The sequence below is a fragment of the Telopea speciosissima genome, chromosome 1 (assembly GCF_018873765.1).
Source record: "Telopea speciosissima isolate NSW1024214 ecotype Mountain lineage chromosome 1, Tspe_v1, whole genome shotgun sequence".
Classification (NCBI taxonomy): domain Eukaryota; kingdom Viridiplantae; phylum Streptophyta; class Magnoliopsida; order Proteales; family Proteaceae; genus Telopea; species Telopea speciosissima.
Window position 1 is genome coordinate 38,144,441 of NC_057916.1, and position 121,697 is coordinate 38,266,137.

General features: G+C 39.9%; 3 protein-coding genes across 4 annotated transcripts; 2 read left to right on the plus strand and 1 right to left on the minus strand.

Annotated features, from left to right (window-relative positions):
• The first annotated feature begins 3,393 nt into the window (after positions 1-3,393).
• On the plus strand, positions 3,394-7,374 carry LOC122649068. Its single transcript, XM_043842431.1, has 7 exons — positions 3,394-4,161; positions 4,257-4,328; positions 4,532-4,993; positions 5,101-5,568; positions 5,679-6,008; positions 7,166-7,264; positions 7,366-7,374. Exons 1-7 carry the CDS (start codon positions 3,493-3,495, stop codon positions 7,372-7,374), a joined length of 2,109 nt encoding a protein of 702 aa, XP_043698366.1. The 5' UTR covers positions 3,394-3,492.
• Positions 7,139-29,219, plus strand: LOC122668618. Its single transcript, XM_043865159.1, has 6 exons — positions 7,139-7,831; positions 7,907-7,975; positions 16,523-16,678; positions 27,450-27,666; positions 27,748-28,092; positions 28,637-29,219. Exons 1-6 carry the CDS (start codon positions 7,397-7,399, stop codon positions 28,765-28,767), a joined length of 1,353 nt encoding a protein of 450 aa, XP_043721094.1. The 5' UTR covers positions 7,139-7,396; the 3' UTR covers positions 28,768-29,219.
• A 12,303-nt stretch (positions 29,220-41,522) lies between these two features.
• LOC122648535 (preprotein translocase subunit SCY2, chloroplastic) lies at positions 41,523-113,378 on the minus strand. Of its 2 annotated transcripts, none has more exons than XM_043841745.1 (14): positions 113,198-113,378; positions 110,316-110,834; positions 107,628-107,716; positions 95,425-95,504; positions 95,213-95,302; positions 94,099-94,190; positions 92,871-92,954; positions 87,489-87,630; positions 86,656-86,772; positions 79,933-80,062; positions 44,029-44,152; positions 43,325-43,431; positions 41,999-42,125; positions 41,523-41,817 (listed from the first exon to the last, which is right to left on the minus strand). In XM_043841745.1, exons 1-13 carry the CDS (start codon positions 113,268-113,270, stop codon positions 42,036-42,038), a joined length of 1,737 nt encoding a protein of 578 aa, XP_043697680.1. In that variant the 5' UTR covers positions 113,271-113,378; the 3' UTR covers positions 41,523-41,817; positions 41,999-42,035. The 2 variants fall into 2 exon arrangements, with proteins under 2 accessions (XP_043697680.1, XP_043697681.1); XM_043841746.1 differs by having other exon boundaries at positions 41,793-41,822.
• Between the last annotated feature and the right edge of the window lie 8,319 nt (positions 113,379-121,697).

Sequence of the window (121,697 nt, forward strand, 5' to 3'; positions counted from 1 at the left end):
TATAAATTAATAGAACTCAGTTCTTTGCATCCTGATTTGACTAGCTGATCCAATCCTGAAATTACTTAAGTTGGAACTGTTATTAAGTATGGTCAAATTGTACTTTTGAGATTAGTTAAATGAACATCAAGAAGAGAGGGGGGGGGGGGGGAGAAAAAGACAATAGAAACTGTTTTCATCTTCTCTCAACATAAAGTCAACTGTTTTCATCTTCTCTCAACATAAAGTAGGAGTTCGATTTATAACAGATTTATGAAATATAAAGGTTTTCAAAGGGAAGAAAACTGGGTTCAACCAAACATCTACCTGGGAAACTTGGAGGTGGGTTGGATTAATAATTTAATAGAATAATAGGTAGAGTATGTTTGCTTTTATTCGTTTCCAGTTAATTCCTTTCCTGATAGAGCAAGTGAACCATGGAGGAGTCTGTGTCAGCTCCTCACATGGGGATGGTTGGGGACAGATCTGACCCCTCCATGGGACGTGAGTCCCATACCCCCATGGAGTGTTCAGATCTGTCCCCACCCATCCCCATGTGGGGAGCTGATCTGAACTCACCATGGAGGTTCCTTGGCTCTGCATCAAGAGGTTTTTTGGGTTGAGTTTTTGATTTGTGTATTACTATACTGATTATACTTTGCCTAATTTTGTATTTCTCTTGGAATTTGCAGGATCCATTCCTTAAACCCTATAAAACGAAACAAGAAGCATCACCTTCTGTGAAATAGACTTGGATGGGGGGAGGCACAATGCCTAAGAATGTTGTTTAGTTTCATCTGTTTCTGTGTGGATTTTCTGTTCATGCATGTGGACTTGCAGACTATTTGAATTGCAATTTTTATTTTTCATGGAAGTTCGAACTGCAATTTAAGAAATGAAATTTTAGTGGAATAAACTGAGATTTTGAGTCCAAGTTCATGGATTACTTTTGTTATTTCGTAATGATTGCGATATGTAGTTGCCAAGTAACTCTTCAATAAAAGTGGAGAACAACATTTTCCATGCTTTATTTTGCTATTTCCAGAGCAAGATTCTATTTAAAATACACAACTGTATGCACCATGACTAGTGATGATGGGATTATTACCTCATGGCGATGGTTCGTCGTCCGTAATCCCCAAGGATCTTCTGTATATCCCTGATCATCCATTTCTAAAATTGTCACCTTGATGGTATTCTCACTGAATGAACCAAATGGTTTACTGTCCATTCTGCCTTCTTGGAGGGATTCTGTTACAGAGAAAGTTTGGGTGAAGAACCCTGACTTTCAAATTGCTGCATCATCTTTCTTCCCAAGGGAAAAGGCTTTTCAATGAGGAAATGCAATGGTTGTTCTTTACTGTTTCTAATTTGTTTCTTTTTTAGTTATCGATATCGATACAGAAATGGAACAGCCAAACTGACTCACATATTTTGTCTGTCTAGTTCGGTATTAAGTGCAGCCGATGCCAATATGGATCAGCCGATATGATATCGGTACCTAAAGTCCTGCCTCCACCTAGATTTTGTACTAACTGCCAATTCTTATACTGAACATGCTGTATTATATGGTCGGATCGGGTTGGATCCACCATCATAACCCATACTTCATTCATTATCATAATATTTACTTGTGTTATTATACTCTTCCCACTTCACATGTCACAGATCACCCTTTCTGCAATGTTCACAAGTAGATATTACAACCCAAGGTACCCCATGGAAAAATTGACCAAGAAACCAAAATAGGAGGATGGGCAGTAGTCATCTTAACTACTCATCAAATTATTTCTGCAACACTAGATTTTGGTTGTTCATGTTCAACACAAGAAACTAAAGCCAAAAGGATCCAACAAGAAATCTTTAGTGCAATTCCAATGGGAAGACACAGTAGAAATGTGGACTGATTCGACTCAGATGATGAATTGGCTACAAAAGCACAGAGAGAATCTGTGGCTTTGGGAATTATTCTCTACCCTCTTTGACATTAAGATCTTTTTTTTTTAAAATAATCTTAATTCGATTTGTATTAAGAAAATGTCTAGACAGGTTATTTCCATAGTTCATAACTCAGCACAACTGGCAAGACAACAACTTTTGAAGGTGATGTAACAGATGATTTAGATGTTTTGATTTAAATAATATCTTTTTTTTTTTTTTTCATTAAAAAAAAGATGGTACCCCTAAAAAAACGAGAACACGAAATAGTTTCTGTAAAAAGAAAACAGGTTATCCATCTTAGATGGGAATGGAATATGGGATCAAGGTTTTAAGAATCGGCCGATTCGTATAGAAATCAGCTGTGCCGTGATTGATTCAGCCGATTCGCTCGATTCTGCTTTGTTTCTGGCTGATTCAGATTGAAATCAGCACTAACTGATTAGATTCCCCGATTCCATATTTTGAAACCTTGGATGCCATAGGAAATGATATAAGAAAAACTCGTCCAAATAAAAGCCAAAAATTACATAGAACTATAGAATTAAATCTCGGTATTGTATTCGCTCGGACGAACCCAATAGCTGCATAGTCACGTGGATCCTACCCCAGACATAGAAAACGCTCAAAATTACCTTCTTACCCTCGTGAAATAAAAAGTTTCATATTGTTAATGCCCCTATACGCACTCTCATTGGCCTCACGCTCGTGCAGACTGCACGACCAAAGAGCAATCTCTTGTCCTAATAATAATAATAATAATAATAAGGGAAGTAGTTTTCTGTATGAGAGTGTGGTCAATACCTGCACTTCCATGTGTCTATCTCTCTCTTTTTTAAACAAGGGGGCAAATGTGTGTTTTCACATGGGGAGGAGAGAGATAGACTCATGGGAGTGCTGGTGTAGGCCACATTCCTGGATAGAGATCTTTTTCTCTAATAATAATAAGGGAAGTAGTTCTCTATCCGAGAGTGTGGCCTATGCCAGCACTCTCATGTGTCTATCTCTCTCCTCAAAACAAAGGGGTAAATATGTCTTTTCATTTGGAGAGGAGAGAGATAGACTCATGGGAGTGCTGGCATAGGCCACACTCCCGGACAGAGAACTTTCTCCCTAATAATAATAATAGTAAAACCGAGTGCACTAGTGTGATAGTCAATGAAAATACATACAAAGACATTGATTTGGATACGATTTTCGATTTCATTGGGTTGAATGGTTTTCTCGCACACAAAGGTAGAAAGAATGCCACATAGTCATGCAGCACACGCCGCCTCTGCACCCAGACATGGACGTGCAAAATGTATGGAAATGGCTAGGGATGCGGCTGTCATTTTGTCCACTCTTATATCTGGGTGCAAGGGCGGCGTTCGTTGCGCTGACGGTTCTCTGAGCCGGATTCGTAGGTACCTCATATCCATTCTGAATCACAACTCGAATCACAAAGGCGTCGGTGCATGACGTTAATGCGCCACCCCCCAGTAAACGGCCACATAATGTGCACGGACCATTATGCGCACCGATGGCGCATTATATAAATCCAAAGACGGGGAATAGACAGACCGAGCGACAGAAATGGCGGAAAACCAAACGGACGACGATGACGATGAGGGGTTCGGAGACTTCAAGTTCGTATCGCCGTCTTTTAGTCAATCTATGTCTGTCTACCAGGACAATAGAGTTGAAGACGAATGGGGAGATTTCATGGACAATTTCTCTCCGAAGCAAGATTTTTTTGGAAACCAACCACCCCTAAGCATCACTCAAACTCTGAATCCTGCTAATCCATCTCAAACCTCGCGAAGTTTCGATCTTTTTGGTGATTTCTCGGATCATTCGACAAAAACCACAGACTCAAAGCTGAATCACGTCGAATCTGAGAGGAATTCTGCTTCCTCGGATGCTAAGAAAGGGTGGGAGAAGCCTCAAGGTGCTATACCTCTTTCCATTTTTGGTGAGGAAGAGGAAGATCCCGATTCGAACAATCCGTCTTTCAATGATACTGCTGACCCTTTCCCTGCTAAACAATTGTCGTCTCCTGTGAAAAATGAAGTAAAATTTGGGCAGGGTCTCCTTCTCAGTGATCTTATCGTGAATCTGTACAGCCAGGCAGATCAGATCAAGATTGAAAATGGGTCGCATTCGAATTTGGTTGATGGAGATGAGAATTTTGATGACGACGGCTGGCAATTTAAGGACGCAATCTCTCAAGATAAAGTCGGAGATAGAGATTCAACTGTCGAGGTGAAGGATTTTGCATCTCTTATGCTACTTCTACGTGTCTCGTGTGCGGATTTTGTTTTATATTTATTTTCTTATTTTGTGAGCTGTTGTTCTAGGTAGAGGTGACATCTGGTCTATCAGGAATTCCAGTTGAAACAACAGCAGGGACAACTGACCAACAATTTCAGGTGGGTATTGTTCCATTTTCGTATCAGAGAAATTTTGCTTATGTTGCTTCTTGATTTAGAGTTATTGTCAGTGATTTAGAGATTGAAGACCTATAAACAGTATGTTTTTTTGGTTTTGCAGTGTCGCAATATAAGTTAAATATTTGACTCTTATCTCTTTGGCTTATTTGGTATATTAAATTCGTCCTTGTTATAATTTGAAGGTCAATAGTAAACAGTCTGAAAATTTTGAGGGAACATTACATAAATCGGGCCTTAGCAATGGTGGCCTAGATTCGGGAGATATCTTTACGACATCAGATTGGCTTTCTCATTTATCTACTGGACTGGACAATGATCTTGGTTTTGTCACTGGTATAACTACTCAAAATGGTTCTATCTTCAGTCAAGCCAAGCAGAATATGACTGAAAATGGATCGAATTCTAAATCAGGTGATGCAAATATAGGTGCTGATGATAATTTCTGGGATTTTAAGGATGGGTTCTCAGAGGTGACATCTGGTCTATCAGGAATTCCAGTGGAAACAGCAACAGGGAGAACAACTGACCAACAATTACAGGTGGGCATTGTTCCATTTCCGTATGGACCGTATCAGAGGGATTTATCATATGTTGCATCTAGATTTAGAATTATTAGTAATTTAGAGATAGAAGATCTATATACAGTATGTTTCCTGCTTTTGCAGTGTTTCAATAAAGTTTATTTTTTTCTCTCTCTCCATTTCATGCTTATTTGGTATAGTAAATCGGTTCTCTTGTTGTAAATTTGAAGGTCAATGGTAAACAGTCTGAAAATTTAGTAGGAACGCATAAATCAAGCCATAGCAATGGTGGCCTAGATTCTGGAGATATCTTTACAACATCAGATTGGTTTTCTCATAAATCTGCAAGACTTGACAATGGTCATGATTTTGTCACTGGTATGACTACTCAAAATGGTTCTATATCGGTATCGTTCAGTCAAGCCAAGCAGAATACGACTGAAAATGGATCGAATTCTAAATCAGGTGATGGAAATATAGATGCTGATGATAATTTCTGGGATTTTAAGGATGAGTTCTCAGAGGTGACATCTGGTCTATCAGGAATTCCAGGGGAAACAGCAACAGGGAGAACAACTGACCAACAATTACAGGTGGGCATTGTTCCATTTCTGTATGGACCATATCATAGGAATTTATCTTATGTTGTATCTAGATTTAGAGTTACTAGTAATTTAGAGATAGAAGACCTATATACAGTATGTTTCTGGCTTTTGCAGTGTCGCAATAAAGTTTATTTGTTTTTTGACTCTCTATTTTTCAAGCTTATTTGGTATAGTAAATCTGTTCTCTTGTTGTAAATTTGAAGGTCAATGGTAAAAAGTCTGAAAATTTAGACGGAACATTACATAAATCAAGCCATAGCAATGATGGCCTAGATTCTGGAGATATCTTTACGACATCAGATTGGCTTTCTCATAAATCTGCAGGACTGGACAATGGTCTTGGTTTTGTCACTAGTATGGCTACTCAAAATGGTTCTATATCGGTATCGTTCAGTCAAGCCAAGCAGAATACGACTGAAAATGGATCAAATTCTAAATCAGGCGATGGAAATATAGATGCTGATGATAATTTGTGGGATTTTAAGGATGGGTTCTCAGATTCTGAAGATGTAAATTGCTCTTCAAAGAATAAGGTGATGCTCTTGAACTCTTTTTTCCCATTTTATTATTAAACCAAAAGTGCGGTAAAATATTCATTTGTTTTGACATCTAAAAAAATATTTTAGCTTTCAAACAAATCCAAGATTACTTAAATCTGATTTATATTGAAAGAAGTTATGTACTAGTCAAGCCTTCCTTATTTGGTGTGTGCGAATACTCTCAAAATTGTTCTGAATGAAAATATTTTTTTAGATATCAAAACAAATGAATATTTTACTGCACTTTTGGTTTTTAGTAATGTTTGACTACATTAAGATTTATTGAATTTATGGATTTGAGAAAACTCCCAGCATTTAAAAGTTGAAAATTGCACCTTACCGCCGAAAATCCAGTTTTTGTTCTTGAACTAGGGGTTGACTTTTATTATTTTGGAATTAGATTTTTTAACTATTTTTATTGGATTCAAATAGGGGGTATTGGCTTATTAATGTATAATATTTTAAGCAAATGATAAAACATTTACTTAAATGATATTTGGCATAAATAAGTATCGCCCTTGACAAATATAATTCTTAGTCCACTGTACAAGCTCATTCAGCGTACACCAAACTTGGGTAAAAAACCACAAATATCATTTTGAGTGTGTTTTTTTTTTTTTTTTTGGTGTGAAAATAGTTCATGCATTGTGTTTAGAATGTCAAAAATAGACTATAGAAAAAATCAGATAAAAAAACCATTGCCGGGCCTCGAACCACCAACTCGAGTTGTCTGGGAAAAAATACATGGTTTCGACTAGTGTTGAAATCGAGTTTTAAAACCTTGGTGAGAACACACTAACACATTTTTTGTTATCCAAGGCATTGTAGTGGTAGAATAGTGAAGTTCTCTTTCATTTCTCTCTTTTTTCAATTTTTTTTGTACTTCATAGGATAGATAACCCATTTCTTTTTTTTTGTTGCAATTAAAGATAACCCATTTCTTATTCCTTCAAAGGCCGGCTGAAATATAGTTAGAATTAATTAATGTGGTGGATAGCTACAATCTTCATCATTTTCTGTATATCTTTCTTTGCAAGTGGCATTCTACTTCTTATTGTTTCTCTTGTCATTTTTATTTATGCCATGAAGTTTTTTAGCCTGGACATGCCTTTGTAGGTATGATGATTTTGGACTAACACGTTAACTTACAGGGAAATGCAAAAGGGCTCGGGGATCATCAGGAATCATTTTCACCATCATTTTTTGGCAACGGGAAACTGAATGCTGATGATTCCTTGTCTGGTGAAGATGTATCTTCTCATAAACCAGCTAATGATGTGAGAAACAACACCTATGGACATGGTTTTGATCCAAATGTCTCTCTTACGGATCTCATATCCACATTATACAGTCAGGCTGAGGGGATCACAGTTGATAATTCTATGAAAAAGCCAACCGGAGATGAACTGAGTTCAGCCAAAGTGGGTGTAAATGCTGATTTAGTGAATGGAGAGGAGGATTTCGATGGAAATTCCTGGGAATTTAAAGATGCCTTATCAGAAATCATGGTTGAAGACGAGTTCAGTTCAATCCAAGTGGATGTGGGCTTTGTTAATTCTACTGGAAAACCAACTGAAGCCCAAGTGGGCCTGAATTCTGATTTAGTAGATGGAGAAGATGATTTTGATGAAAATTCCTGGAAATTTAGTGATGCCTTCTCAGAAACCAAAGTTGAAGGTCAAAGCTATGTATTAAATCTCTCAGATACAGACCGAAGGTTTCCGAGTGAATCAAAGTTTAAGAATTTCGTGGATTTCTACTCTAGATTGAAGGAGGAATCATGCATTGTTGCGCTTCACCATCTTGATTGTCTAAAGGTTGGTACATGTTATTCTTAAAATTTCTATCTAACATTTATTAGTACTAAGGTTGTGAAATATCATTTTTTCCAGAAAACCCAGAAGGTTGCTGTTATTTCTGGTGAGGATGTCAAAGCAATGGCTCTCCACGAGGAAATCCAGGTTTGTAGTTGGGAAACAGTAGTTTCTGCCTTTTCTTTCAAGGCTATTTCTATGATTTCTGCTTCACTTTTAAATATTGAAGCCACCATTTTAGGTAGTTTAGGTAAGTACAAATTTATAAGCCTTCTATATGTCTGGTAATTTTACAACCTAGTTTCGTTTAAATGATTAAGACTATTGATGTAAAATGAGAAATTCATTTTCTAATCCTCACTTGTTTTCTCTCTCACTCATCCACCAAGAGATCAGCAACCCTACAAATCTGTCGAATTGTCTCCATGATGTCCATATTTGCAATTTTGTGCAAAGTTATTTTCTTTTAGAAGTAGTAGGAAGGGGAAGGAAAAAAGTTTAGAAGACTTATTGGAGATATAAGCTAATAAAGAGTCACCTTCAAAAAAAATTTTCAACGAGTACTAGAACCCATATTCCTCCCCTTCCACCTGGTTTTCTCCCTATGTTCGGGTTGTCACACCTCGTAACACTCTATGCTGGCTGTGCATCTAATCTTAGCCCAATTTTGAGCCCCACCCGATCATGGTTCTTTCCCCTAAACGCTAACCCTAAGAATTTGATTTCCTTGACTCCAGTCAACTCCTTCATGGTATTTTTAAAAAAAAGAGAGTTGCCCTTCAGAACTAAAATTGAAATTAAACCCCAATACCAATCCTGTCAGTTAGACTGCTACTTAAATTCAGATAGTGATTAAAGAAAATAGCAGAATAGATGTCAGAATTTACAATGGTGAACCTGATATGAGAGCAATTGCAAGGAATTAAGAATCTTGCACAGAATATTATTGAAGAATAAAACAAGAAGAAATCAGAAAGCCAAACCAGCGTCAAAACCACTCAGCCAGGTCGGGGACTCTGGGGCTTCCAAAAGCGAAGGCAACTATGACTCGATCTTAGCTCAACTCATTCCATAACTAATTCAATCCATTATCCTAAAAATCAAGGGTGCTTATAGCTCTTTGTATAAGAGCTTATTTGACTATTTTAGAGCTCCTAAACCCACTTAACAATTGTTTATTTGAGTTTCCTAAACAGAGTCAACAGACTCTTAGTAGAAAACAAAAAAAAAGATGCAAACTAACTCTAGACATAAACCTGCTTGATTCAGTCAGCTCAACCAAGTCGAACCAAGCCACCATCTGAACCCCACTAATTAAAAACTCCCCCTCCCCCACCCAAAAAAAAAAAAAAAAAAACTTTTGGACACATTTGACTTTGTAATTAAGCCCCCATTACAATTAAACCACAATAAAGAAAATGGTCCTTAACCATTAAACTTCGAAACTGCCATTATTATGGACATGTAATTGCATTATTGATGGAACCAGCCCTTTAAGTCCTACTCCTATCCTATGTAAACCCTACTTTGAGCCTTGTGAAGTCTAGGCCATAGTTCTTTGATTGAACGCTTTTCTTTTCTTAGTGTGATGTCCACTGGTTATCTGAAATTGTACAAGTTTTTTGGGAGGGATTGAAAAGACGTAAGTTCAAGGTCTTTGCTGTTAATTGTTAACGCAGATGTGATTATTGAGCCATTTTAAACTCTAAGGTAGACTGTAACTTTACTTTGGAAGTGCTTCGACATTTGGATCTTGGAAGTTGCTTGCCTGCATTCTTAAATGCCATTCTGTTGAAGACTGTATCATCCTTCTAGTAGTGGTTCAATATAGCTTCAGTCCTAATGGAAAATTCCATTGTAACCCTTAAGAACAGCAAGGAGTGTGATATATCTAGGAATTATGAAGGAGAATTCTTTCTTTACCCCATTCACCTTTCTACATTACTTTCCTTCTTTTTAATGAAACTATCCAATTCCGGCAGTGTGTGTGTGTGTGGGAGGGGGGATATCCCACGCCACACCAATTGGGATGTGTGACCTGTTAGCTTTTAGGGTGGAAGAAGGAGAAGAGAAGAAAGAGATAGAGAGTGCTCCACGGTTTTGGTTTGGTGTGTTATGTCTCAAAACAAGAGACTAACATGTTTATATTGAAAAGAATAAGTAATTACACATAGGCCCTTGGCCTCATACAAATGACAAAAAGAATACACAACAGAGGGGTTATGTACATGTATACCCCTGTTACAACTATTCACTATTCTTAACACTCCCCCTCAAGTTGGGTGGTATATGTCATACATACCCAGCTTGTCTAACATAAAACTAAAGTGATTAGAGCCAAGTCCTTTGGTGAAGATATCTGCCACTTGTTCATTTGTCTTCACAAAAGGAGTACAAATAGCCTTAGAGTCTATCTTCTCCTTGATAAAGTGTTTGTCAACCTCAACATGCTTTGTCCTGTCATGTTGAACTGGGTTGTGAGCAATACTAATGGCTGCCTTGTTATCGCAATATAGACTCATAGGTTTAGTTGTCTCAAATCCTAATTCTTGGACAAGTTTCTTCAGCCACAAGATTTCACACACACCATGAGCCATGGCTCTAAACTCTGCTTCAGCACTTGACCTAGCTACCACAGGTTGCTTCTTACTTCTCCAGGTGACTAAATTTCCCCCGACAAAGGTACAGTATCCAGAGGTGGATCTTCTATCAGAAATAGACCCGGCCCAATCAGCATCTGTATATACTTCAATTCTCAAGTGACCATTCCTAGAGAAGAGAAGAGCTTTTCCAGGGCATGACTTCAAATACCTGAGGATCCTGTAAACTACATCAAGATGTCCCATCGTGGGTGCATGCATAAACTGACTCACCACTCCAATAGCATAGGTGATGTTAGGCCGGGTGAGTGAGAGGCAGATTAGCTTACCTACTAACCTTTGATACTTTTCAGCATCCACAAGAGGTTCATCACAATCTTCCCCTAGTTTGTGGTTCTGCTTAATAGGAGAGGAGATTGGTTTGCATCCTAAGTAGCCTGTCTCTGTAAGTAGATCAAGAACAAACTTCCTTTGGCAAACATTGATCCCTTGCTTGGATCGTGAAACCTCAATCCCAAGAAAATACTTCAATAGACCGAGATCTTTGATCTCAAACTGCCGAGCCAAATAAAGCTTAAGCTTTGAGATCTCAGCTTCACTATTTCCTGTGACCACAATGTCATCAACATAAACAGTGAGAGCCGTAATGGTGCTGTCCTTCCTTTGTATAAACAATGTGTGATCAGCTTGACTTTGAGTATATCCATTTTGCAGGATAGCTTGTTTGAACCTCTCAAACCAAGCCTTAGGAGACTGTTTGAGTCCATAGAGAGACTTCCTAAGTCGACACACTTTCCCATTGTCACTAGGATGCTTGAACCCAGGAGGAGAGTGCATATATACTTCTTCTTCTAGGTCACCATGTAAGAATGCATTCTTCACATCAAGTTGGTATAATGGCCAATCAAGATTTGTAGCCATTGAGAGAAGTACATGAATGGAGTTATGCTTGGCCACCGGAGCAAAGGTTTCCTGATAGTCAATGCCATACACCTGTGTATAACCCTTGGCGACAAGTCTTGCCTTATACCTCTCCACAGTACCATCAGACTTGAACTTGACTGTAACTACCCATCTGCATCCAACAGGGATTCTCCCTTTAGGGAGTTTAACCAGATCCCAAGTGTGATTCTTCTCAAGTGCCAACATTTCTATGTTCATTACTTCTCTCCATTCAGGATCTGCCATAGCCTCTGCTACATTCTTGGGAATAGAGATGGATGAGATAGCCACAGTGAAGGCTCTACCTGTAAGGGAGATAGAATCATAGGAAACAAACTTGGCAATGGGATTAGTGCATGCCCTAGTTCCCTTGCTGTGGGCAATAGGAAGATCTAAGTTTGAGAATGTAGAGGAAGGTATACCTGTCTCGATGGATGGAGGCTCAGGATGAGGAGATGAAGAAGGATTTTGGCAGGTCTTCTTTATAGGAAGCCATGAAGAAGGATTTTTCTTATCCTTCGTATACATCAGTAGCTCCCCCTGTTCTCTGTTCTCCTGTGCACTAGGAAGCTCCCCCTCAACAACAATATCCACAGAGGGTTCCTCATCAACAACAATAGTATCCACATAATTTTTCTTTCCCTTGTCAATCTGAAAAGGGGAAATAGGGACAAGAGAGGAGAAAGGAAATGAGACAAACTCGAGAACCTCTTCACCCTCAACACCACCACTAAGAGAGGAACACTCCCCCTGAAGAGGTGACCGAAAATACGGAATGGTTTCAATGAAATGAACATCTTTAGAGAGAAGCCACCGACGAGTAGGAGGATAATAGCATTAATACCCCTTGGAGGTGGGGGAATACCCAAGAAAGATGCACTTGAGAGCCTTAGGATCCAATTTAGTGCGGGCAGATTTGCTAATATGTACATAGCAAATACACCCAAACACCCTTGGAGGGAGAGAAAAAGAAGAAGACCTTGAGGGGAGGACATCAAGAGGAACCCTGAAGTTCAAGACACTAGAGGGCATGTGATTAATAAGAAAGACAGCAGTGAGTAGGGCATCAGACCAAAAAGTTTTTGGAACATGCATGGTAAACCAAAGGGATCTAGCCATTTCAAGGAGATGGCGATTTTTCCTTTCAGCCACCCCATTTTGTTGGGGGGTATCAACACAGGCCACCTGATGAATAATGCCATGGTCAGAAAAAATGGTTTCCAAACCACTATACATATACTCCCCACCTTTGTCAGAGCGGACAATTTGGATCCGAGTGTGAAATTGGGTAGACACTAACTCATAAAACTGTTTAAATGCAACATAGACATCACTCTTATGTTTCAAAAGGTAAACCCAAGTAACCTTAGAAAAAACATCAATGGAAGAAACAAAGTAGCGGAAGCCACGCAAAGAAGTAACAGGGGAAGGCCCCCAAACATTAGTATGGATAAGATGAAAAGGTGAAGTAGATCTATTACCATTAGATGCATAAACTGTTTTTCAACTTTTGGCAAATAGACAAGGTTCACAATGAAAAACATGAGTGACAGGAAAAGAAGTAAATAAATGTGGCAACAGTTTTCTCATAACAGAAAAGGAAGGGTGCCCCAAACGACGATGCCAGAGCAAAATATCCTCCTGAGTACGTCCACTTTCTTGCCCACAAACATAAGACTGAGCTTGCACAACAGGGGAAGCACCAGTCTCTAAAACATACAAGCCATTAGCTTCACGACCACTGTCAATCACCCTCCTCGTCACTACATCCTGAAAAAGACAATGGGTAGGAAAGAAGGTGACAAAGTAGTTCAAAGATTTAGTCAATTGGCTAACTGAAAGAAGGTTAGTGGCAAAGTTGGGAACATGAAAAACAGACTTCAAAGGTAAAAGTGGGGCGACCTGGATATCTCCCTTACCAGAAATAGAAGAGAAGGAACCATCAGCAATTTTTACCTTATCTTTCCCAGAACAAACAGAATAGGAATTATACAGCTGAGACCTACCAGTCATATGATCCGTGGCACCTGAGTCAATGACCCAAGGTGTGGTACCGGAGGAGGAGGCCTGTAGTGCAGTGGAAGGAGGAGTAGCAGAGGAACCATCCAGATGAGCCACAATCCGGCGAAATGCAGCAATGTCTTCTTTGAAAAGAGAGGATTCATCAGATTCAACGACTCCAACATGAGCCTTAGGCCCCTTCTTTCGCTGCCCTCTCGGTCCTCCAGATGAACCAGCAGGGGGCTTCCCATGGAGATCCCAGCAAAAGTCCTTTGTATGCCCAGTCTTGCCACAATGGTCACATAAGCATCGGCCCTTATCAGCTCCCTTAGCAGCTCCCTTATCAGCTCCCTTAGTGGAGTCCTGAGGGGTGGAAGAAACAAGAGCAGAGTGCTCAACAACAGTGGTAGCAGTCCCCATGGCACCCCTACGGGTCTCCTCACTCTGTAGATATCCACACACCTCCTCCAGTGAGGGAAGACTTGGGCGGCCAAGGATTTGCACCCTAAGAGGCTCAAAGTCAGAATTAAGGCCTCCAAGGAGAAATAAGACCCTCTCTTTCTCAAACAACCGGTGCACTTTGACCTCATCATCAGGGCATAACTGAAGGTCTCTATAGTGATCATACTCCTCCCACAGACCCACAACAAGACTGTAGTACTCAGAGATGCTTCTATCCCCCTGGCGCAGGTTAACAATCTGTTGGAGAAGTTGGTACACCTTTGTAGAGTCCCCAACTCGATCAAAAATACGAGCCACACTGTCCCAAATGTCCTTGGCAGTTTCCTTGCCCATAAATCTTCTTCCAATCTCAGGCTTCATGGAGAAAAGAAGCCAGGCCATCACAAGAGATTTCTCAGTGTCCCATTTGGAGTACCCTTGCTCGGTAGGGAGGGGGGCCTTGATGCTACCATTGATGTAGCCCATCTTCCCCCTACACCGAAGAATCAATTTCATGGAGCGGGACCAATCCAATTAGTTTTGGCTCTCAAGTTTGGCAATAGGAAGTTGGATATTGGGGCTCTTGAAGGAAGAGGAGTGAGGTGGAGCTGTTTCCACAAGGGGTAAGGATGTTTCAACATTTTTCTCACCCTTAGTGAAGCTGAAATCAATCAGTTAGGCTAGGGTAACAGCAGTACTTCAAGCAAACAGATATTGCGCAAAACAGTAGGCACAAACAGGGCAGAAAAATGGCCAAAAACAGCTTAAAACACTTGTAGATCTTCAGAAATTGTTCAAACAGCAGCGGAGTAAGGATGAGTATTGTTCCTTACCAAAAAACGATGCAAATAGACCATAAACAATGGTCAAACAAAGACCTATTGAAGACCACAGAGCCAAACCAGATTCTAGCTGGCGGAAATTCTGGGCAGAACAGCAACCACGAAATCTTTGTGGATTGAATGGAAGCTTGCAAACAGCTTAAGAGAAGTAAAGGGAATCAAAGAGGACTCCCAAACGAAACTAGAGCACTAAGAAGCACTCCATTTGGATTCCAAACCAAAGAGATACAGCTTGGACAAGATAACCTAACCTGACCTTGGAACAGCAGCAGCAACTAAGTGAAAGAGGACCTTCTTCACACTCCAATCTTCCTTCAAACACTTGCAAACAGCAGAATCAGCTTTGATACCATGTTAGCCTTTAGGGTGGAAGAAGGAGAAGAGAAGAAAGAGATAGAGAGTGCTCCACGGTTTTGGTTTGGTGTGTTATGTCTCAAAACAAGAGACTAACATGTTTATATTGAAAAGAATAAGTAATTACACATAGGCCCTTGGCCTCACACAAATGACAAAAAGAATACACAACAGAGGGGTTATGTACATATATACCCCTGATACAACTATTCACTATTCTTAACATGACCATAATGTAAGGCTGGATCACGAAGGACCTAGCCCCAGGCAGGATCCTCTTGAACAAAGTTTAATGCTGGTTTGGTCTTCAAAGCTTTGATGAACTTCTAGCAAATATTTCTTAATCGGTTGCAGAACTTGTAGCAGATCACACAATGAAATTGATTGAAATAGAAACAAAGAAGAAAATAGAAAATAGAAAAGAAGGATAGGATTGGAACGAGTATCCCTCTCTCTCCAGGGTCTCCTACCCACAGCCTCTCGCCGTATTTTGTTCTCTCACCAGTGGCATCTTACCATACTCTCTCACAGAGCAAAGCACAAAGCTATGTTTTTTTCTCAATCTCATTAATCAAATTCGTGTACAAGGCTGTAGCCCCTTTTAAACTTGCATAGAAGACTCAAACACTAAGAAGGAAAGGCCTAACCCAATCCTTAACTAATAAGGTATCCTAAATTGACTAGGAAAGTGAAATAATAAAGAAAACATACTCAAAATAGGACTCTAACTAAACTAATGAAGTATATCCCGTTTTCCTACTTTTTACACATATTTTAAGCTTATTAAATTGGCTAATTACGAAATAAAAACATAGAATCAAAGGCCCAATACATACATAACCCATCCCAAGGCTTATTTCCACTGAAATAAGTCCTCTAAGTGACTTATCTGCATCAGATCAGTATCGTCATAAGGGGGCCACATGGTCAAGGAGGAGAGAGAGAGTGTTAGGGATGTGAGAAGGCGTGGGAAAGCATCCCCACACTGATGGCATGAGGATCTTTTTACCTTAAGTTATACATTAAAAACGTGAAGAGAAACTATAGTTTTGGTACCAGGTTTATCAAGCTCATCTAAGTAAAAGCATAAATTTTGACCACAAAAGAAAGAGGAAAAAGAGATTCCAATGGATGCCTCCAGCTGAACTCCCGTAGAAACCAGACTTGAATGTAGGATAAGCCCTAAGTTCTTTTCTTCTGTTGGATTTTAATTAGATAAATTTTCTTCCTTGGATTTTTAGTACTGTCTTTAGCAAACTGTGCTTTCTATTTGTCTCTTACCTTTTTTTGTTTTTGATGAGATTTGTCTCTTCACCTTATGAGGGGGAACGTGAGGGTAGAGATTGTACAGCTTCTTGTACTGCAGTTGTTTAAGTCTCAATTCATGTATTTCTTTAACTATGACAAGCCTAAGAAAAACATGTGAGACAGTTTTTGCACCTTCTTTGGTATAGTGGGTGGAAAACATGCTTGCAACATTTAATTTTATAATTATTCCTCTTACCTGTTTTCAGGCAGCTTATAAGAAACTGCACAAAGAGGATATGTTCTGTGAAGAAGCTTCCTCAGAGGAGCTTTCAACAAAAAATATTTGTGCCCATGAATTTATGAATGATCCAAAGTTCCAAGTGCTTGAATTGGAATATGACTTGTCAAAAAGAATATCACTAGTAAGTTCCTCCTCCTGTAATCTCTAATGGATTTTCTTGATATGTATAAATTTGTAAAGCAATTTATTAAGTTTCTGATGCAAGCTGATAGGCTGGTTATGAGCCACGCATGATGTAGAACAGATGCCGGAAGTTGAAGAAATAATGAAAGAAAAGAAAAGAAAAAGAAGAAGAGAAATAGAAAAGAGATGTTCAACTTTCCCTCTTGAATGCAGAGCAGGCCTCCCTCCTAACTCCAACCTAGTCTTCCACTAGGGGTTCTGCATCTCACAGGTTTCCAAAGCAAAGCTATCTATTGTTAAAACTCAAAATCGTTTGGGGCTGTAGCAGCCCCTCTCCTTTATTAATAAAAACTGACTTACAAAAATAGAAACTGAAATAGTAACTCTTCATAATAACGATTAACTTGCTAGCCAAGGGAATAGCAATAGAAACTGAAAGTAAATAAAATCTACCCATTAACTACTTAAACATGAATAGAAACCAATCTATATTGTTTCCTAAATCTAGATGTAGCAAAATAAAACTGAATAACTCCTAAAATAGAAACTAAAACCAATTAAAATCTTCTTGAAGGGATCCACCCATGCATGGCAGCAATCACTCCATAAAATATCACATGCAAACATAGAATGGGCCCCACCAAATCTGGTAAATCTTCCTCCAACTCTTCTCCATACAAGTCAAGGATGGGACCACTAAAAGCTGTCAATACCATCTCCTTTTCAAGCAACTAATCAATGGCTACACAGGGGCAGAATGTGGGCCTCAATTATAACAGAATATGCCCAAATATTTGTCAAAATATGGACCTGAACACCCATGAACCGATGGGTAGGAAAAGTCTTGGCTGGGCTTGACAAACGCAAGGGCTATAGCTCAGTTGGCTATAGCTCAAAGTCGGAATAGGGGTAGTTCCCTTGTTGACTCAGGAAAGCAGGTCAGTTGATTGGCAAGCCGACTGACAGGGCCCCGAAGCATCCAACGAATCAGTCCATCAATCTACATTAAGTCATCCTTGCTTAAGAAAAACTCGAGCTTTAGACATTCGAATGATCACCTTAGTGTGATGAAGGTCAAGCTTCAGTCCATAACAGAACTTCGGCGACTCTTGTAAATGGAGAATGCAATTTTCTGGCCAAGGAGTCCGCTCTTCATAATATTTTAGTGGGATGACAACTCTACATGTTCGTCTTCTAAATTAGATGTGCAGTCAAGTGTCGTGACCGTATAGTCCTTAACTTAGGCAACTTGCTCATCAAAGACATGAGATAAGTACTTCATCTCTTCAAGGACAGTGGCATGTTTGTTGATGATTTCTTGTGGAGTTTTCTCGATTACTACATCATCTATCACTGTTTCAGTTGTATATACTTTGATGTCTTCAACATAGACCCCTTTGGTAGGAGCATCTACTAGTTGCTCTTCCATCTTCACAATTTTAACAGCTGCCATGGTAGCATCCCTTGGGATTGGAGGGAGGAGGTGACCAAACTGGCTTCAAACTTTTGCTCAACACCAGTCATGCGGTCTAATAAATGCTTCCACACCTTAAGAGCATAGTCACAAACCTCTTGGTTGTCGTCCATGTCAGAGAGACACCATTCATTGCTAGCCATGGTTGGCCCTGATACCAAAATGATGCAAAACTAGTTCACCTAGGTATTTGTCTCACAGGAGGATCTCTATGTGACAATATGAGTACGTTACAACAAGATTTCTAGCTACAGGAACTGCCAGTACGCTATAACAACAGGAGAATATCAGAGTATACAATCATTTAGATCCTTAACAAGACCCTGCAATAATATATACCCACAAGGGAACAAAACCAGATCAGAACTGGTCTATCGGCTTGACAGAACAGGAGGGAACTTAACCAGAAAATCAACAGTAACTGATTTAGTAACTCAGCACCTCAGATGGGGCTGATATGCCAATTGAAGGCAGGTCTAGTAGGGTTGTGCAACAATTCAAAACAGAATTCGGGAAGAATACTGTTCACGTGATTACTGTTGATGCAGTTACTATTCACATAGACCTAGTGTGGGTCGCATTGAAGATAGCAAGAGAAGGAAGATTTATTGCTGGTTTAGTTTAGTTGCTATTCACTTAAGTTTCTATTTCTGTAACCGTTGCTAAGGCTATCTTTGGTATAGTTTTTATTTTTGGTTTTTGCCTTAAAAAACATTTTTGGTTGTGTTTGGTATCGTTTATGGAGCCTGTTTCAATTTAAAAAAGATTGAAAAAAATCAAAAACCAAAAACGACTCTTGAATCATTTTTGTGTTTTGGCCAAAAGCTATTTTTGTTCTATTTTTTCGCTCAATGTTAATGAACATGTGCTTATATGTCACAAAAGTGGGGGTAAAAACGTCATTCGGTTTTGTTATTAGAAAGTCAAGCCCCACTCCCCCTCTCCCCCTCTCTTCTTCTTATTCTTCTTCGTCTTCTTCTCACCCTCTTCCCTGCAACCATTCCCTGCGCTCCCCACCCCTTCCCCTACAACCCCCCCATTCATTCTCCCTCCCCCACAAATCTCCTATCTCCCTCTCCCGCCTCAACCCCTGCAACCCCCCCAATCTTCCATTTTCTTCTTCCTGTCCCCTTTCACTTCTCCTCCTTCGTTCCTGGGTTGCAGAAGAAACGGAGACCAGATCTATTACTCCTGCTTCGTTCCTGGGTTGCAGACAAAACGGAGACCAGATCTGTTACTCCCAATCCGGCTCAGCTCCTCGTACGAGGAGGAGGGAGAGGACTCTCCTTGCACGGTAATGAATTGACATGTGGCTCATACAAAACCGGAAACCCACTCTGGAAACGCACTCTTGTGCTCTGTTGTTGTTCTTTATTTTTTTAATATTCAATTCCATCTTTTTGTTCTTCCCTCATCTTCTTTCTTTAAATAAAAAGGAAAACTTCTTCTTTCCAGCACCTGCAACCTCAGTCTTTCTCTCCTTCTCTGTATCACTCACCCCATCCATTCTCTTCACGTCTCAGTATCTTCCTCACGCCCCCATCCAACATCTGATTTCTTCTCCCTTCCTATATAGAACAGACCCTTGTACTTTGATGAAGAAAAAAGAGATTGACAGAGAAGAGCTGATTAGGAAGATGAAAAACTCCTTGGGATGGAGCTGCCAGTAGAACAAACCAGAATTGCCATTAAGAAACGAACCAGATTTGCCATTAAGAAACGCTCAACGAAAACCTCGATCTGAAAATTGGGAACAGATCATCATCCAGAGAGAAGAAAAGAATGGGTTCTGAAAAGAAAAGTTTTTCTTTCTTTCTTTCAAACAAAAAGCTAAAAATTTGGAGAGAAATTATATTCAAGATGGGATAAACAGTATTACAGCGTGAAGAAATCTAACATTTTGTTTGAGTTCTGAAGATTCTTATCCGGACCCTTCCTAATGTGTCCAGCCTTAAAAGAATGACTTGGGATTGGAATTTTGGAAGCCATGGATGGGGCGGTGGTCAAAGAAGAAGAAGAGGAGGAAGTGGAACAATTGAATATAAAAAAAGCGATACAAACCGGTTGGGTGATTTTACAGTGGAGAAAAAAAAAATTAAAGGGAGGGAGAGAGATGAACACCACAACCGCAGAACTCCATTCCTATAAATCCCTCATCTCGGGTCTCTATTCACTCCATCATCAATGTTCTACTGTACAAATCCATCTCTGATCCATTCATCCATGAATATGATTTTTATGCTTTGCAATTTAACTCAAAGGGCTTGGGAAGCTGAAGGAGTTATAAAGAAGGTGGGTGAAGGGAACATCTCTTAACCCCTTTTTTCAAAAAACCATTTTGTACATAGGAATACCAAACCAATTTCTTCAAAAAAATCATTTTATGTCTATTGGTTACCAAACCATTTTTATGTTTTGATAAAAAATGGTTTTCATTAATGATTTATGTTAAATTGGCAAAAATCAAAAAGAAAAATGATACCAAAGATAGCCTAAGTTGGAGTTTCTATTTAGTAGTTATAAGTTAGATTTTAGTTAGTTTCTATCTGTTTTGAAGAGATTTTAGGCTAGATTAGATAAGTAAAAACATGTTTCCCAATTATTACTTCTTTTTAATTTATAATGTTTCTAGAGCATAGATTGAGAACTGGCGATCTCGCGAGATCTCGGTTTTCCAAGGGGTCGAGATGAGATAGCATACGAGTTGAAAAATTGCAACAACTGGAGCGAGATCTCGTCGGCGAGAATCTCGACCCAAACTCCTTTATATGAGTGCCAGATTTCGAGATCTCGTTGGGAAATCTTGGTAAATAGACACCTATCTATGCAAACCTTGGTATACAGACACTTATTTATGTTAGAAACCAGGGCAGACACTTATTTATGCCTAATATCATTTAAGTAAATGTTGTATTTCATTTACTTAAGATATTCATAAATAAGCAAACACCCTCCTATTTGAATCCAATAAAAATAGTTAAAAAATCAAATTCCAAAGGGAAAAAAAGTCAACCCCCCAGCTCAAGAACAAAAACAGGATTTTTGGCGATAAATGCAATTTTCAACTTTCTAATGCTGGGGTTTTTCTCTAATCTAAAAATTTCATAAATCTTAATATGATAAAACATTGCTAAAAACCAAAAGTGCGGTAAAATATTCATTTGTTTTGTTGTCCCAAAAATTATTTTCATTCAAAGCGATTTTGACAGAATTCGCGCACACTAAATTAAGTTTGACCGGTACATAACTCCTTCAATATAAGTCAGATTTAAGCAATCTTGGACTTATTGGAAAGCTTTGTTTGACATAACTCCTTCAATATGAATCAGATTTAAGCAATCTTGGATTTGTTGGAAAGCTTTCAAAACATGCCATCCTAAATTGGTTCGTGTTTGGTGTAAAATATGAAAAAAGGTGTGTATTGATTTGTATCGATATGTATCGGTCGATACATATCGATACATTTAAAAAATAATAAAAATTTGAAAACAGTACGTATCGGCTGTATCGATACATATCGACTGTATCAATATGTATCGACCGTATCGTATCGTGTTGACATGTATCGGTCGATACATATTGATACAGTCGATACATTGTTTCTTTAAAAAAATAGATACGTATCGGTATGTATCATATCGACACTGACCAATACCAAGACGTATCGGCCGATACGGTACGATACGCACCGATACTTTAAACCTTGTCGATACGTCTTTTTTTTTTATTATTTTATTTTAAATGGACTGACTCGGATTGTATCGAAATGTATTGGCCGATACGGGCCGATACGATACGATACAATATGACTGTACGTATCAATACATATTGATACGTCCAGTAAAGGGTTCTGGGGGTGGTGTAATACGTATCAGCTGATACGGCTCAATACATACCGATACATTCCATAAAAAAAGTCATTTTCACTCACAGATTCGAATCTTTCGATACAACTCCTATTCTAATAGAAAATGAAGGAAAAATCTCAACTAAGAGATTAAAATCTTGCATTTAATCTTGGTTTTTCACACTTTTGGATTAAAAAATGAATGAAGGAGTGCTACAACATCATCCTTTGCATCATCTAATACTCTTCATGACCATGGTACAAAATTTCGCGATATATCGGGAAATTTCGGTAATTTCGACTGGGCTGAGACGAGATGTCAAGGCGAAACCAAAAAGTATCAAATTTCGACGATATTTTGGAACATTTTGGTATATTTCGGCGATATACCGAAATATCGCCGAAATATTACAAAACCCCTCACGTGACCCATTAAAGACCCCATATAAATGCCATATTTCGCTAGCTAACGGTTGAAATATCGACCGAGAGCTGGGCAAAGGCTCTTTTTGGGGTTTTTTTCCTTGTTTTCCACTCTTCCAACTTGGATTCTAAGCATCTTCCAACTTGTTCTTCATCTTCTTCGGCTGGGCATTGGCGTGCCCCATCTTTTGACGCACATACCACTCCATGGTCATCGGATTATAGTGCATCACAACCTCACGGTGGATATGGATATGGATATGGGCAGTTTAGTGGGCTAGGGGACTATGACTCCCAGTCCCAGTCCCAGGGACATACTGGATCATCTTTTGTGGATGACATCTTTGCATACCCTAGCTACTGACCTCACCAGCCATACATGCAGGCATGCAGCCAGTGCCAACGCCGCTTCCGTCGACATCATATCATACTGGATCATCTTCTTCCCAGGCTGGACCGATTGGTAACCCTAACCCATATCCTAGGATAGGTTACCTACAGTATGTTGATGACTCCATTTACATGACAGTTGTGGATGACTACACTCGTTTATTCTCCGAAACTATACCGTGGTCCACATATGTACTTCAAACAGAGAGCAATGGACGTCGACTCCGGCGGAGCATAAGTGGGGTTGATCCAGGAAGGCACAACAATTATTATTAGCACTTGTGACTTGTGAGTCTTGTAAGTTGCAAGTTGTGATTTATGAACTTGTGACTTTGTGTATTGCCTATTAAAGTATTGAGCTATTGAGTATTGAGTCATTGACTATTATGGAGTTTATGAGAATATTTATGAATTATGTCTTATGAGTTTTAATTAGTTTGTTTAAATTTCTTTTATGTCTTTGACTACCTAATCAATGTGTATTTAACTATTTATACATTAGGGTCGGCGACCGTATACTGTCAATCAAGGGTGCAAGCCTAAAACACCACTTTGAGTTCATTTTTTTTTTTGCAATATGAAGGTTTAAATGTGTTTTTTTAGTTTTAATAAGGGTGTCCATGAAGTATCAAGCCTAGATATGGCCAAAAACCCACCGAGATGGACTGCCGAAATATTGCAGAAAAAATGCAATATTTCGGCGAAATTTCGGATATCTCGGTAGGCCCGAGATACCGATATATCGCGAAATTTTAAACCTTGTTCATGACTATAGACGATTACAACATGTAAGAAACATCATCTTTTATAACAATTTCAATGCACTTGTTTGGTTATACATTATTCTCCATTTTAGTGTTTATGCATGGTATATGTTATATATTGCTTGTTTATATTGTTTTTTGTGTCCAAAAGTAGTTGGGAAAATATCATCCCCCTCCCCTCTAAGTTTGCCTAATATCAATCCAGTACCCAAGTTTTCAAAAATGATTACTTCCTTCCCTACTTTATAAAGATTATATCAACCGTACCCTAATTATGTAACGCTGTTAAAAAAATGTGTAAAGACAAAATTACCCTTTTTAATATCTATTGAAAGCAGATGTCTTTCTTCCTTACTTATGAAAAGACTATATTACCCTTTATGTAGAGTTAAAAGGCAAAAGCCTTTCTTCTCCCTTGCAACAGCCTCTTTCTTTCTTCTCTGGCGAACACCACCACCGTCACACCTGCAAGTCTTCTTCTCTGGCGAAACCAGAACCAGTAATCTTGTTCCTTCTCTACGATGATGCGAAAAGATCCAGTTATCCTGTATGACGTGTTCTTCTTGGGTCCATGTAACACCCAACCCAACCACCAAAACAGCGAGGCAGTTGGTTTTGGATGCCACGGGGCAAAGTGGAATGTAGAACAACCGAGATAGTGATATGGCCATGGCTAAATAATTGTTGATCTACAAAATTCAAAATTCAGGTCTCAACAATTGTGAAATTCCACTTTACTAGTTCAATCCATCCATCCATCTAGAAAACCACCCATCCAACGCATGTCTCGCTCTATCCATCTAAGTCTATAGACCATACTCGTCTTCCTCTCCTCTGTCTCTGTGTGCGTGAAAGTTGTGAGTGATTACTAAACGTTTTAGACGACTTTCTAGGCTTTGATTCATTCGCCTTTTTGTTTTTTCATTATCGGCTCCTCTTCGTTTTTCTGTTGAAAAAAGATTGCTTTATGGATTTTTTTCCGTTTCAACAAGAAAGTGGTAATCTGGTTGTGATTGGATTCATTTCTGGAGTGGAACGAAAGGCGCCTGGATTGATTGAGACTCTGCAAGGCCGAGAATAGAGTGGAGAGACCTTTGCGACTCTATAAGGCCGAGAATTACAGGGGAAATTTTGGGTGGGGCTGTAGCTCCTGCTTGTGGAGCTCGTGTAGACAATGTTGCAGGGAGATCCGATGATGACTCTGCTTTGGGGGAATCAGGCGAGCCTGTCCCTGTTATATGATTCTCCTGCTTGTTCTTCTTCTTTGTTTATTTCTTCATTTTTATTGTTGCAGGTATGAAAAAGGGCTTTGGCTTTTGGGGAAAAACGATGAAAATGGGTTTTGATTTTGAGAGAAAAACGATAATAAAAAAAAAAAGAAAAAAAAACCTCTTTTGCTGGGGGGGGGGGGGAGAAACGATGCAAAAAGGGGATTTTGGGATTGGAGGGGTAAAAATGGAATTAAAATAAATTAAGGGTAATTTGGGATTTTAGATAAATTGAACCTGTCCACGTCATCAATTAATGGCAGTTTTTAACGGTTAGGGTACGGTTGATATAATCTTTATAAAGTAGGGGAGGGAGTAATCATTTTTGAAAACTTGGGTACTGGATTGATATTAAGCAAACTTAGAGGGGAGGGGGATGATATTTTCCCAAAGTATTTCCATATGTATTTTGACCATTTTCATGCGTTTATGCACAGTTCGATACGTATGTCCGATACGTTACGATACGATACGATACAATACGATACGATACAATAGGATATGCCTCTTAAAATCGCCCAACTGAAACGATACCCGATACCGATACTTTAAACCTTGCTCCTACCTTCTAATTTTGAGACCCCCTCATAACTTCAATCCATTTATTACAGTTGGCGAACAATTTGAGGAGTTCATCCACTTCTAATACCCTTCACTCGACTGGAAGGTCTGTTCCATCTGTTGTGTGTACTAACTAATTCTGTAACCTGTTATATTCTGGTTAGTAGCCTGTTTTCTGTGTCAGCCGATAGACTAGACTTGCCCTATTTGTTTTCTCTGTGGCTGGACATCAACCAAGGTACTGTTAAGCATTGTCAAGACTCAAGAATTATAAGTGTTAATTACCTTGCTGTTCACTTACTGTTAGGTGTTTATTTATTGCTGGAACCACCTATTAATGCCCACTGTTATCAGTTCCTATGATTTTGCTGTAGGTTAGGACTTCATTGACCTAGCCCTTCATTAGTTTCACCGAAGCCCATTTTCTTTTCCATCCTCTTGCACACTCCATTGATGCTTCTTTATTTTAAAAAATTTCATCTTTTATGTTTTTTCTAGTGCAACATTGCGATAAACAAACTTATGTTAAGGAGAATATGATGACATTGGATTGATTTTCCTTTGTCCCTGCCAGAAGTTGGCTGAGCTGATGACAAATATGATATATGTAGATATAAGAAACAGGAAGATGCAGGAAAGAGGAGAAACGATAAAAAGACACTATTGTTTTATGTTGGAAGAACTGTACCAGTATTTCGTCTGTTTTTAGTGATACTATTTCCTTTGGCCTGTGCGTGGTAGTCTTGTTTTTAACTTTCACGAACTTTATTTCATACAATATATGCAATGAGCTTATAAACAAAAGATATTTAACTTTTTAATGGCACAATGAAATAGGTATATAAGAGTCGTAGTGTCTTAGCATTCATCAAAATTACAACTCTTTCCAATTTACCCTTTACACGGACAATTGATTTAGCATTTTTATGCCGAATAATATACTATTTAGTTACCTAGTGTCGGCCCTTCTTGACTGAGTTTGAAGGCTGACTTAGCTCATGGATCATCAACAAAAGCATGAATGCTACATTCATGGCTATCATTCCTGTAATATATGGAAACCTAAGGCCAAGGACTTTAGGCGAATGCCTTGTAAGCACTCAGCAGTGTGCAGAAGATGTTATCCTAAGGTTTCCTAGGTGGCTTGAGGAAGTAAGGAGGTGGAACTTTTTTCCTGTTCCAAAGATCGTTTGTTAAGGACAAGGAGATTAATCAAATTTTAATCACAATGAGTGTTTGAGAATGCTTAAGGAATCCTTGGTTTGACGGTATCATGCAAGATGGACCTTGTGAAATGTGAAGGCATATGAGAGGGTCAAGCGGAGGAGCTCGTATTTTGTCCGAGATGGCTGGGTTTTGGATCTGGATTGAGAAAATTCAGAGTTGCATTTAATTAGTGCACTTCTCAGTTATCACAAATGGATCTTGTAAGGGATTCTAATGTTTAACGATGGACTGGAGGAAAGGGGATCTGCTGGCCACTTTCTTTTTCACCATAGTGAGTGATTCTTTAGCAGGTTCTCTAGGTGGAACCCAAGGAGTTGTTTCAGGTATTGACTGAGGTATGGGTCGATTGAGGGAAGAAAAAAGAAGGTGCATAGGTGGTTTTTATGGATTCGCGAGGAAACCTCTCAAACTTTGTCAATTAGGGACAGTTATGGCATAGTTCTTCAAAGTCTGGGACACTAACCCACTTTTAAGAGTTGCCTGAAGTTGTCATTTAAAAATAAGATTGAACTCCTTTTACATCCTGGTCCCATAAGGCATATTGTCTTTAGGAGAGATAAAAGTCCAGTATTGGGTCTCTCTTTGGTGGGGAGCTGCCATTTTCTGTTGAATTCCATATTAGACTCTTTTTCATTGTATCCCCCCACCCAGATGTGTTTGTGTATCTATAGTATGTGTGCATCTCTGTGTTTTATTTGTTTTAAATTAGAATTTTTGTCTTTTGTTATTGTGTAGATGTTCAAATTGGGTTGTCACCATTTAGCATGTCAGTTGAGTTAGAGTTACTATTCTAATTAAGGCTGTTGTCATTGTAGGCAGAAAATGATTTGACTTCAGCAATTGAGCTCTTTGAGCATGCAATTCTAATGATAAAGATCCTGTCAGTAGGATCTGTTGAAGAGCAATCCGGTTATATTACCACATGGTCTAAATTGATCTCATCCTGTGCCCAAGAGTTGAAAAATGGTGCCTTCATATGGAAGCAGTCATTACTAAAGACTATCCACAAGAAAATTTTGTCTGGACTCCAAGGTATTTGATAGAATCAGTTCTTTATATTTCATATATTGTTTATTTGTTTTGAATTCCTTACTAATTCTGCCAGTAATACAGGCCAAAAATACTTTCTTGCTCTTGCGGAAATATTCAGAGTGGTTGGAGTTCTAAGAGCTTCAATGATACTTTACAAACCTTGGATACTATCAAACCTTGTAGATCCTTCAGTTATCTTTGCTCTATTAGAGGAGTGCATGGCTGTATGGTCAGATTCAGGGTTGGAAGAAGCTGTCCGGAGTATCCCTGATCCAGTTAATGTCGAGTATGAAGGGACTATCAAAGCATTATTGGAATCCATCAAATCTATTCATGGTCTTGATGCTGAGGCTCTTCAAAACCAAGTTTTCTCTCTGGAAGAACCAATATGTCAACTGTCAGGATTATCTCATGCAATGGTCCCAGGTATGTAGATCTTGAATTCTTGTTTTGGATAAACATAAACCAGGATTTGCCTGTACCTAGATATTGCATGTTAGAAGGAGATACAGACCTACCACTTGCTGGCTCCTTCACGTAGAAGATCTCCTCGACCAACAATTTTTTCAGAAAATAATCCTTTGATGTTTTGGGTTTCATATACATATACCAGATTGAATGCTTCGGTTCATCATTATGGAAAATTTGGGCTTATTAAGTTCCTCAGGGGGATTGTGTGAAACAACAATCTTGGCATGCCCCATGACATGCCAGATAAGAAAATTAGGAACCCTTCATCTCAAACTTCACAGGCAGTAAATAGATTTTACAATTTTTCAACCTTTGGTCTAAACCTTCTTTTGACTAAACTGGTCTAAAAGTTACCCAGTTTCTAAAATACATTTTTAATATTTCATAGACTGGAGGATGCAACCCATTGTATGGATCATAGTATAATTTTCCTTTTAATATTCCTTTGCAAACACTGATGACCTTTTCCTTACATTGTGGTGTTGCTCAAATTATCCAGACATGAAAGTTGTGGTTTGGGATGGAGGTCACTACTTTCTCACACTAGCAAACTTGTGGGCAAATAGGATATCTTGTGATCCTCCAAAGACATCACATTTGTGCTTCAATGATGATGACTGCCAAAGCTGAAATCAATTCTTCCAGAATGCCTGATCATATATTTGAATCAAATTGATTTCCTTTCTTGTAAAGCAGTCTGCACAGCAGCTAAATTAGAAGGAAATCGATTATGGAGGAAGTAACGGCAGGTTAGTCCTGAAGACCACACTAAAGGGTATGTGCTTGATTGAAGCTGCTTCTTGGAAAAGTAGTAGTTATCAACTGTTTAAGATTGGTCTCACTAAGGTTATATTGAGCATTGGGGCTTGGTTTGGTAAGCTAGGAAATTTTTTCTCCCATTTTATCCTGCATTCTTTTGGCAAAAGTTGTAACAGTTTCTGTATGCAGAACTGTTTTATTGCCAGGTTGTAATTTATTTGTTTTATTATTGTAATAGGTTAGAAATAGATGCAGCATACCCATACACATTGTACAATGTAATAACAAGTACCCACTTCTTCTCCCCACCCCCACCCCCACCCCCACCCCCAAAATTCCTCGCATTGTCTCTGGATCTGTTCAGTGTTGTCTTTGGATGGAATGAGAATCTTGATTGAATTGTCAATTGTTGTGTGATATGCCTACCTTGACAAATGGCAATCATAAGAAAGCTCCATAAAGATGGCTAGTCAATAAAGAACTCATCATTTGTTTTTTGGTAGAAATAAAGAACTTATCATTGAACCTTCTTTAACTGGTATGCTTGGGACAAGAGTACACAAGAACAAAGATCTCTACTTAAAAATCTTCATAAAAACTGCAAGTGAGATCAAGATTTTCATTCAAAAGGTTCTATTGTAGAAGTTTTGGGGTAAAGATTATTTTATTTTTCAGGTTTGAAAATGTCACTTGACAACAACTCAGCTATATAGAATTGTTGAAGTGAAAAACCACCTTGTGGGCTCAAACATTAGAATTCTAGAATATAAGGTTCATTTATTGTAACAGATGGAAGTTTTAAGAAGGAAACAAATGAAGCCGACTGGGCCTCAATCTTATCAAAGGGAAATTAAGAATTATGTTTTTTCCATTTGATTATGGATGTGTAGAATTTGCAGATGAAGTTGAAGGAAAAGCCATTGAACAAGGATTACAAGAAGCGATGGGACAAGGCATCAAGTAAATACTAGTATGTACTGATTCTGCTCAAATGGGTGGTATGGCTAAAAAAAAGGAGAATTTTCATACATGGCCTTAGGATGTAGGTATTTGTAAAGTGACAAGGTGGGCAGTTAGGCCAGTTCATGTATATAATAGCTCTAGAACTACCAAGTCTGCGAGGGTAATATCTGATGCAGCTTCTGAATTCTGTAATCTTTGTTAGTTTCTAATAGATTTTCAAAAACATTTAAAAAAAAAAAATTTGGCCTTGTCTCAATTAAATGGGGTCAGCTACATCGATCCTTGCCCTCAAATCAGCTCTAACTGAGATCATACTTGATTCAAAGCCTAAGCTATGCATGTAAAATTCTCACCACTTCACCTAAAGCTATTTTAGGCCTGCACCCGACTATTTTAGTTCCTTCAATCTGAATCAAATAACTCATCTATATTGGAGCATCCAAAGGCCTTCGTTGAACATGGTCATGTCACTTGTAAACGATTTTCTCGTAGCTTATCTGTACCAGAGCTACTCCCAAATAAGCTATAATATGATCATTCATTACTTTATCCTTCATAGTTTTACCACACATCCATCTCAACATCTTAATTTCCCTAATCCGAGTGTATCTACATGATGCTTCTTAATTGTTTGACATTCCACACCATACATCATAACCGATCATACGACTATTTTACAAAATTTTCCTTTAAGTTTTAAAGAGATGCGTTGATCACACAATATCCAAATGCACCGCTCCACTTCATCCATCATATTTTAATTCTTTGTTTTTTTTTTTGGTAGAAAGACTTCTATTGCATAGATCAGAAAACACTCCTGAATTCTGAAACATAATCTTTAGATAAACAGGGATTAAAATTGGACCAAACAATCCTTTTCGAAATGGATAAGGCCTTCCTGGCAAGGCAATCTACTACTAAATTCATAGTCCTTGAAACATATCAGCAATAATGAAGTGCACAGCGAACACCGGTTGCTTTGATGGATCCAGCAAATAAGAGTAACTTCAAGGTCATCACTCTCCACAATGACTAAGTAGGCTCCTTCTGATATGACCTCCAATAAGCCTTCACGTATCGTCAGAGCTTCACCTACAAGTATCTCTTCGAACTTTACTGGATTTGAAACTGCTAGAGTGCTTCTCCCCAAGTGATTGTGTAGCAGAAAACCGAGGCTGCTGCGACTATTCCTGGGATCGTAGGAAGCATTGCAATTCAGTTTGAAATACCCTAGTGAGAGGGGTAGCCATGTCACACGAGCCGGTTCACCATCTAAATTTACTTGCCGTTGTGCAACATGGTTTCTTGCCTCTAGGAACTCATGACAAGCTCGCTCTGCTGCCTGAACCACCTCCTCAGCCTTCCAATTCCGTGTGCCAAAAATCAGATCATTTCGTGCACACCAAAGAGACCAAATTACAAAGCAATACCTAATTGTTACCTCCTCAAAAAACTTTTTTCCTCGCATAGAGAGATGTGACCAGCTTTGTAGAAACTGGAATAGCTCGAGACCATGATCAGGCTTAATCAGACCCATAAGATTACAACCAAACAACACCGCACGAGCGAAAGAACAGTGCAGCAGAATATGATCAATTTTTTCCTCCTATGTGCCACATCAACGACATTGGGTTTCAACTGGTATATGTCGTTGATGCAAAGCTGCTGCTGATGCTAGTCCGCCAACACAAGCCCTCCATAGCAGCGTCTTTATATTTGGTAAGGTATTGCTCTTCCAAGTGGTTTTCGAGACTGAACTTGGAACCACATCCCACTCATTATATATAGTTGTAGAGGGTTTTGCTGCCTCTTGCTCTGACCATTGGTTAGAGAGCAAATGATAGGCACTTTTGACAGAATACTGGCCATTCTTCTCTGCCCCCTACATTCGGCTATCATTCCTAGGAAATAGACTCAATTGGATTTTGCTTATGGCTGCTTTATCACTAGGGTGGAAGTACTTGGCAAGAACATCCTCCTTCCAACGCCTATTGTCCGGATCAATTACCTCAGCAACTACTTGGAGAGGACACTCCTCCTTTGGTGGGTACTGCAGTCGAAAGTTTGGCAAATGTGGGATCTAATTATCAGTCTAGATTTGGATATTATCACCCATACCCATTTTCCAAATCAGACCCTCCTTGAACAGTTTGCGGCCTTCCAATAAACTCCTCCACGCCCAAGATGGGTGTGCTCCTAGCTTAGCAGAAAGAAAATCTCTATTTGGAAAATATATAGCTTTCATAAATCTGCCCCACATTGAATCTGGATCATGCCATAATCTCCACGCCATCCTAGACTGTAATGCTTTGTTATGTAAACTAGGATTCCTAAACCTAGCCAACCATTCTCCTTTGACCTACATCTGACCCATCACCCAAAAGAAGTTAGCCGCCTCTTTTCGCATACGCGAATGATGTAAAACAAGAAGCTTAAAATGAGAGTAAATGTAATTTTCCAGTGAAAAAGCCACCGACTTAAGCATGATCTCCTTTCCTGCATAAGAGAGAAGTCGACTCTTCCATCCTGAAAAACGCTTTCCACCTTATCAGATAGCTCCTGCAAGAGGGTAGTCTTGGAAATACCAAACTCCATAGGTAAACCAAGATATTTAGTAGGGCCTTTCTCATAAGTAATTTTGAGAATGCGAGAGAATCATCGCTTAAAACGTCCCTCCATGTTTAGGCTGAAAGAAAGTGAAGACTTCTTATAATTGATTGCATGTCCATTCGCCTTGCAATACACTTCAAAACAATCTTTAATATTATAAACTTCCTGCAACTTCATTTCAGAGAAAAGGAGACAATCATCTGCAAAGAGGAAGTGTGTCACTGGTTCAGTATGATTCCTTACCCGGAGTCCTTTAATAAGGCCCATACTCTCAGATTTTGAAATCACTGCACTAAGAGCTTGAGAACAGAGGATAAAGAATGCTGGTGAACTAAGACCCATACTCACAGATTTTAATTCTTTGCATTTTATAATACACAAGGGGAAGATTATCTATAGCAGTAGAGGAGGACCAAGCAGTAAGAGCAATTTGCTTACAGCTTGTGTGATGAAACCATGCTGACTCAAACCTGAACGACCGCTGTCCATTGAAATGCCCTCCATCCGTATCAATGACAAGAGGAGTGTGATCTGAATTAATCGCCGGTCAAACAAAAATCATAGCATCTGGGAATGATGTCCTCCATAAATCGTTTGATAAAGCCATGTCCAGCTTAATCCTAATGTTGTAGGGGCCCTTTCACTTATTACTCCAGGTAAAATTTGGTCCATGGGCTCCAACATGTTCTAATTCACAGGTCTGGATCATCTCTCAAAATTGTTCAATGTCCCTCGAAACCGATCGATTGCCACCCTCCTTCTTATGCTAGGAAAGAAAGGAGTTAAAATCACCATAGCAGATCCAATCAGTGCTTCTACCACTCCCCAATTGAACAATCTTATCCCAAACAAACTACCGTTGAGTTCTCACTGGGTTTCCATAGACTAATGTCATGAAAAAATTAAAGTCATTCTCCAGTGTCACCTTTGAGTCAATCACGTGTTTGTCTGAGAACAAGATGTCTACTTTGATGTTATTCTTTTTTTTTTTTAGATCAATACTCATGGGGCATGAAGCATGTCATTGAAAACCTATGAAGAGGAATTAAAATAACAGCTAGACTTCATACAAAATAACAACTTGTGTTTGTTTCTGTTTTGAGCCCCTACATACAAAAAACTACCATGTACTTACTTTAAACCTTTCAGTTTTGATGAAACCATCCATATATATTCTAGAGAATGGCTTTAAAATTCAAAATGAACTTTTTATCTGATGCCAAATTTTTTCGTACCATCATCTATTGCTATTTTCTAGGGTTTCACCTTTCTACAAAAAGTTATTGCTATGGATAAAAAGAAGGTACTCATGAGTTTTTCATACAAGTTTTCTAACCCCAAAAAAAAACCCTTACTGAAATGAGAGTGTTAAAAATCCCTCGAAATCCGATGGCCACCATCAGGGTCGAGGGAATTTCATACCCCTTTGTTGCACTATTTTCAAAATGTCCACATTTTCTGGATCACTGGTGGAGGTTACTTGGACCGAAATACTCTCCTTTCTTCATTGGGTCGTCGTCAAGAGAAATTTCTCCGGTAGTAATTTGTTGAGAAGCGGATCCGTTTTTGTTATTACCAACATCATCAAAATCATTGTTGTCTTCCTAAACCTTGTTGCTATCCTGTTGAGAACCAAGATGGAAGATGCATGAATCCTCATTTGCATCTGTCTTTCTTTTCGGAACTTGATCAATTGTTTTCCATTCAATCTTGCTAAGAGAATCAGTAGCAGCAGCATCCATTTTATCATCCGTTGTAGATTGATTCATGGAGGATAAAGATAAACCCTCTATTTCTTCTTGAGAGGATGGATACTAGTATTCCTCAACCCGTTTGTTGGAAGGATCTTCCATCTTGGTCCACAGTCTTCAGATTCGAGGAAGGGGATGGTTCATCTACTTTGATGTTATTCATCCAGAACAAATCCAATCCACCAGCCACCCCTATAGAGTCCTCAGAAAAAAAAGCATTCATACCAGGCCGTCTCTGTATACGTTCAATCCTACTCTTCACACATTTTGTTTCAATCAAAAAATAATTCTCGGTTTCTCTGTACGGTAGAGATGTAACAAAGATCGAATTTTTGGGGGTCTCCCCAAACCCCAACAATTCCAACTTATTATTTTCACGAGCTCTCATGGATCTACTCTTCCCAGCTTCCACGGGTTTTAACTATAAAAAACGCTCCTTAGTTTGTGATGTCGAACCAATAAAAGTATTATGTTCATGCTCTTCAGGTTCAATTCGGGGTCTCTTTTGCTTCTCCTTAGAAGGATTAAATTCCAGGGTTTCAACTACAACACGAGGGGAAACAAATTCCGATGTGTCCATGGCAGATGACAGCTAGCCTTATAAAGCCACTTCGGATGGGTTGATGGATGGGTGGATCAGGTCCATGGGTTTAGGTGTGGGTTAAACGGCTAGGGTGGTTGGTTTGAGGAGGAAAACGAGGTAACGTGGTTTGGATGTAGGTGGTTATCAAATTGAGAATGTTGGTTAAGAGACACAGCCGAAAGGTGGGAAAGTAAAGCCATTAGAAGATTGGACACATCAGGATGGTGAATGATAGGGCTATTTTGTATACTGAGGTTGGTTAGAAGAAGGAAGTGGTTGGCGGTTAGGATTGGTTTGAGATTGATCGAAGGAGAGAAGTGATTGACGGTTAGGAGTGGTGATAATGGGAAGTGGGGACGATACTTGGGGTGGGATAATGGGGTTATTGGTATTTGGAAATGTTGTGCCACCTGTCCCTGGAATCAAGCAAGATTGTGGGGCCCTAGTAATCGCCACTGCATTGTTCCCAACGCTGACGAATTATTGCCGGGCTCCTAGAGATTGAGTTGAATAAACTAGAGACATATCAGGATTAGAAGGCAATGGAGCACTCTATTGGCCTTTTGGGGACATCTTGTCGATGGGCAAGTGAATCAGCATAGAAGGCATGCCATCAACGTGCCTGGCATCAAGTGTAGGAGCCCGTGGTTGTGAACCGAACCTAAAAGTTGAAAAGTCCGAGAAGGCAACCATGATGAGCACTGTGATTTGTTTTCGCATCATATAAAGCCACACATCTTTTCACTTCATGATCAAACATCCCACAGTAATAGCAAAAAATGGGTAATCTTTCATACTTCAGCAGAACCGTCGTCTTACTCCCAGCTCTCCTTTTAATAGCAATGGAGTGACGCAGAGGCTTAAGAATATTGATACGTACCCGGGTTCGTATGTAACAAACTCGTGTTCCAAATTGTAATCCTTGAAAGATGGTGACTTATGGCGGGTGGCCTAACTTGGCGGCAAGTTGAGAAGCAAACTCCAGCGTGAATAGCTCCATTGGTACCTCATGGATTTGGATCCAAAATTCGGTATTGGAAATCCCAATCCTCCTCAGTATTCCATTTTTTTAAAATCATTAAGTTACCCCCGACGGATCAAGGGCCCTCCTCAAGGACATTGGTGATATCCAGTGTATATGGAAATTGGAACAAATACCTGTTTTCATGTAACTGGGTATCACTACACAACTTGGCAATATTCTTTTTCTCTTTTTAGCTTTTGTCTTTACACCAGAACCAGGTAAGTTGACCTAACACGATGAAGCTCGGCCCGAATTGTAGCCTTGCATCAATTAACAACAAAGTGGAATAAAGAAAAATCCGTTAACAGCGGCGCATCTCCGTTTCTTAACCTCCAAAAAAATCCTTCTCTCTCCCCACCCTTTATTGGTGATTTTGCTCAGAAACAACGGCAACGACATAAAATTCTATGCCCAATCGAAAACTCTCCCTCAACATTCCAGTTGATTATGTTTGAGATCCTTTCTTTTATCTTCTCCCTCTCCTTCATTGGCCAGCAGAAAGATGTGCAGAGATACACTCCTTTGACCTACATAGACGGCACCAGGAAATCCAATGTATTTTTCTCTTATCTGACCCATCACGCCAAATGAAGTTAGCCGCCTCTTTTCGGATACATGAATGATGCGAAGCAGGAAGCTTAAAATGAGAGCAAGTGTAATTCCTTATTGAGAAAGCCACCGACTTAAGCATGATCTCCTTTATTGCATGAGAGAGAAGTCGACTCTTCCATCCTGAAAAATGCCTCCCCACCTTATAAGATAGCTCTTGGAAGAGGGTAGCTTTGGAAATACCACACTCCGTAGGTAAACCAAGATATTTAGTAGGGCCTTTCCCATAAGTAATTTTGAGAATGCGCGAGAACCATTGCTTAAAACGTCCCTCCACATTTGGCTGAAAGAAAGTGAGGACTTCTTATAATTGATTTCTTGCCCACTCGCCTTGCAATACACTTCAAAATAATCTTCTAAATTATAACCTTCTTACAACTTCATTTCAGAGAAAAGCAGACAACATCTGCAAAGAGGAGGTGTGTCACTGGTTCAGTATGACTCCTTACCCTAACTCCTTTAATAAGGCCCATACTCTCAGGTTTTGAAATCATTGTACTAAGAGCTTGAGAACAGAGGATAAATAGTGCTGGTGAGAGGGGGTCACCCTGACGAATTCCCCTTGATGGTACAACTTTACTTCTCACCGCACCATTGACCACAAGCTTGTAGGTGACGCATTGAAGACATCCTAACACCATACGAACCCACTGGTTGCAGAACCCGAACTTGTGAAGTAGCATCGTTGTATGCCTTCTTCATGTCTAGCTTTAAGGCTAGGTATTTCTGCTTGCCCTTCTTCTTATGGTCGATGTAGTTGAACAACTCATGCGTCATAAGAATATTATATGACATAGAGCACCAAGATACAAAAGTAGATTGTGTAGGCGACACCAAAAGGTCCAACACATCCTTTAATCTGGTAGTCATTATCTTAGTGATAACGTTCACAACAACAGTACACAAACTAATAGGTCTGTATTGATCTGCACTAATAGGGTTAGAAACCTTAGGGATCAAGCATAGTAAAGTTTCATTACATTCAACAGACATTACTCCAGTGGTGAAAAAAATTACAAACAAAGGAGTACAGATCAGAGTGGGTAAAATCCCAGTATTTTTGAAAAAAAGTTGGGGGCAAGCCGTCGGGTCCAGGGGCCTTCAAAGGAGCCATAGCACAGAAGGCCGTTTTCATCTCCTCAATAGTAGGAATTGCACATAGCATAGAATTCATATCGGATGTTACCTGCGGTTGGATAATGGCCATCACCAATTGAAGAGCCGTATGATCTAATTCTTCTATTTGAAAAATCTCTTTGTAATACTCGATCATAACCTTGTACACATCAGCTTCCTCTTGAGTCGAGGTCCCATTAGGATTCTTTAGTTTGAGAATTCTGTTATGGCTACGTCGTTGAACCATAGTCATATGGAAAAATCAAGTATTTCGGTCTCCCTGTTGAAGCCAACTAACCAACGACTTTTACCTCCATAACTCTTCCTCCCTCTCTAGTTCTTCATTAAGCAATGCAGATAGCTCACTCTCCTTTTATTGGTTAAGTGTTGAGACTGGACCTTCCTGCAAGATAGTCAGCTGCTGCTGCAAGTCTTTAATATTGGTTTGGATATGGCCAAAAACTTCCTTATTCCACTTCCTAAAGGTAGGTTTAATCCTTTGTATTTTATAATACACAAGGGGAAGACTATCTATAGCAGTAGAGGAGGACCAAGCAGTAAGAGCAATCTGCTTACAGTTTGCGTAACGAAACCATGCCGACTCAAACTTGAACAACCACTGTCCCTTGAAACGCCCTCCATCTATATCAATGACAAGAAGAATGTGATCTGAATTAATCGTTGGTCGAACATAAACCGCAGCATCTGAGAATGATGTCCTCCATGAATCGTTGGATAAAGCCCTGTCCAGCTTAATCCTAATGTTGTAGGGGCCCTTTCGCTTATTAATCTAGGTAAAATTTGGTCCATGGGTTCCAGCATCTTCTAATTCACAGGTTTGGATCATCTCTCGAAATTGTTCAATGTCCCTCGAAGTCGGTCGATTGCCACCCTCCTTCTCATGCCAGGCAAGAAAGGAGTTAACATCACCATAGCAGATCCGATCAATGCTTTTACCACTCCCTAGTTGAGCAATCCTATCCCAAACAAACTGTCACTGAGTTCTCACTAGGTTCCCATACATTGATGTCATGAAACAATTAAAGCCATTCTCCAGTGTCACCTTTGAGTCAATCACATGTTGGTCCAAGAACTAGATGTTTACTTTGATGTTATTCATCCAGAACAAAGCCAATCTACTAGCCGCCCCTATAGAGTCCACGGAAAAGCAAGCATTCATACCAAGCTATCTCCATATACGTTCAATCCTACTCTTCACACATTTTGTTTCAATAAAAAAATAATTCCCGGTTACTCTATACAGGAGAGATGTAACAAAGATCGAATTTTCAGGGGTCTCCCCAAACCCCGACAATTCCAATTTATTATTTTCATGAGCTCTCGTGGAGCTGCTCTTCCCCAGCTTCCACGGGTTTTAACTGTAAAAAATGCTCCTTAGTTTGTGATGTCGAACCAATAAAGGTATTCTGTTCATGCTCTTTAGGTTCAATTTGGGGTCTCTTTTGCTTCTCCTTAAAAGGATTAGATTTCAGGGTTTCATTTGTAACACGAGGGGCAACATATTCCGAAGTGTCCCTGACAGATGACAGCTGGCCTTGTTTCATCTGTAACACGAGGGGCAACATATTCCGAAGTGTCCCTGACAGATGACAGCTGGCCTTGTGAAGCCACTTCAAATGGATTGATGGATAGGTGGATCGGGTCCATGGGTTTAGGTGTGGGTTCAACGGCTAGGGTGGTTGGTTTGAGGAGGGAAAGGAGGTAACGTGGTTTGGATGTAGGTGGTTATCAAATTGGAAGTGTTGGTTAAGAGACACAACCGAAAGGTGGGGAAGTAAAGCCATTAGAAGATTGGACAGGTCAGGATGGTGTATGATAGGGCTATTTTGAAGGATATGTGAGATATTAAGGTTGGTTAGAAGAGGGAAGTGGTTGGCGGTTAGGATTGGTTTGAGATTGATTGGAGGAGGGAAGTGATTGACGGTTATGAGTGGTAATAATGGGAAGTGGGGACGATACTTGGGGTGGGATAATGAGGTTATTGGTATTTGGAAATGTTGTGCCACCTGTCCCTGGAATCAAACAAGATTGTGGGGCCCTAGTAACCGCCACTGCATCATTCCCAGCACCGATAAATTATTGCCGGACTCCTAGAGCTTAAGCTGAACAAACTAGAGACATACCAGGATTAGAAGGTACCCGGAGCATTCTGCTGACCTTCTAGGGACATTTTGTCGATGGGCAAGTGAATCAGCATAGAAGACATGCCATTAACGTGCCTGACATCAAGTGTAGGAGCCCGTGATTGTGAACCGAACCTAAAAGTTGGAAAGTCCGGGAAGGCAACCATGATGAGCACTGTAATTTGTCTCCGCATCATATAAAGCCACACATCTTTTAACTTCATGATCAAACATCCCACAGTAATAGCAAAAAATTGGTAATCTTCCATACTTCACCAAAACGGTCGTCTTATTCTCAGATCTCCTTTTAATAGTAATGGAGTGACTCAGAGGCTTAAGAATATTGATATGTACCTGGGTTTGTATGTACTGAACTCGTGTTCCAAATTATACTCCTTGGAAGAGGGTGACTTATGGCGGGTGGCGTAACTTGGCGACAAATTGAGAAGCAACCTCCAACATGAATAGCTCCATTGACACCTCATGAATTTGGATCGAAAATTCAGTATAATGGAAATCCCAATCCTCCTTAGCATTCAAATTTTCCAAAATCATTAAGTTACCCCACAAGGACCAAGGCTCCTCCTCAAGGACATTGGTGATATCCAGTGTATCAAAATTGGAGCAAATACCTATTTCTATGTAACGGGATAGCAATGATAGGGAACCTTGCATTCCAGACATTCAAAAGAGCTTTAGAAGCGGCTTGACGTCGGTAAAGCTTGCAAACTACCATTTGACATACCAGGCAAAACTCTCCATTAGCCGTGAAGCGAGCTTTGATGTCACCATCTAGGGATAGAGAGTCTTCATCGTCTTCGTCCTCCAACGACGAAGGTTGGTCCAAAGAGACTATGGTGTTAGGATATGATGAGTAGTGGCAAAGGATGATGCAAACTGTTGGGCCGTAAAGAAGGAAAGTAATATTGGTGGGTCAGTAGAAGATGATGGAAGCTATTGGGTATTAGGAAAGGGAGGTGGAAGTAGATTACGGTGGTTTGTATTAGGAGACAGAGATGAGGGGTGAGGAGTTACAATAGCAGTTGGGTACCCAGATAGATTCCTGGATGCAAAATGAAATGTGAAATTCTAAGCATCAGATATGGGTGGAGCAGGAGGGGGCCGTGGTGGCCTAGCAATATTTCCATCCATAATGCCGAAAATAAACACAACAGAAGGAAACCAACAAAAGAGAATAGCACGCACAAAGGCGAAGAGGAGAGCCGAACATGCACGGAGGCAGAGGAGTTGTGACAATTTATTTTAATTCTTTGTGAAATGTCATCCTCTATATAACCTTTATTTATGTGGAACTCAAACACCCAAAATAATCGCTTTGCGAAATCTCCAATTCCTCAATTTTCACCACCTCATTTGTCCTAGTTACACACCATATATTCCATCTTTGTTATACTTTTCTTAAAACCTTTTGATTCCAAGGTTAATTCCCTGAACTCCGACTTGAATTTAACTCTTGCTTTTGTCTCATCCACCAAAACAATATCAACAAAATCACACTAAGGAACCTCATATTGATGTCTTTGGTTAGATCATTCATGATACGTGTAAACAAATAATGAGCTTTAAGGCTGATCTTTGATGTAACCCATTTATAATTGAGAATTCACAACTTTGACCCCCTCCCCCCAGTTCTACACTAGTCACCACATCATACATATCTTTAATTATGTCCACATATTTACTTGAAAATCACTTCCTTTCTTTTCAATTTCCCTTGCAACCAATCAGAGCCTAGAAAAAGGGAACTAAAAAATTGAAATTATAACCAAAAAAAAATCCAAATAGATATATACATAAGCTGGATCCAAAAATTTAGGTGGTTGAAAGCACCATTGCATTGGAGAAATGAATGGCAACAGCATTGATCATCGCTTGAGGTTCACCAGAAGATAAATACACTACATTTAACTCAAGGTCTTTTGTTACTATAGCAGCTGCTCCTTCGATTTCGAGACTTGATTTGGAAATGAGATTTTAGTTTTATTGGATTCCTCCCAGCTCCTTCGTTGTGATTAATGATAACCAAGATCCAACTGCACCATTGATAATTTGTAGAATGACCGACATGCTGCTCTATAACAATGATTCGAAGCACTTTTTCTCTCCTAAAAAAAAATCCGAGGACTCAATTGTAGTGATATATAGGATAAAAGAAAATCCTGAAAGAATAAATGGAAATGGATACTCAGTTTCAAGTGAGTAACCAGAACCCAAAAGCTCCTCACATTAACAGAGAGAGGTTCGAACAGTCCATGAAGTAAAAAGGTAATTCAATTGTTACCTCAAAGTGGTAAGCATGAGCTGGCAGCGATCAGATGCTAGACACCGAATCTTTGTAAAGCTTTGCTCAAGGTTGGCATTACATTATACGCTTGATAGGATCTTCTCAGTTCAATTATTGAACCCACCTGAAAGAATAATACTCCTGTCAGTTCAGAATTCCAGTTTAAAGAGTACAAATCAATTCAAAATAGCATGCAACCAAGAGAGGGGAAGAAAAGAGCATGAGGGTAAGATCAAACCACTATGCAAAGAAAAAATATTACAAAAGAATTTTATTAGAAACACGTCAAAATGGAGCTGTTGCAAGAGATGTTGCCAACTTGCAATCTCTTTCAAACGGTAACAGTTTTATTTTGATGAAATGACTCACTGCCTGTTCCATCTCCAATACACCACAACCATTCTTTCCCCATCTTAAGGAAATAGGTGCTGCACCTGAAGTCCTGAACAGCACAAATTTTAGTCTTGGAGCTCAAAGCCTGCTGTCTTTGCCTGGCCCCATAAAGCAGAATCCCAAAATATTGACATGAGAACTTGCACAGTTATTTATTCTACTCTGTCAACGCTTGAGTTTTAGAACTCTATAAGCCCTGCCACAGGACCACAGGTATCTCTGAATATGGTGAAGCACTAATCAAGTACAACCAGAACAGAGTCAGTAAACATGTGAGCTATGTGAATCCTGATTTTTCCTCTATTGATCTCTCATTTGGGCTTTCCATTGTTTTGAAATCCCAGGGTGCAACCTGAAAATGTTCCTACAAAGCAAATTATCCATGGTATTGAATTTAGTTGCCGATTTGAAATGGCAAACAAAAAGAAAAATTTCTCTCTCCAATGTTCGCAAATCAGCCAGATATTAGAAACTGAGAAGGTTACATGAACATGGACAACTTCAAATCTCAAAGAAACAAGACTACACTCACTTATTAGGGGAGGGTGGTGGGCATGGCTCCATCCAGATGAAATTTAACTTTCTTCCATGCAATTGAAATTGATGAATCTTTACAGAGCCAGATACAAAAAATATAAATATATATATAAGGTTTAATAATTTGTTTCAGATTATTTTTTCCACTACAAGTGTGCTAGAGATTCTCTGATAACCACTGCTGTTTTGGAATAATCTAGTGGTGAAAACATAAATATGTATGGCATAGATGGCTTGAACGGAAAATTAAAATGTGATGAGTACAGAAAGCAGAACTCAAAAAAGTGCTGAACTAGCTGAAGTGATGGTCAAAGTAATGCATCTAAGAAGAGAATTTCAATTTTATTATCTAACAGGCGTAATAGTAAAAAGTGAAGTTAGTAAAGGGCTTACAATAATTAGGACAGATGTGAACCCTATAGCAAATCCCTGATTGATACGGCGTAAATAATGATCAAGCAGGGTTGATGTGGTTGCCAAAATACTTAACAATAGGCCACCTGCATTATTTTCCAAACAAGAGAGAATAACAGGTTAATTTGACTAGCATTAAAATAAGAAATAATTTTCAACAAAAGGACCGGAAACAGCCTCTCTGCGAAAGCAAGGGAAAGGCTGCGTACATTATGACCCCCTCCCCAGACCATGCAGTGGTGAGAGCCTCGTGCACTGTGTGTGCTCTTTTTTTTTTTTTTTTCATTATTCTTTTTGCAACAAAAGAAGTAATAGAGGAAAATGTATCCCTGATACCAAAATTAATGTAAAGGAGGAGCGGTCCCGAATTGGATGGGTACGGAACCCAGTGGCTTTGAGCAAAGTTGCGTCATATGGAGGAACTTTCAGAAAACACCCTGGATCGCAGGGACAGCTCGGGAAGGCAGAAGCCAGAGAAGAAACTACAGGTTGATTTGCCACCAACCTAGTGCTGCTTTGCTTAACACAAGACCCTTTAAAAACTTAAAATACTCTATTCTTGGGGAAGAGAAAATCTGTCCTTGGAGTCCTAGCCAATTATGAGGCCTCACGGATGCGCCCCTTACTAATATAAAGGCGCAAGCGCACGTATAAAAACAAAAGGATTTGAAACTAAACTGTACCCCAAAAACGTGTCGATGCTTGAATCTTAGTCAGATGCTCTATTGTGGCTTTCCCAGGCTTGATGTTTGGTATTCTAGCACCCATTTTATTCAAGTAATCAGCAATCTCCTTTGGCAAGTTGGCCTGCATAGGAGTTTTATACATAGAAGAAATGATATGTTAGCAACAACTTAAGGAACTATTTCCTACATATAGAAGTTGACTTGTCTGATAGAGTTTAGAACATTATAAAAGTAAAACTTTTTCCAAATAAGCCATGTCAACAGAAAGTTGCACTTGACAGAAAACGAATTCTCACTGAACATTATTCTCAAATATTATAGTTTCAGCGTGGAAATTTGAAAGTTTAAGGATCCTACCCTCCACCCGGGCGGCGCAAATATGTGTTGCCAATTGCATACATTAAACAAATATGGCTCATTTGTTCATTTCATCTATTTTCCCAATACCACCCGTTTACTGTCCTGTATTTCTTCTAGTCCATCTGTTCTCATTTATCTCCTTGGCTAGTGGCCTTCACTCTTATATTTTTGTCATCAACTTTTCTCTTTCTTCCTTCCACAAGACTTCCAATCCCCTCTTCTTGACCAGTGCATAAATATCTTTATAGCCCATAATCCAAATAAAGAACTTTGGAAATTGTTCTTAAATGGGTTCCTGAAACTGAAATTTAAACTTGCATGTTACAGACCGTCATAAATCCAAACAATTTTTGTCTACACTTTAATACTTTCTAATCTATAAGAAAGAAATTTTCTACCCATTACATCAGTGAGATAATCTATACGAAAGAACTTTCTACCCATTAGATCAGTGAGATACTGTTTGGCAAGAGTGGAACTTGCCCTATGAAGGCTCTGACAGTGTGTTGGCTAGTTCAAATTAATTACCATAAAAATTTTTGGGGCAAGTCCACTGGTTCTTGAATTGAAGGGAAAAATAAAAATCCTTATCTCGAATAATTTAAAAACCTACTAAACCGGAAGGGAAACCAAAAAGCTTGCCCAGACCTTGTACACACCACCTGTCACACTATGGGAACTGGCCATGCCTGAAGTCATTACCTTAATCAAAAGGAGGGGGATGCTGAAGCCAGGGCTAGTGCCTGGAGTGAAGTCGTCCAGGTTGGCTGATACGTTTTAAAATAGTTCTATACGGCCCCTTCCTATTCCTTCTATGTTGTGGGGTGGAAACCAAGAAATATTTGTTGTTTTCGCTGTGTTTCCTCATGTTTTAGATAAAACCTTCTCATAGAAGTATTTTAACAATGTTTTCAGTGATATTAGTAGATGCTATTGAACTGTTCTTTTTTTTATTCATGTCGGCATTTCGTAGAGAAGTTATTATGTCAGCCAAGGGTAGTTTTGTGCTGATTTTGAAATATTTTCTATTAGGCAATCTATTATCCTTATGCATGAAGATAATCAATTAGATTTGTTGTGCTCGAACTCTATTATGGATTTTTGACCACATTCTCCATAGGACCCTCTTATCTCTTCCTTCTCCAAGCTCAGGTTATGGAAAGATTCTTCATGTATACTTTTAGACCCAGGCCGTATTGCTTTTTTTGATAGATCTTGACAGATCTCAAGCCTTTCTTGATTGATTATTGTTACAATATCAGACTTAGAAGCCAGCAACCATGAGAGAGAAAATGGAAGAGAAGAAGGGAGAGACTTCTAAAGAGACTAGCAATCGATATGTTTCTGCAGTCGTCCAGTGTTTGTATTTATAACCAATTAAAGTAGCTATTACAACTTAGAAAGTATCCTAGATACGATACAATACTATAAAAGATGAGGATCCTAGACAATAAGAGTAAGAAGACAAAACTAACTAGGAAACAACAAACCAAATCTAACCACTAGCACTTATCCACAATAGTGATTAGTGACACTCCCCCTATTGTGGTAGACATCTACTTGTACCCCACACATGCAACCTTTAATACTCCCTCTCAAGCTGGAGCATACAAATCACCCATGCCTAGGTTGAAACAAACTTTTCAGAAAGCTGGACCAAACAAAGGTTTGGTAAAAACATCACCAAGTTGATCGGCAGAAGAAACAAAAGGAATAACAATCAGCTTGTTCAAGACAGCATTCCTCACAAAATGACAGCCAACTTCAATGTGTTTGGTCCTCTCATTAACATGGTTCAAAATCTCGCGATATTTCGCCGAAATATCGCTTAATTTCATATATCTCGAGCTTACCGAGATGCGAAATCAGGTCGAAATGAAAAAATACCACGAGATATCGACGATATCTCGATATCTCACGAGATATCGACGAAATATGGTATTTTGGCTTAAAGTGTCACGTGAAGGGGGGCTTTAATACAATATTTCGCAGATTTTGGTCCATATTTCGACCGAGAGCTGCATTTGCTAAGGAATTTCAGTCTTTTGCCTATTCTTCCACTCTTCCAAGCTCTCATCCAACACTCTAGCCATTGTTCAAACACATTGTTGTCGGATTTTTGCCGGTAAACTCATCGGAGGGTCATCTAAGCTCATCATTCAAGCCTTTTTCCACTATTTAAGGTAAATTCTATTCCTCTAAAACTAGTTTTTTGAAAAGACTATGTACAAATTTTGTTGGATGGTGATGATATTAATATATGTTAGACACCGGAGGCCGATCTATAGCCTCACGGTGAGAACCCTATTGTGGATTGGGTGAGGGATAGAGGTGAGCCAGTGTTGGATGAGGAGGGAGGTAGGCCCGACCCCATGATAGCTTCTAAGATTGGTATTGATGTGGACGAGTATATGGCTGACGAGGGTCAGATACATGCAAGGGAAGCCTCACCCATACCATTCCAGCTCACTGGTGGCAATGTTGCTGATGATGAAGACTGGTCTAAGTCCTCAAATGATGATGATGGTGATGCTGGTGGTGGTGATGGTGATGCTGGTGGTGGTAATGCTGGTGGTGGTGATGCTGGTGAAGAATTTGACGGCATGCGAGAGCGTTATGGGGTAGGCCAGGAGGCCCAGGATACGGCACCTGTAGAGCCACTCCGATTCACTGGAGAGACACAGTTTGATCATGCCACACAAGATACGGACCACGAAGCACGTGCCCCCGCACCCCCACCCTCGAGAGGCCCCCTACATACATACAACAGGAAGCGTAGGGGTCGACAAACACAGTTGCAACCTGATCACATGGACATTGATAACCTATTTAGCTCTGTTGGTGGTTTGAGTATGGGTGATAGGGAGGGAGGATCGACTGAACATTGGCGTGCCCCATCTTTTGACGCACATACCACTCCATTGGCATCGGATTATGGTGCATCACAACCTTACGGTGGATATGGATATGGATCATCATCATATGGGCAGTTTAGTGGGGTAGGGGACTATGACTACCAGTCCTAGTCCCAGGGACATACTGGATCATCTTTTGTAGATAACATCTTTCCATACCCTAGCGGACCTAGCTACCAACCTCACCAGCCATACATGCAGCCAATGCCATCGCCTCTTGCGCCGGCGCCAACATCATATCACAGTGGATCATCTTCTTCACGGACTGGATCGATTGGTAACCCTAGTTTATATCCTAGGATAGGTTACCTACAGTATGTTGATGATTCCATTTACGTGACACTTGTGGATGACTACACTCGTTTCTTCTCCGATTCTATACCGTGGTCCACATATGTCCTTCAAACAGAGAGCAATGGACGTCGACTCCAGCGAGGCATGAGTGGGATTGATCCAAGGAGGCACAACAACTACTATTAGCAGTTTAGCACTTGTAATTTGTAACTTAAGTTGTGATTTCATTGATCTATGAACTTGTGAGTTGTGACTTGCGAGTTGCGAGTCTTGTGACTTACTAACTTTGACACTTAGTGTATTGCCTTTAAGGCTTTAAGCGAGTTATTGAATATTATGGAGTTTATGAGAATCATGGTACTCATCAATGTGTATTGGCTTTAACTTGATATGTGATGAAGTTAAATACTATTATTAAATATTAATTGCCTAATCTATGTGTATTTAACTATTTATACATTAGGGTCGGCGACTGTATGTCAATCAAGGGTGCAAGCCCAAAACACCAATTTGAATTCACATTTTTACAATTTTATGGTTTAAATGTGTTTATTAAGCTTAAATAAGGCTGTCCATGAAGTTTCAGGCCTAGATATGGCCAAATACCCCCCGAGATGGACCCCCGAAATATTACAAAAAAAATGCAATATTTCAGTCATATTTCGCGATATTTCGGGTATCTCGGATATCTCGGTAGGCCCGAGATACCGAGATATCGCGAAATATTAAACCTTGCTCATGAAACACCGGATTATTGGAAATGTAGATAGTAGTTTGATTATCAAAACATTTTCATATGTGAAGTGACAGGAAAACCTAGCTCCTGGAGCAACAACCTCAAACACAACAATTCAGCTACAGTATGAGCCATAGCTTGATACTCAGCCTCAACACTAGACCTACTCACAGTTGTCTGTTACTTGCTATGCCAGATCACCAAATTGCCACCAACAAATGTGGTAGATCTTCTATCACCATCAAAACCAGCGCAGTCACCATTAGAGAATCCTACCAGATCAACAATCTGATGAGGACGAAATCTAAGACCTTTTTCTGGAGCCCCCTTCAGATACCTTAAGATACGACATGATGCCTTTCAATGAGCCTTCTTTGGTGATTGCATAAATTGACTAATCACACCAATGGCAAACGAAATGTCCAGTCGAGTTACAATAAGATAAATAAGCTTTCCAATAAGTCTCCTACATTTGTGTTTATCTTCAAAATCTTCACCATCAATCATCTCAAGCTTCTGATGTGGATCCATAGGAGTATCAACAGGTTTGGAGGCAAGCATCCCAAGTTCATTTAGCAAATCTAAAACATATTTCCTCTGTGATAGACTAATTCCTTTCCTACTTTGTAGAACCTCAATGCCAAGAAAATATTTGAGAAGACCCAAATCCATCATTTGAAAATGCTGATGTAAATATGTCTTCACTTCTGCAATTTTGGAAACATCATCTCCAGATATAATAATATCATCAACATAGAAAAGTATCACCACCTTTGAGCATTGATGCCGAACAAACATAGAGTGATCAAAATTGCACTGAGAAAACCCACAACAAGTAACAATAGAGAAGAATTTATCAAACCATGCTCTACGTGAATGTTTTAACCTATAGATGGCCTTGTAAAGCTTGCATACTTTGATTGAATTCTCCCCCTAAGCAACATACCCAGGAGGTTGCTCCATATAAACCTTTGCCTGTAAATCACTATAGAGAAAAGCATTTTTTGTATCCATTTGATACAAGGGTCAGTCTAAATTCACAGCATAGTTGTCAAGGCGTCGCCTAGGCATCCAGACGCTTTGGTTGACTTGGGTGCCTTGGTTGCCTAGGTGGGTGCCTTGGTCGCCTACTTGGTGCCGACTTGATATTTTACCCTCTCCAATGCCTTAGGTCGTCTAACCGCCGTGACAACTATGATTCACAGCCAAAGATATGAGTACATACAAAGAATTTAGACGAGCAACAAGAGAAAAAGTTTCAAAACAATCTACATCAAATGTCTGAGTATAACCCCTTTGCTATCAACCAAGCCTTGAGATGTTCAACAAATTGGGATTGTATTTTATGGTGTAGCCCATCAACATCGCACTAGATCTTTACCTGGAGGCAGATTCACCAGAGACCATGTCCGTTGAGACAACAGAGCATCCATTTCCGTTTCCATAGCCACCTTCAACTAAGGATGAGATAAAAGTTCATGATGATTTTGAGGGATAGAGTTAGTAGACATTGAAATAACAAAGCTATAGAGAGGAGATGGAAGATGAGACACAGACACATAATACTCTAAAGGATAACCAGTCAGGATTTTTTTAGTAGAAGAGCAAGTACTTGGAAAGCGCATTTGGTAAGTCAGTAGGAGCCTCAGGATCAGGATTAGACTGGATGGTGGGCTTAGCACGAGCTGGAGCAGATGTGGAAGGCATGGTTTTCTTAATCCGCTGATAATACTTGCAGTGGTTTCGGTGGTGGTAATGGAACATCAGGAGCATCATCAAAAGGAACAAGAGCAGGAATTGTTGTGATATGATCAGCAGTGACAGAGGATGGTGCTGACATAGAATTAATACGTACTTAAAGAAAGCAACGTCAGCACTAACAAACTGCTGATGAGAAACAGGTTTATAGCATTTGTATCCTTTTTGAGTCCTAGAATAAGCAAGTAAAATACATTTAACTGCCCGGGGTGATAATTTATCAATGTGGGGTTGTAAAATATGAACAAAACATACACAACCAAATACCTGTGGTGGTACAATAAACAGGGAAGCATGAGGGTATAAAATTGAGATAGGAGATTGATTATCCAAAACCTAGGAGGGCATCTTGTTGATTAAGTAACAAGCAGTAAGAACAACAACACACCAATAAATTTTACAGACATGTATGTGAATCATAAGATAGCGAGCAATTTCCAAATCGTGTCTGTTTTGGTGTTCGACTACCCCATTTTGTTGTGGGGTATATGAACAACTAGTTTGATGAATCATACCATAAGCTACAAAATTTAGAAATTTCCCGCTAACTATTCAAGAGCATTATCAGGCCGAACAATTTTAATGGAAGCATCAAACCAAGTTTTTATTTCATGATAGAAGTTGTGGAAAAAAAACTTACCATGTCAAGTGAAATTCCACGAAAGTAACAAAGTAAGAAAATACTAATCCATTACGGATCTGACATGGACCCCCAATATCATAATGAATCAAGAAAATAAAGGCTGACTCCTACACGGGAGACAGACTTGCAACTTGGAACCATCAACTAAAGTTTAGACAAGGATAAATGTCCCCGACGATGATGCTACTGAAGCGGAGGGTCCACTAGTAGATGTAGCAGCAGTCGACGGTCCAGTACCATCTAGATAATATAAGCCAGACTACTCAAGCCCGCCACCAATCGTCCTCATTGTCTAAAGGCATAGTTGTCAAGGCGTCCAGGTGCCTTGGTCGACTTGGGCGCCTTGGCCGGCTAATTGGTGTCGCCTTGATTTTGGACCCTCTCCAAGGCCCAGGGTCGCCTAGACGCCATGACAACTATGTCTGAAGGTCCTGAAAATCACAATAATTTTGTAAGGCGGCTAACAACTAATAGACTTAAGGGTAGCTTCTGAACATGAAGAGTTGATGACAGTGCATGGAATTGGTAGGAGAAACCGTTCCATGACCCGTCACATGAGTGGAGGATCCATCAGCAAGGATAATAGGGGAAGAAGCTGGAATTGGAGACAAGGAAGAAAACAAGTCTGACTTATCAATCATGTGGGAAGATTCCCCACAATCAATAATCCATGGAGTAGTGGTAAGGAAGGTTGAATTACCTGTGTGCTAAGGTGGCAGTGGAAGTGGAAGTGGAAGTAGACGACTCAAGTTGTTGTAGATGCTTTAGTATTTGATTATAATCATCATGAGGCACAGAAACGGAGGAAGATGCCCTAGGTGCAGATGCTTGTGTGATCAATAGTGTTCATTCTCTCAAGAGAATTGTCAGTCATACCTATGTTGACCAACTCATTTGCCCAGTTTGTCGACCATGCTTATCCCAACATGTGTTAACAATATGATTGGGCTTTCCATAGAAGGAACACTATCGAGAAGTTCTATCAGTTAGCTATCCACCTGAACCACGACCACTTGGCCCACAACCATGGCATCTCCATTGGTTACAAACTCTACCAGATGAGGACCCTCGTCCTCTGCTAGCAACAAACGTTGATCCTTCTCGAGGAGCATGGGATCAACTTTTGGTGATATAACAACCATGTTTTGATTCAATGAAGGTATTTTTTCACCTGTGAGGAGTTTACTTTTAACTGACTGATAGTTAAGATGGAGGCCTGCCAAAAATTTTACAACATGGATCTCAGCTCGTTGAAGTTTTCAATTGTTACATATCAGTAGTAAGAGGTTGATGGATCTTAAGCTCTTCAATAATACCCTTTGTAGCTGCTGATGTACTCATTCAAAGACTTTTCTCCTTTCTTGAATTTGAGGTTGATGGATCTTAAGCTCTTCAATAATACCCTTTGTAGCTGCTGATGTACTCATTCAAAGACTTTTCTCCTTTCTTGAATTTGAACATTTTAATATAGCTCATAGGTTCAGGAAATATTCTTCTCTTGAGAAAAGCTTTCTTTCAAACCATCCCAAACCCTCTTAGTAGTAGTACGAAACATGATGTTGGCGGCAATAGCAGGTTCTATACTATTCTACAACGAAATCTTGAGTGAAATTTTCACGCATCCATTCTTCATAGGCAACAATGGCAGTAGGATCCTTCGAATAAGCAGGAGGAGGATTGGGTGATTTGAAGTAAGGAGTAGATCAACAGGTCTGATTGACCTGAAATTGTTATCTGTGGAGAACCATGGGATTGGAATATTATCGCTTGTCTTAGGTTACTTTAGGCTGTTATTATTTTTTCTCTCTTTAGTATTTTGCCCTTAGGTTGTAATTCTCATTATAAATAAAGTGGACCTCTGTCATTAATGACAAGTCACATCATTCTCATTCTCTGATTCTGAACTTGGTATCAGAGCACAAAACCCTAGAAGTTTTTTCTCGTTCTTTGTGCTCTACCACCGTTGTCACCCATTGGAGGGAACTGCCTCCTCGTCTAGCATGGAAGGTGATTTGCACCTCTAGTCTTTCCCTCTTATCACTGCGCCTACATCACCGCACATCTTCCCATTACTGTAACCTCCTTTTGTCGCGCTGCTCTCTCCGCTACATTCCCCTCTCGCCGCACTTCTCCGCCGCGATCTCTTTTCGTGCCTCTCCCGCCGTGAGTTGTGACATCCTGTCGCCTCTCAGTGCTGCCGCCGCAACCTCCCGTCGCTGCACCTCCTCTCCACTACGATCTCTTGCCGCACCTTCTCATGCCATGAGTCGCAACATCCTGTCACCTCTCGGTGTTGCTACCGCAACCCTCTGTCGACACGCCTCCTATCTGCCGGCCCCATCGCCGGTGCTTCCTTTGCTGCGATCCAAGTCACCACACCTCCTTGCCATGACCCGTCGCCGCCGGCCCCATCGCCGATGCAGCTTGCCGCGATCCAAGTTGCAACACCATTCTTGCGGGTCTCCTTTTGCCGGCCCTTCTTGCCACGCTTTTCGTGGCTTGTTTGTTCTTTAGTTGCAAAGGTGATCCTCCCATTTAGTTGTTACTATAATGGACGAATCTTTAAGTATTACCTCAATGCCAACTCTTGGGTGCTCAAGTACTATTGGGCATTCTAACACTCACCAACCTGGCCCCATCTAATTGAATGGCCAGAATTATCTCACCTGGTCCCGTGCTTGCCTTCTTACTCTTCAAGGACACAACTATGTTGGGCTTGTTACTGGAGAGTGGAGACACTCACAAGCCTACAAATCCCACTACAGCTGCTACATGGTCATCCAATGATGCCTTGGTAATGTCCATTCTGATTAAGTCCATGGAACCATCTATCAGTCCAAGTTTTGTTCTGTTTAACTCTGTTAAGGACCTATAGGATGTAGTCCGCCAGACCTATTCACAGGCTGGAAACTATGCACAAATATATGAGATTCGAAGACAGGTTCGCAACACTAACTCAGAAGGAATTATCTCTCACTTCTTATTATACGGCCCTGACCACTCTCTGGCAACAATTCATTTTTCTCATCTTGTTCCCATGGTTCACTCTGAAGATGCTAGTACATTTCAGAAGCACAGGGAGATGGAACATGCATATGATGTTCTGACCGGCCTAAATCTTGAGTATGATCAAGTTCGGGTGCAGATTTTGGGACATGACACATTCCCCTCACTTCTTTAGGCATATAATCTGGTACAATCTGAAGAACATCGCCAAACAGTCATGATGCCTCTAGTGTTCTTGTTCGTTCTGCCCTGCTTACTACACCATTTGCTTCTATTCCTGTGGATTCTTCAAAAGCTCTTACTCCTGCATGGGAGCCAGTGAAGTGTGATTACCGTGGTCCCCCCCCCCCCCATCACACACAGGAAATCTGTTGGAAGCTTAATAGCGTCCCAAGGGTGGACGCAATCCGAAACAAGGTAGTACCCATTCCTAAGCGAATCTTTTTGAAACATCTGATGCCTCCTCTATGGTTTCTACTGTTGCACCCTTCTCCCCAGATCAGACGGCTGCCATCCACAAACTAGTGACACAACTCACTAGTACCTCTCCTTCCCCTGTTTCAAACCTTGTTCAATCAGGTAATTTTCATGTTTCATCTTCGAGTCCCTTATGATTAATTGATTCTGGAGCCATAGTACTAAAACTCGTGAAATTTCGGTCGAGATATCGAATATTTCGAGTATCTCGACCTGTCCGAAACGAAACGCAAGTCCGATACGAAAAAATGCAATATTTCGAAAATTTCAATGAAATTTCGGAAATTTCGGTCATCTCGTTTCGGAAATTTCGGAAATCTCGGTCATTTTTGGCATTTTACACCCACAAAAAAATACCATATTTCGACCGAAATTTCGATATGTCGGAAATTTCAGTCAGACCGAAACACCAAAACGAAACGAGATTTAGTACCATGTCTGGACCTACGGACCACATGACTAGTAACTCTGAGGTCTTCCATACCTACACACCTTGCTCTGGCCGAGATAAGGTACGCATTGCCAATGGTTCTATGTCCTCCATTTCGGGTAAAGGTTCTGTTACCTGTTCTTCCCATCATTTTCTTCCTGGTGTTTTACATGTTCCCAAGTTGTGTGCGAATTTATTATCTATTTACCGCCTAACTACTGAGTTGAATTGTTCTGTTCACTTCTTTTCTACTCCTTGTTTGTTTCAGGATCTGGTGGCGAGCGCAACGATTGGGTATGGTCAGGTCCGTGACGATCTCTACAACTTGGAGTCTCCACCAATAGCACCTCTCCTGTCCTCTGCTCACACCCTTCGTTCTAATAGTGAATTGACCAAGCTTCACCACTGGCATCACCGCTTGGGATACCCTTCTTTTCATATTTTGCGTTCTATGTTTCCAGACTTAGTTAAACTTTGTGGTTTAGAACAGCTTCATTGTGATGTGTCTGAATTTGCCAAACACACTAGAAATTCTTATCCTATTAGTGATGTTAAAAGCAATGTTCCATCTATTATTCAATCTGATATATGGGGTACCTCTAGGACCGTTTATCGCAATGGTTTTCACTGGTTTATTACATTTATTAATAATTGCACTCGTCTCACATGGGTTTACCTCTTGCACAATAAATCTGATGTTTTTTCTTGCTTTCAGTCCTTCCATGCCATGCTTCACTCTCACTTTAATACCACCATTCGAGTTTTTAGGAGTGATAATAGTACGGAATTTATTGATGGTAGCTTTCAACAGTATCTCCTTTCCCATGGAATTCTTTCCCAAACCTCTTGTGTTCGGACCCCGGAACAAAATGGTATCCATGAACAGGAAAACCATCATCTTTTGAACATGACCTGTACCTTGATGTTCACTACTGGCGTCCCTAAAACCTATTGGGGAGATGCTGTCGTTACTGCTGCCTACCTCATTAATAGGGTTCCCTCTAGTGTCCTCAATTTTCAGACACCTATTTCTTTCCTCCTGGACCCTACCATTGCCTCTTCTTTTCCTCCCAAAATTTTTGAATGTGTTTGTTTCGCCCATAATTCTTCTCCCTCTCGGTCCAAATTGGAACCCCATGCTATTCGGTGCATTTTCCTAGGTTATTTGGCTTCTCAAAAGGGTTACAAGTGTTATCACCCCCCTTCTTGCCGTCTTTATGTCACCTTTCATGAGTCTGAACCATATTTCACGACACCTCTTCAGGGGGAGAGTCTTGAGGAAGAGCTGTCATTACCTACTCTGGTGATTGGTAGTCTACCTGTTCCTGTTTAGTGAGAGACATTGGTTCCACCACCACCTCCTGCAGACTTGATAACTTACACTCGAAACAGAACCAAGAGAAAGGATACCATGGACGATCATTAACCATTAGCCATTGTGGCACCTCCACCAGATCCGCCCCTACCATTAGGTAACATCTCTCTTGTTATTGATTCTATGCCTGATGTTGCTAATGCTCCTGATGACCGCCCCCATCACCTTAGAAAAGGAGTTCGTTCATGTACTTAGCATCCCATTAACCACTTTGTCTCTTATGAGTCCCCAACCCTCCTCTCGGGCTTTTGTTTCCTCTCTGTCTTCAGTGTCAATTCCACAAGATTGGAAGGATGTCATCAAAGATCCAAAGTGGAAGGCTGCCATGGTAGAAGAAATATAGGCCTTGGATAAAAATGGTACCTGGGAACTTACTCTCCGCCCTGCAGGGAAGAAATTAGGTGGCTGCAAGTGGGTATTCATAGTCAAGCAAAGGACTGATGGCACTGTTGAGAGATACAAGGCACGTCTGGTTGCATAGGGCTTCACCAAAACTTATGGGATCGCCTACTAAGAAACCTTCGCCCTTGTAGCGAAGATGAACACAGTGAGAGCATTACTGTCTTGTGCTGCCAATTTGGGTTGGAATCTCCAACAATTGGATGTCAAAAACGCCTTCCTGAATGGGGACCTTGAAGAAGTTTACATGGATACGCGTCCTAGTTTCTCATTCCAGTCAACTGCTGGTCATGTCTGCAATTTGAAGAAGTCCTCATACGGTCTCAAGCAATCTCCTAGGGCCTGGTTTGGTTGGTTTCTGAAAGCAATGCAAAAGTTTGGATATCAATAGAATCAGGCCGATCACACCTTGTTTGTGAAAAGAGATGGCACCCGAATTATAGCCCTCATTATGTATGTTGATGATATAGTGATCGCGGGAAACATCAATAATGAAATCTCCAAATTAAAATCACTACTTGCAGGGGTGTTTGAAACTAAGGATTTGGGATCTCTTAGGTATTTTCTTGGAATTGAAGTTGCAAGGTCAGATAAGGGCATTTTCATTTCCCAACGGAAGTATGTCTTAGACCTTCTCCAAGAAACCGGCATGTTGGGCTGCACGCCTGCAGATTCCCCTATTGAGGTCAATCATCAGTTGTGTAGTGACATGGGTGACCCTGTTGACAGAAAGCAGTACTAGAGACTCGTTGGACGGTTGATTTACCTATCCCATACTAGACCTAATATTGCCTATGTTGTGGGCATTGTCAGTCGCTTTCTACATGATCCCAGGACATCTCACCTAGAGGCAGTGAATCGTATACTAAGGTATTTAAAATCTGCCCCTATGAAGGGAATTCTCTTCTCCAATAATGGGAACCTTTGACTGGAAATATTCACCAAGGCTGATTGGGCTGGATCCATTGACAACAAGCGATCCATCTTTGGTTATTGTTCCTTCCTTGGCGGAAGTCTTGTCACATGGCGTAGCAAGAAACAATCCGTCGTCATTCGTTCCAGTGCAAAAGCCGAATTTCATGCCATGGCACAGGGAATTTGTGAACTTATGTGGCTTAAGGGAATATTGAATGATCTAGGAATCATTTCTGAAGATCCTATGCGCCTTTACTATGACAACTAGGCTACCATCAGTATCGCTCATAATCCCGTCCAGCATGACCGCGCAAAACATGTGGAAATCAATAGACACTTCACCAAAGAAAAGCTTGAACAAGGAGTGATCTGCATTCCTTTTGTTAGTTATGTTAATCAATTAGCTAATGTATTCACCAAGGGCCTGAATTGTAAGGTGTTCCACCCACTAGTCTGCAAGTTGGGCATGTTTGATATATTTGCACCAACTTGAGGGGGAGTATTGAGAACCGTGGAATTGGAATATTATCATTTGTCTTAGGTTACTTTAGGGTTTTACAATTTTTTCCCACTTCACTATTTTGCCCTTGGGTTGTAATTCTCATTATAAATAAAGTGGACCTCTGTCATTAATGACAAGTCACATCATTCTCATTCTCTGATTCCGAACTCTATCGAAGGAACACCTTGGTGAGAGAAATAAAACCCCAAAAGGGGAAATTGATCTGCTGGATAGATCTGAAATACCACTAGAAATCGAGTGGTCCAAAAACTTCTCAAAAACAAAGTATCACCAGCAGTTGAGAAAAGTAGCAACAGTAAATCAAAAGCTTAATCTAGTCCTAGGTAGGAGTAATCCCACTAGGAGCCAAGAGAATGGGTTCACCTAACAAGGCTGGCCGATTGGGACAGCCTAGGCTAAATAAGGCAGAAATTAGGATTAGGGTTAGGGTTTCGTGCTAGGGTTTTATTTGATAATGATATGCAGGTTTTTAGGAGTCTATTGGTGTAGGTTTGGATTGATTTGGATGAAGTTGGAAATCTAGGGTTTCAGGTTAGAGACCTTGTGAAAATGGAGTGTTTTCAGGATCTAGGGTTTAGGGATGGATTTTGGGAAAGGGGTTTATAGGGTATTAAAATGCAGGTTTAGGAGGCTTTAATGGCATAAGAATATTAGGGTTTGGAAGGGTTTTAAAATTCTGCAGTTGGGCAGAATCGAGTTGCAGGTTTTCTAGGTTCAATGGAGTGGAGGAATGGAGGGGTTATAGTGGGGATTATGGACTGGGTTTAAGGTCGAGTGTAGGGAGAGGTGTGGGGGATATAGGCTAGAAATTTAATTTGGAATGGATGGACAGATCTGAAGTTATGAGGGAGTCCAAGTTGAGGTAAGAGTGCAGGTTTAATGGAGAATTAGGGTTTGATGGAAGGAGGGGGGTGTGGATTAGGTTAAAGGAAGAAGGGAATAACTAAATTAACAAACAACTCACCGGATCCGCAGATCTGCAGTAGCAGCAAGTTGAGGAAGCTTGATTGAAGAAGAAAAAGGACCTCCCGATCTACAAGATGCAAGGAGTCGATTGGAGATCCACCAATCCCTTCACCTTGATATTACTCACAAGGCAACCTTGATATTACTTATAAGGCACACTCACGATGGAGCAAAGGCAGAAACAAAGGCAGCAAGCATAAAACTGAGTTTTTATTAATCAAAATTCGTATCCAATACATGGCCCCCTTAGAACCTTATATAAAAGACTCAAAATTAGACTTAGATACTAAAAAGGAAAGGCCTAACCCAATCCTTAACCTATTAGCTAACTTAAACTGACTAGGAAACTGAAATAGACTCAAAATAGAGTCCTAATGACTTCAAAACAACTTAAACTACTTAAAATAAAAGAAGATTCCCTACTAGCCAATAGGATATAAGAACCTCTTAGCCAATAGGATCACTTCACTTAAATTAGACCAATTGAACCAATTGGATGCAACCAATTTAACCCAGTTCAATTAAAAACACAAAATAAAAACTAAGTATGGAAATAAACTAAACTAAGCTAAGGCTCCAACTAAAACCCTAGGTTTAGGGTGGCTTCTTCAATTCGAGGGGGCTAGGATCTGCATCAACTCTCCCCGACTTAGAAACATTAATCTCCGATGAATGGGTGAAATCCATGCAACACTCTTGCAACTTGGGGCTGAGCTTGTTGACATCATGAATGGGAGTCCAAGTACCATGCTTGTGTGAAGAAACTCGTCCACGAACCTTGTGCTGAGGAAGAGGAAGCAGCATGTGGGCAGCAGCTTCAACACTTCCCTGGCAGAATTCTGTTGAGGTTAGAACAGTGGGAATATGGTCTTCAAGTTGTGGGGCCTTCTCTTCGAAGAACCAAGGGGGCATCACAAAGTCAATGTGCTCAACCTCCATAGGGTCTTCAATATTGATAACCTTCTCATTCAGCCCCACCACTTCAAGAACAGCAATTTGCTTGTCATTGTCTCCCTGTGAAATGTTCCCAATTACCTCGTCACAATCAACCACATCATCCCTGAGAACTAGAGAAATCGTATGGACACCTCGAGCACCACCATCTATATCTTCAAGGTAACATTCTAAGTCTTCATCTCTATCAGGGGGTAGTGCATATATACCTTGCTCATCGTGCCCTTCAGGGGTTTCCTCTGCCTTGGCAGCCACATTAATAGGTCTATGCTTTTGTGGGCAATCTTTGGCATAGTGCCCAAGCTCATTGCAGTGGAAACACTTGTGGGGTTCATTGCTGTCCATGGGACTTTACCTTTATGATCAACATGTGGAGGGGCTGTAGGGCGGGAAGAACTACCAACAGAGTAGCCTGATCGAGTAAAACCAACAGTAGAATTTCCAGCTCGATTGTGACCAGTGGTAGTAGACTTGAATGCTGAAAAAGTTTGGACAGTACCCTCAGTGGAGGAATCAAATCTTCTATTCCCAGCCAATAATTCTTCAGCCTTCAATGCCTTCTCGAAACAGTCCTTGATGTCCTGAACATCAACAACTCCAATGGCCCTAACAATAGCAAATCTCAATCCCAGCCGAAATCGAGATAACATCTGAATAGCACTCTCTCTGGTATCAGTACGAGAAGAAAGAGAATCGAACTGCTGCATATACTTGGATACAGTCATAGTCCCTTGCCGAAGGGATTTGAGTTGATCTTGCATCTGAGCTCTGTAATGTCTAGGCAAATATTTCTCCTTCAAGTCATACTTCATGTCCTCCCAGTTAGTAGGTGCATCACCTACGCGCTCCATGTCTCTCTCTGTCTTTCGCCACCATTCTCGGGCAGGGCCAATCAGTTTGGTACGTGCCAATCTCATCTTTCGATCTTCAGGCAAGTCATACCAGTCAAAATAATCATCCAGGGCAGCAAGCCAGTCATAGAACACCTGTGGATCACCATGCCCATTATACTCCTTTAGCTCTAGTTTGACCTTCTGTGTATCGTACCTCCTATTTGTAGCTTCATCTCCAGTGAAGTAGGATCTCATGTATTCCTCAAAGTTAGGACTTCGAGGTGCTTCTGTAGTTCTGTCCCAATCTTCTCTATAGTCATCTCTGTCAGGTCTGCGTTGGTCCCTGTAATCCCTGTCGTGTCTAGATTGATCTCTGCAGTCCCTGTGACATCTAGGATGATCTCTACGATATCCATCCCATCCCATCCCAGAGTTCCGTGTACTTCAGAATGCACTTGGAATCTATCCTCCTCTACATATAGAGGGTTGTTGACAAGAGGCACAACCTGCCTTTCTTCCAACCGTGTCACTTTGTCATTAAGTTTCTGCAGCATGCCCATGATTACTGTCATGGGATCAGGTGGGGGGGGGGCAGATTGGTGTCTGGGGTTGGATTGCCATGATCATCCATGGCTTTGATACCAATTTAATGTAGTCCTAGGTAGGAGTAATCCCACTAGGAGCCAGGAGAATGGGTTCACCTAACAAGGCTGGCCGATTGGTACAGCTTAGGCTAAATAAGGCAGAACATAGAGTTAGGGTGAGGGTTTCGAGCTAGGGTTTTATTTGGTAATGATATGCAGGTTTTTAGGAGCCTATTGGTGTAGGTTTGGATTGATTTGGATGAAGTTGAAAATCTAGGGTTTCAAGTTAGAGGCCTTGTGAAAATGGAGTGTTTTCAGGATCTAGGGTTTAGGGATGGATTTTGGGAAAGGGGTTTATACGGTATTAAAATGCAGGTTTAGGAGGCTTTAATGGCATAAGAATATTAGGGTTTGGAAGGGTTTTAAAATTCTGCAGTTGAGAAGAATCGAGTTGCAGGTTTTCTAGGTTCAATGGAGTGGAGGAATGGAGGGGTTATAGTGGGGATTATGGACTGGGTTTAAGGTCGAGTGTAGGGAGAGGTGTGGGGGATATAGGCTAGAAGTTTAATTTGGAATTGATGGACAGATCTGAAGTTATGAGGGAGTCCAAGTTGAGGTAGGAGTGCAGGTTTAATGGAGAATTAGGGTTTGATGGAAGGAGGGGGGTGTGGATTAGGTTAGAGGAAGAAGGGAATAACTAAATTAACAAACAACTCATCGGATCCGCAGATCTGCAGTAGCAGCAAGTTGAGGAAGCTTGATTGAAGAAGAAAAAGGACCTCCCGATCTACAAGATGCAAGGAGTCGATTGGAGATCCACCAATCCCTTCACCTTGATATTACTCACAAGGCAACCTTGATATTACTTATAAGGCACACTCACGATGGAGCAAAGGCAGCAAGCATAAAGCTGAGTTTTTATTAATCAAAATTCGTATCCAATACTTGGCCCCCTTAGAACTTTATATAAAAGACTCAAAATTAGACTTAGATACTAAAAAGGAATGGCCTAACCCAATCCCTAACCTATTAGCTAACTTAAACTGACTAGGAAACTGAAACAGACTCAAAATAGAATCCTAATGACTTAAAAACAACTTAAACTACTTATAATAAAAGAAGATTCCCTACTAGCCAATAGGATATAAGAACCTCTTAGCCACCCTAAACCTAGGGTTTTAGTGGGAGCCTTAGTTTAGTAGTTTATTTCCATACTAAGTTTTTATTTTGTGTTTTTAATTGAACCGGGTTAAATTGGTTGCATCCAATTGGTTCAATTGGTCTAATTTAAGTGAAGTGATCCTATTGGCTAAGAGGTCCTTATATCCTATTGCCTACTAGGGAATCTTCCTTTATTTTAAGTGAAGTGATCCTATTGGCTACTAGGGAATCTTCTTTATTTCAAGTAGTTTAAGTTGTGTTTAAGTCATTAGGGGTAGGAGAGTCTTTTCTTTTAAGACTTTAAGTTGTTTTTAAATTGGTCCTCTCTCAACGATTTAAGTGGGAGAATTCATATTGTAATAGGCGTAGGAATTAGGCCTTTGCCCTCTTTATTTAATAGAATCGTGAGAGAGGCTCCCCCCACCTATTATGTTTTAAAATTTTTGTTTCTCTATGCTGCTGCTATGACTGCCGGCTGTTGCTCTTTGAGAGTATTCCTTGTGGGTAATATCAAGGATCCCCTTGTGAGTAATATCAAGGGCTAGGGCTGGAGGAATCCGGCGACTCTTTGCATATCGCAGATCGGGAGGTCCATCTTCTCCTTCAATCAAGCTCTTCAAGGTTGCTGCCCTTGAAGTTCTGCAATTCCAGTAAGTTTACAAATTTCTGCAACTGTATTCTTCCTTTCTTCTTCCTCCATTTAACCTAATCGATTTCCCCAAACCCTGGTTTCTCTAATTACATTCCAGCATTCATCCCTCATCCATATTCATCACAAATTAGACCATAGCCTCCCCATATCAGTTCCTCCACTCGACCCAACCAGCAGCCACAACTGTCCATTAAAAACCCTAATTCCCTCCCTCACCATTAAGACCTAAAACCCTAAAACCTATCTAGACGTAATCAGCCAGCCAAACCTCACCAAACTCCAACCGAATCACCTTCCCCACATCTGTGACATTCGGCCAGAAGCCCTTGACCTGTTTCCCCCTAGAAACCCTAAATCCCTTCATTCCTTTCATTCCCAAAACCTAAAACCCTAACCCTAGAATTCCAGAATTTTAATTTCTTATTCAATCCTAATTAAACCTTTACCATTAGCTTCCTAAAAAGCTGCATGTCATTACTACATAAAGCCCTAACTCAAACCCCTAGTTTTAACCCTAATTCTGCCCTAACTTAGCCTATGCTGTCCCAATCGGCCAGCCCTAGTGTGTGACCCCATTCCCTGGCTCTTAGTGGGACTATTCCTACCTAGGACTACATTAATTGGTATCAAAGCTATGGAAGAACAAGGCAATCCTGTTGTTGATCCACCACTACCACCCCTACCTGATCCAATGGCTACAATCCTGGACATGCTCCATAAGATAAGTGATCGGTTACAAATTGTAGAGCAAAGGCCAGTTGTGCCTCTTGTAAACAACCCTTTATATGTAGAGGAGGATAGATTCCAAGTGCATTTTGAAGTACATGGACTCTGGGAAGGGATGAATATAATAGATATCATCCCAGACGTCACAGGGACCACAGAGATCATGCCAAACATGACAAAGAGTACAGGGACCGACGTAGGTATGACAGAGATGACTACAGAGAAGACAAAGACAGAACTACTGAAGCACCTCGAAGACATAACTTTGAGGAATATTTGAGGTCCTACTTAACTGGAGATTAAGCTACGAACAGGAGGTATAATACACAGAAGGTCAAACTAGAACTGAAAGAGTATGATGGGCATGGTGATCCATAGAAATTCTATGATTGGCTTGCTGCCCTAGATGACTATTTTGACTGGTATGACTTGCCTGAAGACCGAAAGATGAGATTGGCACGTACCAAATTAATTGGTTCTGCTCGAGAATGGTGGCGTAAGACAGAGAGGGACATGGAACGTGAAGGCAAAGCACCTACCAACTGGGAGGCTATGAAGTATGATCTGAAAGAGAAGTACTTACCAAGACACTATACAGCTCAGATGCAAGATCAATTCAACTCCCTTCGTCAAGGGAACATGACTGTATCCGAGTACATGCAAAAGTTCGACTCTCTCTCATCTCGTACTGACACCATAGAAAGTGCTACTCAGATGCTATCTAGATTTCGGTTGGGATTGAGATCTGATATTGTTAGGGCTATTGGAGTTGTTGATGTTCTGGGCATCAAGGACTGTTTTGATAAGGCATTGAAGGCTGAAGAATTATTGGCTGGGAATAGAAGATTTGATTCCTCTAATGAGGGTACTGTCAAAACGTTTTCAGCATTCAAGTCTACTACCACTGGCCACAATCGAGCTGGAAATTCTACTACTGGTTCTACTCGATCGGGCTACTCTGCTGGTAGTTCTTCTCGCCCTACAGCCCCTCCACGTGCTGATCATAAAGGTAAAGCTCCCATGGACAGCAATGCACCTCACAAGTGTTTCCACTTGCAATGAGCTTGGGCACTATGCCAACGAATGCCCACAAAAGCATAGACCTGTTATTGTGGCTGCCAAGGCAGAGGAAACCCCTGAAAGGCACGATGAATAAGGTGTATATGCACTACCCCCTGATAGTGATGAAGACATAGACCGTTTCCTTAAAGATCTGGATGGTGGTGCTCAAGGTGTCTGATGAGCACATTTATGTGTGAAATCTTAGGGCATAAAGCATACATTTTACCACATTGGATAGAGTTACTCGGTGCTTTCTTATGCTTTTCAGGTTTTAGGTGAATTCTTGTGAAAATGGAGGAGATGATGCTAAGGAAATGTTTTTAAGCTGTTTAAAAGTGTTAATGGCTTAGATGCATAGCCCATCGAGTCAGCTTCGTAACGGTTCAAATGACACTTGATTCCGAGTTGAAACGAAGAAGTTACAGCCGTTTCCGTAACGAAGCACGAAAATGTTCTATAGGGGTTTATTTGTAATTATTGACAGTCGGCTGGGGACAAAGTAAAGCGAAAGTTTAGATTTCAAGGGCCTTAACACAATTATTAGAAGTTATATTTCTTGTACCCAAAAGATTCCATTTGGAGGGCTCTGGACAGTCCAACTTCAACTTGAGATATCTTGGGCTCCCGAACTCCAAATTGGACGAAATTTGGGTCTATTTTGGGTGATTTTTCACAAGGAACACAATGGTAAGGCCTATATAAGCATCCCATGCTCCATGTTTTCTGAAGGACAGAATGGGTATTTTATTTATTCTTGAAGGAATCCTAGTCATCACCCTTACTCTCTCTCTCCTCCAACTTCTCAAGGGCACTTCTGGAATTCTACTTGGGATAGATTTATTTTGAAAGATATTCTCTCACCTATGGAAAGTTGAAAAATCAAAGATGCTTTGATTTTATTGCTTGGAGAAGATATCTACAAAGAAAAGGAAGCACTTGTTAGAATTGGAAGTTTACTTTTCTAGAAATAGAAGGTCTATGTAAACAATCTTCTCTTCTTCTTCTTTCTATTTTTTTCTTTTTTCTTAGGATTCAAGGCATTGTAAAAGAGGAAGGAGAAGAGAATATTCTCTTTTCTTAGGGAATATTTCTCCTACACTTCCCTCTTCTCTCTTCTCCTCTCTTCCCCTTATAAATACCCCTTGCCCTCTGGGTTGTAAGAAGTTAGTTTTTTAGTTCAATTTTAATTCAGTTTTTTAGTGTAATTTTTACTTCATTCACTTAGTGAAATTTTCTCTTCTTTTCCTATTTTTGACTTAAGTTCTTAGTTTTGATTTCAAGTTCTTAGTTTTGATTTCATAAGTCTAGTTTAATAGTTGTAATAGTTTTAGTTTAAAGCTTCCTAGTCTAAGTTCCTATATTGATGACAAGACATGGAGATTTAGAAGAGGAAGCCATGGAAAGTTTATTCAAGTATTCAAGCACATCAAGGTATCTCATTCTCTAAACCCTTAATCTCATTCTCCCTCTCCTCTATCTCTCTCTATCTTCTTCTTCTTCTCCCTCTATTTCTTTTATTTATTTTTTATATGGTTCTAGTTCGTGGATGCACTTTTATTCCCTTATTCTTTTTTATGTGGTTATTATGTGTGGCTGCATTTTTATTCCTTTCAATTTGCGTTAGTCTGATAGGTTAGATAATCATGTGTTAGGACGTCAATTTAATCCCTTAATTTTGTTAGATGCTTATGAGTTAGGATGCATTAATTTTTATTAATTTAATTAGTTTAATTTAACACTTTAATTTGGTTCACTTTGCATTACTTTTAAGTTAGTTAAATAGAGTGGCGTATATCTCCTCGTGTTCGACCCGTAGCTACGATTGACCCATATGCTTGCGGTATTATTTTAACTCAAACAGTGTCCATACGATTGCTCCAGTTCTCATGGACGATGTGGTTGAGTGTGACAAAGTAATTGGGAGTATTTCACAAGGAGATAATGACAAGCAAGTTGCTGTTCTTGAAGAAGTGGGGCTGATTGAGAAGTTTGTCAATATTGAAGACCCTATGGAGATTGCATACGTTGACTTTGTGATGCCCCCTTGGATCTTCGAAGAGAACGCCCCACGACTTGAAGACCATATTCCCACTGTTCTAACCTCCACAGAATTCTGCCAGGGTAGTGTTGAAGCCGCTGCCCACACGTTACTTCCCCCTCCTCATCACAAGGTCCGTGGACGAGTTTCTTCACACAAGCATGGTACTTGGACTCTTATTCATGAAGACAACAACCTCAGCCCCAAGTTTCCAGAGTGTTGCATGGATTTCACCCATTCATCGAAGATGAATGTTTCTAAGTCATGGAGAGTTGATGCAGATCCTAGCCTCCGCGAATTGAGGAAGCCACCCTAAACCTAGGGTTTTAGTGGGAGCCTTAGTTTAGTAGTTTATTTCCATACTAAGTTTTTATTTTGTGTTTTTAATTGAACCGGGTTAAATTGGTTGCATCCAATTGGTTCAATTGGTCTAATTTAAGTGAAGTGATCCTATTGGCTAAGAGGTCCTTATATCCTATTGCCTACTAGGGAATCTTCCTTTATTTTAAGTGAAGTGATCCTATTGGCTAAGGGGTTCTTATATCCTATTGGCTACTAGGGAATCTTCTTTATTTTAAGTAGTTTAAGTTGTGTTTACGTCATTAGGGGTAGGAGAGTCTTTTCTTTTAAGACTTTAACTTGTTTTTAAATTGGTCCTCTCTTAACGATTTAAGTGGGAGAATTCAAATTGTAATAGGCGTAGGAATTAGGCCTTTGGCCCCTTTATTTAATAGAATCGTGGGAGAGGCTCCCCCCACCTATTATGTTTTAAAATTTTTGTTTCTCTATGCTGCTGCTATGACTACCGGCTGTTGCTCTTAGAGAGTATTCCTTGTGGGTAATATCAAGGATCCCCTTGTGAGTAATATCAAGGGCTAGGGCTGGAGGAATCCGACGACTCTTTGCATCTCACAGATCAGGAGGTCCATCTTCTCCTTCAATCAAGCTCTTCAAGGTTGCTACCATTGAAGTTCTGCAATTCCAGTAAGTTTACAAATTTCTGCAACTTCTTCCTCCATTTAACCTAATCGATTTCCCCAAACCCTAGTTTCTCTAATTACATTCCAGCATTCATCCCTCATCCATATTCATCACAAATTAGACCATAGCCTCCCCATATCAGTTCCTCCACTCGACCCAACCAGCAGCCACAATTGTCCATTAAAAACCCTAATTCCCTCCCTTACCACTAAGACCTAAAACCCTAAAACCTATCTAGACCTAACCAGCCAGCCAAACCTCACCAAACTCCAACCGAATCACCTTCCCCACATCTGTGACACTCGGCCAGAAGCCCTTGACCTGTTTTCCCCTAGAAACCCTAAATCCTTTCATTCCTTTCATTCCCAAAACCCGAAACCCTAGCCCTAGAATTCCAGAATTTTAATTTCTTATTCAATCCTAATTAAACCTTTACCATTGGCATCCTAAAAACCTGCATGTCAGCAGATCCGGTGAGTTGTTTGTTAATTTAGTTATTTCCTTCTCCCTCTAACCTAATTCACACCCCCTCCTTCCATCAAACCCTAATTCTCCATTAAACCTGCATTCCTACCTCAGCTTGGACTCCCTCATAACTTCAGATCTGTCCATCAATTCCAAATTAAACTTCTAGCCTATATCCCCCACACCTCTCCCTACACTCGACCTTAAACCCAGTCCATAATCCCCACTATACCCCTCCATTCCTCCACTCCATTGAACCTAGAAAACTTGCAACTCGATTCTGCCCAACTGAAGAATTTTAAAACCCTTCCAAACCCTAATATTCTTATGCCATTAAAGCCTCCTAAACCTGCATTTTAATACCCTATAAACCCCTTTCCCAAAATCCATCCCTAAACCCTAGATCCTGAAAATACTCCATTTTCACAAGGCCTCTAACTTGAAACCCTAGATTTCCAACTTCATCCAAATCAATCCAAACCTACACCAATAGACTCCTAAAAACCTGCATATCATTACCAAATAAAACCCTAGCTCGAAACCCTAACCCTAATTTCTACCTTATTTAGCCTAAGCTGTCCCAATCGGCCAGCTTTGTTAGGTGAACCCATTCTCCTGGCTCCTAGTGGGATTACTCCTACCTAGGACTACATTAAATTGGTATCAAAGCCATGGATGATCATGGTAATCCAACCCCAGACACCAATCTACCCCCCCACCTGATCCCCTGACAGTAATCATGGGCATGCTGCAGAAACTTAATGACAAAGTTGGAAGAAAGGCAGGCTGTGCCTCTTGTCAACAACCCTCTATATGTAGAGGAGGATAGATTCCAAGTGCATTCTCAAGAACACGGAACTGGGAAGGGATGAATATCGTAGAGATCATCCCGACGCCAGGACCGCGAGATCATTCCCACGAGGAGGACCGACGAGAGATCAGAGATGACACGAGAAGGGACTTCGACACCTGAAGACCTAACTTTGAGGAATACATGAGATCCTACTTCACTGGAGATGAAGCTACAAATAGGAGGTACGATACACAGAAGGTCAAACTAGAGCTAAAGGAGTATAATGGGCATGGTGATCCACAAGTGTTCTATGACTGGCTTGCTGCCCTGGATGATTATTTTGACTAGTATGACTTGCCTGAAGATCGAAAGATGAGATTGGCATGTACCAAACTGATTGGCCATGCCTGAGAATGGTGGCGAAAGACATGGAGCGCTTAGGTGATGCACCTACTAACTGGGAGGACATGAAGTATGACTTGAAGGAGAAATATTTGCCTCGACATTATAGAGCTCAGATGCAAGATCAACTCAATTCCCTTTGGCAAAGGACTATGACTGTATCCGAGTATATGCAACAGTTCGATTCTCTTTCATCTCATACTGATACCAAAGAGAGTGCTATTCAGATGTTATCTCGATTTTGGTTGGGATTGAGATCTGATATTGTTAGGGCTATTGGAGTTGTTGTTGTTCTGGACATCAAGGACTGTTTCGAGAAGGCATTGAAGGCTGAAGAAAGAGATCTATTGCTCGTGGCTGTCTTGCTGCTGCTCCTTGCTCTTCAAGAGTGTGTGCATCCTTATGGGTTATCAAGGTGGAAGGGTGGGTGGAATCCTGCGACTCTTTACGCCGTGACGGCTGGGAGGTTTTCTTTGTGAAGGTGGTTCTATCCTTCAATGTTAGATTTGCTGCCGTGGATATCTGCTGTAAGTCTAAATTTAAATTTTTGTTTCCATTCCTCATTCCCCCCATTCGATCCCTCTTGTTTTTCTACTGGAATTTCTAAACCCTAGATCATCTAAGTCTTACCCAGCCTTTATCCTACATCTGTGTTTCACCAAAATCAGATCACAGCCTTCCCAAACCAACCCCTCCACTCGACCAAACTTGCAGCCCATTCTGACCAGTCCAAACCCTAATTTATGTAACCCTCCATTAGTCATTAAACCCTAAAATTACAGATTCCCCACTTCTGGCCATCAAAACTCTCCCATATTAGGATCGAACCTCCCTCCCACAGCCCCCTAAACTCGATCCCATGCCTAGCCCTAAACCCCCACTCAAAACCCTAGTTTTGATTGTTTTCCTAATTCTAAAACCCGAAACCCTAACCCTAATTTCTGCAGGAATTTAAAACTGATTCAAATTCAGATATTTTTTTATTATAATGACCCCCTAGACCTGCAGATTAAAACCACATAAACCCCATTCAACTAGCTAATGTGCCTTGGCAGCCACATTAACAGGTCTATGCTTTTGTGGGCATTCGTTGGCATAGTGCCCAAGCTCATTGCAGTGGAAACACTTCTGAGGTGCATTGCTGTCCATGGGAGCTTTACCTTTATGATCAGCACGTGGAGGGGCTGTAGGGCGGGAAGAACTACCAACAGAGTAGCCTAATCGAGTAGAACCAATAGTAGAATTTCAAGCTCGATTGTGGCCAGTGGTAGCAGACTTGAATGCTGAAAAAGTTTTGACAGTACCCTTAGTGGAGGAATCAAATCTTCTATTCCCAGCCAATAATTCTTCAGCCTTCAATGCCTTCTCAAAACAATCCTTGATGTCCAAAACATCAACAACTTCAATAGCCCTGACAATATCAGATTTCAATCCCAGCCGAAATCGAGATAACATCTAAATAGCACTCTCTCTTGTATCAGTACGAGAAGAAAGAGAATCGAACTATTGCATATACTCGGATACAGTCATAGTCCCTTGCCAAAGGGAATTGAGTTGATCTTGCATCTGAGCTCTGTAATGTCTAGGCAAATATTTCTCCTTCAAGTCATACTTCATGTCCTCCCAGTTAGTAGGTGCATCACCTACGCGCTCCATGTCTCTCTCTGTCTTTTGCCACCATTCTCGGGCAGGGCCAATCAGTTTGGTACGTGCCAATCTCATCTTTCGATCTTCAGGCAAGTCATACCAGTCAAAATAATCATCCAGGACAGCAAGCCAGTCATAGAACACCTGTGGATTACCATGCCCATTATACTCCTTTAGCTCTAGTTTGACCTTCTGTGTATCGTACCTCCTATTTGTAGCTTCATCTCCAGTGAAGTAGGATCTCATGTATTCCTCAAAGTTAGGACTTCGAGGTGCTTCTGTAGTTCTGTCCCTATCTTCTCTGTAGTCATCTCTGTCAGGTCTGCGTTGGTCCCTGTAATCCCTGTCGTGTCTAGATTGATCTCTGCAGTCCCTGTGACATCTGGGATGATCTCTACGATATTCATCCCATCCCATCCCAGAGTTCCGTGTACTTCAGAATGCACTTGGAATCTATCCTCCTCTACATATAGAGGGTTGTTGACAAGAGGCACAACCTGCCTTTCTTCCAACCGTGTCACTTTGTCATTAAGTTTCTGCAGCATGCCCATGATTACCATGGAGGGGGGGCAGATTGGTGTCTGGGGTTGGATTGCCATGATCATCTATGGCTTTGATACCAATTTAATGTAGTCCTAGGTAGGAGTAATCCCACTAGGAGCCAGGAGAATGGGTTCACCTAACAAGGCTGGCCGATTGGTACAGCTTAGGCTAAATAAGGCAGAACATAGAGTTAGGGTGAGGGTTTCGAGCTAGGGTTTTATTTGGTAATGATATGCAGGTTTTTAGGAGCCTATTGGTGTAGGTTTGGATTGATTTGGATGAAGTTGGAAATCTAGGGTTTCAAGTTAGAGGCCTTGTGAAAATGGAGTGTTTTCAGGATCTAGGGTTTAGGAGGAAAGGGGTTTATATGGTATTAAAATGCAGGTTTAGGAGGCTTTAATGGCACAAGAATATTAGGGTTTGGAAGGGTTTTAAAATTCTGCAGTTGGGCAGAATCAAGTTGCAGGTTTTCTAGGTTCAATGGAGTGGAGGAATGGAGGGGTTATAGTGGGGATTATGGACTGGGTTTAAGGTCGAGTGTAGGGAGAGGTGTGGGGGATATAGGCTAGAAGTTTAATTTGGAATTGATGGACAGATCTGAAGTTATGAGGGAGTCCAAGTTGAGGTAGGAGTGCAGGTTTAATGGAGAATTAGGGTTTGATGGAAGGAGGGGGGTGTGGATTAGGTTAGAGGAAGAAGGGAATAACTAAATTAACAAACAACTCACCGGATCTGCTGACATGCAGGTTTTTAGGAAGCTAATGGTAAAGGTTTAATTAGGATTGAATAAGAAATTAAAATTCTGGAATTCTAGGGTAGGGTTTCGGGTTTTGGGAATGAAAGGAATCAAAGGATTTAGGGTTTCTAGGGGGAAACAGGTTAAGGGCTTCTGGCCGAGTGTCACAGACGTGGGGAAGGTGATTCGGTTGGAGTTTGGTGAGGTTTGGCTGGCTGGTTAGGTCTAGATAGGTTTTAGGGTTTTAGGTCTTAATAGTGAGGGAGGGAATTAGGGTTTTTAATGGACAGTTGTGGCTGCTGGTTGGGTCGAGTGGAGGAACTGATATGGGGAGGCTATAGTCTAATTTGTGATGAATATGGATGAGGGATGAATGCTGGAATGTAATTAGAGAAACTAGGGTTTGGGGAAATCGATTAGGTTAAATGGAGGAAGAAGAAAGGAAGAATACAGTTGCAGAAATTTGTACACTTACTAGATTTGCAGAACTTCAATGGCAGCAACCTTGAAGAGCTTGATTGAAGGAGAAGATGGACCTCCCGATTTGCGAGATGCAAAGAGTCGCCGGATTCCTCCAGCCCTAGCCCTTGATATTACTCACAAGGGGATCCTTGATATTACCCACAAGTTATACTCTCAAAGAGCAACAGCCGGCAGTCATAGCAGCAGCATAGAGAAACGAAAATTTTAAAACATAATAGGTGGGGGGAGCCTCTCCCACGATTCTATTAAATAAAGAGGCTAAAGGCCTAATTCCTACGCCTATTACAATTTGAATTCTCCCACTTAAATCATGGAGAGAGTACCAATTTAAAAACAACTTAGTCTTAAAAGAAAAGACTCTCCTACCCCTAATGACTTAAACACAACTTAAACTACTTAAAATAAAGAAGATTCCCTAGTAGCCAATAGGATATAAGAACCCCTTAGCCAATAGGATCACTTCACTTAAAATAAAGGAAGATTCCCTAGTAGCCAATAGGATATAAGGACCTCTTAGCCAATAGGATCACTTCACTTAAGTTAGACCAATTGAACCAATTGGATGCAACCAATTTAACCCGGTTCAATTAAAAACACAAAATAAAAACTAAGTATGGAAATAAACTACTAAACTAAGGCTCCCACTAAAACCCTAGGTTTAGGGTGGCTTCCTCAATTCGCGGAGGCTAGGATTTGCATCAGCTCGAATCAGTCCAGAAACCTGGATGGAAGGTACATCTACAGCATTAATAAATACGTCCTCAAACGAGGAATAGCATCTGGTGGCCGGAAAAAAAAATTTGTAGCAGCTTGATAATGGCGGTAAAACAGGGGTATCCAGAATCGTTAGTGGCAACAACCTTCACATATATCAATCACAGTAGGCCAGGAACTCCATTGGCAGCAAGGTAGATAATGTAGAGAGCACTAGTTTATCTTCATATCATTCTCAAATACGGCTGTAGATAACAAATAGGCAGCATAGGCTGCTGCAACCAGAAACCGAGAACTGAACTTGAAGGACTATCAAAACAGCAAAAGGTGAATGGTGATAACTGGTTAATAAAGCTCTGATACCATGTTACAATATCAGACCTAGAAACCAGCAACCACGAGAAGAAAGTGGAAGACGAAGAAGGGAGAGACTAGCAATCGGTAGGTCTCTGCAGTCTTCCACGGTTTGTATTTATAACCAATAAAAGTAGCTATTACAACTTAGGAAAGTATCCTAGATAGGATACCATACTATAAGAGATAAGATTCTAGCTAATAAGAGAAAGAAGACACAACTAACTAGGAAACAACAAAGCAAATCTAACTACTAACACTTATCCACAATAGGGACACTCCCCCCTATCGTGATAGACATCTACTTGAACCCCACGCATGCAACCTTTAATAATTATATTGTTTTCATCATCCAAAAGTAGCAAACTTTATTTGTGGCCAAGTCCAACAGTGGGCCCAACATTTGGCAGTGCCAACTTGATGACAAATTGAACCACATGGAAGGAATCCTGATTGGACTAGAAAAGCTGGTTAGCCAAAGAAACTATGCAATGGATATTTTGAGTACCTTCCATAGTTGTCAAGGCGGCAAAGCAACCCAAGGCGTTGGAGGGGCGTCTAAGCACTTAGGCGACAATGCACCCGCCTAGGCATCGCCTAGGCGACCAAGGCGCCCCCAAGTGTTATTTTTTATTTTCCCCTTTGCTAACATTATTTAGTATGCTAGTAATATTTAAGTATGATACAATATATACCTTATATCATCACAAATGAACATTAAGCCTTCTCAAGTCATCAAAAATCAACATTAAGCCACATTAAGTCACATCAAGTCATCAAAAATCAATATTAAGCCACATCAAGTCATCAAAAATCAACATAGAACTAGAAGACAACATAACTGAAGAAGCAAGCTATTGGAAGTTTGAAACAATCAAACATACATCTGGTTTATATTAGTCTCACATTTAATTTATACTGTTCTTAGAAACTATGATCTTATCTATAAGTAATTAAATTGTTCTCGATTTAGAAAAATGTTCTTGTTCTCTAAGAAGTTTGACTAATCAGAGGATTTTCTTTTTACATGAGACTTTTAGTATTAGGTAGAGCACAAAACCAGCTTTCCAACAAATCCAAAGTTGCTTAAATCTGATTTATATTGAAGAAGTTATGTTCCGGTCAAACCTTATTTGGTATGCGCGAATGCTGTCAAAATTGCTTTGAATGAAAATATTTTTTTAGATATCAAAACAAATGAATATTTTACCGCACTTTTGGTTTTTAGCAATGTCTTACCATATTAAGATTTATAGAATTTTTAGATTAGAGAAAAACCTCAGCATTAGAAAGTTGAAATTTTTACCTACCTTCGAAATCCAGTTTTTGTTCTTGAACTGGGGGATTGACTTTTTATCCTTTTGGAATTTTATTTTTTAACTATTTTTATTGGATTCAAATAGGGGGTATTTGCTTATTTATGAATAATATCTTAAGTAATGAAATACCAAATATAAAACAAACTGCCTGGACGCCTAGGCGACGCCTTGACAACTATAGTACCTTCACAGATTCTCATAACTGGTCTCTAGAACAACCATCAAAACAAATTGAGAAGTTTTGAAGTTTTGACCATTGATAATGTCAGGCACTCATTCCTTTCTAGGAAAGTAAGCAAGATCAAGGGATTCAAATTGAAAAGGTCTAAAGAGTTGGGCAGCAACAATCTAGGCTTGGATCCATGCTACATGCACCTTAAGGGATTTAACCAGAGAGCTGAATTTATAAGGTTTGACAATCAAAATAGATAATAGAAATCACACCCTTATGCATAAAAAAAACTTCAACTAAATTTTAATCGAAAAGCAACAATTAAAAGAGGTTACATAAGGAGCACTGGTTTTTAATAAGTTAACCATGAGGCATGAGGCATGAGGCACGAGGCGTTTCACCTGTTTAAATAGTGAGGTAGGCCTCAAGAGAAAATTTTTTGGTTCAATAACAAATACAATATAATCATAACTGCCTGGTCAGCTGTACCATATTATATGTAGATGTTGGCAGAATCGTGGGTTAGAAAGAGAGAATGATAGAAAATAATGTGTTGTATTCATTGCTAGGTAAACCCCTCTATTTATAATAGAGGGGAAATTACAAAGAGACAAAACTAGGCGATGTGGGACTAAAACCCACATAGCCAATACGAACTTAATAATATAAGAAGAATAAAATCACCCCAAAAAGACCAGAATACCCCCACGGTATTCTGGAATACATATTCCAACACTCCCCCTCAAGTTGGATTATACAAATAAGTAAAGAAAGAAGATCCAGCTTAAACTAAAGAAAAAAGAACTCCTAATAATGCTAACACTCCCCCTCAAGTTGGCGCATACAAGATACTAATGCCCAACTTGAACAAAATGGAAAAAAACTAAGTTGCAGCAGAATCTAGCTTGACATATGAATGCTACTCCCAAATAAACCTTCAAGAACTTGAAAAAATAGATCTTCAAAACTTGGGCAGACTTGATCAGCAAACAGGGACTGGAATGTCTTCCAAAAAAGGCAGCTTTCACCAATCCTCTAATGCTGTCCAGTGATGAATCTCTGAATGATAATCTTGAAGATAAGTAACTAGGATAGCGAGCAGATGAATCAAGCAGCAGAAAAGATCAAGTAGCGGAAAAAATCAACCCGACTATAGAACCTCATTTAGGCAGGCAATAACCAAACATCTTCAATACTTTAATACTTCAATCTCCCCCTTACGGCAAACTCAATCCAATAACAAAGTAGATACCCATTGGCAATGGTGAAAACTCTGATCTTCTATGTTTTGCACCAAGTGTTCCTGCATGTTCTGCTTCTACAATGTCTGCAAGTGTACTGTACATAATCCCCCCCTCACGTGTAGTACATGTGGACATAACAGAGATGATGTAAGAGATAAGGCAAAAACATAATATTCCAGAATTTTCCAAGAGGTGCCAAGGGTAATGGAAAAGGAAGAAATGGCAAATTAGAGAATACCATTAACTTCCCAAGGGGTTATAGGTATATGCCAAAGGTATGTTTTGGGAGGTGGTGAAGTGAAAAGAGCAATGGTATAATGAACCATGGACAAAAACAATGCAACACAGTAATCTTCAACCTTTTTCAATCGATCAAACTAATTCCAAAACACCAATCTCCAATGATCAGATCTGAATTATAAAAAAAAAGGGGTCTGATTTTTAGAAGGAGAAGGCACCATTCTTCAAAAACTGGATTGATCTTCACACAAGGAAGAACCAGTGTGCAAAATTCCAAACTATAAACTCCCACATGCTAAATAGAACTGACGAAGATATTTGGACAACAATGGATGTAAGAAGCTTCAACAAAAAACTTGGATCAGATCTGAAGTTATGAACAATGCTAGGATCAAGCTCTCAAAGTAAGCCAGATATGAACCAGAAAAGCTTCACATAACTGAATAGGTCCGTAGTTGCAACCAATAACCTTGGAACACACTGTTGTAATCCCAAATAAGCTGATCTCCAGGGTAGTAGATTCAAGTCTTCAATAATGAAAGAAATTTGATCTCCAATAGTAGGATACTCAGTCTCAATAATAGAGCAGCAGTAGTCCACATAAAGGCAGCAGTAACATGTCAACCAGTCATGCTTACAGAAGCCAATCAATAGAACCAGCAAGGTAGTTAGTAAAGCTCAATAGAACCAGCAAATATAAGATAATCACTCGGTAGATCCAATAGGTAGTTGAAGCAGCCAGCCACATAAGAACAAGGAAAATAGGTTGATAATTGGAAAAATTGAGCCATAAGAATGAACCTGAATTTTTTCCAAAAATAACTGATGAATGATGCTGAAATATGGGTTGAATACTCTTTTGATATGTATAAGACTTTCCTCAAAATATGAGCTTGATAGGAAGACCCTAACCCTAAAATCGATTGTTGTCAGGGTTTTAGAAAACCCTGAAATTGAGATCGATTTAGGGAAAGGGGGTTGTAATTGCTGATGTAGACATATAATAGATGCTGACCAAGGCTGCTAGAATGGAACCTCCAAGGTGAACAATCAATCTCCAGTAAGAGTGAGACCTGATCTTCAAAGAGGAGAGACTCCAAAAAATCACAGAAGTAGAGCAGGACAGCATTACAACACTACACCAACATAAAGGACCTTCTTCAAGCCTTGAACTGATGAAGGAGAGTTCTCTTTTAATGTTAGAACCACCTCTAAAGCACTCGAACAGCAGCAAACATCCCTAGCCCAAACCGATTTTTATTAGGGTTTTGGAAAACCCTTAAAAGAAGAGATCGATTGGGGAAGGGGTCTTCAAAAAACTTGGATAGGTGCAATATTGAGGTCGATTGGTCCTTGAAGTGGGAGTAATCAGCCCTCCAAAAATTAGCAAAAACTGAAACCTGAAAGTCAAGGTTTTTGGTAGGTAACCAAATTAGTAGGTTAAGGAATTTTTACTGTAGAAACAAATCCAGCCATCAGAAAGGGTCCAAACTTAGGTCGAGTAGGGCTTGTAGTAATAGGGAATCACCCCCAAAAGATCAGCTGCATCTGAAAAAGGAAACACCAAAATCGATTGGAGTCTGGGTTTTGAAAAACCCTGACAAGTTGAGATCAATTAGGGTATGGTGGCTGGAAGTAATTAAAGCTTGGAGAAAAAGGAAATAGGGAATGAGGATAATGGAATAGGGTAGAAAGGGGCTGGAGAAGGGTGCATAGGGAGCTCCAATGGTGGAAGGTCAGCCTTCAATAGTAATAGGAAGTCGTTCTCCAAAAAATTCTGGAAAACCCCAAATCGCAAAGATGATTCCAGCAGTATTTTACTATAAAAAAGTAGATAGAATGGAGGAGGGCAGCAACTAAATCATTGGTCAGGGATTTTACCTCATTAGTGCTGCCCCCTTACAAGGAGAAGAAGAAGAAAACCAGAGAAAGAGAAGCCGAGAGAGAGAGAGAGAGAGAGAGAGAGAGAGAGAAGAAGGAGAGGTCGATTGGAGAGATGGAGTAGGGTTTTTTCTCTTTTTCTAACCCAGATCAGACCAGCTCTGATACCATGTTGGCAAAATCGTGGGTTAGAAAGAGAGAATGATAGAAAATAATGTGTTGTATTCATTGCTAGGTAAGCCCCTCTATTTATAATAGAGGGGAAATTACAAAGAGACAAAACTAGGCGATGTGGGACTAAAACCCACATAGCCAATACAAACTTAATAAAATAAGAAGAATAAAATCACCCCAAAAAGACCAGAATACCCCCACGGTATTCTGGAGTACATATTCCAACAGTAGATCAAATTACAGTCCCAGTCAAACAAGAAGAAGCAGGCTTTGTTCTTCTTTTTTTCGAATGAAGAATAAACTCTTGTTTTGCATGGACTGCAAAATACTTGTATCCTAATCATGTTTCACCTAAATTATGTCAAATCACATGATCATGGTCTTTTGGATACCAACAAGACTAGCTTTTCTACTGGTATCAAGATTAAAGTATCTCGACACTATTTTTTGAAGCAGAAACAAGATTCAATATAGAGTAAACTAAAGTTATGGCATTATGCTGGATCACCATATAACCCATAACAAACTCACATCACTATAGTAATAAATCTAATTTAGCAACAACTACTTTAAATCATAACATGTTAAAATTTGTCTCAATATCAGCTGGCCCTTTTTTTTGGGTGGGGGAGGGGGGGATGCTCTTCTCAAGGTAGAAGAAATACAAAATGGATTAGTATTGAATTTATGTTTGTAAATAAATGAGCAAAATATTAAGAAGGCAGAGATACAGGTAGATCAAATAGGAGCTTGGATCCATAAAGCTTTAAACAACTGTATTAATAGTCGTAAGCCATGATAAAGAAGCAATAAGAAGGAATGGAAAAGATTAGGAATAAATACATGAGCTAAGGAACACTATGAGCACATATCATATATTAAAGATTTCACATGGAACAATAAATTATTACAGAAGAATCAAAAAAATGGATGGGGTGATGCTTACAATATCAAATATATTGAATACGAAGACGAAAAATGCATAAATAAAATAGTAAACCCATGGTTCTGCACCGACGGAAGTCTCTGGGTTCAATATCTCTTTTACATGTTCCCAAAATGGTGAACCAAGAATACTGCCAAGGAATGCCCATATTAGAAAACTACAAGGTAATATCCTTAGTAAATTAGCATTTCTGAAATAAAGCAACAATAAAAAAAAATGTTTCGACAGATACTAAAAGAAATATAAGACACATTCTTCGGGGTCATAAAGAAGCTACAAGAACCACATATTACATATTTAAGTGTAATCCAACCAAATTCAACAATTCCCTCTAACTCCTACATTAGAAATAAAAAGAAAAAGATATCTTCAGAATATCATAATTACCAACACATTGATTCATTTGGATGATTCACAAAACTCTTGACAAATAGTAACCAGGAGTGGATCATTATGGCCATCCATTGGACATCTTTTGTGTCATGGTGCCTAGGTGGGTCTTACCTAATAGCATGCAGCACTATGCTGCTACCCAGAAAGTGCTGGAGTGAAACAATTTTGTAACTTAGTTTGAACATTAAATTCAACAACAACAACTCAGCCTTATTCCAACTAAATGGGGTCAGCAGTTTGAACATTAAATTCAATCCTATCTGTTGTAATATGGGTATAAGGGTATTTATGTCATTAGGGTTTCTATATTGTTGCCCTATGGGCATTACTGTACTTGTACCTTCTATCACTTTATTATAAATAAAGGTGGCTAGTGTCTAAGAGACACAAGTCAGTTTTCTCCCAATTCTCAACATGGTATTAGAGCCACCTCTCTCTCTCGAGTCTCACCTCTCTCGCGCGACCCCTTTAGGGTTGTGGTGACTGGTGAGCCTTTTTCCATCCTCGGTGGAATTTTTTCCCACTGAGGGTCTTTCTCTTGGTTGTTTCCTATGATTTAAACCAGTTCTCCGTATTTTTCAGTTTCTGATCTGGTTTTTGGTTGCTGCAACTGACGTAGGATGTGTTGGTGATTTTCTTGAGATTGATTCGTGATCACTTTGAGCTCAGCAGTCATGACTGATACAGAGACATCTGCTGCATCAATTATTTCGGAAGGGGAGAGTCGTGGATCCCATGGTGACTTTCCCTCATTCCCTGTTAGCTCCATCAAGTTGGATGGGAACAATTACTTGATGTGGTCAAGATCATGCTTTCTCTCCATCGATTCCCAAGGTTTTTCCAAGTATACAGGTGAATCTGAGAAGCCTACAACTGCTGGTGCACCTCAGAAGAAATGGAGTTCTGACAACTCCCTAGTTATGTCTTTTCTTCTGAATTCGATGACCCCTACTATTGCTCGGGGATATCTCTTGATAAATACGGCAGCCAAAGACACATATTCCCAGGTGGGGAATGATGCCCAAGTCTTTGAATTGAGAAAGAAGATCCATGAGACAAAGCAGAAGGAGTTGGGAGTTGGAACATCCTCTTCTAAAGTTTCTCCTGAAGCACATCACACTGATTTCACCTCTACATTGTCTGAGATATACCAGTGGCACAGGCGTTTGGGACATCCTCCACTGGGCACATTAGCTAGAGTTTTTCCTGCTTTGTTTAAATGGTGTAATTTAAACACTTTATCTTGTGATCCTTGTATCTTTGCCAAACACACTAGAAGTGTTTACACTATTTCAGATAATAGAAGTTTAGTTTCGTTTCCTTCGATTCACTATGATGCGTGGGGCCCTGCCCGTTGTGTTTCTGTTACTGGGTATCGATGGTTTGGTAAATTTATCGACTGTCATACTAGGCTTACTTGGATATATTTGTTGAGACATAAGAGTGAAGTATTTTAGTGTTTTCAACAATTCCATCGTTTGGTTCAGACACAATATGATGTCAAGATAAAGATCCTCCGAACTGATATTGGGAAGGAATATGTTGATGGTGCTTTTCAGTCCTATCTTGCTGCCCATGGGATTATCCGTCAGACTAGTTGTGTGGATACCCCTGCATAGAGTGGAACAGCCGAACACAAGAATAGGCATTTGTTGGAAGTGGCTAGATCACTTATGTTTGAGATGCATGTACCGGCTCAGTATTGGAGTGAAGCAATCTTTACAGAAGCATACCTTATCAACAGAATGCCATCTAGAGTATTGGAGTCTCGCTGCCGTATTGAGATGCTTACTGGATCATCCTCTTTTAATTTCCCCCAAAGTTTTGGTTGTGTGTTTTGCTCGCAACCATCAACTTCAAGGGAGATTTGATCCACGAGGTCTTTGCTGCATTTTTATTGGATATCATGCAACACAGAAGGGTTGCAAGTGTTACCACCTTCTGTGTTGCAAGTGTTACCACCCACCATCTCACCATGTACTGGTAACCATGGATGTTGCCTTTTGTGAAACTGAAGCTTTTTACCCTGTGATTACACCTCTTCAGGGGGAGTCTGCAGGTTTATGGGAAGATGCGCCTTTGGTTGGTTCTTTTGATAGTAGCCCAATATTCCAGGAAGAGGAGAGTTCGGTTGAGAAGGGGATGACAGACACGGTTGGAACAGACTCTTCGATTCAAGAGGAGCCAAAACCTCTCCAAGTTTTTTCTTGCTCTCGTTCTAGGCGACAAGGTGATGGTAATGATGATACCACTACTCCATCTACGCAAGTTGACACCACTAATACCACTATGCTTAGCCAATCGTCTTCTCCTGATCCAAGATCCAACACTCAGTCTGGTAATCTCCTTCCTCCTAATGATAGTACTTCTCTTGACCCTACTCTAGAGTTACCTATTGCTACTCACAAGGGACGTAAAACCTGTTCTCTGCATCCCATTTCCCATGTTGTGTCATATAATTCTTTATCTCCTTCCTATCTTGCTTTTTGTTCTTCTTTGTCCTCTGTTTCTATCCCTCAGAACTGGCAAGAAGCTTTATCAAATTCTCGATGGAAGGAGGCAATGAACGAAGAAATGAGGGCTCTTGAAAAAAAAAGACACATGAGATTTGGTAACTCTTCCACCTCATAAGAGACCAGTTGGGTGCAAATGGGTATTGACAGTCAAACCAAAGGCCGATGGCACTGTGGACATATACAAAGCTAGGTTGGTGGCCAAGGGATTTACCTAAAGTTATGGGATCGACTACCAGGTGACCTTTGCTCCAGTTGCAACAATGAACACCATCAGAGTTATCATCTCTTGTGAAGTTAACCAAGGATGGGAGTTGCAGCAACTGGATGTTAAGAATGTCTTCCTCCATGGTGAGCTTGAGGAGGAGATATATATGGACATTCCTCTTGGTTACTCTAGTAACGCAACTCAAGGAAAGGTCTGCAAGCTGAAATGTGTGTTATATGGGCTAAAGCAATCTCCCAGGGCCTGGTTTGATCGGTTTCATTGGGATACAAACAGAGCAATGTTGATCACACTTTAATTATCAGGCGTGTAAATGATCACATCACTATTCTCATAGTGTATGTTGACGACATTGTGGTCACAGGGAGTAATCTTGCTGAAATAGCTAGACTAAAAGCATACCTAGGCAAGGAATTTGAGAATTGAGATTAAGGATATGGGCAAGCTACGATACTTCTTTGCCACTGAAGTGGCTCAATCTACCAAGGGTGTATTTCTTTCTCAACGAAAATACACTTTGGACCTTCTTTCAAAAACTGGGATGTTGGGGTGCAAGCCTGTTGACACTCCTTTTGAGGCCAATGCTCACCTCAAGAGCAAGGAGGATGGTGAACCAGTTGATAGGGAAGATATCAGAGGTTGGTCAGTCGTCTCATTTATCTCTCCCATACTCGCCTGAACATTGGATATGCAGTCAATTTGGTTAGTATATGCATGATTTCTATTCCTCTCACATGAAGGTTGTATATCATATTTTAGGATACTTAAAATCAGCTCCAGGAAATGGTACCCTATTTTCGCCTCATAGTCACATGCGTGTGGAGGCATTCACTAATGCTGAATGGGCTGGCTCACCTGATGATCGGCGTTCCATGTCAGGATACTATACTTTTGTTGGTGGATATCTGGTCACCTGGTGGAGCAAGAAACAGGCGGTAGTTGCAAGATCAAGTGTTGAAGCCGAATTCAGGGCCATGGCGCATGGGATTTGTGAGTTAGTTTGGCTTCAAGGTCTTCTCCAAGATTTGGGTGTTCGCGTTCCAATGCCAATGATGTTGTACTGCGACAGTAAATCTGCTATCAGCATTGCTCATAGTCCAGTTCAACATGATCAGACGAAACATGTAGAGATTGATAGACATTTCATCAAGGAGAAGCTGGAGCTGGGACTTATTTGTATACCTTTTGTTGAAGACGGATGATCAGTTAGCAAATGTTTTCACTAAAGGTCTTAGTAGTAAGGTTTTTCATCCTATTTTACTATACTTGTATCTTCTATCATTTTATTATGGGAAAATATCATCCCCCCCCCCCCCCTCTAAGTATCCATAATATCAACCCAATACCCAAGTTTTAAATAATGATAATGCCCTCCCTTACTTTCCCAAGATTCTATCAACCGTACCCTAACCGTTAAAAAATGCCGTTAAGTGATGATGTGGCATGTACAAAATTTCTAAATCCCCAAAATACCCTTAATATAATTCTATTCCAAATTTACCCTCCTCTACTTTCCCTTTTGCATCTTCTTCCTCTTTGCTTCTTCTTCTTCCTCCTCCGCCAGCACCACCATCATCGCCACCCCCGCTGCCTCCTATCCTCTTCCACCCCCAGCACCATCACCACCACCGCCGAAACCCTTTTTGCGAAACATATGCCAAATATATTTGTCTTTACTCCTTTTTTCCCTTGTTGGCTAAGTGGGTAACTCAGGAATGGATTAGTTGAATCAAACGATTTGAATCGGAATGACCATCGATCCTGAATCCAGTCAATCCGACCCAGTAATTCAAGGTCATTTTAATCGATTTTAGGTTGTTAATACTTGCCTGTTTCAGGCCTATTTGCAACGTTTTTAACTACCAGGAATTGCAGTAACTACCTTTGGTTATGAAGATCTAAGGCACTGTTTATGGGCATCACTTCCCAGCTCTAATGTTTTACTGGAACTGTAAAAAATGGCGAATGCTTGTTCGTCCGAACTTCAATTTTTGGCATTCAGCTCAGAGAACAATTCTTTTAACATCAATAAGTATCGTTGGATGAGGAAAACCCAGCAGCAACAAAACCCAACTAGAGATGTTTCCCCAGAAGGGATTCTGTGTTTCTTCCCTCACATTTCTGCTACTACTGTTAATGGCTACTGGAGCTGTTGGGTTTAGTTCAATGGGTTCGATCTCCGCCGCGTTCAGATAAGAAACCGGGTGGGTGGCACATTAGAGAAGAAAAGACAAACAAGATATAAGAAATCAAAAAAAGGAAGAATAAAGTAGACGAAATGAAATGAGTAGAACGAATGAAGAGAGCAGAAACGAGGAGGGTGGGACACTAGAGAAGAAAAGACAACATGGAGATGGGAGATTTAACAAGCATGGTCGAATTTGGTGCTTTGTTGACTAAGTGGAGGATGGGGAAGACTTAGATGTCACATTTAATGTGGGTGGTGGAGCTGCCTGCAATTAATGGCACCAGTATTGCAGTGGATAGGAGGAGTGGCGATGGGGCAAGAATGCGAGACGAAGCTAAAAATCGCATACCGGGTCGACACGAGGCGGAGAAACATCGGGATGGACACGACGGGGCAGATGATGCCCTGTGGTGAAGCTGATGATTGATTCGAGGCGTCAGTGGCTTACGACGGTGCAAATGGTGATGACAGGGATGGTATTTGGTGATGGATCGGATACGGCAGGGGTGGCGGTGATGGTGGTGCTGACGGAAGAAGAAGAAGAAGAAGCAAAGAAAAGAAAAAGGGAGAAGAACGCAATAGGGAAAGTAGGGGAGGGTAAAATTGGAATAGAGTTATATTAAGGGTATTTTAGGGTTTTAGAAATTCTGTACATGCCACATCATCACTTAATGGCATATTTTAACGGTTGGGGTATGGTTGATAGAATCTTGGGAAAGTAAGGGAGGGCATTATCATTATTTAAAACTTGGGTATTAGGTTGATATTATGGATACTTAGAGGGGAGGGGGATGATATTTTCCCTTTTATTATAAATAAAGGTGTCTAGTGTCTAGTGTCTAAGAGACAAAAGTCAGTTTTCTCCCAATTATCAACACTATCAAAGCTGGTCTTAACACTCATTTAAAATACTGGTAATTTGAATGAGGTTCCATTAGAATCATCAGAGTTTCAAGAACCTCCACAGCTCATACCAAAGATCGCAAAATAATCAAAATTCAATAACTTGGTACAAGGTTTCTGACTCTACTCGGACATATGAGGAAGTAAAACGTGGGAAATTTGCAAAATGCCTAACCAAGCATGACATCATAATCGAGCAGGTTGAGTACACATAAGAACATAACTGACTTGGTTGGGCTCTGAACTCAAGACTCTGCTGGATAGCTGGGCCAACATAATCAGGTGGGCTCCAGAGCTTGCAACATCAAATGCAGACCAGGTCTGGCAACTGAGTGGATGCTTCACTGATCTGGGATCAGGGGATGTGGCGGGGAAAATATTGCATAAAGTGAAATATGTCATTCAGACCCATACCCTAGATTGGAAGAATGATTGCAACCCATACAAACATGTCGTCAAGGTGCACAGATAACATCTCTGGATTTGGTTGAGGAGATAACCTTGCAAGAATGCTTGGGAATGCCAAGAGATATGTAGTAGTGAGAACAGGCTGCATTCCTGATGGATTAATATTGAATGGAATATATGGCTCCACCTCTGTAATCGGGGAATCATCTCTGTCAAAAACACAGGATGCCACCATTAGCGTAAGTAAATAAATATCATGTCTTTAAAACCATAAGAAAATGCAATGGAATTATAAAGCACCATAAGATAACAGCCGAGGAAGCAAATAACAGTCCGTTTCCTGGATTCCTGAAAAACTAAATGAGATCAAGTTTACTGTTGCCCTAAGAAGACAAGGTTTATATTTTTAAGTGATTGACACATGGTAACTGGATTTGCATCTCAAAAAGTGCACACATACTCCTGGCACCATCCCCTTTTTATGCAGCAAGTTTAAGACATTTCTATGCCACATGGCGAAAAGAATTTTTTCAAGCTCATTTCATAAGAAAACACAAGTATATTCAAGGACCATTATCCGGATGGTAAAAAATGCAATACATGGTGGTTCAGAGGGATGGCTTTGACAATGGAAATATACATGAGGATAGACCAGGGGGCAACAATAATTTGGCGGTCTGGACCTGCCCTGTCAGTCGCCCATTTGGCAGAAAACTGTGAATGCAGGCTTCAAGTCAAGAGCAATAGAGCATCATAACAGAAAACCTTTGGCCAAACTACATAAAATAACAAGATGTTTCTAAAGGAATTTCTGATTATAGTGGGATGCCAAGAAGGAAAATTAAACTTATTTATCTAATAGATTCCTTGTTGAGAAAGAATACCTAAACATCAGACTAGAAAGTAGAAACAAATGAAATTTAACCTTGCGGCAGAAGCAAGTTTGAAGCCATAATACTGCAATTTGATCTTCCTGCAACCCTCAGTTACTACGACTGCCCACATAGTGACTATGGTGAAGACACCTAGTACTGCAAGTATATATGGCCACCAACTCAAGGCACTTCCTGCAATACAGTGCAAATAGAAACAGTACAAGAATCAGATCCCACATTGCAAATGAAACATACAACAACCTCCTCTGATTGCCAAAATTAGAGAATCAAGCCATCAATTAAATAAAGTATATCACGCTATCCTACATCGTCAATGAAACATACAAACCTCTTTCTTAAGCCACCAATTAAATAAAATATATCACGCTATTCTACATCATCAATGAAACATACAACCTCCCTGAAGTAAAAGCATACAGGAGAGATTCAACGTCTGGTTTAGGATTCTAGGTGGCATAGTTGGCGTCGCCTAGGCATCCAGGCAGATTTTTTGGGGTCTACACGACTGTCGCCTTAGTGGTATCGAACTAGGTCTGGTCCTTATTTATGCCAAATATCATTTATTATTTCATTTACTTAAGATATTATCTATAAATAAGCAAATACCCCCTATTTAAATCCAATAAAAATAGTTACAAAATCAAATTCCAAAAGATAAAAAGTCAACCCCCCAGTTCAAGAACAAAAATTGGATTTTCGGTGGTAGGTGAACTTTTCAACTTTCTAATGCTGAGATTTTTTTCAAATCTAAAAATTTTATAAATCTTAATATGGTAAGGCATAGTTAAAAAACAAAAGAGCGGCAAAATATACAAAAGATATTTTCATTCAAAGGGATTGTGATAGCATTCGCGCACACCAAATAAGGTTTGACCGGAACATAGCTTCTTCAATATTAAATCAGATTTAAGCAATTTTGGATTTGTTGGAAAGCTGGTTTTGTACTCTACCTAATACAAAAAGTCTCATGTAAAAATAAAATCATTTGACCCATCAAACTTTTAGAGAACAAGAACATTTCTCTAAATCGAGAGCAATTAAATTACATATAGATAAGATCATATTTTCTAAAAACAGTATAAACCAAATGTGAGACTAGGTATGCCAGGACAATGACCAGTTCCAAGAACAGTATAAACTAAATGCATGTTTTGATTGTTTCAAACTTCCAATAGCTTGCTTCTTTAGTTCTGATGTCTTCTAGTTCTATTTTGACTTTTAATGACTTGATGTGGCTTAATATTGATTTTTGATGACTTGATGTGACTCAATGTTGATTTTTTATGACTTGATGTAACTTAATGTTGATTTTTGATGATATGAGACATATATTGTAGCACACTAAATAATGTCAGAAAAGAGGGGAAATAAAAAACAACACTAAAGGCGTCTCGGAGGGCGCCTTTGCGCCTAAGCGCTTAGATACCCCTCCATCGTCTTGGGTCGCCTTGATGCCTTGACAACTATGTCTACGTGTATGAAGAAGGTGGCTAAAGAGGTCCTAGGGGGAATCAAAAGGAAAACCTCATTCTCCTAGGGAGACTTGGTGGTTGGATGATGAGGTCCAAGCAACCACTAAGACTAAGAAAGCTAGTTTCAAGGCATGGCAAAGGACTAAGTATGTAGAAGATTTAAAAAAGTACAGGTGTAGTAGGAATGAAGCTAAGAAGATTGTGGGGATTGCAAGGGCGAAGAAATACGAAGATCTCTATAACAATATGAACACCAAGGGAAAAAAGCTATCTATAAGATAGCTAGAATGAGGGAAAGGATGAATAGAGACTTCGACCATGTTAGATGCATTAAAAGTGATGATGGTTGAGTTCTAGTAAGGGATGAGGACATCGAAGAGAGATGGAATGGTTATTTTTACAGCCTACTTAATGAATCCAATCCAAGTTATAGTGAACTGGAAGTAGGCATTACTCATCAAGTCACTTGTCAGAGGTTTATACGTAAAATTAGTGATGCAGGAGCATCACAAGCAAAGAGGACCAAGGGTCAGCCCCTTTGGCTGGTCCAACGTGACTTGATAATCCCCTTCAAATTCCAGCCTAGCCAGTCCCTTCACCTCCCAAATCATGGACTCCTGGAGCAGTCAAAATTCTGGTAGATTCTTTGCGTCTTTTCATATTCACAAGTAGCATTAAGTATTTTCCATTATCAATTTTTTATTGTAGTTTTAATACCTTGGGAACAAGTCTAATGTCTTGGGGATAGTTTCTATGTCTAGGAATTAGTAACTATGTATGGGTTATAGTTTCTAGGTGTGCGAATTCTAATTAGTCTTGGAATTCCAACAGTCTTTTTAATTCAATTTGATGTAATCCAAGAGGCTACTAAGCCTCCTTCTAGGCTATATAATGGAATCGTGGGTTGCTGTTTCAGAACCCAATTTTGTGAAATCTTGTTTTGAGAAACCTTGTGAGATATAAGTGTTGTGAGACTCGTCAACCACAGGTGGGACTCCTGCGGATTGACCTAGGTGGGACTCCTACGACTGGTAGACTGGTGGGACTCCAGCTCTACAACTTAGCTATCTATTTTCATACCTACCCCTATTCTCTTCCAGATTCGATCTTGGTTGAATTAAAAAGACTGTTGAAATACCAAGACTAATTAGAAATCCCACACCTAGAAACCAAAACCATACATAGATACTAATTCCTAGACATAGAAACTATCCCAAGACATTGAGAGTTGTTCCCAAGGTATTGAAACTACAATCAAAATTGACAATGGAAAATACTTAATGCTACTTTGGAACACGAAAAGACACAAAGAATCTGCCAGAATTTTGACTGTTCCAGGAGGCCATGATTTGGGAGGTGAAGGGATTGGCTAGGCTGGAATTTGAAGGGGACTCTCAGTCACGTTGGACCAGCCAAAGGGGCTGACCTTTGGTCCTCTTTGCTTGTGATGCTCATGCATCAATTCTCCCCTGCTTGAAAATAACTCGACCACGAGTTTTGCAAAATGGAGGAATCAACTTTGTATGGTGAACATCCGTCTACAAACTATAACAGTACTCGGGCAGCTCATGGATGTTAGGGATGTAGTTTTCAAGGCATGGAGCTTTCTCTTCAAAAAATTCAAGTGGGATCATGAACTCTATGTGATCAACTTTAATATCATTAGTCATGTCCATGGGGTCTTCTACAGTTGTGTCTTCGACCTCTTCAAACTCTGATGCAACGTGGAGCTCTTTTGATTCGTCTTTCTGGTGGTTCTCAATCAATTTTGTTGATGCTTCAACCATCTCGTCAACTATAGTGCCAAGTTCCACATTGTTCACTGTCTCAAACATAGTTGTCAAGGCATTGCCTAGGCGTCCAGGCGCCTTTGTCACACCTTAAATTCTGGTGTCGCCTTGGTTTCTGACCCCCTCACTCGCCTTGGTTTGCCTAGGCACCTTGACAACTATGGTCTCAAATGCATTGTCTCACTGAGATCTCAGCGAGATCTCAAGATCTCGAGAATCTCGACCTGGTTGAGATGGCTGTTCGAGGCGAGTTTTCGAACTATGGTGGTGACTAGTGTAAGAACCGTGAGGGATGAAGGTAGTGAATTCCCAATTACAGTTGGGTTACATCAAGGATCTACATTAAGCCCTTATCTGTTTGCGCTTATCATAGATGAGTTAACCAAAGGCATCCAAGATAAGGTTCCTTGGTAAATGCTTTTTGCTGATGACATTGTTTTAGTGGATGAGACAAAAGTTGTGATTACTGCCAAACTCAAATTATGGAGGTCAACCTTGGAATCAAAAGATTTTAAGATAAGTAAAATGAAGACTGAGTATATGGTATGTAACTTTAGCAACTCCGTGACGGATAATGAAGGGGTTAAAGTTGATGAGATGGAGATTCCGCAAAGTGGCCTTTTTTAGGTATCTAGGATTAATCATCAGTAAGGAAGGTGATATAGAAGATGTCTCACAAAAGATTAAAGTAGGATGGCTGAAGTGGAGAGGTGGATGAGTGAGATTTAGACGAAGGGGAGGGTGGTTAAATACTGCCTTATACCTTATAACATGTGGGCATGCCCTCATTTATAACTATGGTGGGACCTTTGAGAAGGAAACCCGCTAATTTGTCTCAATCTCACTTTCTCGAGATGGTATACCTCGCTGCATCCCGGAGTTCCATCGTAGGATGATCAGGATGCGAGACTGCAAGGCTGACCGCCTTGTCCAACTCGACCTATCGTTCTTCTCCATTTCTAAGTTGATATTGTTGGTCCGGGCCAGGTATCCTTTGAAAGGGGTAGCTCTAAGTGTTTCGTGATCGACGGATTCCTTTAAAGCTTAAAGGAAATTTTTACAGGATAGTCATAAGCTCGGTTATGACTTATGAGGTATGGTGCGGAGTGTTGGGCAGTTAAGAAGCATCATATAGATAAGCCAAGTGTAGCGGAGATGAGGATGTTGAGATGGATGAGTGGTAAAACTAGGAAGGATAAAATAACGAATGATCATATTAGAGCTGGATTGGGAGTAGTCCCGATTCAAGATAAGCTAAGAGAAAGTCGCCTGAGGTGGTATGGCCATATTCAATGGAGGCTGCCGAATGCTCCAGTTTGGAGGAGTGACTTGATTCAGATTGAAAGTACTAAAAGAGATAGGGGCAGGCCTAAAATGACCCTAGGAGAAATGGTGAGGAAAGACATGAATAGTTTAGGTCTTGTTTCTAGTATGACGTCGAATAGAGCTTATTGGAGGGCAAGAATCTGTGTCGCCGACCCCAGTTAGTTTGTTTTTAGACTGTTTTGTAATTGTGGTTGTTTTGTTCCCTTTCTTTTATTCTTATTGTTAACCCTTTTCTTGTAAGAAACCATGTAGCCAACCCCATTTAGTTGGGATAAGGCTGAGATGTTGTTGATGTTGTTGTACCATACTTCCTTCTTTCCCAAAACAACCCCCCCCTTTATCCTCAATCCTATTTCTATCCTTTATTTGCGTTAATGCCTGGTTTACCCCTTTTCTTTAAATATTAATTCCTTTTGTATCCCAGCTCCTAGTTATCTACCAAGCAGCCCTCTAATATTCTGATTCTTTACAATTCTGCCACCCCCTTTGTAAACTTTGGAATAATTATAGAACTGCCATTATATTTCATCTTTGGCTATTATTCCCTTGGGTGGACCCATAAGCGATCCAAACCAGGACTGCATCAGGGCAGGTAAGGGTTCAACCTGCCCAGTTGCCACTCCTAATCCAAAAATCCTTTTTTTTTTTTGGGTTCGGGGGAGGGGGGGGGGGGGAGGAAGACGTGCAGTGGGTCTTTTTGAATGATCTACAACCAACACGTATTTATTTAAAAATCTAGAAAGCAAATCTACGGATGGAACAGAGAAACATTAAAAAGAGCAGGCCAAAGCAATGGTAAGTTCTTAATGATCCGATCACCTACCAGAAAGCTGAGACAACATCTTATACAAAGTATCAGTGTAGCCAGTCAATATTCCTGCACATATGATTAAAGACGACCCTTGCCCTGAAGAATGCAAAACCAATTAGAGAAAGTAAAACACTCCCAGCCCAGCATAAGATGCAGAATGAAATACAGCAAACAATATTCACTACCTAGAATATTTCAATACAAAAACAATGAATTCCACAAACAAAGGCTACTGCGACAGCCTCTAACTTAAGTTCCCACCCCATAAACCACAAAAAAATCCTCCCAGCATTTGGAAAAACTCGACAACCCCTTGAAAGTCATGGAGGACAGTTGACAAGCTGAGAAACATAAAATCAATGCTTTCATTTGCCAATTCACTGAATACACTATTTTACTAATCAAACATCTTGGTGCAATTACTTGGTTTGCATCAGTCTTGCTTCTTAGGATATTTTTTACTTCTGACTTCTATAAGGAAATTTCAGTTTCTGACATAAATATAATGTTCATCTATGTTGAAAATCAAGAAAGTTAGGGAAATACCAAATGACTATCTGAAAAAATACATAAACATCAACTTAGTTTCAAACATGGGCTGCAAGGTGGCCCATAAGAGGTACCAAATAAATGCAATAAGTATCAAAATTAATTGTGGCCATGCTATTTTTAAATGTAAAGAAATAATGCTTAAAATATAGTAACAGGAATGGACTTGTTTCAATAGCTGCTGCTTCTTTTTCCTTCAAAGCACCATCTCCTTGGAAGGCCCTACCTTGGCCCATCAAGGGCAAGGAAGTATAATGGAACTCTAGAACCATTTTCTCCTCTAGTAGCAACCATATTTTCCCATCCCCTCTGTTTAAAAGAACACATCCCCAGAGTTCAGAGAATCCGAGTATGCTAAATTTACCTATGGAAATAATATGACAAGGAGCATGGTGTCTTAGGTGAATATCAAACTCCTTATGCAACCTGATTCATCTTCTTTTGTTATGAAGAATGAATCTTCATATCAGCAAATTATTAAGGTGGATAACATCAACAGACTCTACTAGTATTGACCAAAACAAGGGTTACTAGTTTTACGAGATTGAAAACAGCTTCTTCTACAAAAACCAGATGGCTTAGGTTTCACTAGCAAAAATATTATGAGCACATAAGGTGAAAAGCCAAAAAGAAAAAAAAGAGAGAGAAAAGAAAGGCAGGACTAAAGAAGTAAATATAATAAATATGGTACCAAATCCAGATTCCGATATTTTATCACAGATCCATGTCATAGTCATCGCACCACAGACCAATAAAAAAGTTGTCACCATCACATGCTTGACACTGCATACAACATAAAATTTTTAGGGATGTAGCTCATCTTCCTCTCTACAAGAATTTAAGATGGAAGCAACCAAGTATGCAACATAATTGTGCCAATCAAGACTTTAATGACCAATTTAATTACTTGGTAATATTATCAACTGCACTAATAAATTTGTGTGCAAATGAAAGGATGATACATCTTTGATTAAAACCACCATAAGAAAGTAATGATTTCCATGCACATCAATATTCTGCAAAAACACTGTATGAGTAGATGGAAAACCAAGAAAACTCCACAAGACATTAAAGAAATGGGTTTCACTATAACATAGCAACTTGTCCAAGTGGTAGAATCTTCATTTTAACAAAATTGCTTGATGATGTGTTTGAACGGCTTATACAGTCACTATTTTTTTAGGATCAAGTGTACAATCAAACAATAAATTGAAAGAAAATGTAGAAAAGAAAACTTTCCAGCACGAACGGTCCAGCAGAAAAAGGTTCTTGCACATGAATACTTAGAGAAATTTTTGGTTGGCTAGATTGATGGCTACATGGTCAAGTTCTCTATGAATATAAACCAAATATAAGGAAAGGAGATCATACTTACTAAGAGACAAGTTTTACCATCTTCTGCATATTTATTAAAGAAACTGACAGAACTGTTAGGAAAAAGAGTTACATCTGGGCATTATTGTTGCACAGTTGCACCACTACTCCATCACATTACAAGAATATGAAATGTGAAAAAAATGGTAAGAGGATCCACCCATATGGACGTCAGAATTACTCATAAAACTAAAGTGATAGAATTTATATTAAAATGTGATAAATGGATGTTTTCTTTCATTCACAGGCTTTGATAATCCAAAGCAATACCCCACCACTTCATCTTTTACGCCGCAGACTTTTGTTCGGTATCACACAATGTGTAGCCAACAAGTCATAACTAAATTCACTGTCAACAGACACATCAACACATGAAAATTTTTGAAATATGAGAGCATTGTTGGACCTGAGTTTAGTCAGTACATCATTACCTGCGACTAGCTGCATAGATTGAATATGGAAGTGAGTAGCAAGCAAGTATCACTGCTTCCAATATTGCAAATCCAAGCGAGATCCACCATCTGAAATAAAAAGCAAAACAGAAAGGGCTTGCAACCTTCAATTTTACCGAGGAAAGAAAGGAAACAGTAAAATTTTATTATATGGATTCATCTCACTGCAGAAGATGAATAACTAAACACACATATAACTCTTAATCTTCTCATGGCCGTCTAAACCTTCTTTCCGCAACTTCACCAGGGAAGGAACAATATGACAAAGTACCTGCTCAAGAGATTCAAAAGTATAACATATATGTTGGATGAGAAAAATTGATAGAGAATCTTTAGACGAAATTATTTACTCAGTTAGTTTTCCTTTCGGCAGGAAAACCCTGACTTTATCTAGGACTTATCAGACATGTAGAAGCAAACTCAGTTTACATTTCTTTCAGTGAGGTCCTCAAAATAATAATATTTTTAGAATATCACAACCCAAAAAAAATTCAACAGGTAACATGAATTTTAAATAATAATAATGATGAATCACTTACGAAAGCAATCACTTTATACTAACATTAACCGTTTCTTGGTTAAAAAGCAGCACTTTATTGGCCATGTGCTCATAAAGACTTCCTTACAAATTCTACCATTCAAACTACTGAATGCAGTGTCATCCTTGTTACAGGAGAACAAGTATTCTTTGCCAAAAGTCTTTCTTAACCAGTTAGAGACATGCACACCTTGAAATATCTGAATATCAACTCAGAAATGAATAACATATACACTTTAAGAATGAGTAGTTGTCACGGTGTCTAGGCGACCCAAGCCGTTGGAAAGGATCCAAAATCAAGGCGTCCAAGGCGCCTGGACACCTAGGCGACGCCCTGACAACTATGTGTCTTCATACATATACAAAGGTTGTCACGGGTTCTGCATAAGTGCATATTTCTGTTAAACACCAATGACCAAAATATAATTGAAGATCCAAAGCACACCACTTTCTAGGAAGCATGGTTCTAAATCTCAGTCGAAACTTGTAGTTTCGACCGAGATATCTTGGTTTCGCAAGAGACCGAAATATCTCGGTTTCGCACGAAACCAAGACGAGATATGGGTGGAGTTTAAAAAGTCACACATGTTTCTTCAAGGAACACTTCATAACAAAAGCAAATGGCATATAAAAGGGTTCCCATGACATCAGTATAACCCAAGACTCACTACGTCAACATGAATTGCACAGTTCAAATAAATCAAGAAAGATCAAAAGTTAGATTCCAGATTGGAGTATGAATCTTATATCTTAAAATAATTTCTGAATTTAGTTTGTTTCTGGATTGAATAAAAAAGTAAAACTCATATGGTCTTTACTGACCTAGAAAAAGCTTATGACAGAGTCCCTAGAGAGTTAATTTGGAAAGCACTAGAGAAGAGAAGTGTTTCAAGTAAATATATGAACATAATTAAAGATATGTATGATGGTACAGTGACAAGTGTAACAACTATGGGGGCCAAGGTAGTGAATTCCCAATTACTATTGGGTTCATAGTTGTCAAGGCGGTGGAGGGGTGCAGCACTTAGGCGACAAACACCCGCCTAGGCAACCAAGGCGCCCAAGTGTTATTTTTTATTTCCCCTCTTTTCTAACATTATTTAGTATGCTACAATATATACCTTATACCATCAAAAATCAACAATAAGCCACATCAAATCATCAAAAATCAACATTAAGCCCATCAAGTCATCAAAAATCAATATTAAGCTACATCAAGTCATCAAAAATCAACATAGAACTAGACAAAAACAGAACTGAGGAAGCAAGCTATTGGAAGTTTGCAACAACCAAAACATAAATTTGGTTTATACTGTTCTTGGAATTGGTCATTGTCCTAGATACCTAGTCTCACATTTGGTTTTGTTAGCTATATGGCCAGAATACCATGGGGGTATTTTGGTCCTCTTTCTTTTGTTATTTTATTTATTTCGTACATGTGGTTTAGTCCCACATTGCTACTGTACAATTGTTTCATTCTTCATTATGATTATAAATAAAGATGTGCTTGGGATGACTAAATCATCCAAGCATTCATTCTCTAATCCTATTCTGTTAACATGGTATCAAAGCAGAATTCGAATTAGGGACCCCCCCTTCTCTTCCTTTCTCGATTTCAGCCTCCTCCCCTCTCATTTGCAAGTTTTTTTCTTCTCCTTTCCCCTTGTTCTTCATTCACCCCTATTAGGGCAGCACTGATGAGGTGATCAATTGATCCAGTGGCTGCCCTCCATTACCTCATTCTATGATCAAGTTATTTGATCGATAGGGACAATTTCAGCTCCAGTTGCTGCCTGCGATATTTGAAGATTTTGTTTTTTTGTGGACTGCTCTCACTCCCTTCCAAGGAAGCAATGTACATCATTGAAGACTCAAGAATTGCAGCAGTATTTACTATTCTGGATTAGTTCCTATCTCCACCAAGTTTGAAGACATCCTAGATCGATTATTCTTCCACCAAATCAGGGTTTTTTTCAAAACCCTGAGCATTATCGATCTAGGGTTTGCAGGTTCTTGTTGAAGCTGATATTTGGCAGAGTGATTCAGCATTACTAGAGCACCACTCGATCCTAGTTTCAGCTCCATCTGCTGAGATTTTGCTCTTCTTCTTCCCTACATCGATCTCATCAATTTCAGGGTTTTTTCCAAAACCCTATAAGAATCGATCTAAGGGATTTACTTGGCTACTGTTGCTGATTTTTGGAGACCATTGTTCTACCACTACCAGCAGGCTCTCCTCCAATTTTCAGCCCTTAACTTGGAGGATTTCTTGGGTTTTTCTTCACAACAGCCCCCTTCTGCGATTTGGGCTTCTCTACTGTCTTCATGGGTGACTCTGTAGATTCAACTACTACTTCTGTTGGTGATGGAACCAGCAAGCCAGATTATCACACTTTTCCTCCAAATCCAATCAAGTTGCATGGCAGTAATTATTTGCTTTGGTCTAGGTCTGCATCCTTTGCCATTGTTGGCCGTGGCCTTGCGGGTCATATTAGGGGCACTATTGTTATGCCCACTAAGGTTGGAGCTGCTCAAGACAAGTGGCTTGCCAATGGAGTTCTTATGTCCTACCTAATTGGTTCTATGACTACAGATCTGCAACACAATTTTCTTCTCCTTGACACAGCCTCAGAAATTTGGGCTGCTTGCAAGGAAACTTACGGACAGCTTGGCAATGATGCCCATGTTTATGAACTCAGGAAGAAGGTCCTTCACACTACTCAGGGGGAGTTGACAGTCTCCAAGTACTATGCTACTTTGCGCAGCCTTTGGCAGCAACTGGACCACTTTTCTGACTTTCACCCAAGTACAGCTGCTGATATTACTTTTTACAAACAACATATGGACAAGATCAGAGTCTATGATTTTTTGGCAGGTTTGAATGTCGAGTATAATCAGATTCGGGTTCAAGTGTTGGGTCATAAGCCATTTCCCACACTTGAACAGTCCTATGCCCTGGTCTCTTCTGAAGAAAACCGTAGGGCTGCCATGTTGCACCCTCCTATTATTGACAGATCGGCACTCCAGGCTACTGCCCCTGTCACTCCTGCACCTAGTGGCACTGCTTCTCTTGGTGATTCTACTACTGGGTCTGTTGTTTGTGAGTACTGTCACAAACCTTACCACACCAAGGAGAAGTGCTGAAAACTTCATGAGAAACCGGCTGACTTTAAAGCTAAAAGGGCCGCAAGACCAAGGCCCATCGATCGAGATTGTTACGCAGCCCTCACTCGACCCTGGTCTATCCCAGGATGATCTACTGCACTCCTTCGTATGCCGAGGTCTTCGCTGCGCCTCTCTTGCCTCTACTACATCAGCTCACGCCAATTCTTCGCTACTTCAGGTTCCCACTTTGCCCGGTCAGGTATTCCATTTGGGGGTCATTATGCTTCTGTAGCTTCACATCCTTGGATCATAGATTCTGGGGCTACAGATCATATGACCGGCTCCTCTGGTTTGTTTCATAGATATTCTCCCACTTCTGGGAAAGACAAGATCAAGGTAGCTGATGGTTCCCTTTCTTCTATATCTGGAAAAGGAATCATCAACTGCACTTCCTCTCTTCCATTAACTTCTGTTTTGCATATTCCTAATTTTACTACTAACCTTCTTTCCATTAGCAGTATTACTCGTGATCTTAACTGCAAAGTCACTTTCTTTCCTTCTCATTGTGTGTTTCAGGATCTGGACTCTGGGAAGACGATTGGATTGGGTAAAGTGTACGGTGGGCTGTACCTGCTTGATGATAGTCGCTTCTCTCCACCACCATTGCCTTCTCCACTACACCAGAACTCCATGGTCTCTTCAGAACTCTACCAGTGGCACTCTAGGTTAGGTCACCCCCCTTTAGGAATTTTAGCACATTTATTTCCTAGTTTGGTCACCCTTTGTACCAAGCATGACTTTTTTTGTGAGGCGTGTGTTCTGGCCAAACAGACACGTTCAAATTATTCTATTTTAAATAAAAGGAGTTCTTCTTGCTTTCAATTAGTGCACTTTGATGTTTGGGGCCCTAATCGTAAACCCTCTATTTCTGGTCATCGGTGGTTTGTCTCTTTCATTGATTGTCATTCTAGGCACACATGGGTGTATCTTTTGCCCACAAAAAATCAGGTTTTTTCATGTTTTCAGCACTTTCATAAAATGGTCCAAACTCAGTTCCAGGCTTAATGTAGTCCTAGATAAGTAGGAGACCTACTAGGAGCCAAACAACCAGATCAAATAACAAAAGCGGCTGCTAGTTCGAATGGACAGCATTAGGATTTAGGTTAATTCCTAGGGTTTGGGTTGGATATTGGGAAAGGGGTTTATAGGGTATTAATGGGCAGGTCTAGGGGGTCAATATGGTATAAAAAGGGTAGGGTTTGGCTGAGTTTTGAAATTCTGCAATTCTGGACTGAATTGAGTTGCAGGTTTTGGGCTTTAATGGAGTTCGGGTTTATGGGATTCAAACAAAAAATAAAGAGGATCAATTAGGGGAAAGGATTAGAGGATTAGAAGAAGAATTTTGGCGTCAAACTTACTGGAGATTCCATTGGCAGCAAGCTTCGACAGTTGTGAACGATAAAGCCACCTTCGAATTTGAAGGAGATCCTCCCAGCCGTCACGGCATAAGGAGTCAACCGGATTCCACCAGTCCCTTTCCACCTTGATAGAACCACAAGGATGCACACTCACAAGGAGCACAGGAGCAGCAACAATGGTAGCCAACAAGCAAAAGCTTTTTTCATTAATCAAATTCGTGTTCAATGCTGGCCTCCCTTACAAACTTATATAGAAGACTCAAAAATAGATTTAGACACTAAAAAGGAATGGCCTAATCCTATCCCTAACCTATTAGGTAATTTAAATTGACTAGGAAACTAAAATACTAAAGGAAATAGACTCAAAACATGGCTGGACTTATAGAGTCCTAATCCAGCCCAACTTACATCACATGACCACTTCACCAAGTCACATGATCACTTAAATTGAACCAATTGGATGCAACCAATTTGAACCGGTTCAATTAGAAAACATAAAAATAAACTATGTATTGGGCTAATCCCGTATGCAACCTATGTACCCCTAGTTTAGGCTCATTAAAGTGGCTTTATACATAGAAACCCTTGGGAACAAAGGCCCAACATGTATATAACCCAACCCTAGACCTATTTCTAAAGAAATAAGCCAATATCTATGATGAACCTGCATCAAGGCTACTCTCAAAATATTGAGAAGTGATAATGGGACAGAGTATAAAGAATCACAATTTCAAAAATATTTGGCTGACCATGGAATCATTCATCAAACTAGTTGTGTTGATACCCCTACCCAAAATGGTGTGGTAGAAAGGAAAAACCGCCACTTGTTAGAAATGGCCAGAGCTTTGATGTTTGCGAAAAATGTCCCATCTCAATATTGGGGGGATGCGGTTCTTACGGCGGCCTATCTCATCAATAGGCTGCCCTCTAGGGTACTTAACTCCCGTAACCCCTCTGATATTTTGATTGGTAATTCCTCCTTTATTGTGCCTCCCAAGGTGTTTGGTTGTGTGTGTTATGCTAGAGATACCAAATCTCCAGGCAAACTTGAACCTCGGGGGCTCCGTTGTATTTTCTTGGGTTATTCTCCAACCCAGAAAGGCTATAAATGCAACCATCCCCCTTCCCGCCGTACCGTGGTTAGTATGGATGTTATTTTCCATGAGTCTCTTTCTTATTATTCTTCGCCACCTCTTCAGGGGGAGAGTGCTGGTGAAGACGTGGCTTTCGAAATTCCTTTACCTGAGGTGCCTCTGGCTGTTGCCCAGCCATCTTTACCACCCTCGGCTACTGTCCAGCCCCCTTTACCACCCACGGCGGCTGCCCAGCCCTTTTTGGATGCTTCCCATCCAACTTTGGATGCTGCCCATCCTACTTTGGAGACTACCCAACAACCTCTGGCTGTTCCTCCCTCGCCCAATGGGAATCCTTTACAGGGGGAGACCATAGAAAATAGTGTTGTTAATATTCCTATTCAGGGGGAGCTGACTCCAGTCCTGAGAACTATTGGTGAATTTCAAAAGAGAATTTACAACTCCAACATGATCACCTATACAAGGGGCAGATCCACCAGAGGGCAGTTGCATCCCACTGAAGCACCAGTACCCATCCAATTGCTGGCTCCAGACACAGATCCTACATCTCCTGGTAATCCATCTCCTTCTGACCTACCTATTGCACTTCGCAAAGGTACTAGGACTTGCACTTTACATCCCATATCTCATTTTGTTTCTTATAACTCTCTTTCTCCCTCTTTTTATGCATTTGTATCTTCTCTTTCCTCTATCTCGATTCCTAGAAATTGGCAGGAAGCATCTACAGATGGAAAGTGGAAGGCAGCAATGTTGGAAAAAATGATAGCAATACACAAAAATAATAGGTGGGATCTTGTGGCTCTTCCTCCAGCGAAAAAACCAGTGGGATGTAGATGGGTCTTCATGGTTAAACAAAAAGCTGATGGCTCGGTGGATAGGTATAAGGCATGTCTGGTTGCAAAGGGGTTCACTCAGACTTATAGAGTTGACTATCAGGAGACCTTTGCACTAGTGGTAAAGCTCAACACCGTCAGGGTGTTATTATCTTGTGCTGTGAATCTTGGGTGGGATCTTCAGCAATTAAATGTCAAATATGCCTTCCTCTATGGAGAGCTTGAGGTGGAGGTATATATGGACATTCCACCAGGTCTTTCTGATGACAGGACTAAAGGCAGGGTTTGTAAATTGAAGCGTGCCCTTTATGGTTTGAAGCAGTCACCGAGGGCCCGGTTTGGCAGATTTCATAAGGCTATGATTTCAACAGGTTACAAGCAGAGCAATGCTGATCACACTTTGTTTATCAGACGGCTTGGTAACAAGGTTACTCTTCTCATAGTCTATGTGGATGATATTGTGGTCACGGGTAATGATGATGCTGCAATCAGGGATTTGAAAATTCTTCCTGGCCGTGAGTTTGAGGTCAAAGATCTTGGTCCCCTAAAATATTTTCTAGGGATAGAAGTTGCTCGATCTTCAAAGGACATCTTTCTTTCTCAAAGAAAATATGTCCTTGATCTATTGACTGAGACAGGGCTACTTGGCTGTCATCCTTCAGATACTCCTATGGAAGCTACTACAAAACTTAGGGAGAAAGAGGGTGAGCCTGTTGACAAGGGTGCTTATCAGCGGTTAGTGGGCAAACTAATCTACCTTTCTCACACACGCCCTGACATTGCAGTTGTTGTAAGTTTGGTGAGTCAGTTCATGCATGATCCCTATTCCTCTCATATGAATGCAGTCCGTCGTATTTTGAGGTATTTGAAGTCTGCTCCGGGAAAGGGAATCCTTCTATCTCCCAATGGTCACTTGAAGATTGAAGCCTATATTGATGCTGATTGGGCTGGTTCTCCTAACAGGAAATCTATCTCTGGCTACTGTTCCTTTGTGGGTGGGAACCTTGTCACATGGCGTAGCAAAAAGAAGAATGTTGTGGCAAGGTCTAGTGCTGAAGCCGAGTTCCGTGCAATGGCACAAGGAATTTGTGAACTTCTGTGGCTTAGAGGATTATTGCAGGATATTGGTGTTGTTGTCCATCTTCCTATGATGCTTTATTGTGACAATAAAGGTCACAATAAAGCCGCCATTAGCATTGCTCATAACCCTATCCAGCATGATCGTACTAAACACGTGGAGGTTGACCGTCATTTCATCAAGGAGAAGCTTGAAGCCGGCCTCATTTGTTTTCCCTTTGTGAAGTCCACTGATCAACTGGCTGATGTATTCACTAAGGGGCTGAGTAGCAAGCTGTTTCATCCTATCTTAGTCAAGTTGGGCATGCATGATATATATGCACCAACTTGAGGGGGAGTGTTAGCTATATGGCCAGAATACCGTGTGGGTATTCTGGTCCTCTTTCTTTTGTTATTTTATTTATTTCGTACATGTGGTTTAGTCCCACATTGCTAATGTACAATTGTTTCATTCTTCATTATGATTATAAATAAAGATGTGCTTGGGATGACTAAATCATCCAAGCATTCATTCTCTAATCCTATTCTGTTAACAGGTTTATACTTTATACTGTTGTAAGTCATAGTTATCAAGGCGGGAAGGCGACAATGGTGTTTTAGAGGATCAAAAATCAAGGCGACACCGCCATAGTGGCAAGGCGCCCAAGGCGCCTGCCTAGGCACCTAAGGCGTCCAAGGCCACCAAGGAGCCTGGACGCCTTGATAACTATGGTTGTAACTATTCTAAGAAAATATGATCTTATCTACAAGTAATTAAACTGCTCTCGATTTAGAGAAATGTTCTTGTTCACTAAAAAGTTTGACTGGTTAAATGATTTTATTTTTACATGAGACTTTTAGTATTAGGTAGAGCACAAAACCAGCTTTCCAACAAATGCAAAAAATTGCTTAAATTTGATTTATATTGAAGGAGTCATGTTCAGGTCAAACCTTATTTGGTGTGCGTGAATGTTGTCAAAATCGCTATGAATAAAAATATTTTTTAGATATCAAAAGAAATGAATATTTTACCGCTCTTTTGGTTTTTAACAATGTTTTACCATATTAAGATTTATAGAATTTTTAGATTTGAGAAAAACTATAGCATTTGAAAGTTGAAAATTTCACCTACCGCCAAAAATTTAGTTTCTATTCATGGACTAGGGGGTTGATTTTTTATCTTTTTGGAATTTGATTTTTTAAACTATTTTTATTGGACTCAAATAGAGGGTATTTGCTTATTTATAAATAATATCTTTAGTAAATGAATATAAAAACATTTACTTAACTGACATTTGGCATAAATAAGTGCCAGAATTGGGATTCGATACCAATTAAACCAGTGCAAGGCACCTTGAACCAAGGCAACAATTGCCTAGACCCCAAGAAAACCGCTTGGACGCCAAGGCATCGCCTAGGCGATGCCTTGACAACTATGATTGGGTTAAATCAAGGATCAGCTTTAAGCCCTTATTTGTTTGCACTTATCATGGATGATTTAACGAAAGACATTCAAGATGTGGTCCCTTGGTGTATGCTTTTTGTTGATGATATTGTTTTGGTGGATGAGGCAAAAGCAAGGATTAACACCAAGTTGGAGTTAGGGAGATCAACCTTGGAATCAAAAGGTTTTAAGATAAGTAACATGAAGACAGAGTATATGGTGTGTAACTTTGGTTATAGTAGGATGGATAATGAGGTGGCGAAAATTGATGAGAGGGAGATTCTGCAAAGTGGTTATTTTAGGTATCTGGGCTGAATCATAAATAAAGAAGGTGATATAGAAGACGATGTTTCACAGTGAATTAAAATAGGATGGATGAAGTGGAGAGGAGCGTCTAGAGTGTTGTGTGATCGACATATTCCTTAAAAACTTAAAAGGAAAATTTTGTAGAACAGTCATACGACCGGCTATAATGTATGGTGCGAAATGTTGGGCAGTTAAGAAGCATCATATAGATAAACCTAGTGTAGCAGAGATGAGGATGTTGAGATGGATGAGTGGCAAAACTAGGAAGGATAAAGTAAAGAATGATCATATTAGAGCTGATTTTGGAGTAGCTCCTGATGTAGATCAAAGCATGAAGAAAATGGCAAAAACACTGTTCACGAAATTACTGTTCGCATGGTACTGTTCACATGAACAGTGATATGGGCCCCACCTGGACAGATGGCTTAGAGGAGTTGATGTTAGATTTTATTTTATTAGACTATTATTTAGTTTCCTATTTGAGTTTGGAATCCTAATTGGGAATCCTAGTTAGACTCTAGTTTCTATTTTTATTGGGAATCCTAGTTAGAATCTAGTTTCAATTTTTTTTGTCTCAGCCATTAGGCTATATAACCATTGTAATTAGCTCTTGAGAGCCCAGGATTTAATGAATTAAGTTATGGTGCTGTTTGCATTGCTTTGTCCTGAGAGAGGCTGAGAAGGGTGAGGTACCCAGGGTGAGAAGCCCAGGCTGAGATAGCCAACCCCTCCTATCCCTATCCCCATTCGTATATGTTTTTCTCCATCGATTTGTGATCCCTACTCTGAGTTTATTTCCTGTGCACAACTGAGATCATCCGATTCCCAGAAGTGATGCTGAGATCATCTACTGAAGTCTATATTGAAGTCCCCAAGTGCTGCTATCAAAGTTGCTGATATGACAGTCAAATCACACCTGTGGCTGGGCTTTGTTTCTATTTTCCTGCTGCTACATCAAGCCTGTGGAACTTGAGATCCTACCATTGTTTTCGAGTAATATTTGGAGGACAAACTTCTATCAATATCCCCTCCATTCGATCCCAATTTGGGTTAGATCTGCTAGCTGGTTTGAGTCCTATTCCTTATCCTTCTAATTTTGAACCTAGTTCCTAATTTCATTAGTTTGCAATATCTCAGCAGCTTGTAACTCCTTTGGTCTGAGACTTCCAGGGTTTGATCAGCCCTTAGATGTCTACTTTCCGCTGGTGATTGAACACCATCTAGTGACCTATTTAGGGTTTGAATATCTAGTGTTTTCCCTGAGTTAAACCTACTGTTTACAGATCTGATTTTGGTTTCTATTATTGAATGTAAGTCTGAAGTTAGAACATGTTGGGTATAATTATTGAGATCCTGCTTGGGACTAGGTCACTGTGACTTGGTCTTTACATTAGCTCCGATACATGACAAGCTACGAGAAAGTCGTTTGAGGTGGCATGGTAATGTAGATTATGGCCAGAGGAAGAAGCAAAAGATCCATCGACCCGGTCTTTTTTTGGGCCAGAACTGGACCAGCTTGAGCCAGCCAAGCAGGGACCAAAGATGTCCCACGATTTTGATAAGATCCTCCTTTGACCAGTCAACTAGGATTGGTGCACTTTAGTAGTTACTATATTTATTAGTTTCTAATTTGTTACTTGCATGTGGCTGAATTATAAAGCACAGTAGTTTCTAATTTAGTTAACTTCTATTTTAGTTAGGATTTAGTAATTTCTATTTTCCTAAGTTTCTATTTTTATTGTAAGCTTGCCTAAATTATAAATAGGCCCCATCAGTTGTACTTGAATCAGAACTGAATAATAGAATTTTGAGGCCATGCTTGTCATCGGTTATGGGAGAACATTCCCTGTTCAACAGCTGGGATAGCTGTGGGTGAGAGACCCAGGGCTGAGATAGCCCATCCCCTATCCCCTTCTCCTATCCTCTTCTCCTTTCTTCTTATCCTTTATGTTCTCCATTCATATGTAATAGAAAACAACAATAAAAATAAGAAGAGAGTTTTTGATATTTAATTTGTTCCTTATCGTGTTGATCCTGGCTACAATCGATGTCTCACTGGTTCCTCCCTGGTTCAAGGTTGACTTATGCATTACATGGCCATATTCAATGGAGGCATTTGGATGCTCCAATATGGAGGAGTGATTTGATTCAGATTGAAGGGACTAAAAGAGTCGGAGGCAAACCTAAAATGAGCTTAGGAGAAGTAGTGAGGAAAGACATGCATAGCTTAGGCCTTCTATCAAGTATGACCTTGAATAGCAGAATGGAGGGTAAGGATCCATGTAGCCAATTCCATTTAGTTGGAATAAGGCTGTTGTTGTTGTTGTGGCTCAAGATTTTAACATCACTAGTTGTGCTTACTAAGGTAGCTAGTATTGTGACCACAATATGAATAGGGTCTGTTAGTTCCATCATCCATCCCTCTGACGTAAACTCCACTCAGCCTCCAATAATCCCATGCAAAAATTACATAACTATATAATCTCCGCAGAACTCAGATAAAAAAGGCAAAAAATTGATATAGAAAAAAAACTACACCAGAAACATTTTATCCAAATAGCAAAGATTAATATTGAAGTGATTCAGAAAATTCTGTAAACCTGCATAAGAATTGATGCTCCTATTTGAGGACTGATTCCAAGCTGGAAAAGTGACAGTTTAAGCTCTGCTGCAAAATCACCTAGTTCATCTGCCAAAAATAAAATTTGAATAACCAGGCTCTTGCCACAAACCAGAAGAACCAATCTACCAACCAACACCAAACAAGAACAAGATCAATTTTTTAACATTCCGACTATGAGTTACTTATACATTTATTCATCTAAATTCTAGAACTTTACATCATAGTTCAAGAACTCGCCGAGATCTCGGTAATATCACTCTTTTTGAAAAAAGCGAGACAAAACTTAAGGCGAAATGAAATATTACCCCAACTCGGTCGAGATCTCAGTTCGAGATTTTGGTTCGTCCGAGATTTGAACCAAACTTACCTTTATAATGTACATATCTCGACCGAGACAGTCAAGATCTCTCCAGAACTCGACTGTCTCGGTGAACTTGATAGAGAAGTGTGCATTTGACCTGATTTTTGAGGATTTTCGACGGTGGTTTATGATAAAGATATATATAATATGTTAAGATTGATGTATTGTATACTTTTACATTTGTAATGTTTATTTAAGTTGTTTTCTATTAATTGTATGATTTGATTGATTTCAATTACTAAATTATGTATAGAATAGGGTCTATTAGTACGTCGTCGCCTACCAACCTAGGGTTCGAAGGGAAACTCCTATTTGGACTTTGTTTTTGCAAAATCTGATAGTGTCATTGTGTTTAAATGGCCTAAAATAGGCTGAGTACCAAGTTTCAAGCCCAAACTAGGTCTAAAACCCACCGAAACCAACCTTTGAGTTCAAAAAAAAATTTACTCCAACTTGCCGAAATCTTGCCAAAATCTCGGCCCGACTCGGTTTTTTGGCTGGGCGAAATCTGTACCGAAACCGAGTTCTTGAACCTTGCATTACAGTGAGCTTCCCTAGTTATCCTGTTAGTCATATCTAAAGTCCTCCATTAGTCTGAGTAGGACCAATGGTGTGACATGAAATGGCTGTAATTTTGCAATACCTGCTTCATCAATGAGAAGTTGCATCACATTGGCAGATGCTTGAAATAATAAACAAAATGTGACTGAAAAAATTGTGCATTGAAGACCTTGGTTTTAAACAATTGATTCAACACTCCTAATCTTCCCCCAGCCATCTAACCTCTTAATTGAGTTATTCTCTGGTCATCTGTTGTCGTAATTCACTATTACTTTTGTCTCTATCCCCAGCCAAACAATCCTTCTACTTAACTTACCATGTATCTCAAAAGGAAATTTTCCTTCAAGGCTGGAAGTTTTGATCGAAAACATCATCCATTTGCATACGTTAGTCCATATGTATAGGATAAGGGTAATGTCACTAAAATGTAAAAAGACAAAGTCCAGAATGTCAATAAAATATAAAAAGACATACGAAGTCCAGAATAAACATGATTTTAAATTTTTTTTGTTAAAAGAAAAAAGAAAAAAGAAATCCTACCAATCTTATTCGATGGCATAGGAAATGAAGCAACTAGGGTTAGTGGCTCAGCATGCAAATGTAAAATTCTTCCATTATCAAAAATATAAATTTTTTAAGAGATCCAGGATACAGATTTTTGCAACAATTAATACTTATAAACTAATTAGACAAGAGTAACTCTTGACTTAATGTTAGGACTCCCTCCATTATATTCTTTAGGCTCTTTTGTTAATGTAAAAAGTACAGTGCTTTTAAGCTTTTAGTTCACAAACACCTCATAGCTCAACCATGAATGCAAAGAGAATGGTCAAACTGTACCAGATAGACAATCACAGTGACTCACTTCCTTAGGCCCCGTTTGTTTAGAGGGGAAGGTGGGGTGGGATTGTTGGGAAGTTGGGACCCACATGTTGGAGGGGTTTTGTTGGGGTGGAAATGTTGAGGTAAAGTTGAGGTAGAGTTACTTTTCGCATGAACAGTAACCAAAGAATTGGTGGGACTTTGGATAGCAAAGGGGTGGGATTTTGAAGTGCCACATCAGCAGACAAAGCAATTAATGATGTCCCCTGAGCTTTTGTAAGTTCACCATCCTAAATTAACCAAACAAAGTTGGGGTGGGATTTTGAAGTGCCACATCATCATTTTCCCACTCCAGTTCTCCCACCCAACCTAAGTCCCCTCTAAACAACCAGTTTAATTTGGTAACTGTTAGAGTTTATGTATTAGAGGTATATTTGTCTCTGTCTTTATTATAAGCCATAGAGTTGTAATTTTCTTTTTTATTCTCTTTTTATCCTTTACCTCCTTAGGGAGTTCTATGTATTTTCCTAAGAGTTATTAGTGAAGTGAATATAGGAGTTAGGAGAGGGTTTCTCTCTAACTCACAATTCTCCCATTCTCTCTTCTTCTTCTTCTTGCTGCAAGTCACCTCTCTATTACCTAGAATCGATCCAACCTAGAGTTCTAACTGTAACCGATATGTGTGTTTCTGTAGGAGAATTGCCAAAGAATTTATTAATATATTCTATCAAATATGGCAATTTATTTGAAACGGCATAAACTATATCATGCTGAAAACTGTTGATATTTTAACAGGAGGGAGTTAAGAAATGGCATACACATACCTATTATTTCAACACTGAAGTACAGACTTAATTCAAGAATACAAAAATCCGAACTCTGCAAATGCACCGACTCAATATATACATAACATGAACTTACCAACAGAACCAGACACAAAACTCAGGTACTCCTCAGGAATCAACCTTCTATCAAAGCCAGGCAATGGAATGAAATAACCAACACGACTGAGCACTATTAATACAGCTGTCACAAATAACCTCCGTCGTATTTCACTCTTAAAGAATGCCTCCGCAGCATCATTGACAACAGAACCCAGACGAACAAAACTTAGGAACCTATTTCGAAACATTTTAGGTCTGGTGGCCAAGGTTTCAGAATTGCTGATATCAAGAGAACGGTGAACATCTATTTCATCATCAGAACTTTGTGAAGCAGATTCAAGGTGCAAAGACTGCATGTAGCTTGCCTCAACATTCAAATTACTTCTAAGGTTATTGGAACTATGTAGAGAAATTTTCCGAGACAGATTTAATGGCACATGATTATTGAAAAAAACTGTGTGCCTCCTGATGGAACATGATGAATTGATAACCAGGGAACTGCAGGTTTTAGCAACCAATGGATGATAAAAATGGAGATTGGGTTCGACCAGCCCACCTGTAGATGAGTGCCACAAGTTAGAAACAAAATGCAAGAACTATCACCAAAGATAAAGTAATTCTATTGCATAAAAATGCATTGTAACACTACATATTATGTAAAGCTACAAGCTGATCAAGTAATATGATCCAGATATAAAAAAAATTTGAGCATGAGTCATTATCAAGACAACAGTTATTATTATATGATTCGACTTATACATATATTGTGTAATCCACATTTAGTTGCAATATAATATGCATAAATGTAGATGTGACAACAAAAAGTTCTGCCAAAGTTCTAGTAATATCAAACTACATACAAGTATAACATGTATAAATTTAGAAGAAGAGATAAAGTAGAAGGAGACAAAAAGAAAGAAGCTGGGAAAAGGCACTAAAATAGTGTAGCCAGCCTAGTCTAATGAGTCCCTAATTCACCTTTGGAACAGCAAGGGAGTCTTCAACTTACTCCGACTTTGCCGTTCTTTCCCAATACAAAGGGCTGTATCACATCGACATGTCGATTCGTTTTCTGCCACAATGAGATGGGAAATTTGTAACCTTTGTCGCTTTTCGCCGTAGCTTGCTGCTCGCTCGTTGTCTACTAAATGAGCCTTCACTGCTAGCCCAACCCCTGTCTTTAATCTTAGGTAAAGAATCGCAGTATATCAACTACTTACAAGACTACCAGGAACTTCGACTTAGGGTGATATGGCAATCTTGATCTTATGGATTCTAGATTAGCCAGATGTCAAATTTCAGACTTAGATTCAACCATATAAGCATTGACATATTCACTTGTATTTTCAGCTGTCCATTTCTTTTTGGAAAAGTTTCATTTGCCCACTGGATTTTTCAAAACTTCATTTAGCTACTTGGCCAACTCTGTATTAGCCGAAACTTGACGCGTGAGCAGGGGACCTTCGTGTCCACCAGTTCACAAAATTTCATCTCTATCCAAATAAGCCGTGTGGCAGATATTTGTGCCAGTCTAGAGAAACTCTCTAGACCTGCTGACCTAGTAAAACTTCATCCATAAATTAAATAGCTTCTACTATGAGTGAGGCATGGCCTTCAGCAAGGAAAAATGTAATTACTTGAACAACCACTGCAAGACTCGACACATGAACTCCAAAATTAGAAGCAATAACATGCCAATAGCTATGCCCACCTTACTGACAAGACACAGTGTTTTGACATGTCTACACAAGTCAGACTCACAAAACTTGTAATATGGAACTCCACAAGAATGACCAGCATGCAGAAGGAAGAATTAAACAAATTAAAAAAGCAATGGCCTTTAAGCATCCTGGGATTTTTTATTTTTGACAACCATCCTTTAAAGTTTTGGTTTTCTCACTAGTAGTATTCCGAGGAAGGAGGGGGCATAACCATTTTTTCCCCCTTCAACATAATCATAAAATAATATTGCACAGCAACAAAATGGGTTATGGATTGTCCAGGCTTCATACATCAACCTACTCTCCATCACTGACCAACTAAAAAAATATTATTATCATTAAATAAAGGGAAAAACTAATCATTACCAGCCATGGTAATCAAGTAGAAGAGATACAGAACGACATGAAAATAGTTCTTAGCCTTGTTTCTGAGAGATATTTCAGACATAAAAGAATAATTTCTGCTACATAACGAGGGGATGTCTAATAAACACTGAAACATGTCCCTCTGTGAGATCCTTTCCAACTGTTATAAGGACAGTTTCTTGAACTGGGTACATAAACAAAAGAAGGGGAGGGTGTAACCTAAAAGATAACTCTTTTACGGTGGAGCCACCAGATGCTTTCTTTTGACACGACAATTGGCGCTCAAAGTCCTTTCTAACTCCTCCAAGTAGACATTTGCATATAATGCGGTATAGAGACCATAGTTTCTATTTACAAAATTCCACAAGACAAGATAACATGTAGCAGAATAAAATTTTAAAGACAATCGACGAAAATAAAACCCTAGTTAATAACGACAAAGTACTTCAGCAGCTGTCTAGGAAAGCAAGACACTGAAAATTGCTCATTTACTTCGATCAAGTTTATGCTAACAAAATACCAAGAGCAACAGACGTCAAACTCAACATATAGAAACAATGCATTGATAAGAAATTCGAACGTTTGGGGAGAAATTCAACAACTAAGAATATGCGCGAAACAACCGTGAAAGTATCAGCAAGGGAAAAAAAAAGCACAAACAGACTGAGAATGAAAGAAACGGACTGTACTCTAGGACTAGTAATAGACTTGAAGCTGCATTAGCCATAAGGAGTAAACAGCGAACACCAGACCAGAGTAAAAAGTTCTATGGAGCAGAGCATAGCATAGTTGGAGGAGAGGAGCAATATCGACTGATAAATGAAATGCTCACCTCGATTCCTGAAAGATTTTCTTCTAAAGATATCGAGACTGAAACTATGAGACCTTAAAGTCGTTGTTTCCATGGCAACAATTGCAGAAGAAACCAAAGAAGATTACCAGCTTCTGTTTCAACTTAGCAGCAATGGCTCGACCCCAATGTCCATCCGCTCCTCGCGGAAATGCCGCAGCAGGCGATAAGAGGCTCTTTTATTTGTATAATGCAAATCAAATTAAATTTTATCGTTCTACAGGCCAACACCCAGATTTTACTAAACTGAGGCAAAAATACGAGTTGGGATCCTCCGTCCACGTGGTAACCATCCCAGGGGTGATCGAACCGTCCAGGACACCCCAGGCCCAGGGACGGTTGGATCACTCTTGGGTGATTACCACGTGGGTAGAAGATCTGGACTCTAAATTACAAAGCCTTCACAGTTGGCAAGGTACCTTCTGCTCCATTTCCCGCCCACTCCATTTCCCCAAGTTCATCTAATAAAGGGGGGTGGATCTCACCTAGGCAATGTGTTCGGGCAGGGGTAGGATGGTCATTTCCATCCCCTCTATTAGAGGAACTTGGAGAAATGAAGCAGGTAAAAATACCGTAGTCATGGGCCTCATGGTGCCTTGAAATGCATCTCTCTATTTTAAATTCTTGGACAAGGGTTGAGCATGCCGCTCGCTCCAAGTAAGCAGGTAGTAGACACTTGGGAGGAGGGTCATTTCACCATAAAGGGGAGATAGGATGACACATGGTTGGGTAGCCCAATAATGTGCCAACCTTTACCCTAAATTCTTTAATGTGGTTCAATTGGATTTTAGCCTATATTTATTTTTATTTTATTTTTCTTTACCTAACTTGCCCCATGAGAAAATAGTTGGGTAAGAGGGGGGAGGGGTGGCCTTAAGGCACAAGATGAGGATAGGAGAGTGGACGACCTCCTGTCAGGACAATCGATCAACTTCCCGGGGGGTGGGGGAGAGAGAGAGAGAAACCTTAGGCCTATCTCATTTGATAAGGAGTCGTCACCTATATTAGGGTCTAGGACTCTTACTAAAAATAAAACAAAAACAACTTCATTTCGAAACTGATCAAATCTAAAGGTTGCGGTCTATGTCAGATTGTGGTTCGAGGAAGGTGTTAGGCACCACAGTCCACCCGGTAAAAATTGAACTTCTACCCTAGGTCAATGTAATATGAATTGGTCAAAATTAAAAGAAGAAAAACATGATGAAATTCAGATACATGCTACCAAAAAGGGAGGGGAGGATGTTACACCCTTAATCTGCTTTACTTGAAAGGTTAGTAAACTGGAATTTAAAGCACACATGGCATTTAAAAGGGGAAATCCTATACTAAGCATGATGAGATCATAAAATATACACGGCCGAAATTCTCCCCATTCATCTCACACATGGCATCAAAACATGAAAACAGTCATCATAAAGCATAAGAATAATGGGACTCATGGCATAAATAGTGAACATATGTATTAAATATACTAAGCATTGTGAAGGAACCTATATTACTACATAAAAGTATAGGAAATAAAGAAAATTTGAGCAGGAAAATTTTCCAAAATTACCCATGCAACCTATCCTAAAAAGGGTGAAAACCATGACAGAGAAGCGAGAAAATGGGTCTAGAACCCACAGCAAAGATATAAATGGTTAAAACAGCTGTAAAACCATTCAAAATAGGTCTAAATGAGATAAAAATAATCGGGAAATTTATGAAACACTCCCTGAAAATGGGTCGATACTCAGATCACCCCCTCTACACTAACGGTATTAGTCTGCAGTTAATTATTGGTGTAAAAGGACTATTTTACCTTTGTAATAAATCATTAGAATTAAATTTACAATACTACCCTTTCCTTCATCTTCAACTTAAAATACCCCACTGCCTCTGCTTCGCCTAGGCAGCACCGCCGCTGCCGCCTCTACTTCCCTGAGGAGGTCCAAAAACGACCCTCGACGGAGGACCAAAAACAGAGTGAACATGACCGTGGTGTCACCGTCTGAACTTCGCATGAAAGCAAAGCCCAGCGCCAACCAACCACCCAGGGTCTTATAGAGAGGAATAAAACCCCCAAAACTTGACTCGATCAGGTGGGTAGATCACAGGTAGTTCCAGCAGCAAGTAGTCAAAGAAAAGCTCAAAAAACAGAGCATCCGCTTGCAGCTAGGACAGTGTAAATTAAATTGAATCAAACCAGTAGATGGACCTAAGCTTTGGATCGAGTGTACCTCTTATATGTTGGTCAAACAACGGTCCAGGGATCAAACCATGGTTCCGTAGGGAAACCAATTATAAACCAATTAGGGTATTGCACGCCCTGGGTTATCCCATGGTGTCCCATGGGTGCCCCATTTTAATTTTAGGGTGTCCCATGGTTTCTCATGGGAACCCTGGTGCATCCCTATTAGGGTTTCTCCTTCCCTATTGCATCCCATAAAATTAATTATCACAATAGGGACGGAGAAATTCGTCTCTAGTCCATCACATGGCAAGAGGGATCCATCCCATACTCGAATGCGCAGGGGAAATTAATCGATTTGAGTTTCTTTCGCATCCCATAAATATTAATAATCAATGAACAGAAGGAATTAATAAAGAACTGCTAACCTGGTGAGCCTCAAGTGTTGCTCCTCCAATAGACAGTGGTTCTTCCTCCAGTGAGCGCTCCAAGCAAACAAATCTGAACCTCCAATGGTGCTACCAAGGTTCTACACGCCAATCCCAGATGCCCTCAAACTCCTCAGCACATATCTAGGGTTTCATAAACCCCAACTCTCAAACACAGGTGAGAGAAGCAAGAAGAAGAAGAGAGATCACAAGAGGGAGAGAGAGAAACCAAAAATGTAGGAGAGAGAGTGTCTGCTCCAAAAACGTGGAGAGCTACCTCTTCTGCATTTTATGGTCCCCTATCTATAATAATAGGGTTTAATTAAATCCTAGATAGATTTAATAGAGCCCTAGTGAGAGTCTGACTCTCTCTCTCTCAGTCTGGCAGTTCTGTTTAAACTCAAAGTGCTACACAGGTGAAGAAGCAGAATCTAATAGGGAAAGTATTAATTAGATTCTTTATTTAATTATTAATGGATAATTACAATTAGCACCAAATCCATTAATTAAATAAAGAACCAATTAAATTAGCAAATTCTAAATAACTCCCTATATGATAACAATTTATCATATACAACCCCCCCCCACTAATCAACACCATCATTATGGAATCTCAGGCATGTACACATGTACTGCCAAACCCCAATCTATAGTACATGTCCATATAAGAGCGTCTGTGCATCCGATCGAGTCCCACAAAACTCGATAAAACACTTTATTTGAAATAACTATAAATAATGTATCATTTTATGTAAAATAAATTTTGCAAAACCATTTCCAAAAGCGATCTGGATCCAGTTCGATCCGACCATGCACTGAGCAGTCTCTATCTTGGTGTTCCCCAATCGGGCAGTGGTGACCATGTTGGATAACTCCTTCACTCACAAAGTGTTCACGCATTCCCAGAACTCCGGCTTTGACTCGCTTGAGTCTCAGTCATTGATGAACCAAAGAATGCGATCACACTTTGCAGTGACAGGGTTCCCTCAGGTACAGGGTGTCGGTGACACATGTCTATCCCTTCCTACATCTGGCAGTAATACATGAGGGAATCGACAAAGTAGATTCTTCGCCAATGCACACATCAAACATGTGAGCACTCGCATTCGTACCCTGACATCACATGCCTAGGCATACCCAATGCGACAACCATATGATAAGGGTGCCCAGCCCAAACCCTAGTCGTGACTACCATTTTAAGTATAACTTACGGACACATAATGCTCAAAAAGTTTATATCGCATGTGACAATATTAAACTAAAATGTATAAATGTTCAATACAAAGGTGAATCGGGTTGAACCGGACCGAACCGGGTTTGATGGACACACACTTGTCCAACATTATATGTAGGAGTCTGTCTTCAAAAAATATGCCACATCAAATGGGAGAGTAAAAAGTAATTTCAGATATTAGGTTAGAGAAGAATTTTCCCAGAAATTGAAACTACAGGAATATTTAATTGAGATCAATGCTGATTGTTGTGCTCCAATCAATCAAATAGAGGCAGCATAGGTGCTGCGATTAAAGAAGACTTGAACCACCGCCACCACCGCTATCGTCTCCGAGAGTTACGAGAGAGAGAGAGAGAGAGAAAGATGGAGATGGAGAGCAGGTGGCCCACTCCGGTAAACTGCAAGGATTTTTTTCTGGTATCCTTTGCCGGCATACTGATCGCCGTATGAATTTATCCTTTCGTCGGGAGTTGTAGAGTAGGTGGCCACTCCGGTTAACCGAGATTTGCAGGTTTCTACCTGCAATTTTGAAACCCTATAAGTTGCAGAGATTAAGTTGCAGGTCATGTGAGGAAGAAATGGATATTGGGGGTTTTAGATTCAAGGGTAAAATAGTAACTCTACATTTGGGGAAGAAGGAGAGGGAATATTCCTTCTTTGATTCTTTATTTTAATTAAGAAAAAAAAAGGAGTACATGTTGGGTTTTTAGATCTAAGGTTAGTAATTATACTCTTCTAAAGGGTAGTTTAGGGTTTTCAAAAAATTTAACTACCTGACTTCATCAGTTAATTAATGGTAGGGTCTAATTTGAGTATAGGGCTCTAATATAGGAGTGATCTGAGTATCGACCCATTTTCAGGGGGTGTTTCATAAATTTCCCAAAATAATCAAATCAAAATAATAATAATAAAAAAAAGCTAAAACAATAAAAACAACGATTAAAGGAAACAGAGAAAAAAAAAATATGGTGCAAACCGTCTAAACTGGAGAGAAAAATCTAAGAAGAAATGTCAAAATAGCGAAAAAATTATAATAAAATCTGAAGAGGAAGATAAAAGAATGAGGAAAATAATGGTGTAGAACAGTAGAGGGATCCTTTGTTGGGTAATTATATTACAATTCCTTACAAATAATTGAAACAACATGAATTGCACTACAATAGATTAAACAGTAGAAACTAGGCTTGACCTTTGGCTGAAATGAGAAGACCAAAGCTTGGATTTGATGTAGAACCACACCCGCAACAACTTGAACAAGCTTGAGGTTAAGTCACACTTGTGGTGCTGCCTTTAAGGTAATTGATGCCTCCTACTGCTAAGGAGTGTTCTGCACCACTACCCCAAGATAAAACAACCTCCAACTAGAAGATGAAACAGTCCTTCTAGTCCCTTGAAGGAGCCAAGAGCTTCAACACAGCAACCGTCTAACACACTTAGAAGAAAAGAGAGAGAGAGAGAATAATACTCTTAGTGATTGCTAAGTATGGGCATGAACATGTATCCAAAGATATCTCTTACAAAGCAATTGGTTGGGTTTATATAGGCCCAAGACCAATCCTTGCATTCCCTTGGAATTCTCAAGAATAACCATCCACTTATGATCAAATTGAAGAATAAGATTTATGGACATGAATTGGAGGTTAATTTCAAATTCATGGTCATTCCCCACTAAGGGTTATGAATGACCTTAAAATTCATTCATTCTCCACTAAGACCATAAAGGCCTTAAAACCCCATAAAGGGTCATTCTCCACTAAGGACCATAAATGCCTTAATACCCTATAAAGGGAGAGACATCACCTATGACCATGAATTGAGAAATCAATCTCATTCAATATCCTTGACCCATCTTCCCACTCATGATAATGACCATGAATAGACTTTAGGTTACCCATAGAATGTTATAACATTTGGAATTACTTCTTTGATCACATGGGTCCCACACCATAACAAAACAATCAAAACATTTTGAAACTTAAAATAAAATAAAATATATATTAAATATATTTTAAATCTAACAATCCCCCACAAGTTTCAAAACGACACGAAACACACATGCTGTGACTGAATTAGACATTATAGGACACATCGTTGTAGGTGTCTTTCGGAGTTGAACCTACATTAGGTCTAATGAACCGCGCTACAGAGTAGAGGTGGAGTCAGACTCCTTGAACCTTTTCTCATTGGTGTAGCTGACCGTCCCATCAACCATATCCCATAGGTCGACTCTTGCGCTATCCATCATAAAATCACTTTGGACTTTTGAACCGGTCATATCCCTTATCTTGAACTCGTGAATATTTTAGAGAACTCGCCTATAAGTTCTCATCGGCGGCGGCCACACCCCCTACATTCACTTAGGTTAGTCCCTGGTGTGCACCACAACTGATACACCCCCATATTTCCTGGGATTAGACTAATTAAGAGCTTTACCGCTCAACCTCTTTCTTTGTGGTAGTACTACTTTTACTATTTACAGCTTGAAATGAATATTTATACAAGTAGCAGTACAAAATCGGTCAACTGGTGATTTCGTTTGTACCCCTTGAACTTATTTCAGGCATTTAGCCTCTTCATATAGGTAGGGTGTCCATCACATGACCTATGGATTAGGCATTAACCCCATTCCTGTAGATGCACTACACAAGTTTTTGACAGACATAGGTTTTGTGAACATGTCAGCTTGGTTACTTTCTGACTTCACATAATCGATAGCTATCATTCCTTCATCTATGTACTGTCTCACAAGGTTGTGTCTGAGGCGTATGTGCCTCCTCTTACCATTATATATCCGGTTCTTGGCTAGATGTATAGCCGCTTGGTTATCACAATGTAGTGATACCGATGGCGTCGGTTTTTGCCACAATGGAATACATGCCATTAAATTTCTAAGTCATTCGGCTTCCGTTCCTGCCTTTTCTAAGGCTATGAACTCAGCTTCCATGGTAGAGCCTGTCCCACAAGATTGTTTTGTGGACTTCCATGAGATTGCACCGTTTGCTAATGTAAACACATATCCACTAGTAACTAAGGACTCGTTTGTATCCGAAATCCAATTTGCATCACAATACCCTTCCAAAACCGCTGGTTTACCACTATAGTGTAAACTATAGTTTATAGTGCCTTTTAGGTACCTTAATAACCTATCAACCGCGATTCAATGTTCCTTATTTGGATTATGAGTATGTTGACTCAACTTTCCTACCGCAAGGGCAATATCTGGACGCGTACAATTCATTAGATATGTGACCGAACTAATAATTTGAGCATATCTTTTTTGATTCACTGGTTCACCTAGGTTCCTTTTCAACTGACACCCCATATCAAAAGGTGTTTTAACCGCTGAAACTTCATGGTACCTATACTTTTTAAGTATGTTTTCTGCATAACCTGCTTGGGATAATGAAATATGATTTCCTTGCTTGGTAATTTTGATCCCAAGGATCATATCAGCCTCTCCTAAGTCTTTTGTGTCGAAACTAGACACCAAAAATTTCTTAGCTTGATTAACCATTTCCAAGTTTGTTTCCATTATGAGCATATCATCTACATATAGTAGTATGAATACACCCCTACCACCATGAAACCTGTTATATAAGCATCTTTCAGTGTCGTTTACAACGAACCCATTTGAAATTAGAACCTTGTCCAATTTTTTATACCATTGCTTCGGTGCTTACTTCAATCAATATAAGGATTTTCGAAGTTTACAAACCTTTCGCTCTTGGCCAATTACAACACAACCTTCTGGTTACTTTATGTAAATTTTTTCCTCTAAGTCCCCATTAAAAAATGCCGTTTTCACATCCATTTGATGGATGACCAGGTTATATATTGACGCCATTACCAACATAACCCTTATCGTGGCAATTCTAGACACCGGGGCAAATGTGTCAAAGTAATCAATATTAGGCTTTTGTCTAAAACCTTTGACAATAAGTCTGGCCTTGAAACGATCAAGTGACCCATCACTTTTTAATTTCTTTCAAAATTTTCACTTGGTTTCCAAAGTTTTGGACCCGAATGATAAATCCACCAATTTCCAAGTGTTATTTGCCAAGATTGAATCTAGTTCACTCTTGATTGCCTCTTTCCAAAAGATAGCATCCAGTGATGTAATAGCCTCTTTGTATGTAAGAGGATCATTGTCTACTAAATAGACAAGCCACTCATCATCTGTATATTTGGATTTTTTGAGTCGCTTGCTCGTCCTAGGCCGACTTTCGTCATCATTACTCAATTCTTGATTGGTAATCCTTTCATTTGACTCAATTTCCCCATTAGTCAATTGACTATCCTTACTTATAGGTAAGATGGACTTAAAGGAAAATAAATTTTTAAAAAACTCAACGTCTCTTGATTCTATGATGCTATTTGGTTCAATAACATCATCCATGGCTTTGATCACCATGAATCGATATACCGTACTATTTGTAGCATAACCCAAAAACACACAATCACATGTTTTTTGTCCCAATTTTCTTTTTTTGGAATCCGGTAACAACACCTTAGCCAAACAACCCCAAACCCGTAGATATTTTAGACTTGGTTTCCTACCAAACCATTTCTCAAATGGAACCATACCAGTCTTGCTATGTGGGATTCTATTTGATGGATAACATGCCGATAGCATGGCTTCCCCCCACATAT

What these genes read in the sequence shown, in the direction of transcription:
- LOC122649068 (XM_043842431.1), top strand. Translation starts at nt 3,493, where the DNA reads ATGGCGGAAAACCAAACGGACGACGATGACGATGAGGGGTTCGGAGAC. An exon ending in CAACTGACCAACAATTTCAG is followed by an intron (nt 4,329 to 4,531) that starts GTGGGTATTGTT and finishes TATAATTTGAAG; the next exon opens with GTCAATAGTAAACAGTCTGA. An exon ending in ATTGCTCTTCAAAGAATAAG is followed by an intron (nt 6,009 to 7,165) that starts GTGATGCTCTTG and finishes GTTAACTTACAG; the next exon opens with GGAAATGCAAAAGGGCTCGG.
- LOC122668618 (XM_043865159.1), top strand. Translation starts at nt 7,397, where the DNA reads ATGAAAAAGCCAACCGGAGATGAACTGAGTTCAGCCAAAGTGGGTGTA. An exon ending in ACCATCTTGATTGTCTAAAG is followed by an intron (nt 7,832 to 7,906) that starts GTTGGTACATGT and finishes CATTTTTTCCAG; the next exon opens with AAAACCCAGAAGGTTGCTGT. An exon ending in ATCTCATGCAATGGTCCCAG is followed by an intron (nt 28,093 to 28,636) that starts GTATGTAGATCT and finishes CAAATTATCCAG; the next exon opens with ACATGAAAGTTGTGGTTTGG.
- LOC122648535 (XM_043841745.1), bottom strand. Translation starts at nt 113,270, where the DNA reads ATGGAAACAACGACTTTAAGGTCTCATAGTTTCAGTCTCGATATCTTT. An exon ending in AAAATCTTTCAGGAATCGAG is followed by an intron (nt 110,835 to 113,197) that starts GTGAGCATTTCA and finishes ACTCATCTACAG; the next exon opens with GTGGGCTGGTCGAACCCAAT. An exon ending in AAACTTGCTTCTGCCGCAAG is followed by an intron (nt 86,773 to 87,488) that starts GTTAAATTTCAT and finishes TGTTTTTGACAG; the next exon opens with AGATGATTCCCCGATTACAG.